This window comes from Hetaerina americana, unplaced genomic scaffold (genome assembly GCF_022747635.1).
Source record: "Hetaerina americana unplaced genomic scaffold, ioHetAmer1.1.p SCAF_5, whole genome shotgun sequence".
NCBI lineage: Eukaryota > Metazoa > Arthropoda > Insecta > Odonata > Calopterygidae > Hetaerina > Hetaerina americana.
This window is the reverse complement of record NW_027287095.1, coordinates 7,725,490-7,869,668: the sequence shown is the minus strand read 5'-3', so window position 1 is coordinate 7,869,668 and position 144,179 is coordinate 7,725,490. Positions and strand designations below refer to the sequence as shown.

Sequence of the window (144,179 nt, the reverse complement as noted above, 5' to 3'; positions counted from 1 at the left end):
AAGCCAGACGCACGTCCGAAAGGTCGGCGAAATAAACGGCTGTGAGAGGCGTTGGACGCGCGTCGACTTGTTACTGACGCCGCTGAGGAAGTCGGGGAGGTCTCAAACGCCCACGGCAATACGACGTTTCTCCTTTGTCCGCCAACCCCTAACGTCCACCATTAAAGTCTTAAAAGAGTTTCCACCACGCACACCATAGAAGACGTGATCGCCAAGAATTCTCCGATTCGACCTATGTTTACGTTTCACAAAGGAGAAGGGGCAGTATTCCGCGATCGAAATGTAGATTGATGGCCAAGGAATTTCTCATCTTCCTCTGTTAACGTATTATCGACCCATCGTCGTCTCTAACTCGAAAGTTGTGTGAGGGAATAGCCCAACTCGTACCAGGCTCTCTGGCCTGTGACACCATTCAAGGGTTATTGATATTTTGCGTTCACATTCCTTCATCCTCTTGCAAAGTATAAGAGGATGAAGGAATACTCATACTGCTTCGATAATAATTTTGATTTCACACTTTCTCCATATTAGTCCGACAACCCATGTAAGAATCTCATTTTCTTGAATAATTTATTGGTTACAGCTATGTGGTTTGATCGAGTTATCATGAGAACCCATAAGATCCAAAACTTAAAATGGAAAGTATGGAAGATTGCGGGAAGCACTCGTATAGAAAATTACATGCAAAAAGAGAAACTCATTATTTTCTCCTTGGTGGTGATTTCAAAGTTACGATGTTATAAGTTTATCGTATTTACCAAATGAATAAGGACGATCACAGATTTTCAATTTTCTGGCCGATTCCAGGCTATTTATTGTTACTGTTAATTTAAATACCAAGTCCTTCCCTTTAACGAGTCAAAATAACGCCATGGGTAAAAAACAATGAAGGCCACCAATCCATGCGCCCTTTCAGCGTATTTTTATAGATGTTGGTGAAAACCGTTTGAACTGCGTAGTTCTCATGCTACAACCTGTACCAGCAATAAGTCACCGAGTCGTTCCCGGGAGGATAATCTTTAATAATCTGAAACTTAACTTCCAAAAGGTTGTGACTATGGCTTCTAAAATAATACCATCTGTCGTGTAGATCCCAAAACCTAATTTAGCCATCAGATATTCAATGTCCTTACAATCCGAGAGCATTCACTTGGTGGTCGTATCGCGGTCACATCGAGCCAACACCACCTTCCGGGTAATTCTAACAAACCCAATTCATTATCGTTCCAGATCGCTTAGAATTGGGTTCGAACTCTGAGAAAATTGGAGTGTCACGTCCAGTAGTTAATTGATGGCAAAAACACTTATAAAAATCAGGAGACCACGATTGTTGTGACCATGACTGAGCATTCAAATCTGTTTGCGAGTATTTCTTTTAGGACTCAAGAAAGTTAGCACGCTTCCGATACGAGTTACACTGGGTCCACCAGCTTCTTCGTATTGACAGCGTGATTCCAGTGTCAAAGATCTCTAGGGTAAAACATTTCCAAAGTTCATCCTGACGTATGTGTATGCACTGTTTTGCTAGACGATCGATGGAGACATTACGAAACAATTAGAAATAGATTCGGGTCTCTCTTCCCTTACGTATTACGGTATGGAACTTTCCGTGGGCGTCCTCTTTTTTTCAGCAGACGCGCAGAATTCCGGTAAACAACAAATGGGACCGGCCGCGGCGATAAGGATCGAGGGGAAGATGGTCACCGTCGCTAATAACAGTCGCCGCGTTGATGGCAAGGAGGGCTAGTAACGGGAATAATCTGCCTCACACACTCTCATCAGATCTCTTTTTCTCGGTCATTGCCGAATCCCAGTGCAATCAGAAAATTTGTAGCGGCGTGAAATGACTCACGCGTGAGAGAAACCGGTTCCATTTATTTTCCGCACGATAAGTCTTTTTTAAAAAGATTTTACGCTGCCCTCATAAGCAAGCAACGAAATGGGAGTGTCGTTCTCGGCAGAGCCTCCATTAAGTGGGCATCCGATCCCGAAAGGCAAGATCATTAAATTCAGTAGCGATACAACCGTACATGAGAATCGGGAGTCTCGGAGAGCGATTTCCGCATACATTCAATTTTCCAACTGGAGTTCGCGTCTTCATGGACCAGTTCAAGGTACGCCGCAATAGTATTGCTTTTTTTACTTAAAATGCAGTATCTGTTTATATGTCTGCCTCTAATTGAATGTGCGAAATGTATACAGTATGTGTTCCACTTCAACTAGACGATGCCTGCTTTGGATTGTGTACACCATCTAATGACAAATTAAAACTAAAATTGTTATTATTATGTAGGAATTCTCAAATTAAGACGATTGCGATTGTCTTGCCTTTTTCTCGTGGGATTCCTCGCGGGGTATTTTCTCAGTTCAAGGGTGTAATTAATGGGTGTCATGTGCAATATTGCCTACCAATAATAACTGAATGTGAGGGCGCAATTTCCCCTTTAATAAACCTGCCCTCTTGGGTAAAGGAGAATCGAAACTAAATGAGTCCCACCATCGCAGAGTGGAATAATTGTGGGATGATTTGCGCACACTTTTCTTAATTTCTCGTTTCAACTGGGTGTAAAATGGTGCCAGCCAATAATGGGTGTAATGAGCCTTCGATGAATAAAGACTTCCTGTCTACACCGTAGTGTCTTCACTTGAGAATGAAACGTTTTGACCCTGAGATATCTTTGTGACCGATACCTCGTAGACAAAATGACCTCGAAGACATCCGTCACTAAGGAGCCGCGTTATGCAAATTGAATGACGAATAAGCGTGTCTCCGCATCGGCATCGTGAAAAGCGAATTCGCGTTTCATACGGTGCATCGCATTTGAGCGTCATTCACGCTGCGACTAAGCGATATCGCGACTTATAAAAAGAAGAAATATACCCCACCCCCGCTTTTTATGGACGACATCATGATAAAGATAGAAACATGCCTGCACACATTCAATCAATCCGTCCCTTTCACGTACACATTTTCGGTGTCGAGGATTACGAGTAAAAGTCAATAAGCAGTGACCATTAGCGTTCAACCTGCAACTCCACGTCAGTTTCTCTTCATAATGAGAATTTTCCTGCTTGAGAATCAGTAGTTACCGATACGCTAATTTTGGCTCGAGAGTGATGGGGTTTTCGCTGCGGAGAGAGGAACAAAAAGGCCCACGGTTTTCGAAGTTGTTCGCGTTAGGGTGAGAAGCCGAAATTTCACGTTTGTTCAAGCATAGAAATAAAACAATTGTAGTCCTGGTGTATGCTAAACTGTTGCTGAGTCACGTAGAGCTTTCGATAAAATTTGCTTCGAGGGTCGAAATTCCGCCGTAGTGTCATAATTACTTACCAAGTACGGGTCAGCAGCAGCGGTGGTTTGCACTCGGCCTTGGAGCCGAAAAAAAAGTGCTTACGGCTTGCTCCGCTACCACCATGCGAGCATTTTCAAATTTCATTAGCAGAGGCCGCGAGAGTGTTTACCAATTTACGAAAATGTCTAACTCCCCCATTGAAGCTAACTGGTTCAACGACTCGGCGGTGAAGAATGTAAATCATATGGGGAATCAGATTTTTTAGTGTTTTCTCCCGTGATTCACTAATGTAGATTTGTGAGTGACGCCAAACTGTCCCCACCTGTATTTTGTCCTCTCATTCTCTCTATATCGTTACTATCACGGTTGATAATGGCTTTAGCTCCTCGCAGCTATTTATCCTTCTTCTCTGCCCCACAACTTTATATCTCAATGATTTCTTATATTAGCAGCTCCAAGCTTTTGGGAAACCATCCCGTGCCCTACCAATTCGCTTCGTCCCATCATTACGATATTGCTCCTGTCGTTACTGCATCCGGTGATTCTTTTTCCCTTCGAATGTGACCTTCGAGTTGTTTAATTCTTCTAATGGTGACACTCGATGCGGACCTTGAACTGTCGCTTTCATGTCTCTCTACACCGTTACCGCAATTACGAATGTTGGTACCTTCGACGCTTCATGACGCTGATCATTCGGGAATATGAATTTGGGATTGTGGGAACAGCTCCTTCAGGAAAATTCGGAATCCCACGGGAATCGAACTGAAACATCAGATCTGCAACTCCTTTTGGATGATTGATCTTTTGCCGAAAAAACCCTTCGACGCTTTCAAATATACTTGTATTCACAAAAAGGTGTTTTGGAGAATTGATATTGCAGCGAGCGATTCATAAAGTCATTTGTCGAATATATTGCAATTATATAACAGCGATATCGATTCCACTTGTTCTCAGCTGTGGCGCAACCCGGAATGATAAATATCGATATTTGCTGAATGGATTAGTGTTATTTCGGATTAATTTAGTGCTGCGTTAAATGTCCGTCGGGGAGTATATGTAGATGTTGTCGACTATGGTTAAGCGGTCGAAAAAAATCTTCTAGTCGTCAGGAAGAGATGCACGACAGTTCTTATGTAGAAAATATTCAGAGAAGTTTTAGCTGTGCGAATAGTCGTTAAATTTTCGTCCCCCGCGGTCAGTGTGGTGCAGAGTTACGCTCGCGGGCCTCATGAACTTCCTGTGAATAACACTGACGCGAACAATGACGTGAGGTTCATCAACCGCAATGACAACGCGATTGAGTTCCCTCCCCCCCCTTCTCCCCCAATAGCCCTTCTGATTAAAGTCCGGTCATACTTCCCTTCGCAGGAACCGGAACTGATGTGGAGGAAGGAAACTGGCCTCCCCGCGAGGAGAACTGAAAGTGCATTTCCATGATATTTGGATGTTTGTTTGCTAATTGATAAATCGGCTTTCGTTGTGGTTATGCTGGGGAAGAAAAAAATTAGACGGGCCGGCATGTGGTTGGAAAAATGTATCAATTTTAAATGTTAACATCCCGTTTGGTGACACCTGTGGCGATAAAAGTGTTTATGCAATTGGCAAGATTGGAGAAATGCCCAGGCGGCATCAATTTATGCGAGAAATTTATTTCGATAAGGAAAGGGTGGCAAAATTAGGTACGCGGAATCTCCGTCGATTGGTCAATTGCAGATCCACCATATCGCATCACCAAACACATTCCTATTAATTCTTCTTCCTCTCATGCCGTTTAGCCGCCAAACCGACCAGTGACCAGTTGGGGACATAATAGCTTGAAAAACAGTGATACATAATCATGCTTAAGTATAAATATGGCTTTAGCATAAGTTTTGAAATCATGTTGCTCTATTTATAATTTTCTATTCATGTTTTAAAACCTTGCCTAACCTTCTAGTCGCCTACTGAACCACGAAACACCACCTCACGTGTAACCAAACTGATAGTACGCGTACCACCGTTTGGAAAATACTTCCACGAAGTAGTCATGTCTCAGGGACGAACGTTCTGTCCTCCTGAAAACAGGAAGACCTTGCCACACACGAAAGTGCTTGACTGGTGTAAGCGAAATCTCGACTTTGTTATAAAAAACAGGGCGTATTTCTTTCTCTCCGCGAGAACGGATTCCGCCCTTGTGTTTCACCTCCCGGCCACCTGGCCTCGCCCTCCCCCGCTGGGGGAGGGGGCGAACACCCCACGTATGCCCGAGGTGTGCACCACCTCCCTGAGGTTGGGTGGTGTTCAGTCGCCGATCGCGAGGTTCTTTCGACGCGGCCCGGCGAGGAATTCGCGGCAGTGGCAAGTGGCACTTGGCGGAATGCGCCCACCTCCCTCCCTTTCCCCCTTGCTCTCTCTCTCTCCCCCCCCCCCCCCGATGTGATTGTCGTGCGCCCGGCGTGCCGCTCACGAAAATGCGACCCACGGCGGTGTCTTCCTAATGCCATGCCGGAATCTATCAGGTGGCGCGAGTCAAAAATAGGTGTGACTCGGAATGGGGGGCGGTGATAGGCTTCTCTCTTTCCTTGGATTGGGACAGTCATTTTTCGTGGCGCGAAAAGTTTTGTGAGAGCAAGAGTTCGCATGTCAATCCGCTGTCGTTTACAGAATCCCTTTCAATGGACAGCGTGTGAATAAATTGCGTCTTAATTGCCATATGCATGGTAGTTGGGAACAGGTCTCTTAACGAAAATAATATCCACTGTGTACTTTCGGAAAGAGTCACAGCTAATGTATCCAAGGTGCCTTTAGGTTTACAAAAATGTTATCACCTCCATATATGTACCGCTTTATTTACTTTGCCTCTGGAAACTGAAACTTATTGAAGCTGAAACTCTTAATATAATATTAATTCAAATGCCTAGTATTTTGCCGATGATGAATTGATATTAATTTTCAGTCTTCTAAGCTATTGACCTAATTCATCTCTTATGTCTGAAGGCAAATGACAATCGCCATTGTGTTTTTTTTTGCGTGAGGTTATGCTTCTTTATAGGTTCATATTGTTGAAAGTGAATGTCATGGCTTGCCAAGACAGCACATAATCTGCACATGCAATATACAATTCCAATTTTGAAGATCAGCATCACTACATCTAACTGTGTAGAGGAATGTGTAAGATTTAAGCCCAAAACTATTTAAATTTCTTCATCTCAATTCGTGAATAGTCCTTCAAAAAAATCATTGGTAAAGATAAAGTAACATTACTTTAGTTTTTAATTCCACCATTACGCACCCCTTCTGAGATAATAACTCTGATTTGGTGTTAAATCAATGGCATATAGATAAATCATAAATGGAATTATCAAATTCCAGTTAAATCATCAAAGAAATGCTGCTCATGCATTATTTCCACCTAATTGTTGTAAATTCAAATGATTATTCAGGTTTGAGAAATGTACTAAGGTATCGGACAATATGAGGCAGCGTGTATAAATTGGGGTTGGTTTAATGGCTTGATGTAGGTGATAAATATACTCTCTCCTACCAAAATCTCTATCTATTTGGGGTATTTCCCATTTTCTTTAGTTACCCATGGAATGGGCACGTAATTTAATACAATTGATTTTTGTCCTCTGCAGGCAATGAAGCTTGAGTTGGAGCTGAAGGAGGAGAAGCTGACTGCCCTCACGCGTGAGCTGGATGAGTTGACTTTCGGTGGGAAGACAGAGGAGGAAGTGGCAAACCTCAAAAAGGCTAAACATGAGCTGGAATTGAAAGTGAAAGATCAGGTGAGTGGTCAGTCTAATGGCATTGCATGATTTTTCCAATGATTTAAAATCGAATTAGTTTTGCCATTATAAATTACGTAAAAAAACAAATCAATTATCACAATTTGTTTAAACCAGTCAATGTTCTCATAATCAAGGTGAAGGTTTCACTTTGATCAGTTCAAATGAAATTAATTCTTGAAATCAAACTGTTCTTAATATTTTACGATAACGGTAATCAAACTTTTCCGCAAAGTGGGAGACTTACCCCAACTCTGTCATTCTCTTAGCATTGATTGTAATCCATTACAAAATGAGTGGATGAATTGCCATTTTGTTATGTATAAGTAAAGCAGATGTATAAATCAAGTCTCTCTGTGGGATTTTTTTTCTTGGTTCAAAGCTTCATGTACTTACTGTTTGCAAAATTTCTTCAATATTATTGTGCGTTGGGAAATAGGATTTTTTGTATGGACTGTGCTCATTCTTGCCAATAAGGAGGAGGAGTTAGATGACTTAGCTGGACAAGTTCAGCTTCTGGAGCAGGCGAAGCTACGCCTGGAGATGTCTCTGGAGCAGCAGCGCAAAGAAGCAAGAAGGGAAGCTGCCCAGAGAGATGAAGAGTTGGAGGAAGCAAGGTGCAATGCCCACAAGAAAGTCAAGGGTGAGTGATGACTATTTGCTGCTTAATGTTGACCAAAATTTATATTGATTACTCGAGGATGAACTTTGGCCTACCATTTTTTTATATTTTCAAATCTTATTTCAGAATAGTTAAGTCTTTGCCTTGCTTTATAGTAATCTTCATCTGTTTTCTCAACTTACCTACGAATACTATCTAACTTAATGTTGAATGTCATATTTTTCATACTTATTCAATCATCTCATCTCACTATATAAATGATTAGCAATGGAAAAACAGGGTAAAGTGACATGGGCAAAGTGCATATCTTTGATATTCGTGAAATGCACACACACTAAAATCAATTATAGAAAGCTGTGAAAAATGGTGTATAAATTTTAGGTTTCATACCAATTTTTGGAATGATTCAATTAATACCTAATAATATTTATGTAGGCATTATGCTATGAATAATATTTGAGGAGTTTCCTAACTGTTGTTAATTTTTATTGTCATATTTATATGGTATTATTTCTGGATATTTACCATGCAAATGAGTGTTATGACTATTTCCAATCCCATATGGCTCACATAATTGTGGTTGCTAATAAAAGTCTACTTTTCAAAAAGTCATGAGTACACTTTGGAAAATTTCCTAATTGAGAACCTCCTGCCAATCTTGTGGGTAACTTTGAAAGCACAGAAGTACACATGCCTTCTTTAGGGTAGTTCATGCTACTTAGACCATATTTTATTCAAAGCCTTGTGTGGAATTATATGAATTCTCTTATGTTTCCTAGATGGAGCGTTGATTATCCAAAATAAAAGCCTGTTTATTGTGTGTGTATGTTCAGTGATTTACCAGGCTTGTTAGTGCCTTTATTGACTCTGTGGCCTTTCTGTTTCCTGCAGCCCTTGAAGCACAGCTGGAAGCAGAGCATGAGGAGAGGACAAGACTGTTGCGTGAGCGCCATGAGCTGGAACGGCGCCTGGTAGAAGAGGGGAGGGGGGCCAATGGTGATGGAAGACGGGGAGGTGGTGCGGATGCAGAGGAGACAATACAGAGATTGCGAAGGGATTTGCGCCGCACCAAGGCCCTCCTACGCGATGCGCACACACTTCTGGAACGTTCCAAGGGTGAGCCCACTGCTGGGAAGGCCCTGTTACGCTCCCTCCGCAACCAGGTATGACTTGTTGTTGTTCAAATAATCATTAGCTGGCTTGTGATTTAATAACTAAGGCATTGCTTATATTGTTTGGATACAAATGAATTTAAAGTTGAATGGTTAATTTTGGCCACTTTCATATGTTAGAAGAACCAGTAGATGTGTGGTGTTTAATGTTGTTTATGATAAAGAATTGCTGTAGAAAGTTATGTTCATGAGTTTTGTTTTATAATTACATTTATCTTTGGACACTAATTTCAAATGTGAAAGTTCCTCATCAGTTGTACGTTTGTGATATATAGCAAAATTAAGCTGTCTTTGGCAGTTATGCCATTTCCATTTTGTAATATTCATGAGTCTACAGAGAATGTCTCCATGCATTGATATGCTGTGCAATGATGTTGCTCAGATTAGATTGAATTTTTCTATGAATTAAATTTTTATTTCTTTGAATTTGTGAAATCTATTTTATTTCCATAGAATTTCATTTGGTTATTATTCAGTGAATAAAATTATATGTATTTTTTCTAAATTGTTTTTTAAACGATGAATACATGATGTGAGATATTATATTCCTGAGTGCCATTGTGCCCATATTTTTTGTATCAAGCTGGAGGATGCAGAAGCTGCGAGGCAGATAGCTCAGAAGGCTCGCCAGTCAGCTGAGGAGGAGGCGAGGGAGGCGGCCACAGCACTGGAGGAGGCTCTGAGGCAGCGCTCGGAGGCTGAGGAGAAGGCTGCAGCCCTGGGTCGCGAGAGGGCAGACCTCAGGGCGCAGCTGGAGGAGAATGAAGAGGAAATGGCTGAGGTGAGTGCAGTTGCAATGTGTGCCTTAATAATTTGCATATGCTACTCCAAATCATTAGGTATTCACTTCGATCTGAATCCATATATTCTCATGTGATTAAAAAACTCTGGGATAAACATTTTGGCACCAAAGTGTCTCCGCTGCTGATGTGAGTGAAAATTAATCTATTTCTCGAAGCCAAAATCTATTTACAATCTGAATAAATTCTTGAATATAATCTAAACATTCAAATTCGCATGATGAATGAAGTAGGCAAGTGCTTGCACCCTTTAATCACCAGAATTTTATCAGTGTATACAATTAACTTAGACTTGTGAATAGACTTGTAACTTTGAGAAATGGGCCCCCTGTCAAGGCATACCAACAAATACTATTGCTATATCAAGGCATTATTCAACGACTGTGTGTTGAATTTTCCTTTAATGTAATATAGCAATGTGATTATAGTTGTATAGTATAGTAATATAAAAGGAATAAACAAAGCCTCTGGATAGTTCTAATGAATTTCTGAATAAAAACCTCTTTCCTAGAGAAACTATTTCTTGATGAGTGTATATTAACAGGACTTCAAACCCTACATTAAATAAGTCATTCCTAAAATCCAAAAACTTTCTTTCCATTTAGCATGTAAGGTTCGCTTAGAAAGTGTGTATAATATTTCTCTTCTTGTATTTCCAATCTAATTGGCGTTTTGCCAATTTTGGACTAAACAAGTAATTGATGTCACTAGATTTCCTGTACTCCAAAATCCTAGTAAGCAACATAGGAACATTAAATACGATCTTCTTCAACTTTCCTAATGCTATATATATTTTTTTAAAGTAGAAAGCAGCATAATTTCAACAAAAATAAATCATTTGTAGTCCTCTTTGTGCATATGTGCATAATTAACCCTAGAAGTGTAATCCTATTTTTTCACCCTATTCTGGTAACGTGGGGTGACAATTTTCAAAAATTCGTTCTCACAACCGTTATGGCTATGAGAGTCCTATGGGGGCTAATTTTGTTCGTTTTTTAATGTAGAATCACGTGACTCATTGATTGACGTGAATTAAGGGTAAGGGTCCCTAGTCGCAAATGTAAGCCGTTTTCGTTTGGCGCGAGATTTCAACCCGCTCTGGGTTGTTTTTCAGCCCTGTTACCGTTCTATGGTTAATAGGTGGAAAAAGCAGAGTGGATGTAATGTTTTGGGATTTTACAAATGCTTTTGATAAAGTTAAAATTGTATTGTATCAGAAGACTATCATTGGATTCCATTAATGTAAATATAAAGAGTACATCTCCAGCAATTGGACCATCACACCAAGCTGCTAGATGTCTGATAAGAAACATAAAGACACCACTTGCAATGTTTATTGCTGAATATTTGGGGAGTGGTCGTGAAGTAATATCAAAACTGGCTTTGAATGAGAAGAGCACTCACCATGCAACTGTTAGCAGAAAATGTGACTGACCAATCCGCAGTAGTGGATATGGAGATGTAGCATTGAAGCGTAATATATATGTATGGATGTATTTATTGAAATAAAATGAAGTAAAAGGATGGCATAAAAGAATGGCATTCATTATTGCACTTATGCAAGGGAATGATAAACATGATTCTGATGATGTTGCTGAATTAAAGTCAAGAATGCAGTGGGAAACCAAAGATAATCTGCTAATATGCCTTGGAAATGACCCCTTTTGCTTTTGAATTGCTTCTGGGAAATTTTCTCTCTCCATAGAAGTGGTCGCAGAGAGTGGTTGAAGTATTGTTGTGCACTGAAGACCATCGTGCTGTTGTTGAAAATGAATTAGCAGATATTATTCTTAGAGACAAAGAGGTTTAGAGGACTAAATCAGGCTCTGAATAGCTAAATCCATGTTAACAAAACCATACTAATGTGCTCATAATTACCACCATATTTTGCTACCATTGTAACAATGCTACTCATGATATATTTGTGTTACCATTGTAACAGTGTTATGCATAGTATATTTTAGATTACCTGTAAATGCCTGGAATATTCAATCACAAAATCTTTAAAAATTACTTCTTTCCAAAATATGTTTGATGATTTTTGGTGGGTTGGCTTAAATCCAGGGGTGGCTTCTATTCAGGCAAATACAGTAACACCAATGACTGTAGAATATATTTTATAAATTCAATTGTCTAACATTAATAAAAATAGGCAGTTATCTATTGCACTTACTCTGGTGAACTCACATGACTTCTGCTGACCCCCTGAGGTGTACTATGGTAACAGCAAGGGCTATTCAGTTTCATTCCCATTTAGATTGGTTTTCTTCCAATGACCAGAGCTTGGGCATTTGTGATTATTTGTTGGTAATAACGAGGTAATAGGTCAAAACTTGGCTTTTTGGAGGAAATTGTTAAAATAATAAATACAATCAATTAATTCCAGCGGAGTGACTGGTTCTGGGATGAGGCATGTGTTTAGTCTTAAGCTCCATTTGTGATAGATTGAAAACTAGTTGTATGGTGGCATGCCCATATTCTGACTTCAGATGCTGAAGAAATACAAAGGAGCAGTTCAGCAAGTGTCCGAGGAGCAGGCTGCGATGGCTGAGCAGGCTGGGCAGCTGTCCACCCTGGAGGCCGAAAGGGCAACGTTGCGAGAGCAGGTGGCTGAGCTGTGGGCACGGCTGGAGGCTGCCATGGAAGGCGGTGGGCGGACAGACCCTGGAGCCTCCCTCGCCCAGCGACGCCTTGCTCTCAAGGCTCGCGATCTGGAGTCGAGGCTGGAGCTGGAGCAGACCACCCGCTCGCGCATGGAGGTGAGTCAACATCCTTGTTTGGTACCGAGTATGTGTTACTTTAAATGTGACAAGCAGTTTTAAATATGACAGCTATCCTTTTTTAACCTTCCACATTTTGTAAATAATTTTAACTTTAAAGAGATTGGGAAATGTTGTAGAGTGGTTATGGACATTTTTTCTATCGTGATGTGGAGATATCTTATAGAATGTAATATTTGCATTATTCTGCCTATATATAAATATATATATATATATATATATATATATATATATATATACATATATATATATGTGTGTGTGTGTGTATATATATGTGTGTGTGTGTGTCAAAATGTATGTATTATATATATATATATATATATATATATATATATATATATATATATATATATATAATATATATATTTTATATATATATATGTATATATATATGTATATATATGCAGTTGAATTTGTAGAGTCTATTTATCTCTGAGAGGAAGGTAATTTTCAGTCCTGACATTATATATTTGCCATTTGCCCTCATTTTATTCCAAGAGCCAATAAGCCGTAATGGGAGACCAAATACTCCAACTGGGCTATGTCTGTATAGCCAAGTGACTTTGGAAAATAGTTCTTCACTGGCCTCATCCCTTGTCCGTTGCCTTCTGATCAGTCTTTTCCCTGATGATAGTCACCTTCATGATGTAAATATCATCTTTGGAGTGTATTGTTTTGCATTTTACTTCATTGGCTCTGGGAATACGGCTTGCACCATTTGGCACTTGACAAACACAATTTTAAATATTTTATCTTTGAAACAAATGCTATCACCCTTTACAATAGGTACAAATAACACGGCTGAAGGAAGGGGCGGAGAAAGCAACAATTGAGGCAAATGCAGCAAGGGCTCGTGAGCTAGCGGCACAAGAAGCCCTTCGCCGTGCGCAGTGGGCGGCAAGGGAAGCACGCGAGGAGGCAGCAACGGCAGCAGCCCGTGAGTCTGAGGCTGCAGCAAAGAAGCGGGAGGCTGAGCAGAGAGCAACGGTGGCCGAGGCGGAGTCTGCTACGACACGGGCAGACCTGAGGTTGGCCCTGGCGAGGCTAGGGGACCTGCAGGCGGCCATGAGAGGGGAGATGGGCAGTGGGAGCAGCGGCGGAGAGGATGACGAGACAGAGAGGTGAGGCTGGGACTAAATTACCTGTGTCTCTGAGGGAACATATTGGGACCCACCTCTCAGTACTATAGACTGCTCGTCTACTGCTACTAGACTGCTAGTCAATGCTATAAATCCTCATAATTTGTACAGTTTCACAGTTTGCAAATTTGAAACATTATTACTGGACTTAATATTGTATTCAGAATGGCTCGTACATGACTTTTATTCCCTGAAATGGGTCCTCGATATAGTACCACGTATTCCTGGTTGAACAAGGGAACCAGGTTGATGGGGTATACCAGCTTTGGATGCCAAGGGCATAAGTTTGAATACTGGTGGTGGCAAAATTTTTCATGTTTTATTCCTCCTTGGGTGCCTTTGGGGCAGGACCATATCCATTGGAGTACACTATCAGTCTGATGGGTCAAATGCGGACCCTTTGGTGTCTTTGTTAAGAGTAGACTAATGATGCGTCACCAAGTTTCACCCTTATTTTCCCATTACCTTAACCAACGTACTTCTTACAAATTACTCGCCTGTCCCAAATGGCGCCAATGGCCTCAGAGCTGTTAGTCACCTCCCTTAATGAAATCGTCCTAACTGATTGCAGGCACACCATCCCACTCTCTCTTCCCCCCCCCCCTCTGTCTCTCACCCTTGTACCCCCTCAGTCTCTGTGTACAATATGTAATAAGTTGGAGATTGTCTCTTATGTCACTGTTTAATTTGAGGAATTCAGTCATTTTCAGATTAGGTGGAAGAAGGGACTATAAAGTCTAAATCTCACTCCAAAAGAAAAGCTGTTAATAAATGAATACATATCCAATGCAAGGTCAAAAAGTGACCATGCCCAATATACAAGTGTTATGAAATTCTTGAGTGACGCATTGTTTCCCTTGCTCTTATGGCTGAAATATCTTGAGTTTTAATTGGTGACATCCAAAAATGGAAATCATTTTATATTTGTCGATGCACATCCACACAAATCATGCCACGTGTTTATCTCTCAAAGGCTGTCTCCTTATTGTTTCTTTAGTGATAGTGACACATCAGAGGACATGGTGGATGCACTACTTTCCAATCACCGGAGGAGCAGCAATATGGGAGTGAAATCCAAAGGAACTCCCTCTCATGTCTCTCTCGAGTCAGATTATGGCAGTTACGGGTAAGATACCACTGGAATTTATAATTCTTCTTTACCCCACACTAGAACGCCACCCCCAGCATTTAATTATACTGTTGGGTTTTGAAATGATTACCTATGTAGGGATTGATGTTGGTTGAATTCAAGGGAGTAAAATTTATTTTGAACTACCTCATTTACTACTGTCAACTATCAGGAGGTTTTCTTTGGAATGTATTCAATGATTACCCTTCACCCTTACCATGGCAGAAACATGTTTCTGGTTCTTTTATTTAATCTTGGAAATATTTAAGTCTTCATAAACAAAATTTGTCTCGTAAGGGTGATGGGTGAGGACTATTTTATTGTCCAATGCTGGAAATGCACAAGACTGATTGATATAAGATCAGATGAAATCAGAATGGCACAGTTAGCAGCAATTTGCATGCAACCCTATGGCAGGTGGGTTAAGTCAATCAGCCCTTCTTTGTTTCCTTCTTGCCTTCCCATATCCACTGCAAGATGTCAGTTTCAACAGAAACCTTGGGTTGAAAATCCACTGATGAGTGGATGATTATTGTAGGTTTCAGCTCATATTCTTTAGGAATTTTAGCCTATCTATGTTAATGAAGTATTTCATTCCTTGATCTTGTTATTCATAAGGTGAAAATTAGGTTTTGTAATCTAAATTAAATTTGTAAATGAGGAAATTTGAATAATTTACTAATTGAATGATTCCAGAAATATATCCAATCACTTACATAGGCTTTTAGTCTTGAACAGGAAACTAATGGTTTTGTAATAGGGGTTGTAGGAGAATATTAAGTTTGCGTTTTGTCACTGGGCAGCAAGAAGGTCATAGTATGTTGCTGAACTAATGTCTAAGGGAAATGAACCCTAGCCTTGCAGGTGAAACTTGTCAGTGCTTGTTAAAATCATGGAGATTTTTTTACTATTATCACATAGTGATGGTCATTTTCAACAAAATTTTGGCTGTGCACCGTGATACATGAGTTAAGAATTTCAAGAGGGAATAATTTACAACTTCCAAATTAAAATATCTTTACATGGGGGTTTGCAAATCCATCCATCCTACTTGCATGGTAATGCAATGGTAACTTAACATGCAAGCAAAATTTGTCCTTGTCCACGGTTGATATCTTGAAAAGTTTGTATCTCAAAACCTAATTTTCCATTTAATCTTATGGAAAATCAGTCAGTTCATACATTTAGAAATTTTGAAAAAATGGCATATTTACAATTTTTAAATATTTTTATTTGTGAAATATTTTGTTTCAAATGCTATCCATTTGATTTTTTATTATGTATGGAGAGTTTATTTAATGTTTTAAAATTTCTTTTTCACTTTCAGTGTAGCTGATGGTTCATTGGGGTCAACAAGGTCACCAGCAGAGGGTGCCCCAAGTAAGGAATCAAGTGCATGAAGGAAAGTGCATTTTATGTTACATTCACTGCCCTGAGCTTAATCAACATAGTCAAGAAGGTTAGCTTAAAGCTGTGGGTGAAGTTGTAAGACTACTCCTTAAGGAAGTGCCTGAACTATAAAAAATATTTAAGTAATTAGGGCTTCCTAATGCATGTGTGTACATAAGCATGTGTATACCTAGGTATACATGTGAACTTATGTATAACTTGCATTCACTGACATGTATTACATGAGCTGAAAGAGGTTTATGTGATAACGATTGTGAATAAGTTTAATTCAAAACTGTTATATGTTAATCTACTCCATTTTCGATGCCAAGTTTTTCTTCCTGTGTATGTGTTGTAAGGGGAGAGGAGTTAGTGCAGAATACTTCTCTCTAAATGGTTGTGCCCAAGTGGATGCACTCGTTTTGCGAAAAATTCAGACATGACGAGCGCCTGGCATAATATTGTTGAAAATTGAACAGTTGGATGTGTATTTGCAATGAGGATTGAAGTAGTGATTGTTGGCTGCATTCTGGAGTTCGAATGGTTACAAATGTTCCTGGTTATGATAGACCTGATGAGTGTTTTCTGTCACCGTCACTGGCATTGGGTGAAATCACAAAGCAAATCACTGAGCTGTTGTTTAAATTAGCTTGAAATATGTTACCTCAAGTTACCTTCCACGTATTGCTTTAATGCAATTTTGTTGGATTTCTTAAGTGACATTAAGAGTGCTAAGAGCTTACTAACACTCTGCTGGAGGTCACTTGTTCTTGTAGCATTTGAAAGGGTATGGTGTACTCTTCATGTATGATACAAATTCTCCAAGACTCTGTAATAATAATTTGTAAATGTTTTTTTTTTTGCTATAAGTTATGTTCATAGTTAGCTGTACTATTTTTGGTTGAATTATATTTGAGTCATTATAAATATTATTTTCTCTATCATTTTATAATGAATTTACCTCTCAAATACAGTGGGACATCACATAAGGAGCACCTCACATGACATGTTCTTTGCATAATGAGCAAAAGTATTTTGGACAAAAATGGCTTGCTTAACAAGCTACTATTTGCATAGGGAGTGGAATTCCCAGAATGATTGCAATTCTGCTACTTTTTGTTTAGCCCTCGTTCCGCTAAAATGTTAGTGTCGCTAGTGATCACACATTTTTCCAAACTTGTGTTCAGATGCATTATTTACCATTTAAAGTTTGAAAATATTTTGTGCATAGTTTTAAAAATGTCACCAAAGAAAAAGCTGCTAGAAGGCCGCCATAAGAGAATAAAAATAACCATAGAAATGAAAAGTAAAATCACTGGAAACAAGAACAAGGTGTGAGTGTGGCTTATCCAGCATGCACATACAACATGTCTAATTTAGCGATTTACACTATGCTCAAGTACAAGGACAAGATTAAGGGGATTGGTGCTTCAATGGGAGTGAAAAGAATATCTGTGCAACTGATGTGCATTCTCAATGATGTTGAAGAGTTGCTTCTCATACGGATAAATGAAAAGCAATGGAAATGCTACACTATCAAGGAGAATTCATTCTTGAGAAGGGGGAAGTGATTTTCATTGTCCTGTTTAAGAATATGCTAGGATCGCCTTAGGCTGAAGGGAAGCTGTATATGTTTTGAGAAGTTAAAGAGGAGAACCAAGATTTACGTTCACCAACATTGTAAGGTATGGTGAAGCAACAGCACATAGACAGCGGAGAACTTCATTGGTGACTCCAAGAACATGGGAGATTCCGAGGGTTACCTGTCATAACAGGTTTTTAATTCTTATTTTAGTTCTTCTGGAAGAAGATGCTGAAGTGAACCTAGATACACGAAATAGCAGAGGAGAATGCTTGGCCTGACCAGAAACCAATAAAAGGCCATCTGACGCTCTTATTTTGTGCCAATGCAAGTGGCGATTTGAAAATGAAACCCCTTCTGGTTTACCCTTCAGAAATGCTGTTAGCCTTCTAGAAACGTGGAGGCTAGAAGATTTGACTTGGATGTCATGTACCAACTATGTGTATGAAGCATCTCCTTAATATGTGCACTAGAAATTTATTTAATGATGATGCTGAATCAGATTTTCACAAAATTTTGAAACGTCAGCAAAAACAAATGTTTCCAGACACCCTTCTAGTAAAAAAGAATTAGGAATTTATCAAAACATTGGACTAATTTATTCGATTCTCTTTTGTTTTACAAATAGGATTTGCATTCCAAATTGATACATTCTGCAATAGAAGATGATTTACAATTCTAAACAATGTGTTAATAATTTTTGCTGAATAAACCTTGTACAATATTTTTTTTAGCCATAGAATGCATTATTGTATTTTACATAAATATATATGGGAAAAATTGTTTTGCTTTATGAAAAAGATTCCAAAACGAATTATGTTTATTGTGCAACAATTCCCTGTAAAGTAAGAGATCATACTTCTACCACCATCACCATGCATTCCCATTGTGGTGGATGTCTGAAGGCACTTCCAGAGAAGATCCATATGGCCACGGTAAGCTCCAATGAGGCAGTTACGCACAAGGAAAATTAATCAATTCATTATTTATGTATTATTAATCTTAATACCTATTAATTCCATGTATCCTGCTGAATCTGTGTCATCCGTCCCATTTTTACTATTTCCATTCCTACCATTTATTTATTTATATTTGGAAATAGAACCACATACAGCAGTAACTTGCCAAATCAAATTGGTACATATAACAACATACAAATAAGGATGCATACGTACAAAAACAGCAAAAACTAACAACTAACAAAATAACAAAGGTAACATTCAAATCAAGTACAAATGATGGGAAAGAGCCAAATTTTAATTATCAAAGTCTCAAGGCTGGGCAGACGCTGGTTTTAATCAAATTGGACTTAAGGGTATTTTAAGGCAATTTTTGGCCCAGAAATGCATGAATATTGACAAAAATCAGCAATTTTTCAATAAATATAATGAAATTTTGTGTGTTTGCTATTTCTTTCCATTGTTGAGATATTTTAAAGTATAAATACATTAAGTGCTCAAGTAATTCTCACTGTGGTGGAGTCAAAAAATGCATGTCCCAATGCAAAGGCACTTTATCAGCGTGGGCCGCATGCATTACATTAAACAGTTGATTGCTTAAAGCATGGTTCTATGAAGTTCAATTTGGTGAGGTGACCATATCACATCAGTTGAGCGGAGTCACAAGGAGGGCTGATTGAATGCACTCATGTAAATAAAAAAGATTTCATTGCACTAAATCAACTATCATTAAAAAATCCATAATATTGTGGAGATGTTGTCCCTGGCAATAGCTATTAATTTTATATTGTCAAATCCCCAAAATATTAATATTCCTCACTGGGTTGAACAATGCCATACAGCATGTGATTGACCGAAGTATTTGGCTCAAGTCCAATTCCCTTACAAGGCTTTTGAAATGTCTAGATATGAGCCTGCAACATGGAATCATGGAATTATTATTTTTCCTGAAAATCTTTACTAAAAAGAGGTAAATTCCGAAAGCCTGTTCTTGAATTCTATTACAATCACAACTGTTTTAGATGCCACTCACAATAAGCATCTTTTATCAAGAAAAGGAATTCGTTAGTGCTTCATTTTATGAGATTTAGAAAATCTAAAACATGATGTGAATAATTGCAAAGTTTTAATCCTACTGTTTTATGAAACAATCTTTGTTTCCTTGGCATAAACTGACTGAGCGTTTGGTAGTTAATATAGTTGAATTCTGAAATGAATTATCAAACCAGATATCAATGGATAGAAATGCACTCATATCTGGCACCAACAGCCTTCACATTCAACATTTAGTGATCTCAGAAGAGGAGAAGAGACACAAATGCATACTTAAAGTCTAAATAAATTAATTCAATATCTGGTCGAAGACTTTTATCAATGCCTGCCCAAGAAGGCATGAATATTTAATGCACTTTTACCAGAATTTGGAGATACATTAAATTTCATTATTTTGAGCAACCTTAGAGCAAAACCTTGAACGTGTTATCGAAAAAAGATCTTAAGTAAAGAGAAGGTTTAAAGACTCTTTCAATTCTTTTTTATTCTCTCGGTGACATCACATCACAAAAATATTGAATTTCAAATGTCAAAACATCAATTTCAACAGTCATGATTGTAGTTGAATGGCCTTAATTTTTGGTGACACAATATATACTGAAGAGGTAACTAATTAATAAAATACACAAAACTATAAAAATATGAAAGCATGGAACCAATGCAAGAAGGGCTTATGCTGAACAAAGTGTTTACCCTGTTAAACATGCATTCAACTACTGTCGTGACCGACCTTCAAGTAACTTAAACTCAGCTGTTTTCCTACAGTACTCAAATATGTCTAGTTACCACATTAGATCAGATCTCGGTAACACGTTTTTAAACTAATATTTTGGTATTCTCGCAAAATTTTCACATGCATATTATTCAGCACACATACTATCAAGCATTGCAGTTTATAGCGTACAATATATTGTAGAATTCACAATTGCGTCTCTTAATCAGTTTCATCACACATAAGAATCATATTTTTCAGGTTTAGTATTATAGCTCAGATTTTTCAATTCTAGCAAAACCTTTCTCATTCTGTATCATTTTGGGCATTTACAGCAAAGCGTTCGAGTTTATAGGGTTACACTATGGTGTGTGATGCGCAATTGTGTATATCAAACGGTTGGGTCACAACGCACAACCAAAATAAAAATTTTATACTAATAATATTATATTCACCCTAGAACAGAAACGCTATTTTTTCACCCTTTTCTGGTTACGCAGGGTGAAAAAAACCCCAATTTTCAAAAATTCGAATCTCACACCATTATCATTATGAGAGACCTTTAGGGGCTAATTTTTTTTCGATTTTTAATGTAGAATCACGTGACACAAATATTTTTGTGTCAAAGTTTATCGGTTGAGAGAAAAATGAGTAAGGAGGGTAATAAGCGTGTAAAATCAGCAAAATTACTTTTTTCGTAAATTAACGATATCTTACTCAATTTTCAACCGAATTGAGGGAATCCAACGGGTTTATAAAGGGGAGATAATATGCTTTAAGACTATATCAGTTGTTTTTCCAGTTCTGAAAAAAGGTATTTATTTTAAGAATTAAAAGTGCGCAAATGGTAAGAAATCGATTTCTACCGCGGAAATGGGTATTATTATTAAGAATTTCGTTCAAATTGGAAAAAAACCGGCTTTATTAAAAATCAAAGAGCACATACACCATCATTGTACAAAAAAATACATACGTATATCATCATTGCGAAAAGTACATACATAGAGATTTCTTATTCATGCTGAGTGCACGTTAGACAGAGAACACCCCTGTGCTCTGGACAAACGTATGCCATACAGAGAGAGCATTTTACTCCAAATTTCCGGTCAATGGTTCTACTGCAATGAATACATCTTCCCTGACTCGTTGCTCCCGTTGTTGGTCGTCGGATTGGTCCTTAATCCAATATTTCTTGAATATAAAATGAAGTTTTAGCCAATTTGCTCCGATCCTGTGTCATCCTCCTCTTCTGTAAAATTCTCTTCATCACTTGATGCTGTACAGCAAAGTTAAATCATTATCGGGAAGTAAGAAAGGGATATCAACAATAGCAGTTAGAGATAAGGCGGGTAAGGTAATAGTTGACGCGGGAAAGATCCAAGAGAGATGGAAGGAATATATAGAAAAACTGTATAGTAAAGAACTCAGACCAACAAAGTTAGACATAGAAAAGGAACATGACGTACAGGAAGATAGCTTAGGTCCAGGCATACTAGACAATGAGATAGAAAGGGCATTAAGGGAGATGAAACTAAATAAGGCCGTGGGGGTGGATAATATTCCCGCGGAACTTTTAAAATGCTTAGGAAAATGTGGGAGGAAGAGGCTATATGGGCTGATCCGTAGTATTTATGAGGAAGGAATCTGGCCGGAAGACTTTGTGAGATCAGTTTTAGTTCCTATTCCGAAAAAGGTAAAGGCTACATCATGTGAGGACTACAGGACGATAAGTTTGATATCCCACGCAGCTAAAGTTGTTCTCAGGATCATAAACAAAAGGATAGAGAGTAGGGAAAATGATTACTTGGGTGATGATCAGTTTGGGTTTAGGAAGGGGAGAGGTACGCGTGATGCCATTGCAGTAATGAGATTATTAATCGAGAGGAATATAGAACAAAACCAGGAGGTATTTGCGTGTTTCGTAGAATTCGAAAAAGCTTTTGATAAAGTGAACTGGGAAAAACTAATGAGGATATTGCAGAAAATAGGAATAGATTGGAGGGAAAGGAGGCTAATCCGCAACCTGTATATGTCCCAGACTGCTCAGGTGCGGGGGGGAAACGGGGAGTCCGGATGGGCAGTGTTTGGAAGAGGTGTAAGGCAGGGTTGCCCGTTATCACCGTTGCTGTTCAACCTGTATGCAGAGGAAATAATTAAAGAGGCATGGGAAGAACTGGAGGTTGGAATGAAAGTGGGCGGGGAATTCGTAAAATCAGTTAGGTTTGCTGATGACCAAGCTTTGGTTTGTCACTCAGCCAAGGGGTTGCAAGCATTGCTGAGTGAATTGGAAATTCAGTGCGACAGGTATGGGATGAAAATCAATATTAATAAAACAAAGGTTATGCGATTTTCTAGAAAGAAAAAGGCTAAGCTTAACATTAAAATAGGAGGGTAAAAACTAGAGCAGGTAGAACAGTTTACGTATCTCGGTAGTGTTTGGACCAACACGGTCAAAGTAGTAGGGACGTAAAGAGAAGAATTGCGCTAGGCAAAAGGCTTTCACAAGGAGGAGGGAGTTGATGACAGGGACGTTGAGTAAGGATATTAAGAAAAGACTCGTAAAAACTTTGATATGGAGTGTAGCTATGTACGGTGCGGAAACGTGGTCATTGAAGCAGGAGGATAGACGTAGACTGGAGGCTTTTGAAATGTGGGTGTGGAGAAGAATGGAGAAGGTGAAATGGACTGAGAAGAAAACAAATGAGGAAGTACTTGGTATGGTGGGCGAAGAGAGGGGTTTGTTGGGAGAAATCCTATGGAGGCAGGAAAAGTGGATGAAGGGGGTGTTGACCGGTAGCGGGATGTTGAAGACTGTAATTGAGGGGAGAATGTTAGGCAAACGAGGAAAGGGAAGGAACAGGATAGGGATGTTGGACGGGATGAAGGGAGGAAGAAAGCACTCAGAGATGAAGAGGGACCTGAACGCTTGGCGGTAAAAGCGATACCGCACGAGAAAATTTTGCGAGATGTAACAACATCTGAGCTAACACACGAAAACTGAAAAAATAAAAAGCTTACGTGTGACCAAACCAATAAGGAGACGCGTTGTGAATTATTCAACATATTGTTGTTGGATGTGCCCCAAATTAGGTTTTGGTTGGATCATCATGAGGGGGTGCAAACCCCGGTAATTTTAGCCGGTTCCCGACGAGATAGACAGTGTTTTTTCGATTATATGACCATTAAAAGTTTGATTTAGGGTTTTTTCGATGAAATCGCTTATTTTCTCTCAAATTTTTTCTTTTAATTATATCAAATTAGTTTTTTAACCATTCTTCCTTTTGAATTCGCAAAATTTGATGTCGTAATTTTTGAACTATTATATTTTCTGGAATATTTACAAAAAACAGCTGGCTTTTATCAATGTTAAGTGTTTTTGATGAAATCATGTACTTTCTCTCAATTTTTTAATTTTAAGTACTTCGAACTATTTTTTTCACTCTTCGTTGATTTTTCCACAGCAATATATGGTGTTATAAATTTAAAACGCGTATTTAGTGGTATGTAAACAAGAAACTGCTGTTTTTTTTAAATTTTCGTGTTTTCGATGAAGTCGTTTATATTGTTTCAATGTTTCTTCTTAAATATTTCGAACGCCTTTTTTTAGATTCGGTGATTTATGCATCGAATAATATAGTGTTTAAATTATAAAACGTATGTTTTTTGTAGTGTGTCCACAAAAAACTGCCGTTTTAATTCATTTTGTTGTTTAAGATGAAATCGCGTATTGTTTCTGAACTTTTCCCCTTAAGGCTCCTTTTCAAACATTCCGTGATATTTCCATCGCAAAATATTGTGTTTTGATTCTACAACGGGAATTTTTTCTTATGTCCACAGAATACTTCCCGTTCCTTTACATTTTACGTGTTTTTTATGAAATCGCGTATTTTCTCTCAATTTTTTTCTTTTAAGTATTTCAGACTCCTTTTTTTAGCCATTCTGTGATTTTTCTATCGCAAAATATGGTATTATAATTCCAGCAAGGGTATGTTTTGTCGTTCTTCCACAGAAAACTTCTCGTTGCTATTCAATGTTGCGTGTTCTCTATAATATCACGTATTTTCTCCAAATTTTTTTCTTTTAAGTATATCAAACTACTTTTTTTACCATTAATTGGTATTTAAATCGCAAGACATAATGCCGTTATTTTAAAACGATGAAAATTTGTGGAATTAAAAAAAAACCAACCTTTTATTAAGGTTGCGCGTTGTAAATGAAATCGTGTATATTCTCTCAATTTATTACTTTTAATCATTTCAAACTATGTTTCTCACAATTCGTTGATTTTTCCATTGCAATATATGCTGGAGTAAATTTAAAACGCGTATTTTGTTGAAGTCGTTGCGTTTTATTGAAGTCGTTTATTTTATTTTAATTTTTCCTATTAAATATTTCAACTCCTTTTTTCAAGATTCCTTGATTTAACCATTGCCATTTATGGTTTAGTAAATTTAAAACACGTATTTATTAGTATGCCAGCAATAAACTGCTCGTGTTGTTCAAATTTTCGTGTTTTCGATGATGTCTCATTTTTTAAATTTTTTCCTTTTAAATATTTCAAACTCCTTTTTTCAAAATTCGTGCATTTTGCATCGAAAAATATGGTGTTGAAATCATAAAACGGGTGTGTTTTGTGGTGTGTCCTCTAATATCTGCTGCTTTATTATTTTTATTTTGTAAATTGAAATCGCGTATTGTCGCAATTTTTTCCGTTTAGGTATTTCAGACTCCTTTTTTAAATATTCAGTGATTTCTTCATCGCAAAATATGGTGTTAGAATTCTAACACCATATGTTTCTCAATTATTTCTGTGTAGGTATTTCAGCCTCCTTTTTTAACCATTCTGTTATTTTTCCATCGCAAAATATGATGTTATAATTCTATCACGGGTATGTTTTGTCGAATGTCCACAGAAAACTTCTCGTTCCTATTCATTTTACGTGTTTTCGATGAAATCGCTTATTTTCTCTAAATTTTTTTCTTTTAAGTATTTCAAACTCCATTTTTAACCATTCTTTGGTTTTTAATTCGCATAATATGATATTTGAAATTAAAAACCATTATAATTTGTGGAATGTTTACAAAAAACAGCTACCTTTAATAATATTACGCGTTTCCGAGAAAATCGTGTATTTTCTCTTAATTTTTTGCCTTTAAGAATTTTAAACTATTGTTTTCACAAATCGTTTAATTTTGCATTAAAATATATGGTTTTGTAATTTTAAGGCGCGTATTTTGTGGTATGCCAGCAGGAAACTGCTCGTTTTTTTTAAATGTTCGTGTTTTGATGAAGTCGTTTATTTTATTTCAATTTTTTCATTTGAAATATTTCGAACCCCTTTTTTCAAGATTCGTTGATTTTTCGATCGAAAAATATGGTGTTGAAATTATAAAATCGATTTTTTAGATTCCATTCGAAGTTTTTTTGGTGTTTCCACAAAAAAATGCTGTTTTATTTATTTTTCGTTTTTAAAATGAAATCGCGTATTATTTCTCAATTTTTTAAGGCATTTCAGACTCCATTTTGACCATCCTGTGATTTTTCCATAACAAAACATGGAATTATAATTCTAAAACGGGTATGACGTATCGTATGTCCACAGTTCTAAGTTTTTCAAACTCTTTTTTTCGCAATACGCTGATTTTTCCATCGCAAATTTTGGCGATATAATTTTTAAACGGGTATTTTTATGGCAGGTCTTCATTGAATAAAAACTGCTCGTTTTTATTCAATTTTCGTGTTTCCGATGAAATCGCTTATTCTCACTCATTCTTTTCCTTTAAAGTATTTGAAACACCTTTTTTAACCATTGTTTGATTTTTGCATCACAAAAGATGGTGTTATAAGTTAAAACGGGTTTCTTTTGTTATATGTCCACCGAAATCTGCTCGTTTTTTCGATGAATTTGCGTATTTTCTTTCAATTTTTCCCTTTTATGTATTTCAAACTTTTTATTAACCATTATTTGATTTTTCCATCGTAAAAAAAGGTTTGATATTTTTTAAATGGAAATCTTTCGTACCACATCCACAGAAAACCGCTCTTTTTTATTCATTTTACTTTTTTTCGGTAAAAAGGCGTATTTTCGCACAATTTATTTTTCTAATGCATTTCAAACTCCTTTTTTACCCATTATTTAATTTCGCAATCGCAAAATATGGTGTTTTAATTTTAAAACGCGTATTTTTGGTGGTATGCCCTCAGAAAACTGCTCGTTTTTATTCATTTTTCGTGGTTTCGAAGAAATCTTGTATTTTCTCACAATCTTTTCCCCTTAAGTATTTAAAACTCCTTTTTTAACCATTCTTTGATTTTTCTATCGCAAAATATGATGTTATAATTTTAAAACCGGTATGCTTTGCGGTATGTCTACAAAATTTGCTCGTGTTTATTCATTTTCGTATTTCCGGTGAAATCAGTTATATTCTCTAAATATTTTCCTTTTGAGTATTTCAAACTCCTCTTTTAACCATTCTTCGATTTTTCCATCGCAAAATATGATATAATAATTTTAAAACAGGTATGTTTTGTGGTATGTCCTCAGGAAATTGCTCATTTTTTTATTTTACGTGTTTTTGATGAATTTGCGCATTTTCTCTCAATTTTTATCCTTTTAAGTATTTCAAACTCCTTTTTTAATCATTCTTTAGTTTTTTAATCGTAAAATAAGTTATTATAATTTTTAAACGGGTATGTTTTGTCGTATGTTCACATAAAATTGTTCGTTTGTATTCATTTTTTGTGTAATTGGTGAAATCACTTTTTTTCTCTCAATATATTGCTTTTAAGTATTTTCAACTCCTTTTTTTAACCATTCTTTGATTTTTCCATCGCAGAGTATGGTGTAGTAATTTAAAAGCAGATATCTTTTGTTGTATGTCAACAGAAAACTGCTCGTTTTTATTCATTTTACGTGCTTTCGATGAAATGGCGTATTTTCTCTCAATGTTTTCCTTTTAGGGATTTCAAACTCCTTTTTTAACCATTCTTCAATTTTTCCATCACAAAATATCGCGTTATAATTTTAAAACGAGTATTTTCTGTGGTAAATCCACAGAAAACTGCTCTTTTTCATAAATTTTACGTGTTTTTGATGAAATCATGTATTTTCTCGCAATCTTTTCCTTTTTAAGTATTTCAAAATCCTTTATAAACTCTTATTTGATTTTTCCATCGCAAAAAGGTGTGATAATTTTTAAATGGAAATGTTTTGTTCTTTATCCACAGAAAACTGGTCGTTTTTATTCATTTTATTTGTTTAGGGTAAAATCACGTATTTTCTCACAAATATTTCCTTTTCTGTATTTTAAACTCCTTTTTTACAATTCATTGATTTTTCCACTGAAAAAGATGGCATTATAATTTTAAAACGGGTATTTTAGTGGTATGTCCACAGAATACTGCTCGTTTTTTTAAATTAGTAATGCTTTCAATGAAGTTGTTTATTTTCTGTCAATTTTTTCCTTTTAAGTATTTCAAACTCCTTTTTACATCATTCGCTCTATGTCCCATCGCAAAATATGGTGTTTTAATTTTTTAACGGCAATATTTTGTGGTATGTCCAGAGAAACTTTTCGTGTTTATTAATTTTCCTGGTTTTCACAGAAATCGCTTAATTTTTCTGTTTATTCCTTTTATGAATCTCAAACTCTTTTTTAAACCATTCTTAGATTTTTGTTTCACAATAATTGGTGTTATATTTTTTAAACGGGTATCTTTAGTGGTATGTTCTAAGAAAACTGCTTTTTTTATTCTTTCTAAGTTTTTCGATTAAATCACGTATTTTCCCAGTTTTTATTCCTTTTAAGTTTTTCAAACTTTTTTTTAACCATTCTTAGATTTTTCAATCACAAAATATGGTGTTATAATTAAAAAACGGGGGTCTCTTGTTGTATGCCTACAGAAAACTTCTCGTTTTTATACTTTTTAGGTTTTTTTGATGAAATCGCGTATTTTCGCGCATATTATTCCTTATAAGTATTTCAAAGTCTTTTTTCCGCTAGTCGTCGATTTTTGCATCGCAAAATATGTGGTTAAATTTTTAAAAAGGGCATGTTTTGTTGTATGTCAACAGAAAACTGCTTGTTTTTATGCTTTTTACGTTTTTTCGGTGAATTTGCGTATTTTCTCTCAATTCTTTCCTTTTAAGTATTTCAAACTCCATTTTTAACTATTCTTTTACATTTTCATTGTTTCATTGTTTCACAAAAAAGGTGTGATAATTTTTAAACGGGTATGTTTTTTGTTTCTCCACAGAAAACGGCTCGTTTTTATTCATTTTTCATTTTTTCCGTGAAATCACTTATTTTGTCTCAATTTTTTACTTTTATGTATTTCAAACTATTTTTTTTACCATTCTTTCATTTTTCCATCGCAAAATATGGTGTTTTATTTTTAAAACGGGTATCTTTTGTGGCATGTACGCAAAAAACTGCTCGTTTTTATTAATTTAATTACTTGTTTTCGATGAAATCGCGAAATATCTCTCAATTATTTACTTTGAAGTATTGAAACTCCTTTTTTCTAATTCGTTGATTTTTCCATCGCAAATTATGGTGTTATAATTTTTAAACTTATATTTTTTGTGGTGTGTCCACGGAAAAATACTCGTTTTCATTAATTTTCGTGTTTTGGTTGAAGTCGTTTATTTTCTCTAAATTTTTTCCTTTTAAGTATTTCAAACACCTTTTTTCACAGTTATTTATTTTTTATACCAAATTATGGTCTTATAATTATAAAACGGGTATGTTTTGTGGCATGTCCACAGAAAACTGCTCGTTTTAATTAATTTTTAGTGTTTCCAATGAAATAGCGTATTTTCTTTCAATTTTACACTTTAAGTATTTCAAATTCCTGTTTTACCCATTCTTTAATTTTGCCATCGCAAAATATGGTGTTTTGATTTTAAAACGCGTATTTTTGGTGGTATGTCCTCAGAAAACTGCTCGTTTTTATTTATATTTCGTGTTTTCGATGAAATCGCTTATTTTTGTCTCAATATTTTCCTTTTTAGTGTTACAAACTTCTCTCGTAAACATTCTTTGATTTTTCCATAGCAAAATATGGTCTTATAAATTTTAAACGTGTATCGTTTGTGGTATGTCCACGGAAAACTGCTTGTTTTTATTCATTTTTCGTGTTTCCGATGAAATCGCTTATTTTCTCTCAATATTTTTCCTCACAAGTATTTTATTTGAAACTAATTTTTTAACCATTCTTAGATTAATGCATCACAAATTATGGTGTCATAATTTAAAACTGGGTATCTTTTGTTGTTTATCCACAGAAAACTGCTCGTTTTTATTGATTTTACGTGTTTTTGATGAGTTTGCCCATTTTCTCTCAATTTTTTCATTTTAAGTATTTCAAACTCCTTTTTTAATCATTCTTTAATTTTTCAATCGCAAAATAAGTTGTTATAATTTTTAAACGGGTATGTTTTGTCGTATGTCCACATAAAATTGTTCGTTTGTATTCATTTTTGATGTTTTCGGTGAAATCACTTTTTTCTCTCAATATATTGCAGTATTTTCAACTCCTTTTTTCACAATTCGTTGATTTTTCCATCGCAAGATAAGATGTTATAATTTTTAAACGGCTATTTTTGTGTAATGTCCACACAAAACTGCTCATTTTTAATCATTTTTCGTGTTTTAGATGAAGTCGTTTATTTTCTCTAAGTTTTTCCATTTTTTAGTATTTCAAACTCCTTTTTTCACAATTCGTTTATTTTTCCATCGCAAAATATGTTGTTATCATTTTAAAACGGGTATTTTTGGGGTATGTCCACAGAAAACTCTTCGTGTTTATTCATTTTAAATGTTTTCGATGAATTCGCGTATTTTCGGGGATGCCTTATCCCTAATTTTTTACTATAAGGCTATCCAGGTTTATTATTGTGTATAATTCACAACTTTATCTTTGAAACGGTCTGGTCTCAATGTAGCATAATAATTTTTTCATTTCGTGTTTTAGCTGAAATGCTTTTTATTCTCGCAGAAACGCCTTCATGCCTTATCCATATTTTTGTATCATAAGTCTATCCAGGTTAAATTTTGTGTATAATTCACTATTTTATTTTTAAAACGGTTTGGTCTCAATGTATCATAATAAATTTTCAATTTCGTGTTTTAGCTGTAATTTTGTCTATTCTCGCATAAATACTTGTTACAATTTTCATGTGTTACCCCTATTTTTTTATTATAAGGCTATCCAGGTTAAATATTGTGTATAATTCACAATTTCATCTTTGAAACGGTTTGGTGTCAATGTAGCATAATAATTTTTCAATTTCGTGTTTAAGCTTAAATTTAGTTTATTCTCGCAGAAATACTTTCATGTCTCATCCATAATTTTTTATTTTAAGGCTATCAAGTTTCAATATTGTGTATAATTCACAATTGAATCTTTGAAACGGTTTCGTCTCAATGTAACATTATAATTTTTCCATTTCGTGTTTTAGCTGAAATTCTGTATATTCTCGCAGAAATGCTCTAATGCCTTATTCATATTTTTTTATTAAAAGGCCAGGTTAAATTTAGTGTATAATTCACAATTTTATCTTTGAAACGGTTTGGTCTCAATGTAGCATAATAATTTATCGATTTCGTGTTTTAGCTTAAATGCTTTCATGCGTTATCCCTAATTTTTTATTATGAGGTTGTCCATGTTAAATATGTTGTATAATTCATGGCATTTACTGTCAGGCGCATAAACTGCCAACGTTGCAGTTTATAGCGTACAATATGGTGTATAAATTACAATAGGTTTTATAGCACGGTTTGGTTTATGCACGTATGCATCCTAAATTTTAAATTTTCGTGTGTTAGCTTAGATTTTGGTAATTCTCGCATAATATTTCCGATCGGTATCTTTTCGCCCCGTTTCTTCGAAGCGTTTCAGTTGATAGCGCACATTATGGTGTATAATTCACAATTTTGTATTTAACACTGTTGAGAACACTTTGATAGAGGGGATAACGTCACGCTGGTTAGAAACGGATAAAATTGGGATAGGCATATCGAACAGATAAATGGGGTAGAATGTTTTGATACTGAACCAAATTTTAATGTAGAGTGAGATGTCAGTTTTTTCTTTCTTAAGTGAACCTATAAGAATGCAGTGATTTAAAGTCAATGCCCATCAATATCTAAACTACAATGTTTCTTATCAAAATTAACATCGAATGAAGCCAATGAATAAACTAAAGATGAATAAAAGACGTTATTATATTCTTCTAGCAAATACTCCTACAGATGCTGCAATGATTCCTGCTTGATGTGCAATATTTCAGCTGCTTAGAACCAGTTCAGGCAACATGCTTCTTATTTACCTTCACCATGTTGATTATGTCAGCCGTTGTTGTATTTAGTGAAACAAGAGTATTGAACACATTTGCATCAGCCTGAAACCTGATCCTCAAATCAGACTGCAAGTTGGCAATCACAGTGAAATTCATGTGGGACAGGACTACCAAGAATTCATTATTCTTATCCATTCTGAGAATATTCTCCTAATGTTACACTGTGTGTCCTGATTATGCTTTGTGAATGCTTGTTGGGGAGGATCTTCACAGAATTGTTTCATTTGCAAATATTTAGTAAATATTCTGACATCCATGCAGTATTGCATGCTTACTGGGTTATCATCTTAAATTCTGCCAAGGTCTAGGGTGACTGGGGGGACAATACCTCCTGCATCACCATGGGTTCTCCAACAAATATCCTGGAAAAATAAATACTCAAGAGTATTTTTCAAAACTGATTCATTTATTTTAAAATTAAAGGTTGTAGGTCACACATTTCCAAAGACACAATACTGAAAATACAAAGGTAGCCACAGAATGACAATACAAATCTCATTAATAAATATGCCAGAAGAAGAACAAAAAAAAGGAAACCTCACAAACCATTACTAGCATAACATGTTTCTTTCTACACACACGCACACACACACACACACATTCCAGAGAGCATGTCATATTAGCTATTACATTGCTTGACTTTGTGAATTAAATTGGACAAATTAATTCATTTAATTAAAAAAATTATACATACAGCAATGTGCCCATGTTTCTATAATACGAACATGCTGTCTTTGGAAACATGTTTCTTTTGGAGTGGGGTACCTGATACTTTTTTTTATTTTCTCATTACCTCAGTGAGTAAAATCTTACACAAAAGTTCATATTTTGAAATGGCACTAGAAAATCTGCAAATCTTAAAAAGTAGGTATATCAAAAGTAAATGACAATGCACACATCATACAAATATATAAGTACGCAATGCAATTACTTTTATCCACATTTGTGTGTGCACTAACATGTAAGAAGTAGATGAGAGGCAAGTTGTCATTGAGATTCACAAACGGGAGATGTGGAACGAACGAGTTTACAAACTTTTGGACTATCTCCATCAAGAGGCACAGAATGCACCACCAATGCAGACTCTCTTTCTTCTGCATGCATTCCATGAGTGCAGTGACCACCACACTGGAGCCTATTAACCTCAAATGGTGCCACTAAGAGACGCATGCAATATGGTACACTGGGATCGGAAGAATACTGGATTTTGTCAGAATGCTGACAGCAAACGGTAGTTGCACAGGCATGCCAAACAGTGATCACTAGAAGGAGGAGTAAGTTTGTCACCCAGGTCCTGCTGGGGCTGCTAATTCATACTTAATTAATGCATAATAGTGTTTTCAATACACATTTGGATAAGTAATCTCTGAGTGACATGAATTCAACTTGAAAAATTCATATGTGATAATTTTCCCAAAAATTAAATAAAAAATAAACTTTCAGCAGATTAAATTTTTTTTAAATCATTTTTTGATAAATTTACACACTTATGTTCTTAATCATAGAATTAATTAATATAACAAAATCTCAAATTTTTGATAAAAATAATGGAAATTCAAAGTCAGATGAAAAATGATTATGTTTCTCATAATATCACTGACCTCACAAACTCGATTAGAAATGTTTTAAAGGCAAAAATGTAAATATTAATGGCATTAAAGAGGTAGGTGTGTAGGTATTGGTCCTTCAACATTCAGCAAACAAAAATATCCTGCGATAAAATATCTCCAAAGTCACAAACAGTAATTAATTTGCTCAGAACTCCTCAACTTGAATCCACTGTGACCTCTTGCATGCTATGCACTTATTCCCTGGAAAGTTGTTTTCAAACAGTAACAATAAAAATGTGCATAAAAATCCACAAGCCATAGAAAAATCAAAACCCATGGACATTTGGGATAAACTTCAAACATTTCAACCTAGCTATAAATCACCCTCAGCACCAAGTGAGGGCAGCAGCATAAAATTGCTTGCAGTTAGTAAGGTTGGGTTTTTCACCTTAAACCTAGTCAGGACTCGGAGACAAGTGGCATGGCCAAATTATCACAATTACAGGCACTATGTTAAAACATAAGATGGAGTACACAACCGAAGAGAGACTACCAAATAGAGACAACCATGAGAGTAATACACCTCATTATTGAACTGGATAACCTAAGTAAATAAGTAATTTGATGGGTTCAGGCGCTACTTTGCGAAAATTCATGATTACTGAATATATAAGTTTGGTATTTTTTCACACAAAAAACTTCATAAAAACCACTAGTTTCGATGCATAGGCGACCATAGGTTCATCAGGTATGATCTTATTTGATTACATCACCTATCCATTGAAACTGGTAATATTATATAGTTTTTGTATGAAAAAATACCAAGTTTATTTATTCAGCGAACCTAAGTACATATTCATATGAATGCCATTCTCCTCTAAAGTGATTAATTAAAAAATCCAGTCATTCACACAGAAGACATTATGAAAGGAGGGACAAAAACATTGCAGCTTTCCAATTGTTTATAAACAAGATTATAATTGAGTATTAGCTCCTAATATAAAAAAGTCAGCACTTTGGGAGAAATTTTCCTAAATAGTGATCAGCATGATGAAGTGTAGAAGAAGTCACTCTTTACAATGGTTAAAAACTTTTACCCCAATTCTGGGGAAGAGAAAATTCCCATTCCACATGATGGGATAACACCTCAAGGCACACTCATAGAGTGTGAGGTAGAAGAGAATTTATTGCGCTGCAGTGAATACTTGAATAGATATCTGTGATTAATCATTCCTAGTGGAATAGTACTAAAATACTAGCTCCAATATTTACCTATGGAAATGGAAGACAATTTATTATTGGAGTGGTTTGGTTGGTACACAGGATTTAGGAAGGGAAAGAGAAGTCAACTTGCAGAATGTGCACAGATAAAATGAGCACGAAGAAGTTTCATGATCCGGAATACAACCACAGTATCTTCCTTGTAAATCGAAAGCAGAATGAAATCATGTTATGATTTTGTGTCATGGAGGATACTAAACTATTTCCTTGGACGGCCTGAAGCAATAACAGCAAGCACATATAAGAGATAAACCATTAACTCTCTGCAAAATGGAATAGAATTCAACCTCACACTCCACCAGTTGAACAAAATAGGCTAAACAATAAAACCCAATTTGTCTCATGTTCCCAAGCATCACAAATACCTGTTTTAACAGATTATCAGTTTTACACTAAGCACTAAGTAAAAATGCTGACTGCTCTGCTAAATCTAATGCTTCTTAAGGCATATTTCAGGAAATTTCCACATGGAGCCTAATAGATACAATACTACTATTTCCAAAGGGGGATCGTTGTTCATATTGAGCATGTTCTTCACATTAATATTAAAAATGTTCTTCAGTGTCATTAATGCCCTAGTGCTTCATTTATAATTTCCTTTCCACTCAAGTTCAAAAATGTTCAGATACTAAAGAATCCTTGGTCAGATTAAAGTTTTGAGTCTAACTCTTACGATACATTCAGTTATGTTACGGACAGTAGAATATAAACTATGGAACATTTATTGCAAATTTAGTGCAATGACACTTTCAAGTAGCCAGATCATGACTTTTCCTGGGCCTTATTGAATACTGTTTTCATTCCCTGAAGCACTGAGCACTGAAAAGGATAAAAATAATGACTAAAAATTTTGGATTGCTTTTTTTTTACGTGAAATTAGGGAAAATATAACAGAAAGTATGTAACATATTTTCACAAACTAAGATTTTCAAACTTTGGAATATTTGAATCACCCCAATAAGCAGCCATCAAAACAGGAGCTGTAAATTCCTATCGAGTTGCCTGTATGCAGAGTTACAAGGATGACACAGAGCAAAGCAGACAAGCATTGTACCTTTACCACAACAGTACCCTCATAATGAATGCTTTCAGTAATAATGAATGGAAATGCAGTAAGTTAATGTTGATTGAATCCTCTGAAAATACCATATGGTTTGCAAATTTTTGCCAGGTAACTTCTGATTTGTGGTTAACATTTTGTCTACTTTTGTTTGGAAAAATTAAATAACCAAATTGAACTCTGGATACGATGCCTTTTGTGAGAATTGTTGACTTATTGCAGTCATGGTGCAGAATTTCATCTTGTCCGCCACATCAAAGCGCAATGCTACCATTTCTCAGAATTCCTGGGAAACATCAGCAACAGACTCCTTGACCCACTATGACAATATGACAAGAATGATATAAGCACACACAGAAAGCCAAAATTCACACTTTTCCTCATCATGTCACAATTCCCCAACCCCCTCCCAAACCTTACCAGCTACAACATGACTTAATGACTTCATTTCCAGCAACCACCCCTTGAGAAAATTGTTGCAGATGATTACTTTATTAGAAATGATAACCCACGATGTTCACAGGAAAAAATATGTATGTTCAAGGTGCAGAATCTGGTGCAATGAAGGTGCCAATGGACTTTGGGCTACCATCACTGCGAAGCTTTGGTGGGGATGTTACCTCTTTTTATGCATTACCTACAACTCGAGAGTTTTTACCACACTCAAAATTGGAATATTACTTGAAGCTTAAAATATTGTTCAATATCGTTTTAATAGAGTTCAAGAGGAAAACACCTGCCTTAGGACAGCTACTTAAAATTTGTACTAATTCTACTTCAAGTGTGCTGACCTACCTAATGCTTACTGGGCAATGATAAATCCAGATGCATAGAGCTTTCATTGATTTAGAAATAGTTTCCTTCCAAACTGAGTAATAGAAATCCTTGTTAGGAATTGCCCTTGATCTTACTCTACCCTTAACAAAAGGAGGATAATGCCATGACCTTTCCACCTTCAAACACTTTATCTTTTTCATTCTTTTATGGGAAGAATCTGAATTAATTTGAAAATCAGCGATATGGAACTTCATGCTTCCTTTTAATCTCTTAGCAAACCGAAATATTCATCTGTAAGCATTATGCGGTACAACTGAGTAGATTCGAGAGCCTCATTCTTCACAATGGAGCTCACAAAGCACTCCGAAGGTGGAAAGATGGTTTCAATCATCTTTGGACGGATTAATGGCTACAGAGTTACTACTTCCAAATTTATCTTATGAATAAAGTTTGACCAAGGTTTTTTGTAAAATGTCACAAGGAAAATTTTTGCTACTTTGAACAATTCTATACATCTATACATTCCACTTCTCTTGCATCCCATCATATGGAACAACTCACACCACCAAATATTATGCAGAATATGAGCATTGAACATTATGATTCTGGATCCAGAGAAGTAAATGCCATCCTTTCAATAGTATGAGGGAAAGAAAGATGAAGACAAACAGTCCAATGGCAGCCAGGTGCAGTTGGTGCACACAAAATAAATAATGTCGATTGTGAAATAAGAGAGATGGAAGGAAGAAAAGTTGGGCAAAACTGTGAAGTGAGGACAAAATGGAGAGATATAAATCTTTCACAATGATGATGACAATGATCAGTTTAGGGGGTTGGATTGTATTTCAACAAAAAATAGATTAATTTGTTTCATCTAGATTTGCATCCTAATTTCACAAGGGCATACAGTGTTCATTAACTTACACCATGACTGAGTGATTAATAAGCACATAAAGCATTTTGTAATGCATTAGTAAACTCAGAAAATATTTACCTGATTGTTGAGCTTGAATATTGAATTTAAACCAATAAGTCACACATTTATCAGATGTATAAAAGATGTGAAAAGGATTCTAGACATTAGCCACCATACAATTATGATGGTGATTGCATACAGAGATTTAGAACTGAATATAATTTTAAAAGAACCAATTAGAACTCCTGCCATTTGGGAGAGGATTTCAGTTGCTATTAGGTTTTAAAAAAGGTTTGGGGAAAGCATATTGGGAGTGTGAAAACGATTTTTTGCGAGGCTTATATATTAACTTCACCCATTTTGCATGCATCATAATTTTGAGAACAATTGATGATGCCAGTCTGTTATAGCTAGCCATACATGAATGTATTTCCCATTGGATTTGGAATGACAAAGCTCTAATGCTCTAACATCAGCCAAAGCCCACATCTGTACCCAGAATGAAGGGCGAGATATTTTATTAACTAAATATGCCAAAATATTTGAACCAACAGATCAGTCCTACATGAGGAGAAACCGATTGCCAGTGGTCTAAATCTTCAAGATGTGATTTGCCTTATTACAAGTTTGATCAATCAGAAATAACTGTAGATATTTCATGAGTAGTGGGACGCCATGTTTCTGAGCTCAGAATTTTCTTTCAAGGAAGAAAAACTAGGCATTGTGTCATTAGAGGTAGTTTTTGTATTTTAATGAATAAAAAACAAAAATAAAAATTACAAAAAAATGTGTGGTAATGGTATGGCTCTACAAATTCTCCTAGAACATTACTTTGTCACTCCATGGCTCCCTGTCGTTCCTTTATTTTTAGGTTACAACTAGTATCATATGCCACAGCAAACCTAAGAACACCATTAATAGGGCTTAAATGAGTGCCCTAACACAACACAAACATTTAATTTACTTGTGTAATGCATACTTGCTCTAACTTAGGTTTCAACAGATAACTGTGCAGCTTAGTGGTCAAGTGATGAATTTGAGACATGATGAGATTCCAGAGCACATGGACCATAAATATTTGGACTGACAGATGGAACCCATCAGATAAGGTCCCCATCCAATCCATTCCACTGGTATCCTCCATTAAATGAGAAGTATTGAATTGATAGATTTGATTTCATTAGATGAAATCTGTCGAGAAACCCTTTCATTTATGGCTAACTATTGCAGTTATTGCAATTATTTATTTTGGTTGTCAATGAAACTGCTAATTTGGAGTCTTATGAATGCCTTTGCAGTTTACCCTAGTGAAAGCTTAGCTATTAGGGGAAGCGACAGACAGCTAAGGTCATTTGTGCCAGAGTGGAAGCATAAAGAAGAAATTCTGAAGACATAATACAAGCACTATTTTTTACAGGGATATTAACATGCTAAACTTGTAACATAAAGTTGAAATGCTTGTTTAATTCAAAGAAAACCTACTTTATAGAATGTCAGTGAATACCTAGATAATGAATTCGATACATTTACCTCAATGGTAAGTGAAAACTGTAAGAAAATGAATTTTTGAAATTTTGGATGGATACTTTTTCATTGATAAGTGCTGAACATAAATCAAACAATGCCTGAAGAGATATTTTTCAACAAATAAGAATTTTTAAAAAATTTAATGAATTTAAAATTCCTACACATTTATGAATATGCAGTCGTAATGGTCCAGCAAATTGATTGGTGTCTTCAAAAATGATTTCATTTCTTGCATTCTCAAGAATAATACATCAAATATAAAGTCATAGTAATTTAATCTGAGTGCATTATTTTAATAAGTGGGCTGAAATCCATTATTTCTTTCCTACATACTTGAGAAATCATCCATAAAAACCTTTAATTAGTTGACTACTATTAGTTGACAACTAATGACATACTATATGTCATTAATTACAATATGTAGTTCAAAAAATGCTATTTAAAATGTATGAAAAAAATTACTAATGCATTCAAATATTGTCAGTATTTTCAGCAATCCTAGACATGAATGTATAATTATTACAGAGTTCTTATTTATTTGTGCACAATATTTGTTTACCGTCAGTGATATGACACTAGTTGAGCATTTTTCTCTTAATCCCACATCAGGGATCAATGGATATTGGTTTGCAACCAAAATGCTGCTAAAGCAACTAAATATATATTCACTGATGATTACTACAGAGGAATGGACGAAATAATGGCAAATGTGATTCATAATACTTATTTGTGGATTTGTACTCTAAGATTCTACATCGGCATGCATATTTTACATTAGTAGTAAGACAGTAAAGTAAATATCAGGATGTCAATGAAAATAAAGGTTGGTACTTGACCCCCCCTGTTAGGTACAAATATGCCTCCTTTTATCCTAATTCTGGATTTTTAAATCATCATTTATTTGATTGACAACATTGCACAAGAACATAATCATATCACAATGACAACATGCCTTGGAAGGCACAGCATCACTCAGGGACCTTTGGATTTTTTTCACATCAGTCTCCAGCTTGACTTAAAAATGTATCATGATTTTAACATTAATAGAACATGTTATTCTAAAGTAGATGTGAATTTTAAAGCACATCAACGAATTTTGAATTTGCAGTGCTAGATACTTTACAAGATAGGATTATTATCATATCAAATTAAAATCACGAAGGAAATGCTCATTATAAAGATGTAGCAAAGTATAAAATGTTTAGTTATTTCATCTATGACACTCCATCACATTTTGAAAAGTTCTATTTCTAGCTCAATGCAAATGAGTGCTTTAAATCACTCAAACAGAAGCAATTTAAATGTAAAATAAATTTTAATAAAAGTATAAAACATCACTTTATTGCATTTAGTATTGCATTGCATGGGATCAAATTTGCATTTTGTTACCTATATAAAAATGTTTGATATGAAGAGTATCTCACTCTAATCAGTATGCAATATACTTTCCTACATTATTTTTTTATAAATATAATTTAAGAAATGAGATTAGTAAGGTATGCATTCCATTTTACCCTAAACTTAACTGCCCATTACACATATGAATTGGCAGGTTTACTATTTCCTTCAATGCTGTTTTGCAGCAGAAGTTGGAAGAGAGGAGCATTTTATATGTAAGCAGGAAGGTCAATGAACATTTATAAAGAGGAACACAGAGGAGCTAAACAAACTAATTTGGAGATTAGTCAGGCTGTCGTATGGACTGCACTTAAAACTGGTTGAAGACTCAAGACTAAAGTAAAGAACAATAGGGGAAAACTAAATTATAGAAAGACATATGTTACAAAGCACAGGGCAGCAAATGGCAAGATAGAATTACTAGCCTACAAGTAATATCTATTAAATTATGTATGTTCATGCATTTACCTGCACACTCAGAAAACTCAACCTAACAAACAATGCAAAAAACGAAAACTCTTCAACTTATTCAGAGTTTATGTCCTTTCAGTTGCAGGAAATCAATGATGGGAAAGTATATAATGGAGACATTTTCACAAAGAATACTTTCCAACAAATTTTCCTCCCTCAAAAATAATAGAAATTTTTGTTTATTTTGGTAACCAATGCTGACAAACTTTGGCTATTTTCTAAGTGACATCCCTTTGCCACATTTCATCATCTGTCCATATTGCCCTCAGTGCCATTTCATCACAAAACGTGATGTTCAGATACCATTATTAAAAATTCAAAGTACAGTTAAAAAATCTGCATTTTACTAATGAATATTGAAACCTTTTTTTATGACAAAAACTTAACACTCTTCTAGTAGCACAAATATGTGTCTGCACAACCTAGCAGTCTCCCCATGCACAAAAATCCACCATAATTAAGCACTCAATACAATTGAACTCCCCCAACCACCATAACCCCACTCTGATTACCAACAATGGACAAGGCAACCCAATTGGTTTAAATCTCCTACATGGCATTTTCCCATTTTCTAAAAATGTATATTAAATGTCACTTAGGGTTAACTGTAAAAAGTGGATTGTCAGCACCTATGCATAGAATAAAAGTAAGGATCTCCTCCATTACCTGCAAGAGCCCTCCATTCCTAAGTTCCAAAGAGGATTTCCAATGCCACCAAATGAAAGGAGAAGCATGCCTTCTTCCAAAGAGCATACCCACCACACCACCTCCTCACCCAGAAGGGGTCACATGAAGGGAAAATGCCCACACCCACAAACATACACACAAACACACACTGATCACTTGAGAAGTCCCACCTTCCCTTGAAGAGCCAAGCAGAGGAGGGACAACACCTCAAAATGCCGCTCCCATTTGGCATTGTCATCATTAAAGGCGCAACACTGCCCTGATTAAACATGAAAAGGCTAACTTTGCCACCAATTTCCATTGGGAATGGAGGGTGTATGAAACCTTAAACAACCGCAAGGATGAAGAGATGTGACCCATCAGCATGAGGCGACGCAGCATTCAAGAGGACTGCCCTCCTTAGAGTGAGGCACATACATATGGCTCTTTGGAGCCAATCTGTGATTTCCCACGCAGTAGTGTGTGCAACAGGAGATCCGAAACGCATTTGGACTCCCCATTGCAAAAGAATCAAAACAACTCAAGTGAGAGAGAGAGAGAGATGGAATCTCTTGGCTCAGGTTCCATCTCAAGTACCATGGTTGGTATGTCAGGAGGGTCACCATGTTACCACTGGAAGTAGGCCTTGGCACATGGTTTGGCACTTCCACACCACTTAGTTTCAAGGAGTGGGGGGCAGATGCTGCCACCCCTTCGGGCATGCCGCACCACCTGTCGCCTTCTCTGCATCTCCCCAATGCCACAAGACTTGCTGCAGGCACCCCACTCACTCCAATCGGTAACATGGCAGTCTCGAGGAGGCCCTGTGAGCAGAGAGAAACAATTCCAATAACCCAATGAGTGCGGGAGTTTCATTCATAACTATGTTAGTGATGGATATCCAATGGAGTAAAATGGGAGATAAAATTCCACAGATTATGTCTATTAAATGACTATTGTTGTCTCCTCACTCAGAAACAAATCCAGTACTAGCCCAGATGAAATTTTTGGTAAAGTTGTTCATCATTGTTTTGAAGCCATAAAAGCACCCCTTTTATTTTTAATTAATGAATCTTTGATACAAGGGATTTTCCCATCCCAATTAAAATAATCAAAAGTAGTGCCCATTTATAAAAAACATGGCTGTATTAATGATTTGAACAACTACAGACCAATAGCCGTCCAATATACATTTGCTAAAATATTCGAAAAAGCCATGTATATGCAAATATCATCTTATCTCAAAAAAAACTTCTTACTTTCAAATTCTCAGCATTGATTTAGATCTGAAAGGTCTACCACAACTGCCATATGTCAGGCAATCGACAGCATACTTAATTCATTAGATGCTAAGCACAAAACTCTTGGAATGTTTTTTGACATGTCAAAGGCTTTTGATAATGTAAACCACAATAGACTACTAATTAAACTCAATAGAATAGGATTTAGAGGAATTCCTCTAAACTGGATGAAGTCCTATATTCATAATCGCACTCAGAAGGTAGTGTTATCAGTTGATGGGTCAAAATATTCATCTTAAGCATACCAAGTTAACAAAGGTGTTCCACAAGGCTCAACCCTTGGGCCACTCCTCTGTCTGATATACATCAATGACCTACCTAACTGCTTACCAAATAATGATGGAATGATACCAGTGTTGTATGCTGACGACACTAATGTAATAATATCAACACAAACATATCCCAGCCTTGTGGAAAAATCTAAGTCTGTCACACTTGCAATAAAAATGTGGTGTGCAGACAACCTTCTAGACTTAAATGTAAATAAAAGTAAAATGTTATACTTTACACGCAATAAGAATGTGTCAGATGATCTGCTGGTAAAAATCTATGACCAATCAATTGAGCATGTGACAGAATGCAAATTTCTATGAGCTAATATTTCTTGGGATACTCATGTAAAAGCCCTTAAACACAAGCTCAGTTCAACTTGCTACTTATTAAGACACCTGTATGAAATTACAAGTAAAACTGGTAGTTTCAATTTATACTATGGGGAAATTTATTCAAATATTACCTACAGTATAATATTATGGGGATCAGCTGCTATTTCTCAAACCATCTATAAAATGCAAAAGAAAGCTATTAGAATCATCACCAGGTAAATCATCACCCCACAATGCTCCATCATGGCCTATTTTCCATGAATTAAATTTGCTACCACTCCTGTGCATCTACATTATGTTTTTAATTCTACATATAAAAACATAGGCAACTATTCTCTTAACTCTGCCTATATATATAACATTGGCAACTATTCTCTTAACTCTGCCTATCATCATTATTATACCAGAGGAAGGAATGACATCCATTATGGGAATATAAGAACTAAAGCATTGAAATTAGGACCCAATGAAATGGGCATCGGATTATATAACAAACTACCCAAAAGTATCAAGGAAACAAAGGGAACTCCTGCATTCAGGCATAAATTAAAAAGATATCTACAGCGCAATATGTTCTACTCGGTTGACGAATATCTCAACAATATTCCCAACCAGAAAGTTCATACTTTTATATGGGATCGTAGATTTTCGCGGCGTTCAGATGAAAGACTCCATTCTCGGGATGGCACTGCATAGGTTGCATGAACGTAACTCATTTCATAGAAATATATTTATTTCATCACTCAAGTTTTGGGTTCATTCAGTACTCCAATTGTTGCTTCTCTCTTTCCCTCTCTCTGAGTGCAGCGCACCATGGTGCTAGCATTACAGGAACCCAAGGAAATACCCCAAACCTTGATTTTTCAAAATTCCACCCCTACTGCATTCGCAGTGCCCTGAGAGGAGCAAGTACTCACGATTTCTCCTGAATTTCTTCCTCATCTTCTGGCCACGAGGTGCCATTCCTTTGTGCACGTCCAACACCATAACATGTGACCCATTTCTCTGCTGTGGCGCCAGAGGGAGCCGCCCCCACTTGGCACCCCTACTACCACCTGGCTGATGGTACTTCTCAACAATGCTGTTCACTATCGCATTCTTGTCACCTTTTGGAACAAGGGTCATATCACCACCAGCAGGAACTGCAGTGGCACTCAGCACTGCTGTGGACCTTGTCCGATTCTCCTTCCCTTCTAATGTATTATTTGTTGTCGGCAGCAATGAGAAGGGATTCCTTGGGAGAGATTTGATAGCAGATATTGATTGCATGGCAGATATCTTATATATAAAAATAGCAATATTGGTAAAAGAGGCAAATTATGGTTTAGGCACTTTCTATAAAGAGAGAAGGACTCTACAAAATAATATTCACAAAGGAAATGTAATTCCTTCATAAATGCTTAGGAATGTTTGCATCTGGGTATCTAGGAGCAGAGAGAGTTTCATTGCTCACCATATGATTATTTCCCAAGTTTAGTATTGCCTGAGTTTGACACCGGATAATGATACTCCGGTCCCATCTGGATATGACTACTTTCACCCAAGCTATGTGATATTTTACCATGCATTAGGAGCTCCAGGGGACCATAAGCCACAAGGAAAAGAACTGCTCCCCTCTATTGCCCTAATATTTTAATATCACACCACAGGGTTTAGAATTTGGTTAGATTAATGTATTTACTTCCACTTTTAATTGATTTATTCACGACCAGTGAACCAACTGTACTGGACTATTTATCAAGACATTGATGCCTCTGGCTGGGCTGATGAATTTGAATATTTATAAGAGAATGAGCCTTTTAGTTAGGACAGGTAGAAAATACCCTATTAAAATCTATGTTCATCCCTTATCACATTCCTTTGGGAAATACCATACAATAAATGTAAAAGAAATACCACCTCGTATGTTACATATGGCTGTATTCCTCTAGGTTACAGTGTGATTTCCCAAAAAGTAATTGACCAGAATCCTGGATTAACGGAAGTCTGACGAAGGCATTTCACAGGGTGACAATCCAGCAATAATGTAAAATTTCTTACCAAGTGCTTTTTGCTTGTGAATTCATAATGAGTAACAATTTACTTTCATTAATTACAATTTATTTGTCATTCCATTGGAATTCTTTATCTGGATGGTAAAAGGATTGAACACTGTGGTACAAATAGTATTCAAACATAAATTGTTGTTTGAGATGTGAAATAAATAGTTATGTTATCTTTTACTAAAACTTCATCCCAAACATTACATATGTAACTCCTTTCATCCACAAAACATTTTGTGAAAAAAAGTGTACTCAGTTGACATTAATTATAAAATAATTAATCATGGTAAACAAAATTCCTGATTGTCCACTGATTCCTTCCAAAGACCCTGAGTTGGGCAGCAACGGTCATGTAACCATGACCATGTTCAGGTAATGGGTCAAAGGTCAAGACCTCCACCCCTGGCATCACCACATACCTCTCTTGCTCATCTTCCTCCCTGCCGCCACTACCCGGCATGCGCTTCTGCAGAGGGGGTCGTTCCTCCTCCTCCACAGGGTGGAACTCCTCGCCCAGGTCGTACTCCCGCACCTGTGGAAGACAAAATTCTCTTGGAGGTGGCAGAGTGGATAGGACCTGCTTCATCCCTCATGTTCACAGAGTATTCAAGGCTCCAGAAGGGTTGACCTTGGATAACCCTTAACAGCTCTTGGGCCTCTTCATCGAATTTCTTTGAGGTGGAGATGATGGGGTTCAGGATAAATCTCGAATTAAGTTTATTTATGTATCATATAAATAATTTTTTTATGAAGAAGGATTTTAAATTACCCTTGATCACAAAGGAAAACATTGCACAAATATTCATTCATTATGGTGTTACTTCAGAATAATTTAAACATTAATCAATCCGCTAAAAATTTCCATTCTTTTATGCATAAGTATTCCGTCATTACAAAAAAAATTTGGGGTGGTCTCCGTTGTACCCAACATTAAAATCATAAAAACTGTTATCTTCCAAGTTTGTGTACTTTTCAATACTAGTAAACAAGGCATCTAATCAGTAATTGTAGGGAAAAACACTTTTGACAAATCTATATTTGCTTTTTTTCTTTTGAGAAAGGTGCCTATTTGTTATAACAAGCTGTGGTTTGATATTCATAATAATAGTATGCATAATTATTAAGGGGATAGGTCTTAATGATCTCTTACTTATTTGATTTAGTCCACTGTGACTTTTCCTTATTTCGAAACTAGAAAAAATGGCTTGGCAGAAAACGATTCATGTCAAACAAGGAAGCCATCACCAACACTGATACCTATTGTGAGGACTTTCTAAAATCCTACTTTTTGGATGGCCTGAAAAACTTGGCAAAATACTTGGAAAAGTATAGCGAGTTAGCAGGAGAGTGTGTTGAATAATTTAAAAAAAAACTAACCAAAATAATTCCTTTTCATATTTTTTCCTAAGGACTTATTGAATTACCCACGCATTAAAGTCACCAGTCACTACAAATATAATGTTGCTCTTCTGGGTGAAGGATCATGATATTTGCTATTGAGTTTTGAGAGATCACATAAGTATGTTGGTGCAAGGTGGTCTATAGGATGAACTTATTAATAAGTTCCTGTGTTTACACTAATGTAACAAACATTACAAACCGTTTCTTAGATTATTGTCTCAGTCATAATGGTAACTGCTAATTTTCCATGAGCCAACTTTTAGTGCACATGATGACATGTGCTGGTGTACTGCCATAGATGTGTTCTTTATTCAGTCTTCTTTTTTATGCTTTGGTAACATCATGTGATAGTATTCATTCTGTCTACCAATTATATTCATTGGCAAAAGGAATGAAATTGCATATATAATGGATGTTATAATTATTTTCTTTTCAAAAGTTGTAAGTCCTTAATCTGACTAGTTTTAAAAAAATTAACCAAATAGTTAATACCCCAGAAGAAGACCTTTGCTCTGAAATAACAACTATTCTAAACTCTAATTGTGTGTTTGAGTATCCTCTGTGCTTTGCTTCAATAATGAACTACCGACCGATTGAGAGGCTCCCAATACAATGGAAGGAAAGGCCTCAAATTAATAAAATCTAATCCAACATCCATATTAAAATTTCCCAATCTATGATTTAAACCTTCTATACTAATCCAAATCATGCTACCATAATACCTGTAGTATGATATTAAAAGTGTCCAAATTTACTGGGATGTTTTAATTCAGGTCAACCCATTTCACTTCTGAATTCAGGTTCTCAAAAGAATGCATTATTTCTGTTTCCCCGTGGTGCCTGGTATTGTTAGTCCTTGCATGAGCTAGAATTCATCACTCGCAACAACTCACGCTCTGTGCAGTCACCTTCACCACCTGCATCACCTGGGAACCACACCCTCTGGTATACATCTCAAGGACCATGATCCTGCATGTATCTCCTATCAGACCCTACATCATTAAGGAGACACTATATGACGCACATTTGAGCAAATAACAAACTATGATTGCCTCTCGACCATATCCTGATGGCTTCTCTTAGGTGATGGCCTCAGAGTAGGGGTAGGGGATGCAGATACAATGGTGTTCTTATCCAACAGAACCAGGTAACTGCTGGAGACAGAGATGGGATCTCCCTCCACAGATTCCAATTCCCACCACAGCGTCACAACCCCCTTTTACTCCAAGAAACAAACATCCAGTTATCCGATCTACAAAGAGGCAAAACTCCTTCATTGGAGCATGGGTCTCCAGGTAGGTCGCCTATCACCCTGCAGCTGCTTGCATTCAAACAAACCAATGAAACCCTACTTGTAAGGGGCACTTTCAAATTCCCACCCCCAGTCCCATTCCCCTTGTGAGAAGGCAACCTGCCGAGGCTCCTGCACCATCCCCTCCTCCACTAACACAGTGGCACAGACCCCAAGAGTCACGCATTCGCCAGCATTTTCAAGCACAGTCACAGGAAACCAAACACAAATCCATCCTATCATAATTTATTTACCCAAAAAAATACAAGCTAACCTAGCAATCTAAAAATTACAGAAATAAAGAACTTGTCATCAGCTACTTTCCAACTAATTCAAATGTATCGATATATCATAGAGTAAGAGATTCTAACAGTAAGAGATTACATAGAGTAAGAGATTCTAGAAGTAACAGATTCTTTTCTAACTTATGTAACGTCACCGAAGTAGTAAAGAAAACAATATTTTGCGGGTCATTTTTTTGTTTTGTTCTCTTTACCATGCCCATAACTATTCACTATCAATAATTAATCAAATTTCCCCAGGGAGAACCAGAGGTCACTCGTGCATTATCACTAACACCATCAAAGAAAACCCTCGGGTCCCATTCTGACAGAGTCTTTATCCCAATTTATTGCAGTCTCATTTAAGCTAGTAAGCTTTAATTTACAAATTAGTTTACAATATATGCATTGGAAGATAGAAGTAAAAGGTTTACACCAAATAATCCAGGGTATTTTTGCGGCAACTTGCACCTAGTACAGCTGAGTAGGCAAGAGCACTACTCCGGAAAGTGAGAGAACCAGGGTTAGATCCGTGATGTATCATATTTTTTCAATGAAATTTGTTTTTCCATAATTCTCCTAACCTATTTTTACTTTACCCCATATACAATTTGTGCATAAATATGAGTGTGTGTTTGTATATGTAGAGAGTGCATGCAAAAAGAGAGGTACAGGGCTGGAAACATCAAAGGGTAGGCGGAGTGGAAAATCCCTGTGGAGGATGGATGACTGAAGATGACCCCCTCACCTTGATGAACTGGAAGGTAGCGATGGGTGGGAGGCGCTTGAGGTTCGGGTAGAAGAAGGAGCCAGCGGGATGCGAGGGATAAGCACTCGTCAGCCGGTAGATGACACCCTGGGGGCTCGTGGCCCAATTGGGTGCAGTGAAGGTGAAGCCATTGTCAGTGCCAGCATCCAATGGGTCACCCTGAAAATACACGAGACTCACTCACTCCATTGCCAATCAAAAGAGTGAGACTACTTACACAGGACTGACATTCCCTCCTGTCAGTCTCACATTAACTTTCATTTCAAAATCACACCAACCAACCACAGTAATCAACAACTAATTTTGGCTTGATAGGCGAGGGTAAAGCTCATCTTGTGGCTCCCTATACAGTGAGCGAATTTAGCACATTTACTTAATAATAGGAGCTAGCTCCTTTTCCTGGACTACGTGAGGTTTCCCAGGAAGACATGGAAATCAAAAAATCATTTGAATTTGGTGAATCTTTGGGTGCCAAGGGGCAAAACCCAGAAATTATTATTATTATTAAAAATACACATGTGCTGATAGACAGTGTCAGGTGGCACACCAGTCCCAAATAATCGCAAAAGATAATAGTTAAAATCAGACTTCAAAACACAAATCTCTTTAACAAAACAAGCGAATCCCCATCCCATTTACAACCATTAATCAGCAAGAAAAAAAAGATAAATAAAAAAAAATTAAGCTATTACATATAATACAATACACCACACATCAATCAAATTATTACATATATACCTTACATCTGTAGGTCGCGGTAGTCCAGTGGGTAGAGTGTTGGACTGTGGACCAGAGGGTCCCGGGTTTGATTCCAGGGCAAGGCACTTTGGGCACCTGCAGCAATACCCAAGCTAAAGTGATTTTTTGGGTACCAGGTCTTCCTGGGAAACCATAACCGGCACAGGGAAAGGAACTGGCCCCCCTACCCTGATGTGTGAATTTTCACACGCCGTATAGGGCTTAGTACTGGGTGATCTCTGCCATCACCTACTAAACCAACCTTCGGGTTGATTACTGTGTTTATGTTTACCTTAAATCTATTCTAAAAATTATACACTCTGTTAGGAAAGGGCTCGAATATTTTTGCAGGTAAGGTGTTCCAATCAACAATTGTTCTATTTAGAAAAGAAAATTTTTTTTTTATCTGTTCTCTGTGCCCGGCATTTTACCTTAAATTTGTGATCATTTCTGCCTATAAAATTTGGGTTCCCCGCCTCTTTCCTAAGATCTGCCCAAGCTTTCTCCCCCTTCAGAATGCGGAACATTCCACAAAGTCTGCTTACTTTCCTTCTAGTTTCTAGAGGTTCCCAGCCCAGCATTTCTAGCATATCAGACACACTCTCCATCCTCCTATGCTTCCCCAGTATATATCGAGCAGCCTTTCTTTGCACCTTTTCCAGTTTTTTAATATGACCTTCTTCATGAGGGTCCCATACAAGAGAAGCGAACTCTAAAATTGGTCTTACTAGGGTCTGATAAGCCTTCTCCTTGGTTGCTCTAACGCTGTTTGCAAGTATGACTTCTAGGAATGACATTTTCTGAGAATTTATATTCCCTATTGTTTCCATTTACCTTGTTGCTAAAAGTGATGGATTTGCATTTGCTAACATTAATATCCATCCCATTTTTTGTCACCTGATCTGCCATTTTACTTATGTCCCTTTGAAGTTTGTCACGGTCTCTGTCATTTGCGACTTTAAATGAACCAGGGCCCTCAAATTCATTGACTATTCAATTGTTCCTGGCTCAACTTTGTGGAAGTTCATGTTAATTAAATGAAGAATACAATGTATCTTTCCACTGTCCATTTATTCGCGTACAACTAGTTTCAACACTCAAGCCTCATCATCAGGTACCTGATGATGATGCTTGAGCATTGAAACTAGTCGTACATGAATAAAAGGACAGTGGAAAGATACATTGTATTCTTCATTTAATTCATAGACTATCACAATAGCCACCAGACTACAATGTCTCAAAAATCATGCCACTGATGCTGAAGAATACCATTCATGTATCATAATGCAAGTCACATCTAAAGCATATTAATTAAGTAAATTATAATTACAAATATATCTCACACCCTGGACAACATCTTGAGGGCATGCCGGGCTTCTAAAAATGGTTCAAAGCTTCCTGTGCCATTTTACTGTATAGAAATTCCCACTGTGGCACATTGTGTTTTGGATCTGTTGTATCAAATTGGCCGGAGGGGAGAAAGAATTTTTACAAGTGGGTCTGTTTGGCATTAAATACCTCTTTTCCCCTTGAATTTACTTTGTCATCTTCCCTACTGATGTAATGTGATGCTGAAGTTATTCTCATGCTGGGTCACCTTAAACACAAATGATTTATTCTTCTCCAAAAATTTAAGCCATGCCTCTTTTCTCCCTGCGTAATTGTGTAATGAATAGGAGTTAGAATGAAAAATAAAAATATCTGTATTCAAATTTTGGAATAAAAGGAAAGAGGAGCAAGAGTTAAACTATAAAGCAGATGGAATTGAATTAAGCAACTCAGAACATGGTTAAATATTTACCTGGGAGAAATAATTTAAGTATTAACTTACATCAAACCCAACGTGGGGTGAACACATTTGAAAAATATTTTTTGCATTGGCCTTAAAAATATCAGAGTCCAATAGATGGGCTAGTAGAAAAGTAATAAAAAGATAAGAGAAAGGTTACTCCACTTCAATCTCCTTTACTTGGACAAGTATTTGAGATCACTGGGAGAAACTTTTATTGAGAGAATTGGAAGTTTTTCTTAATTCACCACATTTTTTAAAAACTGTTACAAGAGAAGAGTAAGTGTGAAGTGTAATTTGATGCTGGAACTTGCATCTACTTAGCTGTTTCTTCACTTGGGCCCAACTCATAGGTCCGCTAGAGGAATTAGGTTGGAAGTACATTGAGTCACGAAGAGAGTAGAGAGTTCAAATTTTAGAAAGGGAGAGGAAACCTGAGCTTTCTAATACCACTGAGGGAGTGAAAATTGCTGCAAATAATAAAGTAGATCAAATACCCTATCCCTAACACTTTGACCATTTTGATCCAAAACATTTCCAAGATGGGTAAACTGTTCCATCTGCTCTAGATGATGAACTCATATTTTTATATTTAGCTTAGCATTCTTCTTTCTCGAAAACTGCTTAACCTTTGCTCTGTTCACATTTATTCTCATGCCATATTAATTGCACTGACTTTCCAATGCACTCAGCAGTGCTTGCAACCCACTAATGGTAAATAAAAGCTTGATCATCCACAAACCTAACTGATTTTATAAATTACCCTCCGACTTTCATTTATATCTCTAGTCTTTCCTATGCATATTTACACATTCCTACACATATACCCTGAAAAGCAAAGGTAATAATGGACACCCATGTCTCACTCCTCTTCCTAATATTGCCCATTCAACTCTGCATCTACCACTCACACCTAATGTGGCGGAGACGTACTGGTTGAGGATGTCTCCTATTCCTCCTATTTTCTGCCCGATCAACTTTGTACAAAGCCTTATTTAGAACTATGAAACACAAAAATTAACCCTGATTTTACTCCATGTTCCTCCAATGACCTCATTACTGCTGTGACATCTCTGCCCTTCCTAAACCCAAAATGATCATCCTCTTGGTACCTCATTTTCCCTGCTTTCCATCCTCCTACTGATGATCCTGAGAACATCTTTAGCTGTGTTCAAAATCAAATTTACTTTTCAGTTGTCCTCATATATAGCTGCCTTTCCTTTTTTTCGAATTGAAATTAATACTGATCAGGCAAAATCTTCTGGCCAATTTCCTCCCTCATTAATGCTGCGAATAACTGCATAAAAACTCTTCCTCTCACATTTTCCTAAACCTTCAAGTAATTCTGTGGGAGCATGATCTAACCACACAGCTTTTTTTTTTCTTTCAATTCTGTTTGAATTTCATCATTGAATAAGCCTGGACCTAAGCCATCCTCATCTACACCATATCCTCTTTTAATGGCTAAGTTTTCTGGCATTATATCTTTACCACACAGTTTCTCTAAATATTCCTTCCATCTATTTGGATCTTTTCCGGTTCCACTAATATTTTTTCTATCTAATCTCTGATTTTTTTGTACAGATTTTCCCTTCTTACTCCTTGAAAGTTCTTTCACCCTCTTGTATAGCACACCAATTCCACCTGCCCATGGTAAACTTTCCATGCCCTCACAATGTATCTCACCTCCCAAAGACTTAAAATATCTACATATTTCAACTCTCCTTCTCCAGCTTTAGATTTTTTAATCTTCCAGCCCTCAACACTGTCCTTACATTCCAAGTCCCCATTCTAACTAATTTGGTTCACTTCTGAGCTTCTGCTGTTGTTTTTGCTTCACAAGGATTTTGTGAGATGATAACTGTGGAAGGCTTGCCTCTGCCACTGCCGGTCACAACACATGGCCTAATCAGCCAAGTGACATGGTTGCTAGCTCTCATTTACTCTTTCGTACCCATCATTCAATTCTAAATATAATATGTGAGGTGGTTTCTTGTTGCCTTCCTTAATATTGCTTTTAATTAGATACTGTTACTCAAATAGCCACCCCACACAGGTCAGATGGCTTTTTTCTTCTTCAGAGGGGTTCTGCCTCACTGAGGAACAGATGCAATGTGGACTACCTTTTGCCTGGCTCTTACCCTTCCACCTCTCTGGCATGGGTGACCCTAATAACAGCAATTATCAAGGTGTCTGCCAGTACATCTCTAGGGGTCATCAGAACCCACAAGCCCTTCCACCATGTGAAGATTGTGTCTAGCCTATGGCTGGAGATGTAAGGGGTGTAACACAGAAAAAATGCACATCTGGGTTAAGATGCAGTTCAGACTCTCATGCACTCTAGCACAAGGAATGAGGACTGCCCAGAAAGCAACTTAAGTTTCAGTGTAACTAAGGCTAAAGCCACCAGCTAGGTGTCTAAATGTCCCAAAACTCAGTACCCATCCTGCTGTGGTAGTATAAAGAGTGTGGTTCTTCTACTTTGCTCACAGCAAACTGTCAAAATGTACGCTGCAATAGAAAATCCTGCAAGTTGTGGAGTGCAATCTGTGATTAGGTTTTTACTGGCAAAAAACCACAAGCCAATTGAGATTCATGGGCAACTTTGTAAAATCTATGGAGACGGAATGATGAGTGGAGGCGGAGTGAGGCAGCGGTGCATTCAGTTTAAAAATGGCCACAGCAATGTTCACGATGAGGACTGCAGTGGTTGGCCTAGCCTTGTGACAGATGAACTGACAGTGAAAATTAATGAAAAAAATCGTGAAAATTACATCTTTCAGAAATGAAGACTTGGCTTGCAACACAGTGCTTTGGCAGTGACGCAGAATTGCATGCTCGTGTAAACAAGTGGTTAAAATTGAAGGCAGCAAATTTCTTCAGAGATGGAATTTAAAAGCTTGTGTATAGTTATGAAAAATGCCTCAGTTTGAATGGCAACTATGCAGAAAATAGTTTGAGAATGTGCCTTTTAAGTGGACAAAATAAAACTTTGCCTTCATTAATAGGTTAATATTTTATTTCAAAACATAAGTTACTTTCTGTATAGAGCCCTCGTATTTCACCATGCTGGTTTAAAGTCCTTGATTCTTTCTGCTTCCCTTCCCTCACAATGCCTCTCCTGTGAATGTCTTAGGGTTACATATGGGAAAACAATCTATCAATAACATGGGCAATGCTGGATGTACATACTCCAAAGATTTACACAGAAATGGGACACACACATAAACTCTTGAGCCCTCTTCCAAACAGTATTATGGTCACGAGTTCAGACCCAAGTGCTCCCACATGTCGCTAAATCACCAACTGCATCTGTTAATGATTTCATCTAATCCATGCTCACATACATCAGAATTTTGGATAATTCAGAATGGCTGGGGGTATGACTGTTTCAGATTAAAAATTTTTATCTTTTCAGTCATCTGCTAAATTTCATGCATGATATCCTTCAACAGGAAATATAAACATATTGATTGGAACAGTTTACAAACACATTAAAAATTGTTGATCCGAACAGTTTACCTGCAAAACTATTCGAGCCCTTTCCTAACAGGGTAAATACTTTTAAGAAAAGATGTAAGCAATTTATATAATAGGTTGATTGATGTGTTGTGTTAAATTGTATGTAACAGCTTAGAGTTGATTTCTTTTCTTGTTTATTGGGAAACTGATGTTAGTGAGATAGGGATTTCCTTTTGTCAAGAGATTGGTGTTTGGAAGTTTCTTTTTTTCTGACTGATTTTATTTATTATCTTTTGTGATATTGAATGGATTTCAGATGTCATGTTATTTCTCCAAGGCAAGTTTGATTGTAATACTTGGGACTTGCGGCCACCTGACATTATCTTACAGCACATGTGAGTTTAAATAATAATAAAACTGCATTTCCACCAATAAATGAAGCACACACTCACATCAATCGTAACAGTGTCAATCCAATTTCCGTTGGCACACAGGTCAAAGCTGTCGATACCGATGAACCAATCTGGGGATGGAATGATTCGCGCCATCATGGACACCTATGGGCATAGAGAGGCACAAATTACAGTCAAGACACCTCTCCTCACTCTTCGGCCATCTAAAAGCACTTCAAGGACTCTATGCATATTTATAACATGGACACACTTTAATTTCAAACATAATAACAGAAAATATTGGTAAGATCTAGGTTTTGAAGCTATGCAACATCATATATATCACATATGTTGGTGTTGGTTCATATAATCCTTTGTTGGTGGGGATGGCAAGAGAGTGGGAAATGAGTGGTCACTGGATGGACTTCGTAAGAGGGTTTATTGGGAGCTCATTTGCTGCTGCTTCAACTTAGCTGTTTTAATTTTTTACAAGGAAATTGCAACTGATGGTGCCAGAGTATGTGCCACAATCACATGATTGGAAGACTTGACAACTCATTCTCATCCATTATTAGGCAACTTGATGACTTAGATTTTAATGATGGTCATGGGTAAACTCCATATTTAGTTAGGTTCTAGACGCAATGGCAATGGCTCCATACCTATGATTGTGCTCAATTTGGTATTAAGATGCTTTCCTCATACTCACTGCCAACCAAGGTTGAAGATCCAATGAAGGAATGCCATTAATTGATGAGAAAAGTGCCTCACGGCTCCCATGACAGGCAGGGAGGGGGTTGGAGGGTGGGCAGGAGGGGACTGGTTACCCTCAACTTACCCGGCTATGGTTCCCGTCAACGAAGAAGGTGGCCTCAGCATGACCGGCACCACTGCGGATGGCTGGGGCACTGAAGGCATCGAGCACGGTGCCACCCTGGCCCTGCTCATCAAGGGCATCAGTGAGACCCGCCTCAGCCAATGCCTGCACACCAGGAGATGCCGTCGCACCCAGCCGGAAGAGCACGAAGGAGGCACCATGGGAGCGACCTGTAGGGGGAAGGGAGGTGGGGTGAGCCGATGGATTGCTGACAGGTGAGCAATTCACAAGTGGTCAGAAAAAGATCAGTCTCTCTAAAGAATTGAGCAATGACATAAATGGAATGGACATTCCCAGATGAGGTATTTGCATGCTAAAGGACTAAGTGACTGTCATATTAACTTCCGATTATAAAAACAAATATAACTTTTATTGAGTTAAAGAAGGCCTAAAATTTATAACGCTGTGTTATACAACTCTGAATAATGAACACATCAGTTATTATGTTATCTCAAGATGGTTATGTGAAAAAGGATAACACAGTTATATAAGGTTTCTTTCTCTTCAGATCTCCAGAAGGCATCATTTTAACCTAGTTGCACTTCATTTTTGGCATCAGAAATGCATTGCACGTAGGCAGCTTTTAATCATACTTTCACATCCAAATCTTATTTACTTATCAATGCAACAATTTCAGAGTGTAAAAATATCATTCGCCTTAACTGGGATACGAACCTGGATCCCTCAATTTCTGGTCAAGTGCCTTAGCCAGTTAAGCTATTGAGGCATCCTCTTAAACTCTGAAATTTTGAGGGTTTTAAAGGAACAAGATGTTGTGACGAAATACCGTGCATGCAATGTTACAGGCATTCGTAGTGCAATGCGTCCCAGTCCACGAGGTTAAAGCCAACTATAAACTCTTAGGCTGCTTATACCTTAAACAAATTTCAAAGAAACTGTGGGAGATGCCGCAACAGTTACTTTTAACAGAATCATCCGCTAATATGCATTTCAATGCAATAATTTCAGGGCGTAAAGGCAAATGATTTTTACACAGAAATTATTGCATTGAAATGCATATTAGTGGATCACTCCGTTAAAAGCTACTGTTGTGGCATCTCCCACAGTTTCTTTGGAATTTACTTATTTATATTTAAATCAATGAAAAAGTAACTCATTTTTATATTAATTCTTGTGCCTATGCTTTCTCTTCATAAGTTTTATAGTATCTATGGGAAATCATACTGACTTACATTTTGGTTTTTTAAAAGACATGGCTTCGAAAAATATTTTAGGCAAAGTATCAACTGCACTATCTATATCAGAAATAGAATATATCTGATGCCTTATTTACTAGCTCAATGTATAGCATGATATAAATGTATCTAAACATTGTATAAGGTGGGCAATGCATCATAATTCATTTTAGTAGATTCCAACATGAGAACAACTTCAGTAGCATCATTAAATGTCTTTAGGTATATATCATAGTGAACAACTGCTTAATGTTGCTTTTTCTACATTTGCAAATACTACATTAAATATATTAATTTTTAAATTCTTAATATTATTCATTTGCCTTTAACTGAGGCATTGGCAAATCACTTCATATCGGAGGAATTTAAGTCAATGAAATTAGGGACTTTGAAGCCACCAATGATAATGTACGATAAGTATGATGTTGCTGGAGAATAAGGAAGAGTAAAGAAAAACAACCAAAATCTGCAAGACTAGAAGGATAGATATAGACTGATTTTATCATTTGCATATTCATAAGAACATAAATGTGAATTTAAATGCGAGTTATCCAGCTTTTTCCTACTCCACATATACATTGATCTTGTGAGGTAAGATTGTATTTTGCCAACTTCATAACAGGTCATTGAAAATACTTGAAAATACACTTAAAAATCATTATTTGGCATGCTATCAGTTGATACATTTCTAAAATGACCTTTTACATAAAAAATACACCATTCCAATTGATGGGCATACTAGGAGGAAAAAATGAAGTGTTCATTGATATAAATATTAGGCTCTGGACTTCATAGCCTAATTTTTTATGCTGTCAAAACATTATTATTTCTCAGGAATTTTAAATTGTGAATGGCCTTGTATTTATCACTTTCCTACCCAAATGTAACTGGATAAATATTAATTACAGGTGGATCACATTTTTCATTGGTTGAACTAAGTTCATAAGAATACTTAATCAAAACTGACACTTAGCAATTCAAAACCTGCATTACATTTTTTAATACTTTCTCAGTTCCTTCAGTAACAATTTAGGGTATACCTTTGGTGTCAATTGTTCTTTTTCTTCACCAGCCAGCCAAAGGGTTTTAATCATTGCTGAGCACAATATAAAATCGGTGTGACAGATATGAGATCAATTAATCAGTGTAAACAAAACTAAGGTTATAAGGTTTTAGAGAATATAGAAGAAGAATAAATTAAATGTGAAAACAAGAAGTAAAGCAAGTGAAGAAATGTACCTAACTGGGAATAGTTTTGGATAATACCAGCACAGGGTGAAATTTGTGGTAATAGGGATGGAATAAAAATGAAAAAAAAATTAATTCAATTTTAAAGGTAGAATGAACATGAAGTGTATATTGATAAGTAATATATAAAGTTTTATTTGATAACTTGCAAAGAAAAGGACTTGTTTGCAAACACTTCATTACCATCAAACATTTCTCGCCTTTATGAAGTATCAAGATTTGCTGCATTTCTCTTATCTGCATGCAAATTAATGACAGCCTTCCCATGACCTACAACCATGGCATGGTGAAGGGGCTCTTGTATGTTGATGACCGCCACTTGAGCTCAGCTAGCAAATGAATAGTAGTTGCTCCTAAGGTTACTCATGCCAAATAGGTTGAAGGGCATGAGTCAGATGAAGGGTAGTCTGCATGGCATCTGTACCTCATTGAGGTGACCACAAAGGTATCTGACCACAGTGGGTTGGCCGTTTGAGCGATGAAGTCACTATCTATTGAGGGAGGCAATGGGAAACCACCTGAATCATTTATCCAAAGAAAATGTGATCACACCGTTATAAGAATGAACAACTATAAGACTCAGTCCAATGGGCCATGTGTTGCATACAGGATAGAAAGGTTTCTCTGGACCCCTCATCAAGCAAAATACTTGCAAAACAGAATTGAAAGCAGCAGCAGAAAGTCCACAGAAGAGCATGAAACTAGGTCCACATAGGGCTGAGTGTCATGCCCAGCAACAGAAAAGGAGATAAGCCTCCTTAGGATTCATCAAATGAATCTTTTCATACTTGATTGAATGGCAGTAGAAAAGAAGAGATGGATGGGTAATACCACTGAGTGTGAGACAGACCTGGGATGTCATGGATAGGAAAGTGGGAAAACATCAAGCGAGAGATGGTGAGAGAAAACAAAGGGACGTTATGCATATGCAAGGTGAGTTGGAAAATAGTGAAGATCATCAAAGCAAGAGTTCCAGAGAATGCTCCATAGCATCATTGCAACTATAGAGAATCCATAGCAGAGGGATGGAGAGTCAACATGGAAATAGCCATAGCAATGAATAGGAAACTGGGGAGAAGGGTTGATAATGTGAAATAGTTTAATGACAGGATATCATTTGTAGAAATAACAGCAGCCCTGATCAATTCAATTGTAATCCAGGGGCACATGATTACAAGCAGCCATAGTGGGGAAGAAATAGTGCAAATCACCATGAATAGTGTGATCTGCTCAGATTCAGGTCTGTCCCAAAAATAAGTAGAACGATTTTTTGTCATCAATGCAGATAGCTGGAGTGGGGTGATTTGTGTTGGAAAGGATAATGGAAAATCTTGGGAAAGCAATGCATTGCAACATCAGTTAACCATGGGCATTTATAGTGTGTGGATTGCTGCTAGACTGTACACCTGTGTGACCGTCATGTCATGAATTCATGATGCCACTTTCCATGGAGCAATAATATGCAGTAAAGTTGAGCATTAAGCTTGGAAAACTGTGTTCGGAGACCATGATCATGGTTAAGGATGCTTATGAAGATGAAGAAATGTCCCAAGTGATGGTTTTCTGCTTGCACAGGATGTTCTGGGAGAGTAACGAGGTGGTTGACCATGAGGAATGCCCTGGACATCCATCAACAACACAGAGTGATGAAAATGTGCAAAAAGACACATGTGCTCAATTCTGATTAACCCCCAAGTGTCAGGATGTTAGCAGAAGAGTGAAATATTCAGAATACCACAGTGCATTACATTCTTACAAAAGATTTAGCCACGAGATAGGTGTGCCAAGATGGTCCCCAAGGTGCTGTCAGAAGACTGCTTGTGCGGTACGATCTTGCCTAGGACCTCGGTGAAAGTGACCCGAATTTTTTAGAATAGGCGGTTTCTGGTGATGAGACATGGGTCTTTGAGTATGACCCAAGTATAACCGTTTGAGCACCATTTTGGACCACTGAATGACGTCAAAGAGGTCATGATGAGGGACCTGAATGAGGGTCCTGTTGATGCCTTACAAGAAGCATGAGCACAACTAGCGAAGGCACTGGTATTGGTGTGGCGATACATACGGATGCTCTTATAAAGAACTTTAGCAATTTGTACTTTGATCTGCAATAAATTTATTCTGCTAAGTTTTGGGGCAGACCTAGTTGTAGTTCCAAAGAGCAGATGTTGATTCATATCACAGATTAGTGCTCATTAAGTGTACTTTAAAATATAAGAGGATGAGGAAGGGAACTAGTGTATGAAAATGGAATGTAGAAGAAAGGAGGTAATGGCAAAATTCTGAGCGGGGATAATGGAATGGGCAGGTTAGAAAAAAGATGGGAATACATGTATCTCAAACAAGAAACCAGTGAACGGCAAAATAAAAACGGTAAACGGAAGCCATGGATTAAGAAGATATGGACACAGAGGAACACTTCGATTGAATATTTCAATCAAATGAACTACAAGCCAATGAATTATTCAGTAAAATGTAGTTATCCCACCACTCCTGTGTAGCGTAGTGACTGATACATGAAGACTTGACCTTTGCAGGCCTTGCGATCACAACAATGCGAAATATAACATTCGCCAAACACGATTTCCTGGAAAACAATTCGGCATTAGTGATATGTAGTGTAGTCAACCTAACCAACCAAATGGTTTGTGTCCTAAAACTTCCTTCCGCGATATGTAGTGGTGGTTAGCAGAGGATGAAGCGTGGACGCCGAAGAGTACCGGGAACGCACACGCCTTCTACAACACTACCCGCACCTGTAGTCCAGTGCCCTTCTCTCCAGAGGGCAGCAGTCGCCGCCCATTAAGAAATCATGTTGCTCCTAGAGCAGAGAGGGTCCTCGGACCTGTTGTGTGACGGGGTCGACCCCGAAGAGGTTCGACCCTTTGTGCCTGTCTGAATCTTACAGACAGGCACAAAGGGGCGCGGGTGAGAACCCGCCTTCAATCGATGTGGAGCGGCGCATGTGGCACGCCCCTCATCAACACTCGAGCCCCCTCCTGCCGGAGACAGCGACCACCCCCGCCCCCCCCCCTCGATCGCCCCCCGACCCGAGAGAGGAGTTCTGGACGACGGACGCCGGATGCGGTCGTTTTCACCATTCCGCGCCAAACATCCCAGTCGCCATCTGGATCCATTAAATAAATTTATTGCTATTCAGAGAAACGCGGGAAATAGCGCAAGAGTAAACTTAAGGGAGTCACCCGCTGGTGTGGGTGGGCGCTCCCAGTCTGGGCAAATATTTGAACTTCTCCTACAGTATTAAAATGAGTGTATTCGAAATACGTCAGAGAAATTATTAAATAAAATTAAATAGTTATGTTTCCAGGCCTAAATAACTTTTTCTAGGACAGTATTACGACATGTTTTCAATAACGGTATTCCAAACCGATTCAAAAAATTCAGTCGGGCAGGCTGCATCCGCCTATTATTTAATGCTAAGCGTTTTGAAAAGAGAATCTTTCCAGAACCTCTCGTGAGTAGATAGATACGTGGAACGTTCAATAAGTCATTAGGGAAAAATATAAAGAGAAATTACTTTTGATATATTTTTCAGCATAATCTACTTTAGCTCGAGCTATTTTTTCTAGTTTGGATATAAGGAAAAGTCACTGGAGACCTAATCTGGTGAATACGGTTGATGTTGCAATGATACAAACTTTAATTCCATTATTTTCGCTATCGAATTCGCGCAGGGGTCTTAATGGAAGAGAATTTCTTACTTTGCCAAACGATGACGTTCTTTCTTGATTTCTTCGCTCAATCGGTACAATAATGACGCATAATACTCTCCATTTTTATCGTTTGACCTTTTGTAAATAGTAAATTTAAATGATTCCGCGTGCCTCCAAAAAATCGTGGTCATCACTTTGTTGGTTTCCTACGTCTCTGGAGTGTAGTAGTGTATCCATGTTTCGTTCACAGTTATGCACTGACGAAGAAACTTGTCAGGATTGCGACGGAAAATCGCAAAACCAGTCTATCAATCGACCACACGATTACGTTCATTCTCCACTGAGAACATACATCCATCAATCCGAGATTTTTTCACACGCAATTTTTCGTGCAAAAAATATCGTGGATTTTGTCAAACAATTTCGGAGGAAGTCTCTGGACTGTCTGAACGATGTTCATCATTTGTGGACGTATGGGCACGTTTAAACTCATTTACCCAATTGTAAACAGTCGCAAACTCAGGAGCAGATGTGCCATGAACTTCGTCCAACTCAGCTTTGATCTCTTTTGAGAGTTTGTTGCTTCAATCGACTATGAAAATTAAACCACGGGATGTCTTTACATGTAAATGAAACTTTAACAGAAGTCTATGGAGAGATGGGGCTTACAAATAACAAACCTTTTCCGATACTAAGAGCACCATCACTTGGATTTTCTATGGAGCTAAGAACGACTCATGTATATGAAGCTCCAGTAAATCGATTGTGCCTGAAGTGTACGCTTTCACCTAGTTTATGCGTACCCTCCCCTTCTCCTTACTACTCACCATTTGCCTTCCCACCCTCTATTCGTCTCAGCATGCACTCATCTAATCAGTTCGTTGGATATTCAGCATTTAGATGAATGCCCGCAGTTTCATTGGTAAATAGCCAAAGTTTCGTTTCAATTGGTTTTTCTCTATCAGAAACTATGCGACAGTTTCCGATAGAGAAAATGGCACTGTAAGGGGCGTAAAATCATATACTCATATGTTTTTACTGGGGTGGGATTTTACGGGAGTCGGGACTGTTGGGAAGACTGGGCTTTTGTTTCAGGGTCATAGCCCCTGAGACCCTTCACTCATCTCCAGTTGGGACATTTTTTAAGAAAACCTGGGTCATCGTTTGCGGATTGGAGAAAGTCTCCTGCAACTACAGCAGGAAATTCTTGACGTCGATGAGATAAAAGAGAATGCGACGAGGAAGCTGACAACCGTCCCGAAAAAGGACTTTGCCGATTGTTTTGAAAAGTGGAAGAGGCGCTGGGATAAGCGTGTGAGGTCCCAACGCGAGTACTTCGAGGGGCACTTATCATTGTTCTAGGTCGGCTATTGTCTTCAAAATGTTGCATTATATGGATGGATTGTCGGCGGACATACTCGCATGTTAACATAGATTCCTCCTACCTCCACCAACACAAACATTTACTTATCTGCAGATGACACCACTACCTCAACTTCATATCTTTGCCTCCGAGTGGCACACCGACGCGTCAAAGACCACCCTTCCTCAAAATTGCAGTTTGGAAATTTTTAGTAAACCAGGCCAAAAATTGGAAGTGATCCCCTCCTTCAAGAAAATTAAAGGAAAAACACGTAGACAAACTGGCCCTCCCCCTCAATTGAACGAAACCCCCAGTCCCACCAAAGAATACACTAAATTTTTGGGCGTTACCCTGGATTAATGAAATACGTGTAATATTGATATTAATGCAGCTGTCAGTAAGCATTAAAGGTTGAAGGAAATTGAATTACATTAAGTAGCGCCACTTAAGTTGCAGAGAAACACTTTTGAGAATAAAAATTTCACTCAACGTAGTTCTTCAGTGTTTTAGAAATATCGCGATGCGTATAATTTTCCGAGACTACGGCTCAATAGATGATTGATTTGACAAAATATCCCAACAGATTTCATAACATTTAGAAAATTAAAAATCTGCGTCCTTTTTGAGACTCAAGTGTACCAGTGGCTCGAATTACGTACGGCAAGGCAAAGAGGCAATGAATATCAGTCCAAGGGAGTATTAAACAGCGCTTAAGGAAACCATATGAATGGATGCTTTATCCACCGCGGAGCCTTTCATGTCAGAACGGCTGGCGGAGGACACTCTTTGATGAGACTTAAGTTACGGCACCAACTGGCTACATTTGCATATATTTTTTTCGTTTTTTAAGCCAATCGATTTACAAGTTTTTTTTTCCTTTTCGTCCATTTCACATTTTTCATCCAACTCCAATTCCACATCTCAAAAACCTCCAAATCTAAGTCTATCATCTTGATTAAATTAAGAACACAATGCATTTTTCCACTGTTCTTTATTTTCGTGCTACTACTAGTTTCAACGCTTAGGAGTCATCAGGTACAAATTAGTCAATTTGCGGTCCATTTACGTATATACCATTCGTGTGGGGGAAGGGGTATATTAATGGACCGCAACTTGACTGATTTGTCCCTGATGATGACGCCTAAGCGTAACAGTGGATATATGCTTTGTGTTCTTCATTTAATGAACATGAACTTCCACAAAGTTGAGCCAGAAACCATCGAATACATCTATCATCTTGCTTCATTGACCATGTTTCCGCGCCATGAAAAACCACGCTCAATATTAATATTTCGACGAGACTTTTCTCAACATCCTTACTCAACGTCCCTGTCATTGATTCCCTCCTCCTTGTGAAATCTTCTTTGCCTAACACACGTATCCTTATGCACCGAATAGTTTTATCATTTTGGTCCAGAGCACTTACAAGATAAGTAAACCGAACCGCCTGCTCCAATTTTTACTTAGTTTCGAAAATATCATAACTTATACCGACGATGATTCTCAGCCTGTCCCTATCATACTGATTTTCTATTTTTCTCAGCAGTGCTTACAGGGCAATTCGAACCCTTGGCTGACTGGCTTGCTTAAGCTTGGTCATCTGCAAGCCTGATTTTATGAATTACCCACCGACTTTCATTATCTATTTGACTATCTCCAGTTATTTCGATCCCTCTTTAACCATTTCTTCCACATATACGTTGAACAACGTAGGTGATAATGGACACCCCTGTCTTACTCCTCTTCGTAACGCTGCCCATCCCCGACTCTCCGTCTGCCAAATTTGAGCAATCTGAGACAATTACAGGCTACAAGATCTAAATAATGAGAAGGAAATTATTTGTTGTGCAGGCACAATACGTAGCAGTATTACTTCATACTTTTTTATAGTTTTTGATAAAGCGTTTCTCTTTGTTACAGAACAATTATATCGAATATTTCAGGATTTTCATTAATTTTTCCATCTATAAGATGCTCTACCTTTCGTAAAAATGGTCGTTAAAAATTGTTGAGTACATCCAGCGAGAATGTGAGCGTTTTATCCAATGTTTAAAAAAATTAGCCGCACTATAAGTTAAAATACCATAGAGGCGAATCATAGATTGTAGTAAATGATGATTTTTTAGGATAAGATAAAGTTCTAAAATTAAAATAAAATTATTCCCTAGTAACCACGCTATCCTTTTCTTTTTCGATTTCTCAACGTTAAGTGATAAGAATTTCTTGACACATTTTGACAACCCGTACGAATAATGTAATGGCACATTCACGCAATATTTACGAATTAAGAAGTGAGAGTACTTGGGGATGAACGTGGATAGCTGCGAAAGGAAACAATTTAATGTCAAATGTACACATTTATTGCGCGGCGTTGAATGTTCTGGCGATGTTAAACCACGACGTTACGCTAAGCCGTGCCATGCAATTGATCTGTGCATGTGAAATTACACCGTGTTTCCTTCCACGAAGGCAGAAGCAAATCCCAACAAATTAACCCTAGAAGGGTAACGGGGGTAAAAAACACTCCAAAGCGGGTTGAAATCTCGCGCCAAACGAAAACGGCTTACGCTTGCGACTCGGGACCTTTACCATAATTCACGTCAGTCAATGTGTCATGTGATTCTACATTAAAAAACAAACAAAATAAGCCCCCATAGTACTCTCATAGTCATAATTGGTGCGAGAGACGAATTTTTGAAAATTGTCACCCCACGTTACTAGAATAGGGTGAAAAAAATAGCGTTGCCGTTCTAGGGTTAAGCCCTAAGCCGTTTTCTTCAAAATAGGGCAGAGCCATGAAATATGACCTGGCGCTACTTTGTCGTGGTCTGTTTCTCTAATCACTCCTATTGAACCAAGGAGGTGCCGCCGAGTTCGATCGTAAATGAGCTCTCCTCTTTAAGTTCCAACCTTGGTGGGGATACACGAGCGAGCCACACACAACTGCGTCAGGCGTATCTCTGGGCTTCGGCATTCATCCACGTTCGCCCGAACTCGCTCTTAAGACTCATTCGATTCGATCTCTTTCTGATCAAGATTCAATTTGCGAGATGATGATTCTCGGGACTGAATGAAAGACTTGGTGAGGTCACTTACATCCGAATATTCATCGTTGTTGGATTATTTTCAGAGTCCACGGAAGAATGTGTCATGAGATGAATGCGCATTGCCGAACACCTGCACACCCCCACACGCTCCCACCCATCCCTCTGCGCATCGAGTGTGTGCGCGCGTGATCTCACGCCTGTTATTTAAGAAAAATATTTTTCATGTGTTTTTTCTAAACGTACAACGCTTGCTAACCAAGTCGCATTTTTCTTTGTTGCATTAAGAACATCCACATTGGTGTAGCTGCTTTTTGTATGTTCGTGTACATGGTATGATATATGGTTTAGGAAATGAAATAATAGTATCTTTGTGATTCCACTGAAAATTTATTACGATACGACCCCGGTTTGGACGTTCAACGTCATCTTCAGGTGACAACTCTTACAGACATCTGTCTACGAGCATTTATACGAGGGTGGTCTGAAAAGTTTCCGACCTAACAAAGATACAAGACATTTTTCCTCAGAAAAGACCTCAGAAAATCCTATGATACAAGACATTTTTTCTGAAATTTTCTGAGGAAAAATGACTTGTATCTTTGTTATGTCGGAAATTTTTCGGACCACCTTCGTCTTACATTCAGGTAGGGGCGGGGAGGTGAGAAGGTCGGAGGGTGCCCGTACCTGAGTGTACTATACATAGATGATGTCTGTAAGAGTTGTTACATGAAGATGGCGTTGAACGTCGAAACCTGGGTCGTATCGTAATAAATTTTTAGTGGAATCACAAAGTTACCATTTTTTCATTTCCAATATGAATTGATTCCATAAAGTTACGCCGGAAACCATAAATTATATATGATTTAATTCTTACTGCTTTTATTTAGTGAATGAAAATCTTTCTGGTAATGCCTGCTGCATACATGATGACAGATAGACGTGATTTTCATTCCAGAGTTCTTTAACCTCAGTGACCAGGGGCGGCGTGCATTTTGACATTTTTTTCTCCTTTCTAAGTCAGTATCCCAGTTATTTGGAATTAATACATCTCCACGCACGCGCTCACACGCACTCGCAAAACACTCCGAACATCTTTCCCACTCATCCATTTCCACTAATTACTGAATAACTAAATTATTATCATTATCATACATACTAGTCTCTGATTCTTCATTTCAATGGCGTAATTTTTAACCAAACATTAAACAGTTTATCCACATAATTTTGGTGTTCGCTATAAGTATTTGAATCAGTAATTACGAGTATTAGTAAACAAATAAGCGAAACTCATTAGTATTTTAGACTAGCTAAACGCTACGGATAAGTTTTCATTCCATTGAGCCAATCCTATCGGAAATATTCATGGGCCAATTTGTCCACAAAGGAGGACTATAGCGTTAAGTTTTACAGACCCATTGGTTGAATAGGAGGTATTTATTTATCAAGAGTGCTTGTGAGATTTGAGTGCCTAGTGCAATTATTTCACGCACCTCGTGTTTATTTGAAGAAATCTAGCTACATGGAAGGCAGCAAAAATACATTTTTCTTTTGGCACAGCGCTTAACCAAAGGGTTCATGGCAGCGGCACGACGACGACCGGCCGATTGGTGCGGGGAAGGGGGGGGAGAGCGGGTGTCTGGGGGAGCGAGAATCAGTCAGTGCGGCGTTAATTAAGTTAAGGTACCGTGCGGTAGTGCTCCGAATTGGGAGGGAGTACTGACTTCTCGGTTGGTGACTGTCGATCGCTGATTTCAAAAGCTTCAGGCTGATTAGAACAGGAAGAAATGGAATACTTTGAGAAACAATTGGAGCAATGAGGGATTTATAAACTTGCGAAAATTAATTAGCTGGCCTGGTGGAAGGGAATGTGGAATATAATCAGGATGCGTAGAATTGGAGAAGGCATTCGATGGTGTGGGGTGGACGAGGGTGATGACAGTGTTGCTAAATGAGGTTTGAGGGAGGTGTCGACTCCCCCACGGTCAAGTTCTGCGACGTGTTTCCACGATTAAATTGAACTGGTCGGTTTATCGATGCAGGGATGCCGAGATCGGGAGGGCTGGACGACTATTCAGGGTCGGTCTCATGAATTGGGAAGCAAAATGGCCAACTGCAGACCTGGTTGCCACAATGCAGAGTCAGATGCAGGAGGCATTAATTACAATTGAGGGATGAAAGTTAAAATTCAAAACCGGTCTTTATGGTTTATTTATTTATCTAAGAATTTATATCGTTGCAATCAGGCAATTGTTCTGGTGGTAACGGTCAATTCTGGTCAACGATCACTCTTACAATGCACATACATAAAAAAAGAACAGATATGAGACAAAATGCTCTTATATACAATGAAACTTGAAGATTAGCAACCGCACCTTTACTATCACACATGAGCTAGGTTCACACCATACCTACAACGATCCGTCCATCGCCGCACTCCGTCCATAATGACGCACTCATAATTGAGGACTACAGAATAAAAGTCGTCATCATTCACTACCGGATGCCAATAATAGGAGGTACTTAGGCATAGATCGAGAACCAGTTGTCAAAACAGGGCCGATTGTCATAATTCAGGTACACAATACAAAGCTCTGAATTTACATCATAATGTCACAATTATGAACGCTTCGAATCGTATATTCCAACAATAAGAAATTGTTTTTAGGCGGGCCGTATTGTATAATGGCAATCGGCCACCACTCTTGAAGGACGAATGCCAACAAAAAGGCTTTCATTCGTCATCGAGATTACATAAAAATGTGAGAACTTTCGATCCTGGAGGCGATATATCTTCTCAAGTCATAATATTGACAATTATCAGAAACAACTCTCTCCTTTCCTTAGATCCAATAAATTCTTTATTCTAACGTAAATGAACGGGAAGCCCTTAATAACACCGCTGTGTACCGTGTGGTAGGGGGATGAGTCCCCACCAGGAAATGCACGGAAATTCGCAAGAAGAATCCTGCGACGCACAAATAAAATAGCAAAAATCATTAAACATCCCGATGAACATAGCCCCCACCCTTTCAATCGAGCGCTTCGCCCGTAAAGGAGCACTTCTCGGAACCTCTGAACTCCTTCGTTTGTGTGCGCGTCATTTATATCTGCGGTATAAATCACCGTACACTTCCTTCGAGCCACCATGATGGTGTCAGGGTCTCGGCGAATCATTAACGGCCACCAAAGTCAACGAACAACAAGTGCACTCGGATGTTTCTTTATTCACATATCGCCTGCATAGCTGAAATAACATAGCCCACTTAAAAATACGGATATGACGAGTGGTTGTCTCATTTAAAATTAATATTAGGTGGATATCAAAATGAGAAATCGAAGCCGGGACGTGATTATGCCTTCCGAAGGCGGTCGGATGGTGGAATTGCGTACCCTCTCCAACGACGGAAGACGTCCCCTCATTCCTCTTCCACGAGAACCACGAAAGAGCCTCACATGCGCCCACGAAACGGGGATATCGCAGCATGCGGGCCTATTGCAGAGATTACTCGCCCACCACGGCCTCTCCCCTCAACCCTTTCTTTCGATCTCCACATCGAAACCCCATCTCTATCCCCTTTATCGATCCCCCCAGTCGATCCTAACGACCAGAACCCTCTCTATCGCCCACTAAAACGGCCACTCGATCCCCTCTCGGCCCCCTTCCTGATCCCCATTTTCGATCCTCCTCCTCGATCCTCCCTTTCCATCTCGTTCCGGATCCGCATCTCTTAACAGTTTATTCGATCCCTCTCTCAATCCTTCTTCTCGCTCTGTTCTACCGAACCGCCTTTGGAAGCCCTTTCTCCCTCAATCTATCAATCTTTCTTTTCAATCACCCTATCGATCCCTTTTCCCGATTTACCCCCTCGATCCCTCTCCCCATCCTCCTAGTAGTAGTATTTAGGGGAGGCGGCTGACAGCTGAGGTCATTTGCGCCATTAGGGATGGACCTAGGGCCTTAGAAAAGGATGAAGGGTGGAGAGAAACCCGGCTCTTTACGAAAGGCGCCAAGGGGTCCGCAGCTTAACGTCCCATCCGACGGACGGCGTACTTACTCCAAGTGCCCTCCACAAATCACCTCAAGTAGGGATCGAGATACCTCTGAAAAATATTATATATCAACATCGCCGGGATTTGAACCCGGGCCCTAATGATGGGGAGCCATTACGATAGCCACCGCACCATCTCGATCCTCCTTATCGTTATCTCACCTCAATCCGTCTTTCGAAGCCTCTCCTTGAATAGTCTCTAGATCGACGCCCCCATAGGTGCTCCATGGTCGGACGAATTGAGCCTCTTTACACCAAAATTGCCCCTTGCCATTCCACCGCCATTCGATGTCCATTGCCTAAGCCATGCCCTCTCGGAGGAAGGACGATGGCCTTCTAGAGGACGGCGGTATCGCAGCACGGCCGACGGCGCATTCGCTTGCCGCCTCCAATGCCCTCTCTTCGCACGAGATCGTCTGCGATTTCTCGCGATGCACTTGATGCACAAAGGGGGTGAAAAATTAGTGAATGTATTGAACAGAATAATATATTACAGACGATGATGAAAGAGCCACATTTCTCTTTGTCCAAAAATTTACAAAATTGTTGTCAATTATTCATAATCATAGGCGATAAATCCGAAATCAATAAACGTATGCACGTAGAGATAATAGATCTGAGTTAATCGTAAACGAAAAGATCCCTAATTGCTGAAATTGATGTAAGTACTATTTTTAGACGTTGCGTAGTGTGCGTACGAGGCGTACATGATCGATGGATGTGTGCGGATATGCCCCCTGGTGTCCGCGCGCGCGTGCACGTGGGGGCACCGTCCCACTCTAGCAAGCATCTCCAGTAGTAGTGAGGATGGATGATGTCCTTCCCGCGCAGTTAGCCAAGTGGCCTCCTGGGGGCGCCCTCCCGCGCGGCATTCATTAATACGCCCGTGTCCGAGCGCAGGCCTCGCCGCCGCTAACAGGGGGCAATGGGACATGTTCGGGGCAGGGTCCCGTGGGGGGGAGGGTCCGGGTGGGCCGGAGAAACACGGTCCTGTCGGTGTGAATTTCCATCCCGTGTGCCGCACAGCGGTTGGTGAGCAAGGGCCGCTCTTCTTGGTGACTTCAAAGAGGCACCACGGCAAGCTAATTCACCAACCCACGCACATACCAATCACACTATCCGTAGAGTACATCCTTTGAAACGGGTTTACATGGATAAAGAAATTGCCTTACAGGCTGGCTAATTATGTATGCCTATCTTGCACGAATGTATACCATGTTTCGTTTGTGGACTGCATAAATTTGTGGCTTTTGCATACGGTTTTTTTCTTTCTTAACTACGGGTGGTGTCCTAACACTCCCCGCCACACACCTAAGAGGCGGCTTACGGGGTATTAAGTAGATGTAGATTATGGCATTGATATAATAATAAAATATTACCCACCTAGTTTTATATGATAATCGTCACGGAAACAATTGATTTCACTTTGAAAATATTTAGATAATAATATTTCCAAGACCAAGTTAAAAATTTAGCTTTTTAAAAACGTATACGTAGTGATGAAACTCTTAAAACAAGATACACTCATGATAGCACCAACTAACAATTCTATAAAGATGTAAGCATGTTATTTAACATTATTTAACATTAAAGATGCTGCATAATATGATAAATCTACTTCTCTAGCTAATATGGAAGCAAATTGCTGCCCTGTTTCCTTCGAGTAAAGTCCCACTGTAAATTAAAAAATATCTTTCCATGCAGAGATAAAAATACTGCCGTAGATGAGGATACCTCGGATGGAGACTTGCTAGATGGAAAGGGCATTGAAGGAATTCGAATAAAAAAAGGCCGCGGGGGTAGACAACACTATCGCGGAATTACTCAAAGGTTTATGAAAATGCTGGGGCAGCTTTTATGGCCTAATTCGTGGTATAAATGAGGGGGGAATTTGGTTGGAAGATTTCTTCAGGTTCGTGTAACTTCCCACCCCAATAAAGGTGAAGATACCAACTTAAGAATTTTAGTTTGATTTCGCACGCAGCTAATTTCTCAGGATCACAAATAAGTGAATGGAGAGCAGGGCAAATGATTATTTAGGGGACGATTAATTCTGGTTCAGGAATGTGAGAGGCATGTTTAATGCCATTGCAGTAATGAGGTCACTAACAGATATAAATGTAGAATACAATCAAAATGCATTTGTCTCTTTCGTAGAATTTATGAATGTATTGCAGAAAATAGGAGTAGGTCGGAGGGAAAGGAGACTAATCTGCAACCTGTCTGGGCTAAGACTGCTCAGGTGCGAGTGGCGGATGGAGAGTCCGGATGGGCAGTGTAAGACAGGGCTGTCCACAGTCACGTGTGCTGTTTAACGTATGTGTGGATGAAATGGTTAAAGATAAATGGGAATAACTGGAGATGGAAATGATATTCGGCGGGAAATTCATAAAATCAGTCAGGTGCGTTGATGGTCAAGCTATAGTTTGTCAGTCATCCAAGGGGTTGTAAGCATTGCTGAGTGCGTTGAAATAGGTATGGAATGAGAATTAATGCAACAAAAGGTTATGGGGATTTCTAGGAAGGGAAAAGCTTCGCTTAATGTTAAAATAGGATAGCAAAAACTAAAACGGATGGAACAGTTTACCTATCTCGGAAGTGTTCTGGACCAAAATGGTAAAGGTACGAGTAGCAGGAGCATACTGGAACATACCTGTAAGACGAAGTACTGAGTTAGGCAAAGAAGCGCTCCCAATGAGGAGGGAATTAGTGGCAGTGGTGGTTTTGGTTTTGTACGGCGCGGAAACAAGATCATTGAAGCAGGATGTCAGGAGTAAATCGGAGGCTATTGAAAGGTTGGTGGGGAGAGGATGGTAAATGTGAAATGGAGTGAGAGGAAAACAAGCGGGAAAGTGGTGGTAGGCATGGTGGGGGAGGATAGAGAATTGTATGAAGAAATACAAAGGAGGTAGGAAAGAGTATTCTTACTGTCGATGGGGTTTTGGATATTTAATAGAGGGGAGGACATCAGGCAATCGAGGAAGGGGCAGTAATAGGATAGGGATGTTGGACGGAATGAAGGGAAGAAGAAAGTATGCGGAATTGAAGAGGGAATTAATGTAGTGTTGAATGCTGGGTTGTGTTTCGTTAGGAGAGGGAAGGGAGTTGTCATTGTACTATTTAGTAGGCTGTGTCCATCCAAAACATAACTTAACTGGTTATATACCGATAATAATACGGAGAAACCTAGTTCCGGTCAGATGGTATTGAAATATTTCAGTAATGGTGCATTAGAGATTTTCGATAAAGTTTCGGCTTCCTGGCGAAGGCAACGAAGGGCTAAATGCCCTCAGTGGCCACCGCGTGAGACTGACCCCAACAATTCTTGGATGCCACAAGACACGCCTGGGGTCGTTCGGCCCGACCACCCGCGGCACCAAGCGACATCTGATTACACTTCCAAATAAGGATTCATTGAGGAGTAGAGGAAAAAATATTCTGGAATCGAGATATTTTCGGTTTAGATGTTTCAGCAATTATTTTTTGTGTTGATCTCCTTCATTTAGTAAATTCATTTCGCTGTGCATCTAAAAAATTCATATTATTGAAGCCGAAATATTGAAGAATACGTTTTGTGTTGCGTGTTAAATTGATTCAATCCACATAATTTCTTAATAAATTGGTTAAAATTAAATTTCAGATGTCAGTTGATGTATTAGGTCGTTAGGCTTTATATTTTAATTTGTAAAATAATTTTTATTAAAGAGAAAAAATACTTATACACATAAATTATTTTAACAAGAAATTTGAAATACATGTAGTACCTTCTACTGCATTACAGATGGTTTTCAGAGGTATTCATAATCCTGAAGATAAAACATCTTCAGCAAATGACCTGAATGGCTATTATACGCTGGTGCGATACATGGCATTTAGAATTAAACTTAAAAAAGTGGATAGTGATTAACTTTTGGAAAAGAGCAATTCATTCCCGAACGCCAACTGCATTGGGAACACCAAAATGGAATGTGCAGACTCGATTAAATACCTAGGCATGGGAATATGTGGACAACCTAACAAAAAATAGGATTTATTAGAAGAGTACTAGGGGTAAATGTGATAAAAAAGTCTTAGAGAAATGTTATTTGTAGTTGGTTAGGGCTCCTCATGAAGTTGGACTAGTTGCCGAACTGCGTCGCGTGCAGCTTAGAAGAGCTAGATTTGTAAAACGTTGTCATGATAAACTTAGTAGCGTATCCAAAATATTAAAGGAACTAGGTTGTGAATCACTCGCGGAGCGAGGTTAAATTAGAGATTAAATCTCTTGCATAAATTGGAAGAACGTCTCTGTAGCACTGAGGCTGAACATGTATTATTACTCCCATCGTACTACGGTAGGAGAGATCATGCCAGTAAAATTAGAGAGATAGTGTAGAACAGATAGATTTAAGATTTAGTTTTTTCCACGAACGATAAGGGATCAGAATAACATTGTCCGACCGCGCTAAGGGGAAAAATATTTGGGTCAAAATGAGTCTGGTGTGTATTCACCCCCGGCCATACCTGTACACCCTAGCAGTGGCTTGGAGGGCAAAAAACAAAACTGGAGCTAACACCATGCATGACTGCCCTTTGTACCAGACGATTCAAAAGGGTCATCAATCCATTAGAGTATATTTTTATATATGGTATAGACTTTCAGTTTTGTGAGTAGTATACTGTTAGGTACTTTTTCGCAAGCTTTATTTATATAACATAGAGAAACCGTGTCTACTGAAACATTTCTCTCTCCCGCAATAAGAATATTATTAACAAAAAGCGCAAGTTGTGTTTCGCAGGATTTACGCTTTCGGAAACCTTGCTGGTTTTTCATCAATAACTCTTGAATATCACATGTCTCACTATCGAACTAGCAATTGTATGTTCCATGACCTTGTATGATATGGATGTGAGGGAAATAGGTCTGTAGTGGCTTGGTTCCTACTTGTCTCCGTTTTCAAATATCGGTGTTGGCTATTAGCCATTTTCGAATCACTGGGACCCTAGTGATCTAATAGCGATTTCTAAGATATCATTTCCAGGTATGGTGAAATTCAGACACAAAGTTCTAGAATAGACGAGCTGGTATTTCATCGGACCCGGATAATTTATTAAGCTTCATACTTTTCAGCAAACGTTCTCTTCCACCATATAAGATTTATATTTTGGGCATCAGTTGGCGGGAACGAATTGGTAAGCTATCCGAGACATTCGGTGAGACATTGGTGAAGACGCTTTGGAAGAAGGAATAAAATAAGTTGGCTTCTTCCGAACTGCTGCTTTATCGTTTTTTACTGAATTAACTATAGCCTTATTTATCTCAATCTCTCTGGCATAGGGACGAAATGCTGTTGGGTTCTCTTTTAAATTTTCAGCTAATCTTTTCCGTTTAATTCGTTTAACGCTTTCCGAAATACCCTCTTCGCAACACCCCAAATATCTTTAAATTAATCATAAGTGATGTCATTCCATACTGAGCACTCCTAAACAGAGATGTAGTTTGAAGGTATGCACTTGTTTCAATTTAATTTCCAAATAGAGACAATCCCAGAAGTTCCTTCCGACGCGTGTCAGATGCTGGATATCGCAACGCACTTGGAAAGACCAAACCAATTGTGGAAAGTATTGGAAATCGGGAAAGAACTTCAGACAGCGTCACTCAGACAATTCATCTCATGGCAATGGTGTGGGGGGGGGTGCCCCTTGAGGGTTTGAACGGGGAAATAAAGAGCATTTATTTGAAATTAATGATTTGGCCTTCGATCGGTTTCGGCATTGCTTTTAACATCTAACCAAGACCCTTACTCCGAATGTTTCTTTTAAGATTTTAATTTCATATTATCTCTAATGTGACTTACTTTCTTACATTATTAAACAAACGCACACTATAATCCATGTGTGCCATGTGTTAAGCAACACATAAATAATACTTAACACAAGTATTCTACCTTCACGTACTATATTCCCCGTACAGCTAAATAAATCCTATTTTTCTCGCACTTGTCCGCCTATTCCTCGTATACGTTTCTCCAAATTACGAAGTCTTGAACAAGGGTATTGACGACATATTTCTCATTCGCATACTTTGTTAGACTCGACTTTCGCGGTAGAAATACTCTCATTCCAAAAACTCACCAATAAAATTTTTTCCAGTTCATTTTCAAATTACAAGTACAGCCGCATTCATTCAACCACATGCCATTCAGGTTATCCACATACTCTATCCTCGGGAATACGACCATCTCTGCCTAAGATTGCGAATTCAGCACGTAAGTTTGCATTGATGGTGCTAGTGTCGTAAGACCCACCCGGATCAGGGTCTCATAGTGCTATAATGAGCGCGAACGGCGCGATGCCCCACCCCATGGGTTCATGACCCTAGCCCCTCCCCTCTCCAACTGGGAGAGGGTTGGTTGTCGATGCGACCGCAGGCTGCAACAGTGCCCTTTCCCTTCGTGGCGTTTCAGCTAATGAAACTGGCATGTTCAGGTCGCCCGTGAAACTGTTGACAAGACGGATTGAGAGCCATAGATTGGGAATATTTCCTTCAACGTATATTACATTTCATTTTAAAGATGCGAATTATACTGCTGAACAGTGAAGTGGGGTTTGTCTGTTTTGAGCATTTTATTCTTGAAACGTCAAAACTTAATATCGTAGATTGATTTAAAAACTTATTGAATGTGCTGTTAGGATGAATTTAAAAATATTAGATGTGAGCTTTCATTGAAATTTCTTGCATTGAAATTTGAAAGGTCATCACATTTTTCTCGATTGTGTTTGTGTTGTGAGAAGGGGAGGTTTCTTAGCAACTACAGGTATATATTACCCCAGAGTTGAAATGTTGAGTTGGTGTTTTGGAGCGAGTTTTGGTTCTGGTTAGGTTTGGCCGCAAAGCGAAGGAAGACTCGGACTAAGAATGAACGCAAATTCCAAATGATAATCGGTTTCATTTCATTCAAAACCTTCCTCATCTGACCCTTGACAGCACAAATGTACAAGACTGAAAAAGGTATTCCGAATGTCCACTGGAAGCGAACAAATGTTTGGAACCTTGTAAACAGGGGAGGGCGCATTCGATAGTCAAATGAGAGGCCGTGGGAATGTCCCCGCGACACATCGACCGCAACATACTCACTCCCAAGAGGCCACTCGCCCCTCGAGTGACTCGCGTCGCTGATGAATGCTTGAGGGCGTGTGTCCCCTCGCCGCCGCGCCCCCCCCTGCCCCCCCTGGGACCAGGCAAGCAAACACGCGGGCGCGACGCACACGAGAGCAACGGCGACGCAGATTCCCTCTTTGACGGAGGAACGACGGGCGGCCGATCGATAACTTCGGACCCCGTCCGCCATCAACCGCGTTCGCCCCGGCGTCTGCCCGCGGAGGCGGCCGCGGATGCCCGCGCGGCGGCAACCTCCTCGGCCGCCGGTGCCGGCCGCTGTATCTCGGAGGCGGTTTCGAGACATTTCGGGGTCCAGATCCCATTGGGGGAGGAATTTCGACGGAACGCGGTCAGGGGTGAAGCCGCGCACTGCCTCGGAAAGCACGCTTGCAGCTTCCTCACTTCCGCCGACAAACTTGGCTATCATCCTGATGTGGAGGAGGCTTAAACACCACCACCCACTACTCTCGCCCACAGCGCTCTTCCCCGCTTGGCCACCCGTTGCACGTGCCCCCTCCGCCTCACAGACTCAGTTTTTCACGCAGCAATCCTCTCCAAGTCACTAGCGCCTCCAAAAACGTGTTTAACCAATCGACATACAACCTCTCTCCCTACTTCTATGTCGGCGAATTCACTCCATCCCTCTGCGTGCGAATGACAACAACCGTCACTCCATCGAATCCACCGCTTTCATCGACTAACTTTACACAAAACGCACAAAAACTAACAATCAATTTTGCGACTGTTGCTTTCACATGAAAATACTAGAAATCCTCCCGGAATCAGCAAGCAACATCCAGTTGATAATTCACGAAATGGTTCAAGAAATCTCTCGTCACGCCAGGTATTGATGCGGTCTATCAGTACTCCATCCCCAACATCCAGAGCTCCCAATCGCACTCCTTCCCCTAACCTATCACTCGCAACCCCCATCCACCCTCGGGCCTCCTTACTTACCTCCCTCTCCCCATCCCCCGCTCATCATCCCGTCGCCCCACTCTCGCGTGGACACATTTGCATAAGCATGCCGTTTCTACACGCAGAGCGTCATAAGGCAGGCAAGGTGGGTGACTAATAAAACAAAAGAAGCATGGTGGAAGATGCAGTGTGAGGATATGGAAAGTTTGCAGAGGAAGGGCGAAATTGTTGCGCTGTACAGCAAAGTTAAATCTTTATCGGGAAGTAAGAAAGGGAGATCTATGCTAACAGTTAGAGATAAGGCGGGTAAGATAATAGTTGACAGAGGAAAGATCCAAGAGAGATGGAAGGAGTATATAGAAGAACTGTATAGTAAAGAACTTAGACCAACAAAGTTAGACATTGAATAAGAATATGACGTAGAGGAAGATAGCTTAGGTCCAGGCATACTAGACAACGAGTTAGAAAGGGCATTAAGGGAGATGAAACTAAATAAGGCCGTGGGGGTGGATAACATTCCCGCGGAACTTCTAAAATGCTTAGGAAAATGTGGGAGGAAGAGGCTATATGGGCTGATCCGTAGTATTTATGAGGAAGGAATCTGGCCGAAAGACTTTGTGAGATCAGTTTTAGTTCCTATTCCGAAAAAGGTAAAGGCTACATCATGTGAGGACTACAGGACGATAAGTTTGATATCCCATGCAGCTAAAGTTGTTCTCAGGATCATAAACAAAAGGATAGAGAGTAGAGCAAATGATTACTCAGGGGATGATCAGTTTGGGTTTAGGAAGGGGAGAGGTACGCGTGATGCCATTGCAGTAATGAGATTATTAATCGAGAGGAATATAGAACACAACCATGAGGTATTTGCCAGTTTCGTAGATTTCGAAAAAGCGTTTAATAGAGTGAATTGGGAAAAACTAATGAGTATATTGCAGAAAATAGGAATAGATTGGAGGGAAAGGAGGCTAATCCGCAACCTGTACATGTCTCAGACTGCTCAGGTGCGCGTGGGAAACGGGGAGTCCGGATGGGCAGTGTTAGGAAGAGGTGTAAGACAGGGTTGCCCATTATCATCGTTGCTGTTCAACCTGTATGCAGAGGATATGTTTAAGGAGACATGGGAAGATCTCGAGGTAGGAATGAAATTGGGCGGGAATTCGTAAAATCAGTTTGGTTTGCTGATGACCAAGCTTTGGTTTGTCACTCAGCCAAGGGGTTGCAAGCATTGCTGAGTGAATTGGAAATTCAGTGCGAAGGTATGGGATGAGAATCAATATTAATAAAACAAAGGTTATGCGATTTTCTAGAAAGAAAAAGGCTAACCTAACATTAGAATAGGAGGGCAAAAACTAGAGCAGGTAGAGCAGTTTACGTATCTCGGTAGTGTTTTGGACCAACACGGTCAAAGTTGTATGGACGTAAGGAGAAGAATTGCGCTAGGCAAAGAGGCTTTCACAAGGAGGAGGGAGTTGATGACAGGGACGGTGAGTAAGAATATAAAGAAAAGACTCGTAAAACTTTGATATGGAGCGTAGCTATGTACGGCGCGGAAACGTGGCCATTGAAGCAGGAGGATAGACGTAGACTGGATGCTTTTGAAATGTGGGTGTGGAGAAGAATGGAGAAGGTGAAATGGACGGAGAAGAAAACAAACGAGGAAGTACTTGGTATGGTGGGCGAAGAGAGGGGTTTGTTGAGAGAAATCCTATGGAGGCAGGAAAAGTGGATGAAGGGGGTATTGACCGGCAGTGGGATGTTGAAGACGGTAATTGAGGGGAGAATGCTGGGCAAACGAGGATAGGGAAGGAACAGGATAGGGATGTTGGACGGAATGAAGGGAGGAAGAAAGTACTCAGAGATGAAGAGGGACCTGATGTAGAGTGGGATGTTGTGTTTTGCTGGGAGTCACAAATTGTTGAATTAGTAATTTTGTCCATCCAAAAACCTACCTTAACCGGTAGATTACCACAAAAAATATATACAGGGTCGCACCCAAAAGTGGTAGGACTGATTTACTCTGGCGCGAGCGGAGCGGTGAAGGGGGGTCTGCCTGGCAGGGTAAGGTGGAGGGGGCTCTTAGCAACAGACCGACACCAACCTCAGTCGCCTGCGGGGTGTCGTTGAGTGAGGGCACCGTTTTTAGTGAAGCAAGTTTTTCGTCCGCGTCGAAAAACAAAATGAATCTGAATTTAGAGCAACGTTATTCCGTAAAGTTTTGTGCGAAACTCGGGAAGGCGGCAACTGAGACCCTTGACATGATCAAGCAGGCTTATGGGGACACTGCCTTAAGCCGTTCCACAGTATTTGAGTGGCACAAGTTGTTTCAAGAGGGTAGGGAGCTCGTTGAAGACGACCATCGCTCCGGACGGCCGTCAACGGCAAGAACTGACACGAATGTGGACAGAGTGAGGACGCTGCTGAACACAGACCGATGATTAACCAGTGAAGAAATTTCAGGCCAGTTGGGTCTGTCTGCATCCAACGTCCAACGCATTATTTCACCAGGATTTGGCCATGCGCAAGGTGTGCGCCAAGATGGTGCCGAAAATTCTGATTGTCGACCAACAGGCAACGCGTGTGCGCATTTCCGAAGAAGTGTTAGCCAATTTGCACCGAGATGAAAATTGTTTGGACAATGTGATAACTGATGATGAAACGGGTTTTTCAATATGACCCCGAAACGAAAAGACTATCCGCGGAATGGCACACTTCCGCGTCCCCACGTCCAAAAAAGGCTCGTATGAGCAAATCAAAAATCAAAACGATGTTGATTGTGTTTTTCGACCGTCATGGAGTGGTTCACAAGGAGTTTTTCCCACCAGGGGAGACTGTGAATGCGAAATTTTACGTGCAGGTGCTCACCCGCCTCCGAGAACGCGTGAAAAGAGTCCGACCGGCCATCGCAAACTGCTGGGTGCTTCATCATGACAACGCGCCGTGCCATGGCGCGCTCGACGTCAGACAGCTCCTGGCCAACTACGGCGTTGCCGCACCCGCCCTATTCTCCCGATCTGGCACCACCGGACTTCTTCTTCCCCCTGATGAAAAGACAGCTCAAGGGACGACGTTTTGACTCGATAAAGACCGTTCAAGAGGCTTCGACGAGGATCATCAACGGCATCCCCAAAGAAAATTTCCAGCGGGCGTACGGGGAATGGGAGCAACGTTATACTAAGTGTGTAGCAGCTCAAGGAGCATACTTTGAAGATTATTAAGTCGATGTAAGTATATCGTCAATAAACGTTTTGTAAAAAAATCAGTCCTACCACTTTTGGGTGCGACCCTGTATATATACATGTATGTGTGTGGGTCGCGGTCGTCCAGGGGGTAGAGCGTTGGACTACTGACCGAAGGGTCCCGGGTTCGTTTCCAGGCAAGTCTCCGGGGACCTGCAGCTCCACCTAAGCTATGTGATTTTCCGGGTACCGGATCTTCCTGGGAAACCATAAACGGCACAGGGAAAGGAACAGGCCCCCCTACCCTGATGTGTGAATTTCACACGAAGTCGGGCTTAGTACTGGGTGAACTCTACCATCACCTACTAAACCGACCTTCGGGTTGATTTCTGTGTTTATTTATATATTGAAGCATAAACACAGTTGTGTGGAGTCCTGCGAACTTCCTTAAATCAATCGTGCATTTTTAAAGAATGCGTGGTAAATTACAAAAAGCTACATAGCGTGTGGCTGCGTAGATTTTCGCGGCGGTGGCTTGAAGAATTCTGCATGTCCGGGTTTTCACCGCGTTGTTGTTTGAAGCCGACAACAGTGGCCATCCGGCGTCTTCAGGTCGAAGATTCGACCTGAAGACGCCGGATGAAACTTCGGCGAAACTGTTGTCGGCTTCAAACAACAACGCGGTGAAAACCCGGACATGCAGAATTCTTCAAGCTACATAGCGTGTTCCGAAGAATTTCTCCGTTCTTCTAAGAAACTGAATTTGGAGGTCAGTCGGCTTTTATGCATGCATTTGACACTTTCGGGCGCAGTGTAAAGTTCCTCTAAAGTTAAGAATGTTTTGGTCGATTTGACCGTGGCGGCATGATTTGGAGCCGAAAAGAAGTTGAAAATATTAAAATGGGTAATTTTTCTCCGGATTTCGGAGTGGACTTTAGTCATCCATCTACATCTACATGATAAGACACAAGCCGGCGCAAGGGCGTGTGGCGGGGGTGTGAAGTAACAAGCAATGCACAATCACATTCATTGCAGACACGTGTCGACAACTGTTCACATTATTTTACTGATCACTAGATATGGTGTTCTCACTCTCCCCTAAGAATCATCTTCCCCAGGTTGACCTTCCGTGGAACCATTGTGAAGAGGTTGACCAAATCGAGAGACACCACGATGCATGTAGGGGGTTGCACTTGGCTGGAGCGTTTTCTCGCGATTCGGCGAGAATTTTTCATGTCATACTTTGGGGGGGGGGATGAGAAATCAAAGCAATGCCTGAAGGGTATCTAGGTTTTGTGCGGGTACGTTTGGGTATCTCCCTGGGACATTGTATTACTTCGCGCAAAGATAAAGACTTATTCGCTTCCATTGGTGATCCCGAATCACACACAGAGCGAAGGCTAAATTGCAGATCATACTTAAATTCGGATCTTTCGTTATTCTTGAGAAAGACTTCGCACTTCTTGATTTAGGTTTCTCTCACTAAAATTCACTTGCACATTTACCCCTTTATCTACTTTTGAAATGAGATTTTTTGGGCGATGGGCATTTATAGAGATGAGACGACTTTAAGGACAACTCGCGAGTCAATGGTGTCATGTGTACTTAGGTTATTACTGAATTTAAGAATTTTCCTAGAAATCATCTCTTTCCTCCGGAGCTGTACTTACGGAGGGCCAATTCACAATCGACTGCGAGATTTTTTTAAAATCATCCATGGTCATCGGTGAGTCAGGGGAGTGTTTGAGGCCTTAATGAAGCAGAGTATGAAGTTGAAGTAGGTTTGGAATACGTGTGACCCCCTCGGCGAACGAGGACGTCAGCCGTGTTTTTCCCCATCCGTCTTTTGGTTCTGGTTGGAGTGCCCGTAGATATTTACACATGGTGAAGTTTTTACATAAACATGATTTGACTTGTCGTTTGGCGTACACAATCGTCCAAATCTTTCCATTCCACCCAATGCGGGGAACTTGTCAAGACCATGATTGGCAAAGGCATTGGCAGTGGGTTGTTGAGTCTCTTTTCACAAATACGACTTGGGTCGCTCTCCCTTGATCCGTATCCGTTTGGCGGCTTTGTTGGCCAACTTTTCTGTCGACGACTCGGAATGGTAGATGATTTTGATGCAAAAAATTACAAATTGAAATAAACATTCCATTTATGTACTTTGAAATTGTTGCATTTTAATGCATATTAGCGCATGACTCCGCTAAAGTTATTTTCACGGTAGCTCCCACATTTTCTTGGATATTGAAGCGCTTTGGAATGATACCCCGGAAGATGCATTGGCTGCTGAGATAGTACCATCGTACTACGGTAGGAGAGATCATGCCCATACATTAGAGAGATTGAGCGTAGAATAGATAGATTTAAGATGTTATTTTTTCCACGAACGATAAGTGGTCAGAACAACATTAGGCCTACCGTGGTAATTTCCTATTCGGGTCAAAATTAGTCTGGTGTGTATTCACCCCCTGCCACACACCCTAGCGGTGGCTTGCAGGTTACTAAAATATCAAAATATCAAATGCCCTTCGAGCCACCGCTAGAGTGTGTGGCAGGGGGCGATTACACACCAGACTACCCTTGACCCAAAACACCTTTCCCTCTTAGCGTGGTCGGACAAACGGTATTTTATCCTGATCGCTTATCGATCGTGGAAAAAATTACTTCTTAAACCTATCTGTTCTGCACTTAATCTCTCTAATTTCATCGACATGATCTCCTACCGTAGTATATTGGGGCTAATAATATATTTTCAACATCATCACTAAAGAGGCATCCTTCCAATTTATGCAAAAGCTTCAATCTGTAATTTGGCTTTCGCTCCGTGAGTGAATCCCAACCTAGATCCTCTAATAATTTTGATACGCTGCTCAGTTTGTCATACTATAGTATATCGTTTCAGGTAGATTTTTAACGTAGCTCTGCGGTGCTTGATGAGTAACTTCCGGTGGATACTGGATATTCCCTCACATGTTTAACCATTTCCTCCACGCATTCGCTGAAAAGCATGACAGTGGACTTCCCTGTTGCATTTCTCTTCCAAACAATTGCCATTCCCACATTACGCTCAACATTCCTGAGCAAAGTGAGACATCCTGCCCCTCCGATATTCTATAGTACATCATTAAATTTACCCAATTTACTCTTTCAAACGTCTCAAAATTCACGACAAAGCCAACTTTCATTCTTAACTCCTGTTTTCTCCTAGCATATTCAATCAATTTCAATTTATTTTAATGTTGAACAGCATCGGCGGTAATGGACACCTCTATCTTACTCTTCCTCCTAACACTGCATATTCCGACTCTCCGTTCACCACTCGCATCTGAGCAGTCTGAGACAAGTATAGGTAAAAGATAAGTCTCCTAATCCTCCGATCTACTCCTATTTTCTGCGATACATATTCATTATTTCTACCCAATTCATTCTATCAAACGCTTTCTCCAAATCTATGTAACAGACAAACGCATCCTCATTGTATTCTATGTTACTATACATTAATGACCATATACGGCATCACGCGTGCCTCTCCCCTATTTGATTCCAAGCTGACTATACCCCAAATGAAGTAGGGTCAATGCTAGAGATGCATACAATAGTTCACTTAATACGAATCAGGTAGTGCAGGACAGAAAATTTCACACAGGTTCCGACAATAATAAGAAAACGATCACCGTAAAAAATTAAAGTAACCGTGATTTCAAAGAAACATCCTCAGTTTTAGTAGTTAATTTCCGAAGTTTAACAAATGAAGTCGCTGAATATCATCACCTTATTCAAAGCACAGGCGCAGATATTATCATAAAAACTGGAATCGGGGGCAGTGTCCTCATTGCAGTAAAACTTCTTGGGCCAGCAAGACTGAGGTAATCACAGGTAAAGGTTTGGAAAGCCTTTGGTGTTCAATTTAAAGTCCTGAATCCAAAAGAATGCGCGTTTTATAGGCCGCCGAAAGACATGTAATTCTGTATAAGAACTAGACCAGAGAATTAAATGTTTCTGATCGCCAAACAACGATTAAGACATTATAATAGGTGGAGATTTCAATGTCCCATTTAATTTAAATTTTAATTTAAACGCCCACCGAATTAGGAATACCGAAATAGAAAGTGTAGATTCGATTAAATACTTAAGCGTTGCCATCACTGGACCCGACCTCTCCTGGATGAAACATGTACGGGGAATATGTGGAGAAGCTAATAAAAAATTAGGATTTATTAGAAGAGTAATGGGTAAATGTGATGAAAAGGTCACAGATAAATATTATCTTTCGATAGTCAGGCCTCATTTAGAATATGCTGTAAGGAAATGGGATCCTTATGAAGATGGATTATATGCTGAATTGGATCGCGTACAGCGAAGAGGAGCTAGATTTATAAAAGGTTGTTATGATTAACTTAGTAGTGTATCCATAATACGTAAGAAGAGGAGTTAGGCTGGGTTACTCAGCGAAGGTTAAATTACGAATTAAATCTCTTTCATTAATTGGAAATGATTATCTCCTTAGCAGTGATGTTGAAAATGTATTATTACCCCCATCGTAATAGGGTAGGAGAAATCATGTAAATAAAATTAGAGAGATTAAGTGTAGAACAGATAAAATTTTACCCACGAACGGTAAGGTATCAGAATAATGTTGCCCGACCGCACTAGGATGAAAAAGTATTTTATTTTAAAAGTAGTCTGGTGTCTGGTAATCATTCCCTTCCACACACACACACACTCGCGGTGGCTTGCAGGGTCCAATGTATGAACGAATGATGTAATCATTTGCCCTCCTCTTACTGATGATCTGGAGAACCACTTTAGCTGCGAGCGAAATCAAACTTATTTTAGCGTTGTCCTCACATGCGGTTGCCTTTTTATTTTTTTAGATGGGACCAACAGATGACGGGATCTTCCGAACCTCAGCCATAAATTAATTAACCCATAAAGACTAAGCTACCACGTTTTTTTTATGCCCTCGGCTAGTTCTGCGGGGATGCTACCTATCCCCTTGACTCTCTTTGATTTCCATTCCCTAAATACCGCTTCTAATTCGCAATCAAGTATACCTGATCCAAAGCTATCCTCCTCTATGCCATGCCCTCTCTCAATATCTAATTCGCTGGCGTGATATTGTACAATAAGTATCATCTAAGTGTATTTTTCCATCCCTCGGGATTTCTTCCCGACTAAATTTATTATTTTCTTGGTTTATCTTCCATAGTGTGCACAGGCTTTTCCTTCTTAACTCCCACTAAATCCTCCTCCTTTCTCTACAGTGCACCCGTTTTAACTGCCCACTGCATACTCCACATCCCCGCACTGCGTCTTCCATCACGCCTCCTTCGCCCTATCAATATTTCCTCCTCGGTTCAATTTTTAATTCTTTGTACTTACGTCTTCCTTATTTTCTCTTCGCATTCTTTCGTTTCCTTCTAACTTTCCTTTTCTTTATACTTCTGTCTTCAATCCATGGTTTTTTGTCCTTTTCCTATGAACTGCTTCTGTTTACTTATCTTGATTAGTTCAAATTAAACAGGTAGGTAATGAGTTGTATTTCGTTTTAAAATTATATGGTTGTTTCTAATTTATTTTATAATTTTAATTATTTTTATACGCTCTTCGTGGTGCTTATTTCATTTCTTTTTGTCTCCTTCCCAGCCTTTTATGTATTGCTCAACCGGTATACGCCTGCATCTACGTAATATGTACTCAATTGACGATCGTATTATCTTACGCTTTGATAAGCCTGAACTGCTGATCTCATGTCTGGTCAGCTGGACCGCATGTGCTTTTACAAGTTGCGTTCAGAAAATAGCGGGAATTTTTAAATTTCGCGGGTTTGGAGAGTCCGAGTGTCAATTTTTTTTATTATGTGGGTATACATGCCCATAAAGTATGATACAATTTTCAGCTGTATTCGTTGTTTACTTTGTCTGTTGCTGCCACCTCTAAGGTTAAGCGTGTTTTTATGAGCTCGGCGATTTTCGTTCGTTAAAAAAAATGGATCAGAGAATTTTTTATAAAATTTTGCGTAAAAAATAAAATAAAGAGTAAAAAAGTAAGTGAAATGTTAACAAAGGCCTATGGTGAGTGTCCTATGAGTAAAAAATGAGTTTACGATGGGTATAAGGGTTTCCAAGATGGCCGTGAAGACGTTGAAGACGACGAACCCCGCTAATACCCCGTGCGTCCCAGCACATCAACAACCGATGACAACGTTGGAAAAAGTGAAAGAAATAGTTATGAATGATCGCCGAATAACAATAATCAGAGAAGTCGCTGATGATGTTGGCATGTCGTTGGCTCATGCCATGAAATATTTCCAAATGTTTTGGGTATGAAACGCGTGAGAGCAAAATTTGTTCCAAAATTGTTAAATTTTGAACAACAAAAACAGCGGCGAATGGAAGTTGCTCAGGAGTCGCTGAATGAAGTCAACGACGATGCAGAATAACTCAAACGTGTTTTGACAGGGGAAGAAACATGGGTTTACGGACATGAAGTCGAAAATAAGGCTTGATACAAATTCTTTTATCCATTTCTTTTTAACAAACGAAAATCAACGAGCTCGTAAAAACACGTGTAACCTTAGAGCGGCAGCAACAGACAAATTATAGACAATGAATACAGCTGAAAATGCTAACATAATTTAGGGGCATGAATACCAACATAATAAAATATTTTTGACAATCGGACTCTCCAAACCCACGAAACTTAAAAATTCCCGTTATTTTCTGAACACACCTCGTATTTACACAAGTAACGCTCAAAAAGACTAAACCAGAGCGATAAACTCTTCTTTATTTCTCTTTATTTCATTTGCTGTTTTCGATACCCGTTTTTAACCCGCCTTCTTTCTTCCAATACACCCGTCTCCGCAGTCTTCGCTCATGAATTTTGCTTTGCCTCCAGGTAGCTTTCTTGCCGCATCGATTAATGCTTCTACATTCCATTTCCGCCTCCAACTTGCCGTCTTTATCCTCTTGAACCTGACGCCACACTTCTTCAGTACTAAATTATTATCTAAATCCGCTCCCGGGAAACTGTGCGAATTCTCACGCTCCTAAATCTGTGCCTAGGCATAATATGATGGCTGATAGCTTTCTGATAGCTTTTCCCCGGGCATTTTCCGAGAATACCTACACCTGTTTGTGGTGTTTATACCACGTGTTTTTGATGATTAAACCCACATCTTCCGAAGGACTCCATCGCACTTTACCCTCGGTCATTCCTTATTCCTGAGTTGTAATCTTCTAACTCACTCCAATCTCTCCCTTCTCCCATCACTACCTTCCGATCCCCCGTGACAAACAAATTTTACTGCCTCGGGGAACTTGCAACTGTTTACTCTTATTCATCGTATACCTTGTCAATTTTTTCCTCCCTATGGTTATATGCTGGCATGTAGACAAGTATATATTGACCAAGTTCTTTGGTACAGCTTTCATTTCTACTAATAATCCTTTCTCTCCGCTACTGCTATATTTTTACTGCGCTTCTAGCTGGAGTTTTGTTCAATTCTATAGCCACTCCTCGCTACCTCTTTTCGTCTCCACATTATGAGGCTATAATTATCGCTCCGAAATTTCCGCTATCCTTCCATTTTACCTGGCTATATCCCTTATCTATACTTCCTCTCTTTGACCCCGAATTTAGGTTTACCAATTTCCCTATCCTGACATTCCAAGTCCATATTCTAACTGGTTTGACCCTCTTCTGCGTATCCTCTGCTGCTGTCGCATCTTTCGCTTTGCACGGTTTTCGTGTAATGACGACCGCGGAAGTCTTCTATTTCCCGCTCCCGTTCACGGCACACGACCCAGTTTACCGCGTCCCGAGGTTGCCAGGAATCCTTCTCATAATTTTCCAATTGTATATATTGGGATAAATAATTAAGATAGTTTCCCATTTCCTTCCTGAACAGTGTTTTTAGTTTGACACCATCACCCAAACGGCAACCCCACTTGGGTCAGAAACCTTTGCGTCCGCCTCACTGAGGAACAGACGCTGCGCGGACTACCTTTCGCCTGGGTCCTACCCTTCAACCTGTCTGACATAAGTGACCTTACCGGGAGTATTTATCACTTCTCCCACCGGCAGAGCTCTGGGGATTATGCAAGGGGATTCCCTAGGGGCTATATGGGAACTAACAAGGGGTTTACGATATGCAAATTTAAAATGTACTTGTTTTTGGCCTTCGCGGAGCACAAGTATACATCACTCGTATACAATTTGTCGTGATGATGAACTTCACCACCTTCAACTAGAGAGACTTTTTAGTCCCTTGGAGATTACCCTAGACTTAAGCATTCAATTTTCATGAAGAAGTTTGGCAAGAATATATGTCAATCCACTTAATTCCATCTCGGTTGGAACAAATATGTCATAAACAAAGACATAAATATATAATTGACAATATTCCGTATTGGCAATCGAACTCTTAGGTCGGGGACCTCAATAAATAAGTGAATTAACGCTCAGCGAAGTCGGCATTTCCACCTCCCTTCTTCAAAATCATAATGGCAATTTTCAGAATAAAATTTATAGAAATAGAACTTACTTTGTAGCATTGTAGTTTTATGATAGCAGATTTAGTTCTAGCCTTAGTTTTATTTAGTACCCTACGAGCCGCCGCTAGGGTGTGTGCGCCCAGACACCCTCGCGGTGGTTCCTTTACGGCTTATCAGACCCAAACCACCTTTCCCTCCTAGCGCGGTTGGACAAACAATATATTATTCTGATCCCTTATCGTTCACGGGAAAAATTAAATCTTAAATATATCTGTTCCGCACTTAATCCCGCGATTTCTATTGACATAATCTCTCCTAATGAAATACGATGGGGCCACCATGTTCGCATCATCGCTGAAGAGACTCCCTTCTAATTAATGCAAGAGCTTCAATCTGTAATTTAGCCTTCGCTCCGTGACTGATTCTCAACCTAGATCCTCTAATAACTTTGATACTTTACTCAGTTTGTCATAACACCTTTTCATAATTATAGCTCCTTTACGCTTTACGCGATCCAATTCGGCAATCAATCCGACCTCATGAAGAGATGCCAAATTTGATGAAAATCTTTAAAGTCGTTTTCCAGAAAATTTTGACCAAGGAAAATAGAGAAAAAGCCATCGAGAAAGGGATCGAAATAAGGAGATTTCATTCAATAAGTCATATGATTCTTATTTTCTTGTAATCAATTCTGAGATAAATGCACAGAAATGTACGGCTATAACTGGCTAACCACAGATAAGAATAGCCGCTTTATCCAGCTCACAAAATATAAGCTATACTTTTTTACCACGCACGATACAATGAGCACGTAGAAAAAGCTGTTTCTGAACTACGCTACCCTACGTAATGCTCTACCCAGTGGAGGTATCATTTTAAAGTAATTTTCATTAAGAAATAAATGATATTTCAGGATGAAATTCATTTAGCAGATTAATCTATCCTTATGTACAAAATGTTGTAAATTACAGCTATTCATATTCATTTTTTTGTTTCAGGAAGCCGTAAACTGGAGTAGCTCAGAGTATAGAGAAGATAGAAGTTCCCAGTGCTATTACGCAGTACCAAATGTTTGGGCTTCCACATCAATTTTCAAATCTCTTGGGATGAACACATAAGTACTTTAACCAATAAGTTTAGCTCGGCCTGCTATTTAATAAGGTCCATTAGATCTACAGTTCAAGCAGCTGTTCTCTGTGCACTATACTATGGTGAATTTTATTCTCACATCACCTAGAGTATCCTTTACTGGGGTTCATCATCTAAGACCTTGGCCATTTTCAGGGTCCAAAAAAGAGCCATTCGGCTAATGAGTTTTGCAAAACACAATGCCCCTTGCCGTCCCCTGTTTAAAAAATTGAATGGATTGTCAGGGCCATGCATTTATATTTTTCATGTAGTAGCACATGCAAAAAGAAATCTGAGTATGTGAAAAATTGTGATACCCACAAATATTCTACAAGGCAGAATGAGCAGCTGCACGTTTTACATGTACGTACAAAAAATGCAGGTGCTGGCCCAAATTTTATGGGCTTTCAACTTTATAATAAACTCCCAGCTGAGATTAAGGCCCAAAAAAGAGTGACTGCAATTAAAGTCAATCTACTTCGGTTCTTCAAATTAAAAATGTTTTATTCGATTGCTGAATTTACTAATAATGCCTGATATGTGTCTTCAATCAATTGTATGTATTTTGTTACTTTGCCCTGACGTGTCTTATATCAAGTGTAACAGTTGTAACAATTTGATCGCTGGACATATTAAATGTATTATTATTATTAAGTTCCTTAATTTGAAAGGTTAGTGTGCCCCGCAAATCCACGATGAAATGATGGCTGTATAGAAATGACAGCCCGTCATATGACACTGTCGTTCGGTGAAAAAGGAATTTTCTAAATGGTCTAATGTCCCTCCCAGACGATTCAAGAAGTGGAAGACCATTACTCACGGACGAGCTGTCACAGGGAAGAAAATGGAGGACTTAATCCTATTAGAGCGAAGAGCAGTGATCAAAATGATCATAAATGAAATTGATCTTAGTTACGGCAGTGTGTGGAATTTTATTCACGAAGAACTGCATGTGTCAAAGGTGTCAGCACGCTGGGTTCCACGACTACTGACTCCTTTTCAGAAGCAAACATGTCGCGCGACCTGTCAAGGGAGATGCTGAATCTTTCGGACCAGGAAGAAGTAGAATTTTTCGGTCACCTGGTAATACTGGATCTCATGGGTCTATCAAAGTGATCCAGTGACCTAAGAGATCAGCTAGGAGTGGAAACACAGCGACTCACTCCCCTTTAAGAAGGCTAAGGTGGAGAAGACCGCAGGGAAGGTCATGCCGTCTGTTATTTGGGACTTTCGTGAAGTCATCTTAACAGAATACCTGGAGAAGGGTCAGGACATCACTGGTGCCTTTCTGCACGCTGCTGAACTACTTGCGTGATGATGTGAAAAACAAACGGCGCGGTATTATAAGAGAAGGCATCCGTATCCTTACCGACAATGCACCTGCTCACTTATCTAGAGGTGCGGTTAAGGAATTAAAGCAATGCGGCTTTTAAATTTTGCCACATCCGCTCCATTCTCCAGGTCTCGCCCCAAGCGACTTTTCTTTATCCAACAGCTGAAAAAACCATTGCGGGGTTAGAGATTTGACATACATATGACGTCATTCAAAAGATTGAACAATGGTTTTCGACGCAATCTGCTGAGTCCTAGAGTGACGCTTTTATCGTTAGAGAATTTAGTTTATTTCTAATGTTTGACGTGAGTGATACAAATCGTGCGGTCATAAAATCATTGAGCTTTTCATAGTTTTTAATATAACAAACATCAGGAATCATCTTCATGTTCAGTAGAAAATGTATAGAGACATGAATAAATTGCCTGCTGTCAACGGCGGGCTGAGTTACCACATTGTTGAAAAGATAACGTCTACGGAGAAAGAAGTTCCATACATTTTGAAGTTCGATCATGAATATCCGCCTTATATTCTCGATTAAATTCGTTGAAACAATATATCGTGTTCTAAAATGCCTCTTAAATACGGTGTTAAATTTCGATATGGCCGTGACTGGTTACATTATCATATGAATATGTTAAATGTGACGATGCCATTATTTTGCCCTAACGGTAATGCTAATCAATACTAATAAAAAGAAAAATTAACAACATATCAAAAATCGGGGTAACATGCCTAAGGTATTTGCAATAGAGGTTCTACTTTAAGAGAATACTAAATGTTGGTCAGTGCTGAGGAGAGCTGAGTGAACAAGGAGTATGAAGTTTTGATTCAAAGTAGGTGACCCCTTGCAATAATGCTGCCACGCTTTATTTATTGGTGTACCCTGCAAACCACCCCTAGGGTCTGTGGCAGGGGATGAACACACACCAGACTAATTTTTACCCGAACATGACACTACCGCGGTCGGACAATGTTATTATGATCCCCTATCGTTCGTGGAATAAATGACATCTTAAATCTATCTGTTCTACACTTAATCTCTCTAATTTTATTAGCATGATCTCTTCTACCGTAGTACGAAGGGGGTAATAATACATTGTCAACATCACTGCTAAAGAGGCCTCCTTCCAAATTATGCATGAGCTTCAATCTGTAATTTAACCTTCGCTCCGTGAGTGATTCCCAACCTAGCTGCTCTAATATTTTGGATACGCTAATAAGTTTATTATAACAACGTTTTACAAATCTAGCTCTCCTACGCTGCACGCGTCGCAGTTCGGCAATCAATCCAACTTCGTGAGGGTCCCATATACTTGAAGCATATTGTAAACGAGGCCTAACATGCGAAAGATAACATTTCTCTTTGACCATTTCATCGCATTTAACTCTTCTAATTAATCCCAAATTTTGTTAGCTTGTCCACATATGTGTTTCACCCAGAGGTGATCGTGGGTGAGGGTAACGCATAGACATTTAATTGAGTCTACACATTCCATTTCGGTGTTCCCAATGCAGTAGGTGTTCGGGAGGGAATTGCTCTTTTTCCAAAAACTTATCACTATGCATTTTTTTAAGTTTAATTCTAATTACCAAGTGTCACACCAGCGTTGACGATGCTCGTCATTCAAAGACTTTTCGTAAAAAAAGGGCTTTAAGAGGGACTTTCCTAAAAGAGGATTCAGGACCCTAATTAGGGACCAAATGGCATCCCTGGTAGACGCATGCAAATACAACGAACTAATATGTCCCCAAGCCTTCTCATTACCCTAAGCCCAAATGACCCTAAAAACACAAGTCCACACCCTGCAACCGTAACCTTCCTCCCCCCTCGTCATCCACCCCCAGAGCCGCTGCCAACGAGCCCCTCCCCCACTCACCGCTGCCCCCCCTCCCACCGTGTTACATTGTCTCACACCTCCTACGCAGAACCACCCACCCACCCGCCCGTTTGCCACAGTGACGCCAATACGACTATTTCCGTTTCAAATCAATCCTGCTACCCAACCCTGGCATTGTACATATAAATAGGGGCCCCAACCGACAAATTCGTTGTACCTAGGGATACTGAATCGCGGCTGTCCCAAACAATAAAATTTTATGAAATTTACTCGTCCCTTCCAATTTCATGGACATGTACAACCTCCAAGAAGTGACACCTGAAACTCTATCATGAGTTTCAAACGATTACTCAACACGTCTTGAAAGCTATAAATGACACTTTTGGCAAGCGATTTCGGGCAAATGGAGACAAATGAAGAAGAGAGGACTTACCAATGTCGTTTTAGGTAAATTTGAATGAAAATAAAACGAAAATAACTGTCGACAAATCTCTTTGAGAAATGAAATGAAGAGGAGAAGGACGACTGACGAAGGAGGGAGAAGGTCCTGGCCCTCGCGAATCCCTCCAGTCTCCCCCACAGGGGGGGGGGGGTGAGGGACTGAGGAGAGGGGAGGGAGGATGCAGACGTGCGTTCCCCGGCGGAGGGAACGGCCTCCCTCCCGCTGCTGCGAGACGAGCCGTCGGCCCCAGCGCGTGCGCCACCACGCACCACAGCAGCGCCTCCCACGCAGCGACGATCGCGCCACGGTGGTGTGGGCGCGAACCGTGTCATTTCCAACCTGACACGCGGGGAGGCACTCCCGTCGGGGCCCCATTCATCGCCCCTCCTGCGCCGCAACCGACCCCCCCCCCTGCGGTCAGCGAACACGCGCGCCACCCACCCAAGGGGATCACCACCATGTGACACCACCCCCTCGCCCACTATTCGGCGCGCCCCCCCGTTATTTCCGGCGGTGGCCACTTTATTGATTCGCGCCAGAGATTGGCGCGCGCGCGTCGGAGGGTAGGGGTATGGCAAGGGGGAGATGGGGGGAGTGCCTTCATACGCAGGGAGCGTGGGAGGGAAGGGAGGGGGGCGTGGGTGGGGGGAGGAGTGCGTGGCTTGACTGGGTGCCACCGGCGCCATCCACATATCACCCTAGCTACGAGCCGCCGGGAGGGAGTGTGGCAGGCGGTGTTTAGCCATTACTGTAATTAGTTTTCATTTACAATTTGTAAAATTTTTATCTTATGGAAATTTGATTTCCACGAGTACAGTGAGAACACAGCGATTCTTAATCAATGCGTCGCTCTGATTGGATGTCACTTTCATCTTACACCCTGTCGTGATTTTGCAACAAGCTTGATCATCATTACAATGACTCACAAACGAATCCCAGAATCAGTGCAGGGTTCCAAACCATTGTCCTGGTCCAATCTACGAATCTCTTTGATCCGTTAGTGGATTCTTGCGTCGACATTTTCCATTAGCTGCTTCTCTTCGTCCAGACTTGGGTTTACTCTCCGAAATTCCTCCCATTTCTACTGAACCATCAATTATTACCTTGAGTAAGCCTTCGTGCCTCAGAATGCGTCCAACGTTTCCCTCACGTGTGTCTAGGCTCCTCTATTCACCAATTCTATGAAGTACTGCACCATTTATTACTCTGCCTATCAAACCAACCTCATTTTTCTTCGGAAGAATCACATTTCCCGTTGCCTCCAATTTTTTTCCTGCCTCTTCTTTAGTCCTAACCTAACGTCCGTCGTAAGGTGGGCTCCATTTCCAAGCATAAAAGATTCGCTATTTTAAGTTTGTGCAATTTCTATCTGCCATCTGTGGTTTTCTTCCGATTGCATTCCGCTAGCGCCATTCCTTTTTTACACACTATGTATACATGTATGTGTGTGTATATTATATATATATAATATATATAATATATATTATATATATATAGTTTATATATATATAGTTTATATATATATATAGTGTGTATATATTATATATATATATATATTTTTTTTTAAGGTAATCTATCGGTTAAAGTAGGTTTTTGGATGGACACAACTACCAAACAAACATTTTCTTACTCCTAACAAAACACAAAATCCACCATCCTACTCTATATCAGGTCCCTCTTCATCTCTGAGTACTTTCTTCCTCCCTTCATCCCGTCCAACATCCCTATCCTGTTCCTTCCCTTTCCTCTTTTGCCCAACATTCTCCCCTCTACCACAGTCTTCAACATCCCACTATATCAAATAGTTCGATAGTAGGATATCAAACTTATTGTCCTCTAGTCCTCACATGATGTAGCCTGTCAACACCCCCTTCATCCACTTTTCCTGCCTCCATAGGATTTCTCCCAACAAACCCCTCCCTTCGCCCACCATACCAAGTACTTCCTCATTTGTTTTCTTCTCAGTCCATTTCACCTTCTCCATTCTTCTCCACACCCACATTTCAAAAGCCTCCAGTCTACGCCTATCCTCCTGCTTCAATGACCATGTTTCCGCGCCGCACATGGCTACGCTCCATATCAAAGTTTTTACGAGTCTTTTCTTAACATCCTCATTCAACGTCCCTGTCATCAACTCCCTCCTCCTTGTGAAAGCCTCTTTGCCTAGCGCAATTCTTTTTCTTACGTCCCTACTACTTTGACCGTGTTGGTCCAAAACACTACCGAGATATGTAAACTGTTCTACCTACTCTAGTTTTGCCCTCCTATTTTAATGTTAATCTTAGCCTTTTTCTTTCTAGAAAATCGCATAACCTTTGTTTTATTAATATTGATTCTCATTCCATACCTGTCGCAATGAATTTACAATTCACTCAGCAATGCTTGCAATCCCTTGGCTGACTGACAAACTAAAGCTTGGTCATCAGCGAACCAAACTGATTTTACCAATTCCCCGCCCACTTTCATTCCCGCCTCCAGTTCTTCCCATGCCTCTTTAATCATTTCATCTGCATACAGGTTGAACAGCAACGGTGATAATGGGCAACCCATCCTTACACCTCTTCCTAACGCTGCCCATCCGGACTCCCCGTTCCCCACTCGCACCTGAGCAGTCTGAGACATGTAAGATTGCGGATTAGCCTCCTATTCCTCCAATCTACTCCTATTTTCTGCAATATACTCATTAGTTTTTCCCAATTCACTCTATCAAACGCTTTTTCGAAATCTACGAAACAGACAAATACCTCCTGGTTTTGTTCTATATTCCTCTCGGTTAATAATCTCATTACTGCCATGGCATCACGCGTACCTCTCCCCTTCCTAAACCCAAACTGATCATCCCCTAAGTAATCATTTGCCCTACTCTCAATCCTTTTGTTTATGACCCTGAGAACAGCTTTAGCTGCGTGGGATATCAAACTTATCGTCCTGTAGTCCTCACATGATGTAGCCTTTACCTTTTTTCGGAATAGGAACTAAAACTGATCTCACAAAGTCTTTCGGCCAGATTCCTTCCTCATGAATACTACGAATCAGCCCATATAGCCTCTTCCTCCTTTATTTGTTGCCCGCCTCAATTTATTGTTCAATTCTTTGTACTTTATTTTGCCGAATTCTGTATTTACATTCTTCTATTCTCGCCGCTCATCCATCTTTCTAATCATCTCATCCGTGATCCATGGTTTCCACATATATATATATATATTATATATATACATACATATATATATACATATAATATATACATATATATACATATACACATACATATAATATATACATATATATATATATTATATATACATACATATATATACATATAATATATACATATATATATACATATACACATACATATAATATATACGTATACATATATATATATATATATATATATATATATATAATATATATATATATATGTGTGTGTATATATATTCATTCTTAAGGAAATAATATAAAGAAAAGGGATAGGAACACAAAGACAGGACGAACACAGGAGAGGTGGGGAAGACAGAATCAGACACATCACAAGCGCCAAAATATTCCCTTATATATAAATATAGGGTATATTTTAGATGAAATCTCTTGCATGAATTGGATGTCTCTACCTCTATCACACTGTACTACGGTAGGAGAGATCACGTCAATGAAATTAGAGAGATTAAGCGCAGAAGAGATAGATTTAAGATGCAGCTTTTTCTACGAACGATAAGGGATAAGAATGACATTTTCCGACCGCAGTAGGGTCATATTCGGGTCAAAATTAGTCCGGTGTATATTCACCCCCTGCCACACACCCTATAGGTGGCTTGCAGGGTACTGAAAGGGATAAATTAAAAATAATATATATAGATATTTATTTATTCATCTCTCCAGGGAAAACTCTATCACTTGTTCAAGCTTATCTTAGTTAAGAGAAGCTTGTCTTACGTAAGATTATCTTCTCCACATCAAATGCAGTCCATCGCCTATAATGAAATGCAGCTCTATATGCACTTCCACTCTGTTTCACCGTTAATCTCAAATCAATAGTGTTTTTCCAATGGTTTTAGTCGTGTATTCAACCAACGAGCTTCGAGTGGCTCCCAACCAAGGCACTCCGTCAATAATTGGCACTCCGTCAAATATGCCCATTTCAAGATCCACCTCAAAATGGCTAGCCTCCCCATCTACGTCCTGAAATTATGCCCTTATACACGGCGCCAAAAACACCCTACCAGTATTTCCATCTCTCCATCGACGTAGTACCCGCAAGACACCGCCAAGGCGTGTGGCAGGGAATGCCTAACAAACCAGCGGGAAACAACAAATTGGCTTGTTCTTAATTTTTAGTAATAATACATTTTTATTATAATCGGTACTCTTACAGTTAAGGTAGGTTTTTGATAGAACAAAGCTACAGCGATAACTTTATTTATTTAAAAAATGTATTTAGTACCCTGCGAGCCACCACTAGGGAGTATTGCAGGGGGTGACTCCTCACCAGGCTCCCCTTGACCCAAAACACCTTTCCCTCCTAGCGTGGTCGGACAAACGTTATTCTATTCAGATCAATGACATCTCAAATATACCTGTTCTACACTTAATCTGCGGAATCCCTTGCATCTCTTAACCGAACACAACCTGACATCCAACGTTAAAACAAGCCCCTCTCCAATTCCACATACACGTACTTCCTTCCTTCATTCATTCCAGGATCCCTATCCTATCCCTTCCTTGATTTCCTGACGTCCTCCCCTCTTTAAGTATTCAAAATCCCATTGGCAGTGAGAACGCTCTTCCCTGCCTCCTTTGGATTTCTTCCAACAATCCTCTATCCTTCCCCACCAAGCCTACCACTTTCTCTTTGTTTTCCTTTCTGTCCAATTCACCTCCTCCATTCCTCTCCACAACCACATTTCAAAAGCCTCAAATCTACGACTAACATTCGGCTTCAATGATCATGTTTCCACGCCACACAAAACCACGCTCCATATACAAAGTTCTAACGGGTCTTAACATCCTTATCAACGTCCCTGTCATCAATTCTCATCTCCTTGTGGAAGCTTCTTTGCCTGGCTCAACTCTCCGTCTTATTTCCCTACTGCTTTGACCATTTTGGTCCAGAACACTTCCGATATTGGGAAATGGTTCCACTTGCATTAGTGTATTAACTCATAATTAAATATCCACCTTAGCCATTTCCTCTCTGGAAAACCGCACAACCTACGTTTTGTTAACATTTATTCTGACCCCACAACTAACGTGCCGACTTTCCAATGCAGTTGGCAATGTTAGCAACCACTTGGCCGAATGAAAAATTAAATCTTGATCATCCGAAAGCCTGATTTTATGCATTCCCCGCCGACTTTCATTCCAATCTCCAGTTCTCCCCAGGCCTCTTCAACCATTCCTCCACTTGCGTATGTGTGGAATAGAAGAGGTGATAATGGAGACCCCTGTCTTACCCCTCTCCCAAATATTCCCCATCCAAACCCCCATTCATCCAGTCGTCGTACCTGACCTGTTTGAGACATAAATAGGTTGAGGATAGGTCTTCTATTCCTCCATTCCACTCCTGCTTTCTTTAATTTCATTCATCAATTCTACCAATCTCTAAATCTACGAAAAAGATAAATACGTCCTCATTGTATTTATTCTATGATCATCTCTATTCGTATTCTATGATCATCTCTACTCCCATTACTGCAATGGCATCACGCGCCCCTCTCCTCTTCCTGAACTCAAACTGACCATTCCCTGAGTATTCATTTGCCCTGTTCTCCATCATCTTATAGATGATTCTGAGAACCACTTTAGGCGCGTGGAAAATAAAACTTATTGTCCTAAAAGCCTTACATTTCCATGGCTTTCCCTTTTTTGGAACAGGAACTAACACTGATCTGACGAAGTCTTCCGGCCGAATACCTCCCTCATAAATAGTTCTAATTAGACCATAGAAACTCTTCCTCTTACCTTATCCTAGCTTTAAGTGGTTCCGCGGTAATTATGCCCAACCCCAGGACCTTATTAAATTTCAATTCTCTTAATGGCCTTTCTATCTCGCCACCGAGTAAGCCTGGATATAAGCTATCCTCATCTACGTCATGTTCTCTATCTTTAATCTTCCTGTCCTGATGACTTTATCGGAAAGTTCCTCTATATATTAATCCCAACTCTCTTGGAACTTCCCTCGCTCAACTAATATTTTTTCCTGAATTCTCTTTGATTTTTTGCAGATATTTTCCTTTCCTACTCCCCGACAGTATTCTAACCTTCCTGAATAGTGCACCATTTCACCCTTTCCCGGCAAACTTCCCATATCCTTGCATTGTCTTCCACGCTTCTTTTGCTCTATTGGTTATCCTCCTCAATTTATTATTTTAATATTTACACTGCTTTTTATTTAAATTTGTATTGGCATTCTTCCATTTCCTTTTCTCTTCTATCATTGTAATCATTTTGTTTGTAATCTATGGGTTCCTTGTCCTCTTCCTATTTACTGTACCTATACTCGTAGTTTTGGGGTTTCCAATATCCCTTTTTATGCAAAATAATTCAAATAATGTAGATCATAACAACAACAGGTACACGCGCTAAATTATCTAGGTAATATGCGTTTCTCTACGCATAGGAGAGTTGTTATTAACAAAAATGATAACAAATAAGGCTGTATGAGACAATACTGGGTTACTTAGAAAGAAAAAGGAAAAACATTTTCCCCCTAGCTTGCCTGGATACCGCATTTCCCATCTTAAATGCCTCTGTTTTATGTACACTTACTCTCTCTCATTTTATTTGATTAATCTCTCCCACCGTAGTGCGATATGGCTTATGCACCTGATACATTTTCAGCATCACCGCTGAAGAGACCCACTTCCAATTTTAGCTCGAGATTTAATCAGTCGTTTTAAACTTCGCTCCGTGAGATATTCCCAACCTAGCTACCCTAATAACCTTACCTGATCAGTTTATCATAAAGTTTCACAAATATAGCTTCTAGCTCTACGCTGCACGCGATCTAATTCGTCAATCGATACAACTTCATGAGGATCTCATATAATATCCACATTTTCTAAAAGAGGCCAAACTAGCGAAAGAAAGAATTGCTCTTTAATCGTCTCGGCACGATTTTCCTAATAATGTTCCTTATAATAAATCCTAATTTTTTGGCATGCACACATATTCCCCGTATGTGTTTGACCCAGGAGAGGTCGCGAGTGAGGGTAACACTCAGGTATTTAATCGAGTCTACACATTCCATTTCAGTATTCCCGATGCAATAGGCGTGCCGGAGGGAATTGCTCTTTTCCCAAATATTCATCACTACGCACCTCTTTAGGTTTAAATCTAATTTCCAAGAGACCCACCAAAGTTTTATGCAATATGCTAAGGCTAATATAAGGCTGGGACTAAGGATACCTCATTAAATATACATTTTCAATATCATTTCTAAAAAGACCTCCTTTCAACGTATGAAAGAGATTTAATCTGTAATTTAACCATCACTCCGTGAGTGATTCCAAGTCTAATGCATTCAAGGTGTGGCCACCATCTCTCTGAGGCTGCCACCCGCACCCGGAGGGGCACAATGGGCGCGGCAGATTGGCTGTCGACGGGGCACGACTGTTCCCCCAAAAGCGTCCCACATGCCCAACGGAAATGGCAGAGCGGAAATAACTGTATCCATGGCGTTTTGCGGACCAGCAGAGTGGGGGTGGGGGGCGAAGCCAACCCTTCCCTCCCTCCGCGTCTCCCAAGAGATACGCAACCCCAAGGGTGGACCCACGGGGAAGTGGTGCTAGTTGGGCGATCTTCGGCATGGATCCTCCAGAGGAACGCCCAATATAAAAAAAATCAATTTCACGTCATGCGTACACGACTCATTTTAGATTTAAAAATTCAGCAAAGGTTAACACTTGATTAAAATGGGCAGCGTATTGTGTATATGTACACATTAATTGACAAGGAATCCATAGGAAGTACCCATGTGTCTTAAATATGTTATCAAGCTAAGGACAGCTGAGGACGCTCAGTGATATCAGTCGATACACGTCACATTGATAACTATTATTTTAAATGATTTTTTAGATATTTTAGCACTCTGCAAGCCACCGCTAGGGGGAATGGCAGGGGGCGTATACACATCGGACTAATTTTTACCCGAATATGACCTTGAAGTGGTTGGACAATGCTATTCTGATCCCTTATCGTTCGTGGAAAAAATGACATCTAAAATATATCTGTTAAACACTTAATCTCTCTAATTTTACTAGCATGATCTCTCCTACTGTAGTACGATGGGGGTAATAATACATTTTCAACATAACTGCCACCACTAAAGAGACGCAATTCCAATCTATGCAAGAGTTTCAATTTGTAATTTAACCTTCGCGTCGTGAGTGATTCCCAGATTAGCTGCTCTAATATTTTGGATACGCTACTAAGTTTATCATAACGACGTTTTATAAATCTAGCTCCTCTGCGCTGCACGCGATTCAATTCGGCAATTAATCCAACTTCGTGAGGATCCCATATACTTGCAGCATATTCTAAATGAGGCCTAACCAGCGAAAGATAACATTTATTTTTGAATTTTTCATCACATTTACACAGTACTCGTCGGATAAACCCTAATTTTTTGCTAGCTCGTCCACATATTGCCTATATGTGTTTCACCCAGGGGAGGTCGTGAGTGAGGGTAACGCCTAAGTATTTAATCAAGTCTACACATTCCAACAATGTACTTTCTTGCGCAATGAAATTCTCATCATTGTCCAGCTGCAGTGGATTTGCCTGCTTCCCGTTCGGTAAATCATTCTTACTATTGATAACCTCAAACCAAACACAAGATTGCAATGAACACTGGCAATCGGTGTATCACATCGCGGAATATTCCGCGCAAGTGTGAAGAGGCGTCACCCCGCCGATCTCCATCCATCCCCAAGCACCAAAACACCCCCTCGGAGACGTCCACTGTCGATCCACGCTCCCCTCCCTCTGCCAAATCACCCTTTCCACAATCCCCAGCACTCACACCCATCCCGCAAGCACATCCGCACCATCCCGAAAGCATCCTTCCAGCCCACACTCCACATCCTATTACCTCAACGAGCGACCAAAACGCGCTTATCAGCTTCGTATCTTACATACACCCTTCACATTCATTCTGCTATCTGCTCAGCAACTGTTGCAGCCCGTTGGCCAACTTGAGCTTGAACGTCTTCAAATCCATGCAGACTAAACTGCCACCCACAATACTTACATTTTACTTCTGCATTGAAATTACATTCGCAGCATATCCCTATTACATTGTGTCGCATTCCCTGCCTTCCACAGTCTCCTCGGGGGGGGGGGGGGAGAGCGTTTTCTGTTGCATGTTCAAGTGGTGGTGGAGTTTCGCATTCTTGCTTGTTGTGTCCTGGCTTGCGTGTGGTTGGATGGCTTTCGTGCCGCATCCTGGGGTGCAGTTTTTTGTTGGTGTATGGTATATGTGTTTGCATGACTGTTGAATGAAGGGATTTTTGCATGAGTGTTTGCACTGCTGCGGGTGTAATTTTTCATGTTGTTGTTTTTGCATGTGGCATTGTTATCTTTTACGGGTGGTGACCAAACACCCTCGCTACACGCCCTTGCGGCGGCTTGCGGGATATTATGTAGATGTAGATTAACAGCTCGTCAATTATTTTACTCATATGAAACACTAAATATTTCGCGTCCACCCCGTAGCACAGACTCATGTTCTTAACAGTCCAATCACATCTTTTTCTCATCAGAGATTCTGAATATTCATCATCAGTTTCAATTTCTACATTTATACTAACATTAACACGATAACATTATATATCAATACATTAATGGAGTAATATCGCAGGTAGCCAGTTGGCGTGAGACACCCTACCGCTGTGCAGGGTTACGTATTGTAGAGTGCCTGCCCGTCCCCTCACCGCCATCCTCCCTCACTTCCCTCCCGACTGACGCTGACTGGGATTCCCCCATGCGCGCCTCTCCCAAAACCCCCTACCACCCTCACCTTCCCCCTACCTCCCTCCTTCCCCCTTGACCTCATCTACCTCTTGGGGGGCACGTCTGAAGAGCGTGGGAAGGTGCAAAAGACCGAATGCGACAGTTGGGACGTGACCTCCTCCCATGGTACGAGCCGGTACGGCGTTGGTGGCGATTGCTTTGGGTGGTGCGACGATAAATGGATTTGTAAAAGTGATTCCCGCTACCATTCTCCGGGCGTTCTCACAGCGATTCTCCGTCGGGACTATCAAGCGGCCTACCAACTGCCGTCGGAAGTGGAATGCGTCCGATAGATTCGGTACAAGAGAACGTTTAATCGGGAAAGGAAGGGACCACGGTCCGGCACGTCGGCAAGTGCCAGCGTACGTGGGCACGAAGTGGAACTCCAGTGGGAGATGGGCCGATTCGGGGAGGAAATGCTGGTAAAGAGAGAGGGGAATTGGGGGTCAGCACAACTAACGCCGCGATCGAGGAAGGATTGCCGCATTCTCTTGAGGGAAACTGATGCGTTTTCTGGAAGCCTAGCGTAAAACGTTCTTTGAAAGAGTAGAATTAGAGACCGATTGGGGTGAATGAAGGAGATGTAGGCGATAAGGTAAAGGTCGCCAGGGTTTTTGGTTCGAGGCCGAAGTGGCGGACTTACCGGCTTCACAGAGGAATGCCGGACACGACTGCGGATTATCAGTTTCTCGAAGAAACTCTCGTCGGGCGATGCCGTACGAAAAAAACGTTTCGCTACTTCCGCGAGCTGATGTGGAACATAAACATGTGGCCGCAGGAGGATTTACAGTCTTTCGCGGAACAGGAAGACCTATGATGTCATAAGCCCCTTGGAATTGACCGAAATTTTGAGGCGTACACCAGAGAGGGTTTTGGATGTCTTCTTCATTGGCCTTACCGTGGAAAGGGGGGAAGCGGAGTGCCCTCACGCGACACTGCGGGCGGCGTACGAACCCCCGCGAACCAGGGGCCGGCCGATGCACGTTGCCGGTATCGAGGGGTGTGTGCAGAATTGCATTCCCGAGACGGGCAATCATTGCGGGGAAGCGGGGAGCTTCGGCGGTGAAAGGCACTCGTCACTTAGCACGGAGTGTACCAAATGAGCGGAAGGGACACTCGTAGGCCTAAGGGCAGCATTATCCGGGGTGCTGGTGAACTTTCGGCAAACGTCGAGCGACTTGAGCAATCAGAGGAAGCGGAGATTGCGGTACTGTTGCTAATTTTGCGGATACTACCTTGATCAAAAAGTTCCCGGAATAACCACCGTGTGGCGCTTCCATCGTTCCGATTTGAGTTCTGTTTTTTTTGTTAAATTGGTACATCTGTTGTTGATATTCCCTTTAAATCTTAGTGTCATAACTTGATATTTGCAAAAGTTACGTAGCCAAGAGTACATCTATCTCTGTGTGTGTTGGCGATTTTTTACAATTACCAGTGGCACGAGCGGTTCAGAAGTGGTCGTGAGTCAATCGAAGATGATGAACGCAGTGGCAGACCATCGACATCGAAAGTCGGTGAAAAAATTGATAAAGTAAAAGAAATGTTGGTCAATAACCGCAAATTAACCATCAGAGAAATAGCGGAGGACTTGAACATTGCCTATGGATCCGCCCAAGACATTGTGGTTAATGATTTGGGTTTCCGTCGTGTAGCAGCAAAGTTGGTGCCAAAAGACCTCAATTTCATGCAAAAAAGAGACCGTGTTGACGTCGCAAAAGACATGATTTGCGAGGCTGAATCCGATCCCACATTCATCAAAAGGATCATTACTGGAGACGAGACGTGGGTTTATGAGTACGACACGCAATCCAGACATCAGGCAAGTGAATGGCGTTCACCAAATGAGCCGAGACCAAAAAAACCACGTCGTTTTCAGTCAAAAAAGAAGGCAATGCTGACGGTTTTCATGGATTACAACGGTGTAGTGCATCATGAATTTTTGCCAGAAGGCCAGAACGTAAACAAAGAGTATTATTTGGGCGTTATGAGACGTTTGCGTGAAGCAATTCGCCGAAAGAGACCAGAAATGTGGGCAGAAAACTCGTGGATTTTGCACCATGATAACGCACCGTCGCACAGTGCTATCATTATTCGTAATTTTTTGACGAAAAATGCAACAAATACCATCCAACAGCCACCGAATTCACCTGATTTGGCTCCCTGTGACTTCTTTCTGTTCAATCGAGTTAAAAAACCATTACGGGGAACGCGTTTTAGCAGCCGAGAGGAAGTAATGGAAAAATCGCAGGAAGCACTGATGGACATACCGAAAACCGAATATAAAAAATGTTTCGAGGATTGGATCAAGCGCTGGCATAAGTGTGTTGCAGTCGATGGGGATTACTTTGAAGGGGACAATATAGATTTAGATGAATAAACTTGTATTTTTAATTTTCTGAATAAATTCCGGGAAATTTTTGATCAAGGTAGTATAAGAGGATTTGCTCGTGGAAATGGCGGAGAGTATTACGTTCCACTGGATTTTGGTCAAACATCAACATGCCTCGTTACCAAAAGAGGCTGATAGAAGACCTTGAGGAAGAGCAGCTGAAGACCGGCGCTATAGTCTCAACCAGAAAACCCTTGGGCTTACCGGTAGTGATCGTGCCCAAAAGATCGATTCTCTGTAGATTTCCGCGCTTTGAACCCAATCGCAGTACCGGATGTATACCCTCTACCGAATGTTAACGAAACGCAACATTAATTTGGAGGGCGTTGCTATTTTCCAACTAAAGACATAATGAGCGGCTATAACAAAATACCAATGCACCCTGATTCGCAGGAGGAAACAGATTTCAACGTGGAATAAAGACATCAAGAATATAATCGCATGCATTTCGGCCTGCGAAATGCGCCAGCGTCCTGTTAGCACATGATGGACGGGGCCTTTGTTTGTTTTGTTTTTTATTTTTTTATATATACCCTGAAAGCCATCGCCAGGGTGTGAGGCAGGGAACGAATACACACCAGACTAATGTTTACCCGAACATGACACTGCCGCGGTCGGACAATGTTATTATGATCCCCTATCGTTCGTGGAAAAAAATGACATCTTAAATCTATCTATTCCACACCTAATCTCTCTAATTTTATGAGCATGATCTCTTCTACCGTAGTACGAAGGGGGTAATAATACATTGTCAACATCACTGCTAAAGAAGCCTCCTTCCAAATTATGCAAGAGCTTCAATCTGTAATTTAACCTTCGCCCCGTGAGTGATTCCCAACCTAGCTGCTCTAATATTTTGGATGCCCAACTACGTTTATCATAACAATGTTTTACAAACGATCAAACAACGTTTTAGTACACTGTAAGCCACCGCGAGGGTGTGTGGCGGGGATGATTACACAATAGGCTACTTTTGACCCAAAAACCTTTCCCCTCTTGCGAGGTCGGAGAAAGTTAATCCCTTCTCGTTCGTAGGAAAATTGAAATCTTAACCTCTCTAATTTTATTAACTAGAGCTCTCCTACCATAATACGATGCGGCTAATAATACATTTTCAACATCTTTGCTAAAGAGACCTTCCAATTAATGCAAGAGATTTCATTTGTAATTTAATCTTCGCTCCGTGAGTGATTCAAAACCTAGATCCTTTAATATTTTGGGTACGGTACTACGTTTATCATTAGAACGTTTTCAGAGTCAAGGCACACCGCAGTCGATGTGGAAATCGTCTCTCCCTCCTTGACTCCTCGATTTCAGCAGGGGAAAGCATGCGTGGGAGAGCGAGGAGGGATGTTACTAGCAGGGGACGGAGAGGGGTCGAGTGGCTTTGTCAGCGCTGCTGCACGCCGTTTGCCCGCGGGTCTTTGCGGGAGCACGGATGAATCTATCCTCTTGCGATCGCTCTCATTGAAAGAATCACTCGAACCGGACCTGCCCCATCCAAGGAAGACGGGATACCTTGCACCGTTCAAGGCACGCCTCCCTCCCCGTTCACATTCATCCCCCGCCGCCTTTCCCGCCCTCCTCTCCCAAGGAGGGGAGAGCGCGCCCCGGCACACGGCGGTGCCCGAGTCCGCGCCATCCCCACCGTATAGCGCGTTTCCCTTCCACTGTCACGCGAGCCACCCTCTTACCAACCTCAAGTCTCGAAGTAATCATTGAGAGCGACTAGAAAGTGTAAAATTTTCGCTGAGGATTTTGTCAATTACTTAATGGGTCATAGTGTTTTTACGCATATGAAGTAGTAGTTTTTAGGGGAGGCAACCGACAACTGAGGTCATTTGCGCTTGTATTTGGGAAGCGGAGTGATATTTGAAAGAAACAAGCAAGGTATAGCAAAAATATTGGAACCCAACTGGTGCTGCATTTTCTCTTAATTTGGTTGAATTATGAGAGAAAATAAAATGTTAGCTTATACAGGATGTTCGGAAATTTCATTTATTGGATTGAGAAGGTGGCCTCGGATGGGCCAACTAAAGGTTATATGCTTGCTATGCGGAAGATAGTCGTAGAATACACAAGTGTTAGGGTGGAACTAGTGACTTTAGGAGACTTGTTAGAAAAAAAGGAGAGCCTATAGGACCCGTATTAATGCAACAATTTCAGAGTGTGAAAATCGTTCACCTTGACCGGGATTCGAACACGGATCCTTCGATATCCGGCTTAAGTGCTTTAGCCAGTTAAGCTATCGAGGCGTCCTCTTAAACTCTGGGATCCGGGATCGCATCCCGGTCAAAGCGAATGATTTTTTACACTCTGAAATTGTTGCATTGAAATGCATATTAGCGGATGATTCCGTTAAAAGTTACCGTTGCGGCATCTCCCGCAGTTTCTTGGAACCTGAATTAATGCTGGGGGGAGGGTACATCTTGAAAAGAGCGATTGAAATGTAGATGATTTGGACCCTATTAATTAGAGGATCTTGAATGTCGAGAGAACGAGTTGCAATATTGAATCGTAAAGTCAGTGATGAATGGCAGAAAACCTGGTGACGCATGATAAGAATTCCTAACGGTGACTTTCCGGGTACTACGTAAAGAAAGGGGATAAATAGACAAATTTCGGCAAATAAGGCATATTGTCGAGAGATGTCTCAAATCTCATTCAGTGTAAGTTTCAAGTGTATTATTTCTATCGGTAATGTATCGGTCCATTTCATGCAAGCGATTTAATCTGTAATTTAACCTTCGCTCTGTAAGTGATTCCCAGCCTTACTGCTCTAATATTTTGGATACGCTACTCATTTTATCATAATAACGTTTTACAAATCTAGCTCCTCCACGCTGCACGTGAACCGATTCGGCAATCAATGCAACATCATTAGGATCCCATATACTTGCAGTATATTCTAAATTAGGCCTAACCAGCGAAAGATAACATTTCTCTTTGACTTTTGCATCACATTTACCCAGTACTCTTCTAATAAATCCTAATTTCTTTGCTAACTTGCCCATATATGTATATTTCATTATATATAAATACGAGGTCTTCAAAAAGTATCACGAATTTTGAATTCTCGCGGGTTACGTATATTTGATTTTCGATTTTTTTGTGGCGTTATGTTGGTACTAATGTCACGTACTTATGCCAAAGTTCGGACATTTTGAATGTTCAGTTAATTGTTGACAGCTGTCTTGTTTTGGCTTGTCTTCGATTTTTGCCTGTTCCAAAACATGGATCATAGAATCCATATCGAATTTTGTGTTAAAAACGAAAGTAAGCGTGGAAGCATTCCGAATGTTGACTGTAGCATTTGGAGAAACTGCCTTGGATCTAAGCAAAGTTTGTCGGTGGTACAAAATGTTCTCAGAGGGCTGAGAAGATGTGAACGACGAAGAGTGTGCCGGACGCCCGAGCACGTCAACAACAGATGAAAAAAATTATGAAGTGAAGCAAATAGTAATGGCCAATCGTCGAATCACCGTTGGAGACTTTGCTGAGGACCTGAACATGTCGATTGGCTCGAGCCATTCGATTTTTACCAATGATTTGGGCATGACACGGGTCGCAGCGAAATCGTACCAAAATTGCTCAATTTCGACAAAAAACAGCAACGCATTAAAATTGCTAATGAAGTGTCGGACTCTGTCCGATACGACTCAAATTTGCTCCAGAGGGTCATAACTGGTGACGAATCATGGGTTTATGGTTTTGACGTGGAAACTAAAGCTTAATCATCCCAATTCAAGCTGCAGCACGAGCCAAGACCGAGAAAAGCGCGCCGCGTTCGGTCGAATGTGAAAGTTTTGCTTTTGAAAGTGTCTCTTCGATAGCAGGGGCGTGGTGCATGAGTTCTTGCCACAGGGTAAAACGGTAAATAAGGAATATTACACCTGCAAGTTATGCGCAATTTGCGCGAAGCAATCCGCCACAAACGCCCGGATTTTTGGAAGAATAAAAATTGGCTTTTGCACCATGACAACAACGCCCTTGCTCACACATCGTTACTTGTGCGCGAAGTTTTGGCCAAAAACAACACACAAATGATGCCGCAGCCACCGTATTCACCAGACCTGGCCCCCAGTGACTTTTCATTGTTCCCGAAACTGAAGAGGCCCATGAAAGGCATATAAATCTTCTCCTTATGCCTCTATTACTTCGATCATTTCGGTCCAAAACACTTCCGTGACAGTTAAGCTGTCCCACCTGCAATAGTTTTGTTCTCCTATTTAACGTTTAACTTAGCCTTTTCGTGTCTCGAAAACATGATTGATTATTTAGACGATTGGATTTTTGCCCTTCATGCATCGTAATTGCATATATTTAGTAATATTCTTGATTTAATGCTTTGTATTAAATATTAATTTCAAGAAAGTGGTCTCGTTCCTAAGAAACAAATTAAAAATTAGGAGTTATTATCAATATAGCAGAAATGACATTGAAATTAACGCCGAACTCACTTCTATTCATTCATTACATCATTACGGTCACCAAGACAATACTGCAAAGTGACATTATCAAGGCGGTGAGGTTCCTCTCGTGGTCCATTTACATTCTTCCCTAAATCATCGTCGAGGATCTCTGGCAATGAGGCCAACGATGAGGGCAAGCGTGCTCCAGGATGAACGGATTTGACAGCCAATCACGTACTCTCTTTCTATCTAAGTCCATCGTATCTGCAACAACCCTGATTCCATGAATTAATTCCTATCAAAACTCCATTCTTCTCTCATCCGACGGGGCTATGAAGTTATCAAAAAAATTCTTAACATATACACTCCTAAATTATCCCATAAGAAGAAATTTGACACTGTGCTTTTCAAAACTTACTTCTCTGGCGTGCAGTCCCTAAAAAATTTTCTTAGAGATCTTTTTCCAATCCTCTCCGACAACAAAACCACCGTCAACCTACTCTTCAAATGCTCAACTGTAACATTTAAACGTCCAGCAAATCTCTCAAATATTCTTAAATCCATCAAGCCTCTTTCTAAATCGACTCCGATCTCCAAAACACCTCCGACTCCAAGCGTTCGAGCTAGATTCAAAACCTGTTCCATACCTGTCACAAATTCCCTTCCGCAACAACACCTGCTCAAATATACGTATCTCGTCCATCCCGACTTCTTCCTGCATTTCTAAAAATATCATATGCCTCCAACAATGCACACTCTGCCCAGCTTTTCATATTAGCCAAAGCACAACGCCCCTCAATATTACAATCAACAACCGCATAGCATCGTGAAACAAAAAATCCCAGACACAGGGAAAATTCCGAAATTCGCTACAATATATCCATTATTTCTTCCCTACCGCCAAAGGCCACACCAATCCTACTAAGGACTCTAGAATTATATTTATATTCTATTATCTTTATATATCCTGTCGGATCCCCTCCCCCCGGATTAAATTGTTCCTATTAGCTATGATATTAGTACCTTCCTCCCACAACCAATCACCGATCACATATGCCCCTATGTTTAACCCCCTCCCAAGTATCCCCTCGTCTCTTTATCTTCCCATCAGTTACTTCTTTTACCCTGATTAAGGTGGCTGGGTCCAACGAAATATTGAAGTGAGTTGCTTTCGGTTTAGCTAATACTTTAGTTTTTCTATTGATTATACATAAATGCGTGTGCAGCAGGTGTGTGTCTGTATAGCATATATATCATCATCAGTATTTGAATCCTAGGATTGGTTAACTGCACCTACCGCAGTCTACTCTATTTGGATGCAAGGTTGTGTTTTCTAGGGAGAATAATGTGGCGGTTTCCCGTTGCCTTCCACATTGCAGTACTATGAACGACAGATACCGTGAACTTCACTCTTGCCCGCAGCTCTGGCGTGTTAGCTAGTCGGTCATACAAGGGTTATAACCATTACTCAACAGTTCACGGAAGCATTTCCTCCAATCAATCTTACCTACTCAAATTTTATACGCGTCCCAAATATGGGCGAACGCCCCAAAATATGCTGTCAGCAAAATTCAGGCATGGCTAAACAAGCTGACCCGACGCATCGCAGGAGCCCCATGGTTTATTCCAAACGCGAATATTCAAAAAGAACTCACTATTCATTCAGTAAATTACCTCACTATGGCTAATATAGTTACAGAAAATCACTCCCTCATTCCAAAAATCCCCTTATTTCCTCCCTATGGTCCTCCTCCCTTCCAATGGAGAAAACCAAAAATCCCCAACAACTCCTAAAATCAGCTACTTTAATACCTTCCAAACAAAAAGCTCCTAAATTTCCTCAATCTACCACCACCCTAAACTTCACCCTAAACTAAATAAACCAAATATGCCCTTCCCACAAAAATTAAAGCACAATATAAACAAAACCTCTACGAAAAAGAAGCAACCTGGTCCAGGCTCACCTGAACTCCCTCACTATATACCACCCAACCCTACCTGGTCTACTGACCCTAATAACCTCATCTCAAACACACCCACCGTCCGTCAACCACCCTCCTAACTATCCCAACTTGATTATTTTAAAAAATCCGTTAAATAAACAATATTTTATTAACAACAGCAAAAAAATGAATGATAACAAATAATAAAATAATAGTTTGAATAAAAATTAATAATATTGATAACATTTAAAAAATTATAATACATATAAAATATTTTTTAAACCACTCCATTTCAAACAAATTCCTTTTAACCAAGACCACCGAAGTCATCTTTTAGCACATCGAAATGCACTCCATGCCTCCAGGGGAACCTGGTTCCGAGGTAGTGGTCAAAGGAACACTAACTTCGCTTTGGCTTGGCTTCGGTTGTAATAACTATGGAATGAGAATTAATCGTAGAAAACGAAGGCAATGAGGTTGTAAAGAAATGGTAAGGCGAAGATAAACAGTAAAATTCGGGAACATACTGGAAGCCTGTCGCTAGCTGTAGCTAGAACAGGTAGAACAACAGTTCACCTATCCGGGAAGCACTCTGGATCACGGCGGACGGAGCGATGGGAACACGAATAGAAGCGTTTACAGAGAGACGGGAGTTGATGGCAGGCACTTCGAGAAATTATTCAGAGCACTCCTAATAATAAGAATAATATTGACTAATCGAAGTTCAAGAATCAAACAGGGCGGTCGATTTAACAAGAAACGATGCCAAATGAGAAACTACATTATAAAGTGCCATCGCAACGGAAATACCATTTTCAACTTCTTTCATAAATTAAAGAGTAGCCAGCCTTAACTTCGCAACAGCATTTCTCTACGTCATACGTATCCATTAAATGCACTACTTGTATCCCCTCGCTACCTGTTGAAATTTCCTCCTCGGAAGGGAGGAAATTCTTCCGAAAAAGCGGAAGGAAAAGGCTGGGAAGAAGGGTGGCTATGGCTTTGTCGGGAACCAGGCCAGCCATCCACAGCGCGTACCGTTGTGTTCATCTGTTTATCCAGAGGGAGGACACCCGGCAATCCCCAAATATTGACCATGTGTACGTTAACTACCTGTATTTCCCTCTACCATTTGTATCAAATTATTGATATTTGGTATTTAATAAAATTGATCAAATGTTCAAATGCGTAGCTTCTGCCGCACCTTGATACCTTTCCTGTAGGGATTGCATAATTTTAACTTTTTGAATAATTATTGAAATGATAAAAATAGTACATATTTAGTTATATATATATATATATATATATATATATATATATATATATATATATATATATATATATATATATGTAAACAAAGTGAAAGTTGCACAAATACATTTAATATTTTCATTCGTTAAAATGAAAATAATAAACTTTTTGCCAAACAATATTCTGAATCATATAACGACTACACTAATAATCAATTGGAGAGAAATGATATTTAACCCTTGTGATTTCCGCTACACTATTTTCATCCACACAACCCGGGTTTTGACACTTTGTGTCTTCTTCGGGTGAAAATTACATACTCATTGGCAAATATATGCCCTTGCGGTTGAGAGGAAGCAGGGAGTGTTTTAGAGGGTTTTGGTGGGCGGGAGGTGGAGACTGATTGGTTGGGTGAAGGGGCCAAAGAGGTGGTGCACGGGGGAGGGCGAGGGAAGGACTCTTTTCAGCACTCCTACTCCCTTCTGTCTTCTTTGCCCCCAGCGGGTGGTTGCTCTCTGTGCCTCCGAGGGCTGCGGTCGGTGCGGAAAAGAGGGGCCCTTGGATTATTCTGTCATCTACACGGGAATCGGAAGCTGGCAAGCCGTTATGTGCCCTCGTGAGTCGCTTAAGGGGGATGGAAAATAACGAGGAGTGGGAGGGTTATACTCGTTCATTCACCAGAGTGGCGCTGTGCCTTGCATTGAGCACTATTTCTAAAGCTTCTAAAGCGTCTACGTGGCCGCCTTCATTCTGCTTCCATGTGGAGGAGAGTGGGAGAGAAGTCGCTTTTGTGGTTACTCTTCAAGAAATGTTTCGCAAACATTGTTCCCTCCCCTCCTTTTTCTAATTTCCATTTATCGTTTGTTTGCTGGCTTGGGTAAAGGGTAGTCTGGTGCGTGCGGCCCTAGCGGTGGCTCGGAGGGTGCTAAATATGCAAGGTTAGGCTGAAAACTAATGCACACATGTTTGTAGACCACAAAAAAAATGACCTACCGAAGCACTTTCGGTGGCATGTGGAAGTAACATTCCACCTCAACACGCATGCCCAGGTTTGAGAAGCGGAAGTATAGAGACGTGTTCTAGTGTCATGTCAACATGAGCTAAACAGTATGACTTAAAAAGTGACTCCTACTGAGATCCATCGTCGTTTAAACGCTGTTAATGGTAACGATGCTGTTGATAGGTCTACTATTAATCGATGGGTAGTAAAATTTCGTGGTTTCGTGGCCTGGAAAAGCCATAATTGTTGATGCTGACCCAGCGGACGTCCAATTCTGCCACAGACGATAAACTTCGCAAACTCGTCGAAGATTTGATCCAAAATGACCGGCGAATCACTCAAAAGCGTATCGCAAACCATATTGGAATATCCGAAGAACGTGTTGGCTTCATTATTGAACAATAATATTGGCCTGGCGCCAATTAACTTGCAACATGACAAGCACACACCTCGCGCGCAACTGTAGAGGCTCTACGAAACCAGAAATTTGAAGCGATTCCACACCCTCCTTATTCCCCCGATCTGGTACCTTGCGATTTTTATTTTTTTTCCTCAACTCAAGAGACACCTCAAGGGTAATCATTACACCTCGGACGATGAGGTGAAGGCAGCTGTCAAGTCCTGGATTCGAGAAAAGTTTTCACTGACAGAATGAAAAAACTTGTTACACGTTGGGAGAAATGTGTTAACCTTTCAATGGTGACTATGTTGAAAAATAAATAAATGATTTTAAACTTATGAATTTGACTTCAATGTGCTTTTTGCCCAATCTTGCTAGTTGTTTTTGTTCGCGTTCTACAAGCATATGTGCATTACTTTTCAGCCTACCCTGGTATATAGGTTATCTACCGATTAAGGTAGGTTTGTTTTCCTTCCTGCCCACTTCACCTTCTCCATCCTTCTCCACACCCAAATCTCAAAATCTTTTAATCTACGCCTATCATCCTGCTTCAATGGCCATGTTTCCGCACAATACAAAACTACACTCCATATTAAAGTATTGATGAGCTTTTTCTTAACACCCTTACTGCATCCCTGTAATAAATTCCCTCCTTAGGGATAGCTTCTTGTGCTAACCCAATTCTTCTCCCTATGTACGTACTTTGAAGCATTTTGGTCCAAAAGACTTCTAAGATACAGGGTACTAAATAAATGAAAATTGTTCTTGCATGAATGCATACCATGTTTTGTTTGTGGATAGTATAAATTTGCGGCTTTTGCATGAGGTTTTTTTTTCTTCTTTCTTAATTACGGGTGGTGCCCTAAAGCCCCCGGCCACACACCCTTGCGGCGGCTTGCGGGGTAGATGTAGATTTAAAAAAAAAAATCTTGGCCTCGAGACTTCATCCAATCTTGCCTACATACGATACAATGCTGGGCAGTCATCGCATTTGAGTAAATAAACTCCACTTTTTCGATATTCCGCAATTTTTTCGTTGGTATTTGTGATGCATTTCCCGAGGGGGGTTTGTGCGTATAACGCAATTCTATATTTTTCTTCGGCGATTTTCTCGGCGTTTTTGTCCATCATGAACGGAATTCTTCACCATTTCCTTCGGTTTTCTTCTACCTGTAGGGACGAGATTGCCGATAACGCTCGTTTACGGAGGGCTCAGCGTAAAATATTGTCTATGAGCTGTGGTTTGTAGCTTTTCCTTGTAGGTATGTGCTTAATCCCTTGCAGTTCTTTTTCGTTGCTTTTTTTCTGCAGGGGGATTTTTATTACCCCATTGATCGCTGAATAAAAGGCGGACGCTTTCGGTGAGAAGGGGTGGCAAGAGTCGGCTGAGATCACTTTGCCTGTGCACGTGGGCTTCCGAATCATAAAGAAACTTCGTGCTTCCGCTGGAACAAGTGGAACACAGTGCTTCTCTTTCCTTCACCCTCCCCCACTCGCCCCAATGCGTATCACCTCTTCGACTATTTCACCTAACCAATCAGTCTCTACATCCCCCCCACCCAAACCCCCTAACCTCCCTCTCACCAACGAGCGTGTATATATATATATATATATATATATATATATAACGATTGTACGGAAAAACTCACACGAGCGGCACAATAATGGGCTCTCATTATATATATATATATATATATATATATATATATATATATATATATATATATATTTATTTATTTATTTATTTATTTATTTATATATATATATATAACTGCCAACATTCATACAATAAAACAGCAGCCAATTGAATGGAGCAATAGCATAACACACTTAGGAGCGGTCACAGACGTTTAACTAAATTGTAAAAAACATAAAACAGGTCCGAGATAAGGCGGCCACATTAAGATCACAATTGGCACCAATCCTCAGGAAAAACACCACCCCTCAAGAAATAGAAGTATTGATATATAGAACAGTTATAAGACCAGTATTAATATACGCAGCACCTGCGTGAATGGGGCTAGTAAATAGATCCCTGATGGAAACACTTAATGGTACCGAAAGGAAGACACTAAGACTGGCTTTTGGACTTCCCCCATGGGAAAAGAACGAAGAAATATATCAAAAAATAAATATAGAAAAACTGTTTACCTTTTTACTGAGGGAGAGTAAAATTTACTTTGAAAATTTAACGGATAACAACAATAGCGCTAAGACACACAAAAATTATAAAAATCGGTCCATATGACAAATATTAAAGGCCAAATAACGTATTAAACTGCTAAACCGTGAGAAAAAAAGGCAAATATAACGATGCTGGACTGGTCTTCCAGAAAGTAAAAGGGAATAATATATATGACACAGAGCATAAGTCCAAAAAGGCGACTTCTGATAAAAAAAAGCCGCCTCTAAAGCGGCAAGGCATATTGTGGTATTTTCACCTGAAGATGACACGAAGTGTCGAAACCCGGGTCGAGTGAAAAAAAATATTCTAGTGCAAATCACAAGAGTTAAATACCATTTCTCTCCAACGAGGTAAGTTTCCACAAAGTTAAGCCTGAAATTGTACGGTCAATTAATAATTTAATCAACATTTCCCTCTTCATTTTTCAGAGTTAATCTATTTCGGTTATTCCTTTGGTGTATCAATCTCGCATTTCAAACCCTGTATAAGAATATTTCATGTCTTTCTACGACACATTCTGTTGGGACACGCTGATACATTGCATTAACTCTTAGTAAATTTTATATCGGGAGAAAAAATGATTTTGCGACAAAATATTGCCAACGTCTTCCTTTACTGAACGCACTCATCATTTAATTTTCTGCTTTATTTCTCTAATCTCATTGACTGACATACTGTGACAGTACAACAACACTGTAGAGACCTCGATTCGATACCTATTTTCAACCGAGGGAGGCCTCGTTCTTACAAATCCCACGACCGAAAACGCACCTTTCTTATTTCAGCCTAATGTCTTGCCCTAAGGAAAGTGCCGACCCGGGAATTGGTTCGCCGCCCCCGGAGCTCTGCACCAAATGATGGAGCACTGATCCATGGCCTCCTGGCGGTGGACTCACCTTGCCGCTCCCCCACCGACAGCAGTAGGGCCCCCCGCACCACTCTTACCCTGGCGGTGGCGCTCGGAACGAAAAGGAGTTCCCGCTACTAAATCGGGATTTTTAAATGCTCGTGTGCACCCTTCCAAAGCTATTCGGTGCATTAGGTACGGTGGAGGGTAATAGGTTGGGGGTTGGTGCGGAGAGGTGTGGGGTCGATTAAGAGGGTCGAGGGGACACGAGTGGGTGCCCGTGCTCCCTCGACACGAATCGAACAGGGGCGGCGCACGTCACGCGGCCAGGGCCGCTCGCTCACCCCGCCGACTCGAGGAGCGCCTTCGACAGACACCGAGAAGGGGGACGGGCGGCGCCGAATCGATCTTCCCCCCGCCCCGCCCCCGCAACCCTCATCTTTCGCTGGAGCACTCGCTCGAGTGTGCACGTGTTGCCGAGCAGCGGGATGAGGAGTTGCCGCCGTCGGCCGACAGAGGACAATGTGTGACAATGCGCACTCAGCTCCTCACACACTAAAGGCATTCTTCGCCGGAGTGGAGTGGATTGGGGGGGAGGGCTCTTTAAAATTACATGTGAAGCCATTTTCGGCTTTAATTATCCCTCTCCCACGCCAAGGATTCGTAACATGTTAACTCCGTCTTTGACGTCATTATCGGGGTCAGCATTAAAAAAACGAGAACTTTTTCCGGTAAAAAGAAACGGATTTAGCGCATCTAGACCTGATGAATGCATTTTACACGGCAATTTTCGTCATTTCAAATAGGTTTTTGTACTGAAAAAGTGTACTATCCTGTGAGACCACGTTGTGATTTTATTTTCGTGATATCCATACTTTTAGTGATATTTGCACTTTTAGTTATATTGAAGCTTTTAGTGTTATCCTTGCGCTTTTTGTTCAAGATCTTCTTAGCTCGGGGGAGAGTATTGTTCCAGTTGCAGCAAGTTTTTTTTATTTCAAAAATGCTTTCAACCTCGTACCTAATAGTTGACTACTCAAAAAGCTAGAACCTTACGGCATAGATTATACTATCCTGGGCTGGATTAAACACTTTGTGAATGGTCGCGTGCAAAGGTAGGTCATAGATAGCGTCAGCTCAAATACAGTGGAAGTCACTTTAGCTAACCTCCCCAGAGAAATGTTTTTGGGTCTCATTTATTCATTCTCTACGCTAATGACATTAACGTGGCTTGAAGGGTATTGCGTAAATAAATGAAATTAATAACCGTGTATGTGCTGAATGCTAAAAAACGCTGTAGCGACGCTTGGCAAGAAAAATTAAACTTAAAAAAGCTGCGTAGTGATGAATTTTTGGAAAAAGCGCATATCCTTTCCAAACGACTACTCCATCGGGAACACAGAAATGGAATGTGTAGACTCGATTAAATACATAGGCGTTACCCTCATTCACGACCTCTCCTCGGTCAAACACTTGCGGGGAATAAGTGGACAAGTTGATTTTATTTTATTTATTTATTTTAGTACCATGCAAGCCACCGCTAGGGTATGTGGCAGGGGGTGAATTCACGCCGGAATAATTTTTACCCGAATATGATCCTTCTGCGGTAGGACAATGCACGCACTTCGGATTTATTAGAAGAGTACTTGGTAAATGGGATGAAAAGGTCAAAGAGAAATGTTATATTTTGCTAGTAAGGCCTCATTTAGAAATTTCCTGCCAGTACATGGAATCCTTATGAAGTTGGATTGATTGCCGTTTTGGATTGCATGCAGCGCACAGAAGCTAGATTCGTAAAACGTTGTTGAGATAAACTTAGTAGTGTATCCAAAATATTAGAGCAGCTAGGCTGGGAATCACTCTCGGGGCGAAGATTAAATCTCTTGCATATATTGGAACGACGTCTCTTCAGCAATGGTGCTGAAAATGTATTATTACACCCATCGTATTAGGGTATGAGAGATCATTTCAATAAAGGTAGAGAGATTAAATATAGGGCACATAGATTGAAGATGTCATTTTTTCACGAACAATACGGGATTGTAATAACATTTATTGACCGCGGTATGGTAATATTCGGGTCAAAATTAGTCTGGTGTGTATTTATCCCCTGCCACACACTCTACTGGTGGCTTGCAGGGTACTAAAATATCCAAAATATCTTTGTGAGTCCTGAACTGTCCGCTCCCCGGACGAAAACGTTATCTAATGGCACACACACCCTATTCCTCCAAAAGACCCGCGCCATTGAAGGCCAGTACTTGGTGTATCATCAAAGGACCCACACGACACACGGAGAACCCTTCCCATGCAGGCACCGCCAAAGAAGAGCCCAACATCACGTCATGAAAGGAAAATTACGCCCTTTGAAACCGATTCCTTCCTGTTCTCGCACATTCCTCCGCCGTTTCACACATTGAATTCATTTCACGAGACACCTAATACACAACTCAAAGCAAAAATACGACTCTGGGAATCATCTACAGACCAGTGCCCGGTGGTATTTGGCGAGTCGGTTCTTAAGAGGGCTATATTATTTAAATTTACAGGTATCTCGATTCCAAAAACATGTGTTCACTAAGAAACAACTTCAATCTAAGCATTTAATTTGAGTATTCCCAGTTCGTCGGTGATTTTCTAGTTTGTACGAGGGATGGAATACTTATGCATGCGAGTATAATAGCAGATGCGGTTCCGGAGTGAGATTTGTCGTTGACTTGAACGATGCGGAAAGAATCAACTTAGCTATCATCAGGAGGGCAACAAGGTGCTACCTAATCCGCCAATCACATCAGTCACTCCGAACACTCGAGTCTTCAGAAAGAGCGGCGGTCAAAGGACAGCGCCGGTCGAAGCACCATTCAAACACCGTTCCCTCCATTCAAGCGCCTCCCATCGATCCGCGCCCCCCTCACCCCACCCGCTGCACCACAAACACTTCCCGACGCAGACTACTTGCAGCGGCGTGAGTGCGGAGGCAAAGCAAAGCAAAGCCCACCCACAACCCCGTCACCCCCACCCCAGCCGGCGGGGCGCCTCTCTCCACAGCGGCGACTGTTGAGGACACTGGAACGAGTGAGGTGTGGTGGCCCTACACTCTGCTGAAGCTCCGGCCGACCACCGTCTTCGCTTCATCGGCCTTTTCTTTTGAAATTTGTTCTACGCGAGATACAGGATCATTTGAGTATTGAATTCTAAAGAGGATGATGGTCTTGCACACGTCTATACTCTGATAATATCGTCCCCGAACACGACAAGGCCCTCAACGTCAAATATTTTCCCAGATCTCTTAGTGCTACTCATGGAAATATGAACTCCCCCGCATTCGGTATCCAAGTTCTCCCCAAATGCCGAAAGTCGCACACGACCGAGAAGACCGACAGACCCACCGCCGCTTTCAAAATTAACGACCACCGGAAGGAGTTATCGGAGGGGAGAGCTCGGTCTGACCCAATTCGTTGCACCTCGTCTATTTATAACGAGGGGGTGTCGGGAAGACGCCCGCGCGAGGCGAGGAATGATGGTGGACCGGAGTAGGCGTTTTCGGCACGACAGGCGGAAACCCGGTGCTTGAAGGAGGAACGGAGTGATGCTCGTTCAGGTCCGGGGGAGGGCGTGTGGAAGACGGGACGAACAAGTGAAAGCATCGAGGGTCGCTGCAGCACTGCCGCAATTGCAAACATTAAAGAAATTCTACAGGAAGAATAATATTAGAACATCTCCAATTAGAAAAATAGCCCTAATAAGAAAGAAATTTCTAATAAGAAAAATGTCTAATGAGAAAAATATGTCTGATAAGATAAATATCCCTAATAAGAATAATTATTAATAAATATTGCGGTCCAAATTAGTCTGGTGTGTGTTCACCCACTGCCACATACCCCAGCGGTGGCTTGCAGGGTACTAAAAATTACTAAAGAAGAATGTGGTTTAATTAAAGAAATGTCATATTTCTAAAAAAGATGAGAGGGTTTTATTAGCAAATGGAATTATACTAAACAAAAATGGATGAGATGTGGTAAAAATTATAACGAACAAATCACTCTCGGTCATGATAGGTTTTTGACTAACCCACGGAGGGACTAACAACCTTAAGTTTCAACCGTCCATATAGGTTAAAACAGTTAACGCGACAATACAAGCTAGTACACCCTAAACTACAATGAACCAATGTTAAACTCCACCATATTCCTGTCATCCTTCATTCCAACCAGCATGCACATTAACTTTCTCCCTCCACTTCAGATACCTAACATTAACTCCTTTATTTTCAGTTTTGACACTCCATTTTCTCTCTCAATATGCTCTCAATCCACCCTTCACTGCTCTCTCCGAAATTATCACAAAAACCCTCTCCCTTCCTCCCACACATAGATTTAAGCTAGCTCTACAGATAGATTTAAAATTTCATTTTTTCCACAAACGATTAGGGATCAGAATAACATTGTCCGACCATGGTAGGGTCATATTCGGATCAAAATTTGTCTGGTGTGTGTTCACCCCCTGCCACACACCCTAGCGGTGGCTTTCGGGGTGCTATAATAACTAAAATGACACACAGCTTTTCATTTAAGTTTCTTTCCGTCCATTTATTTCCATTTTTCTCCACATCCACATCTCGAAAGTCTTCCATTCCGAACCAATCCTCCTTCATCGATGATTACACGTCCGAATCTTACAGACAGAAAATACACTTTCAATTTTCCGTTGGGTTTCTTTACGTCAACAACCTATGTCAAAAGTCCTGTCATAAGCTCCTTTTCCCACCGCAATTCGTCTTATGTTCCAACCCGCACTTCGGCAATCCTTTGACACTTCCTTACATTGGTTAACTACTCCACCGGATTATGACCTCCAATGCTAAAGTTTAACCAACATTTCTCATTTTTGAGAATTTCAACGCCTTCGCTTACTTTCCATTGATTCTCATCCACAACATATCTGAGCGATTCTTCACCGTCCTCAGCGCAGACAGCAATACCGTCAGTTGAATGGCTAGTCTCCCGTCATCATAATGACATTACACATTTGAAAAAAAAACAATTCATATAAAATTAATCTTCATAGCTCAATGTCTACTTTAACTTCGACCCAGTTTTGGCGATTAAAACCCGTATTGTTCACACATGCTTGCTCGACCTCGCAAATGCCCTCGACATCACGTCCTGCCGACCGGCCGGCCCAACTCGACCTACGGCGAACGACCCCGATGGTCGCAGGAGGGAGGCACAGGGGAGGTGGTGGAATACGATTCGCGGCGACTTTCAATCCCTATATACCACGTGGTCGTCGATATTTTCATCCAAGGGAAGAAGGCGCTCGGAGGGACGGAGCAGCGAGTTAGCCTAGCGCCCTGGCGGTCAACCCAAGGGTGGGGGGGGGCACAGCGGGGCATCGGGGCGATCACTCACCTATCAGCCGGGACCACTGCGCCGACGGCCTCCAATCGGGATAGTGCTTTGGGAAAAGGTCCCGCGTCCAGAAGGTCCTCAGCAGCACTCGGTAGGCGGCCAGCTTTTGCGGGGGGCAGGGCGGAGAGGAGGGAGGCGTGGTGGCCGAGGAGTGGGGCAGGGTGGCAACGAGGAGGAGGAGGGCGATGGAGAAGGGGGCGGTTGCCATGACGATCCGTGGGGACAGTCGGCGTCTCGTCCGGCAGATTCACACACACACGCAAACACACGAACGCACGCACGGATGGAAACGAATGGCTGAAGCCGGGACGCCGCCCGTAGGGTCTGCGTCGAGGTGGGAGGTTTAGGGTGTGGGCGGCGCCTGCCTCCTCTCCTTCCGAACACTCGATGACTCTCCTCCGGCGCCCGAGTGCGCAAGGGTCGAGGTAATGCCGTCTTCGCCGAGGCCGGCTCGCTCTTTCACCTTGCACCCGGACGGCTGGCGTCCGCGTCGTTCACTACCCTGGCGGCTGGCGGCGGCGCGGGGGCGCCCGAGGAGGCGGAGGGGAGGGGGGACCGGCGCCTGCGCACTACTCACCTCGTTGGGGGGCGGTGCAGTGCTGCCACTCGTCGTAAAGCGGTGCTTTCGACCTGGGTCGGCATCTTTGCCAATAATATTAAGTACGGGTATCCCGGTAGCAGTATTTAAGACCGGAATATTAAGCTCCGGTGCATTGGTGCTCGTCCAAATCCTAATTAATAGTACGTGTACGTAGGGTAAGAATCCTATGCACTTCACCGCAGTAGTAGGTAATCCTAGTACCCCCATCGGACTACGGTAGGAGAGCTTACGTAAATGAAATTAGAGAGATCAAGGCTAAAATAGATAGATTTAAGATGTCATTTTGCCACGAATGATTAGAGGTAAGAATAGTATTGTCCGACCGCGGTAGGGTCATATTCGGGTCAAAATAAGTCTGATGTGTATTCACCCCTGCCACATACCCTAGCGGTGGTTTGAAGAGCACTTGTGTATTTATGTATATACCCTGCCAGCTACCGCTAGAGTGTGTGGCAGGGGGTGAATACACAACAATAATTTTACCATTACCCTTTACCCAACCGCGGTCGAGCAATGTTATTATGATCCCCTATCGTTCGTGGAAATAATGGCATCTTAAAACTATCTGTTCCACACGAAGTTTATCCAATCTTACTAACATGGCATCTCCTACTGAAATTCAATGGGACTAATAACACATTTTCAAAATCGCTGCTGAAAAGACATTCTTCCTTTTAATGCAAGAGATTTAATCTTTGATTTAATATTCGCTCCGTGAGTCAGACCCAGCCTATCTGCTCCAATATCTTTGATACGCTACTAAGTGTATCAAAACAGCGTTTTACAATTCTAGTTCTTCGACGCTTCATGCGATCAAATTCGGCAATTAATCCAACTTCGTGAGGATCCCATATGCTTGCAGCTATTCTAAATGAAGCCTTACTAACGACATATAGCATTTCTCTTTGACCTTTTCATCACATGTACCAAGTGCACTTCTAATAAATCCTAATTTTTTTTTATCTTGGCCACATATTCCCCGTATGTGTTTCACCCAGGAGAGATCGTGAGTGAGGGTAACGTCTAGGTATTTAATTGAGACAGCACATTCCATTTTGTTGTTACAAATGCAGTTGGTGTTCGGTAGGGAATTTCTCTTTTTCCAAAAATGTACGACAACGCCCTTTTTTAAGTTTAATTCTAGTTGCCAAGTGTCGCACCAGCGTTGTATAGCATTAAGCTCATCTGATAAAGCTACTGTGTCCTCAGCATCACGGATGTCACGGTAAACTACTACAACGTCGGCAAATTAACTTATCTTACTGGTGCATACAGAGTCGATGTCGTTAACTTAAAGAAGGGAAAAAAGAGGTATGATAACACTACACTGGGGAACTCCTGAAGTAACTTCTATTGCATTTGAGCTAACTCCACCCATCGCTACTCTTGGTACCCGACCATTCCAAAAGTCTTTAATCCAACCCCGGATCTTTCTATCTCTGCCATATACTTCCAACTTTGCGAGTAGTTTACTGTGAGGTGCTAAGTCGAACGCTTTATTAATATCTAGAAAAATCGCGTCCAATGGAACACTGCTCTTTCGAAACCGTGTTGATTTTTCATTAATTACTCCTGACTATCGAGATGTCTCACGATCGAACTAGTAAATATATGTTCCATAACCTTGCACAAAATGGATGTTAGGAAAACAGGTCTGCAACTGCTCGGTTCGTCCTTGTCTTCGTTTTTAAATATTGGTGTTACGTTAGCCGTTTCCATTTCCAACACTTGATCTCTCTAATTTTATTGACATGACCTTTCCTACCGTAGTACGATGGGAGTAATAATACATTTTCAACATTACTGCCAAAGAGACGCTCTTACAATTGCAAGAGGTTCAATCTGTAATTTAACCTTAACTTTTCCGATATTACGAGCGCCATCTCCTGGATTTTCTATTGAGTTATTAATCGACACTCGTATGTCGACTTGTAAATTCACCTGTGGCGTTAAGAAACGAGCCCTGGCTGTTTAAATACCGATGTGATAATGAATCATGAAAATGTTGAACTGCGTAGATCAGTCGTAAGTAGTTATCGGTGAACATTTGTGTGCGCGTTTTCATGGCCGCGGAAAAATTTCATCGGACGAGCGAAATATCGCAGTGTATTAATCGACGCACAATGGGGAATTTTCCCAAAAACCTGACCAAAAGTGGAAGACGAATTTGGAATAATTCAATTTTCCACAATTTATAGTGTGAAATAATGCATCACAAGATTAAATGCACAAGGTGATTATGATGGGGGCCAGAGGTGACACTTCAGGTCGAAGTTGGCCGTGGTTCGGACTACATTCATTTTCATGCGGAAGGGTAAATTCAGTCGAAATTCTAAGGAGCCCGATTTTTGTGATACGGAAAAATAAAGCGTAGTGGGAAAAGGTAAGGAAATTCAAATGCTACAAAAAAGTAGCCATGAATTGGTCGCAAGAAGAAATCTACTTGACAGCATGGGCATTTGCAAAAAAACTTTGAATAATGAAACGAATTCGCTGTTGCATCGCAAAAGAAATGCATTTCGAAGGGTACGAATGAGGACCTAAGACATTTCAAAGGAAGTGATGTCGAGTGCATAAGGTATTTCCAACACTATTGTGTTATATCTTCGAAAAGGTAAAAAAAAAAATTAATTGGATTTTTGGCTTTGTAATACTTTTTAGGTGAAGTTACGACGTCATTACGTTTAAGAGGAAGAGATTAAGGCAAAGTGGAATTCCCTGAGAACCCAGTTCTCATACTAAATCTTCAAGATAATGGAGAACGCTAGAATGGTTAGCCAACGGGTCAGGGACAAACGAGGTACTTCGGAAAGCTCTTTTTTCTAAAGGCCAACCGTCGTCAAGGAGGAGCTCTAGAACCCTGCAGGAAGATGGATTGCTCCCCCTAGGAAATGTATGCGAGGAGTGGGATTAGCAATGAAACGCTGAAGAATGGGGAATGTTATGCATGCAAGGTAGTGGAATAAAAAGAATAGGTATCTTGAACGAAATGAATAGAGGTGGAATGAATGATATGAGGAATTGAACAAGTGTATTGTAGTGTGGAGTGTAAGATTGTCTTATTAGATGAAGCCATATAATATAGCGATGCTCAGTCCGCGTCCTTTCAAAACCTACGTCCTGCGGTAGACTGCCATAGTAAATTTTTGTACGCAATATGGCTCCAAAAATACGTCGAAACAACTGAGGGTTTGATTAAATTGAAATCTCCCAAAAATTTATGACATCACTAAAATATGTTTTTCGTACAAAAAGTAGTAAACAAGCTGTTCTTGCGTTTTACGACGGACAGTCATTTTTTTCAGTTTTATTTAGTACCCTGCGAACCACCGCTAGGGCGTGTGGCAGGGGGTAATCACCCACCCGATTACACTTGACCCAAAATACGAGGGTAATTAGAAAAGTTCTCGGAAAGGAATAGAAATTAACGGCTTACTTCAGTGAAACTTTTATTTTTCAATATAGTGCTCCAGTCCACTAATGTACTTGGTCCAGCGATGCTTCAGAATAAAATTGTCCGACCGCGGTAGGGTCATATTCGGGTCAAAATTGTCTGGTGTGCACTAACCCATTACCACATACCCTAGCGGTGGACTGCAGGGCACTGGAATAAAAATGTCTTCATCCTATCTCGAAATTTAGATTCCGTAAGGCCTGAAAAATACCCGTCTACTTCGGCTGTTAGTTCTTTGCTTGAAAGGAATATCCGCCCACCTAGGAAAATTTTGAGCTTGGGGAAGAGATAGAAATCTGTTGGAGTCAAACCAGGCGAATTAGGCGATGTGGCAACAATTCGTACAGAGTGAATTCCAAAAGTAATGCTTCTATTTTGAAAAAGTAATTATTGAGCATACAGGGTCGCACCCAAAAGTGGTAGGACTGATTTTTTTACAAGAATTTTATTGACGATATACTTACATCGACTTAATAATCTTCAAAGTATGCTCCTTGAGCTGCTACACACTTAGTATAACGTTGCTCCCATTCCCCGTACGCACGCTGGATATTTTCTTCGGGGATGCCGTTGATGACCCTCGTCGAAGCCTCTTGAACGGCCTTTATCGAGTCAAAAGGTCGTCCCTTGAGCTGTCTTTTCATCAGGGGGAAGAAGAAGAAGAAGTCCGGTGGTACCAGATCGGGAGAATAGGGCGGGCGCGGCAACGTGGCAACGCCGTATTTGGCCAGGAGCTGTCTGACGACAAGCGAATTTTCGGCACCATCTTGGCGCACACCTTGCGCATGGCCAAATCCTGTGAAATAATGCGTTGGACGTTGGATGCAGACAGACCCAACTGGTCTGCAATTTCTTCACTGGTTAAGCATCGGTCTGTGTTCAGCAGTGTCCTCACTCTGTCCACATTCGTGTCGGTTCTTGCCGTCGACAGTCGTCCGGAGCGATGGTCGTCTTCAACGAGCTCCCTACCCTCTTTAAACAACTTGTGCCACTCAAATACTGTGGAACGGCTTAAGGCAGTGTCCCTATAAGCCTGCTTGATCATATCGAGGGTCTCAGTTGCCGTCTTCCCGAGTTTCGCACAAAACTTCACGGAATAACGTTGTTCTAAATTCAGATTCATTTTGTTTCTCGACGCGGACAAAAAACGTGCTTCACTAAAAACGGTGTCCTCACTCAACGACAGCCCGCAGGCGACTGAGGTTGGTGTCGGTCTGTTGCTAAGAGCCCCCTCCACCTTACCCTGCCAGGCAGACCCCCCTCCACCGCTCCGTTCGCGCCAGAGAAAATCAGTCCTACCACTTTTGGGTGCAACCCTGTATTTGCACAAACACTTAAAATTCTTCAAAGTACTCTCCTTGGGCCTCTGCACATTTTTCCAGCGACTCTGCAATGACCGGGGCGCGCCCTGGAAGGCGCCTTCGGGGACCTCTCGCAGTCTTCGTCACGGCTGATTAAATCTCTTCTACGGACGGAAAACGGGTTCCTTTCAGGGCTGCCTTAATCCGAGGGAACAAAAAGAAGTCTGCAGGGGCGACGTCTGGACTATAGGGACAGTGTTGGCACCCGGTGTTTGACCAGGAACTCGCGAACTCTTAGCGCGTTGTCGTGATGGAGTTGTCAGGTAGCGGAGAATTCTTTTCTCGTCCTGATGACCCTTTTTCGGAGTCTTCCAGCACATCCACGTAGTAGGCAGCGTTAGCTGTCTGTTCTTGGGGAAAAACTCCTTATGGACCACTCCTTTATTGTCGTAATAGACAATGAGCATTGTTTTCACTTTTGATTTTCCCCTTCTTGCCTTTTAGGGCTTCGGGGACTTGTCGGTGTGCCGCTCAGAGCTTTGGCGTAATGTTTCTGGGTCGTATTAAAAACCCAGGTTACATCACTAGTGATGACGTTGCCCAAATAGGTTCATTTTCTATGCGTTGCAAAAGTTCACTTGAAATTTCCGCTCGTTTGGTCTTTCGTGACTCGGTCGGCGCGCAGAGGTTTGCCATAACTGACGTCTTGCCGCTTCCACAGCTTGGAGAGCACTGAGACCGGTTTCGTGGCAAAACGTAGCGCCCCCCCCCCTTCCACTACTCCTAATGCTTTGATCTCGCTCCGATTAATAGGTGCGGCGCGAAAAATTTAATTGCATTACTTTTGGAACGCACCCTGTATCTTAGTTCACGTATTTCGCTAAGGCAAAGACACTTGCATGTGGGCGTGAATTGTCGTGATGAAAGATGAACTTCTTCCTTGCTAAACTTGGCCTTTTTTCGCGTAAATTTTGCTTCAGTTTGTCTAGGTGGTTAGCGTAGTATTGTCCAGTAATTTTTGAACAGTGGGAAGATGATCTATCGGCATAATTCCTTTCGCATCCCAGAAAACTGAAGCCATCATCTTTCCGGCAGACTGTATTACCTTTGCTTTCTTTGGTGGTGGTAAATCAACATGGCTCCACTGCTTTCATGGCTGCTTTGTCTCTAGGGTATAGTAATGGACCCAAGTTTCATCTGTGGCTACAAACCGGCGCATAATATCTTGGTGGTTGCTCTTAAAACGGTCCAACCATTGTTAAGAAATTTCGATTCTGATGTCTTTGTAATCCTGCGTCAAGACTCGCGGTAGCAGATAATTTTATCATATCAAATTACACTGAAAATGTGATATGTCCGCTCAGATGACATCCCTACACCATCAGTGATTTCTCGCACTTTCACTCGGCGATCTTCCATCACCATTTTATGCACTTTTGCAAATATAACTGGGGTAAGGACACATTTTGGCCGACCACAACGCTGATCATCATCTAAGCTGCGCCGACCAAACTTAAACTCGGTTGTTCACTTGGCAACAGTTGAATATAAAGGAGCAGAGTCACCCAGAGAATTGTGTCCTTTGCTTTCAAACCTTTCTCAACGAAGTATTTAACGATTGTTCGAATCTCAGTTTTTCCATCTTCAAAAATCAGTGCACGGGAATAAAACCAGAGCGACCACTGCAACACAGATCTCTGCCCGGAGCACTGAGGCGTAACATGTTTACCCATACAGATTTATTACTAGGCGGGAAACTCGTTGAGCTAGCGCTGACATCTGGTGGTGATTCGAGAACCTTTCAAACTATCCTCGCACCTTTCACTCCTAGCGCGGTCGGACAAAGATTATTTTATTCTGATCCCTTATCGTTCGCGAGAAAAATAACATTTAAAATGCATCTGTTCTGCATTTAAACTCTGCATTTTATTGAAATGATCTCTCTTACCGTAGTACGATGGGGGTAATAATACATTTTAAACATCACTGCTAAAGAGACATCCTTCCAATTTATGCAAGAGATTTAATCTTCGCTCCGAGAGTAATTCCCAGCCTAGCTGCTCTAACATTTTGGATACGCTTCTAAGTTTATCATATCAACGTTTTACGAATCTAGCTCCTCTAAGCTGCACCCCATTCAATTCAGTAATTAATCCAACTTCAAGAGGATCCCATATACTAGCACCATATCTAATAGAGGCCTAACCAGCGAAAGATAACATTTCTCTTTGATTTTTTTCTCACATTTACCCAGTACTCTTCTAATAAATCCACATTTTTTTTAGCTCATCCACATTTCCTCCGGATATGTTTTACCCGGGAGAGGTCGTGATTGAGTGTAAGGTCGATTTAGAATGTGGAAGTAGTGCTTCATTTTTGAGATACGTCGACAGCCACGGTCATTTTACACCATTTTTAGTTGGTTTAAAGCCTCAAAATCCTATTGATAAATACATAATTAAAGGAATAAATAGGTATATAAATATTTAAAACCAAAAGTATAAAAAAGGATATCAAAACTATAGTTTTCCTAGTAGGCCAGTTTCCTTTAAAAGTTCAAAACTCTCTTTAATGAATTAGGGTCATCCACTGAAATATTACCAAATTAAACCCTTATTTTAAAGGTATCTCGTACCCTCCGGCATTTGCCATCCTGGGTCAAGATATGTTTCACCACTAAGGGGAAGGTCACACTCTTCGCAGAGAGGCTATTGTTTTTCCTCCGTGAAGAGCTACGACTTTGTCAGGGCATAATACCCTATCCTCGGGCGTGCGACCGCCACCTCTACCCTCTGGCTCTACCTGACGGATGAGGGTCACTCCGATACCATGGACTTAATCCCTCGAAGCTTATTATTCTTGATATTCAGACACGCATTCCGCCCCTACGGTAGAAGAGATCGTGTCAGTAAAATTAGAGAGATTTAGTGTAGAAGAGATAGATTTAAGCCGTCATTCTGTCCACGAACGATAAGGGATCAGAATAACAGTGTCCGACCGCAGTAGGGTCATATTCGGGTCAACAATATTCTGGTGTGTATTCACCCCCTGCCACACACCCTAGTGGTTGCATGCAGGGTACTAAAAATAAAAAAAATCGCATTCGGACCGAGTTGCGTAGTACCGCCTTGAGATCGTCCACTGGTATCAATATAGAATCAGTCTCGTTCATGTTTAGGGCTCCTTTCGCCGCTGCGTCGGCTTTTTCATTTCCAGCAACTCCCACGTGTCCAGGGATCCATAGAAAGCATACTTTGTTAGCTCTCCTGAAGATGAAGGGATACGAGCCTCACGTGTATCACTTGGACTATGGGGTGGGTAGGGAGAAGCCCGAAATGGATTTTAGTGCGCTCGAAGAGTCGGAGCAGATTAAGAAGGAGCGGTCACTGCCTTTTATTTTTCGCAGGGCTATATTGATGGCAAAGAGTTCCGCTGTGTAAACACATCACAGGCTATTTATCTTTGCCTTCTGGACTCCGTGGTGGGGAGAGGAAACTGCGCAACCACACGCTGATTCTGCCTTCGATCCATTCGTAAACACAGGGATGAAGGTAGTGTGGGATCCGAAGAGCATAATATAGAACTATAATCCAATTTGGAGCGCACCAAAGCTCGGTATGGTGTCAAAACACGTACCATGTTTTGAAACTCTACCATATATATATATATATATATATATAGTACATTACACAGTAACAAACAATATAGAAACACAAAAAGAAAGATCACTCACACGTTATTTCTTGATAATTTCGACTCGAGAATTCTACTCCGTCTTCATCGGAAGATAGAGAACTTCTCTATCTTCCGATGAAGACAGTAGAATTCCGTCGAAATCATCAAGAAATAACGTGTGAGTGATCTTTCTTTTTGTGTTTCTATATTGTTTGTTACCGGGTAATGTATTATTCGGCACTTCGTGTTACGTCGACGAAATCATCTATATATATATATATATATATATATATATATATATATATATATATATATATATATATATATATATTTATATATACATATTTTTTTAAGGTAATCTACTGGTTAAGGTAGGTTTTTGGATGGACACAACTACCAAACAAACATTTTATTATTCCTAACAAAACAAAAAAAATCCATCATCCTACTCTATATCAGGTCCCTCTTCATCTCTGAGTACTTTCTTCCTCCCTTCATCCCGTCCAACATCCCTATCCTGTTCCTTCCCTTTCCTCTTTTGCCCAACATTCTCCCCTATATCACAGTCTTCAACATCCCACTGCCTGTCAACACCCCCTTCATCCACTTTTCCTGCCTCCATAGGATTTCTCCCAGCAACCCCCTCTCTTCCCCCACCATACCAAGTACTTCCTCATTTGTTTTCTTCTCTGTCCATTTCACCTTCTCCATTCTTCTCCACACCCACATTTCAAAAGCCTCCAATCTACGTCTATCCTCCTGCTTCAATGACCACGTTTCCGCGCCGTATATAGCTACGCTCCATATCAAAGTTTTTACGAGTCTTTTCTTAACATCCTTACTCAACGTCCCTGTCATCAACTCCCTCCTCCTTGTGAAAGCCTCTTTGCCTAGCGCAATTCTTCGCCTTACGTCCCTACTACTTTGTCCGTGTTGGTCCAAAACACTACCGAGATACGTAAACTGTTCTACCTGCTCTAGTTTTTGCCCTCCTACTTTAATGTTAAGCTTAGCCTTTTTCTTTCTAGAAAATCGCATAACCTTTGTTTTATTAATATTGATTCTCATCCCATACCTGTCGCCCTGAATTTCCAATTCACTCAGCAATGCCTGCAACCCCTTCGCTGACTGACAAACTAAAGCTTGGTCATCAGCAAACCTAACTGATTTTACGAATTCCCCGCCCACCTTCATTCCTACCTCCAGTTCTTCCCATGCCTCTTTAATCATTTTCTCTGCATACAGGTTGAACAGAAACGGTGGTAATGGGCAACCCTGCCTTGCACCTCTTCCTAACGCAGCCCATCCGGACTCCCCGTTCCCCACTCGCACCTGAGCAGTCTGAGACATGTACAGGTTGCGGATTAGCCTCATTTCCCTCCAATCTATTCCTATTTTCTGCAATATACTCATTAGTTTTTCCCAATTCACTCTATCAAACGCTTTTTCGAAATCTACGAAACAGGCAAATACCTCCTGGTTGTGTTCTATATTCCTCTCGATTAATAATCTCATTACTGCAATGGCATCACGCGTACCTCTCCCCTTCCTAAACCCAAACTGATCATCCCCAAAGTAATCATTTGCCCTACTCTCCATCCTTATGATCCTAAGAACAACTTTAGTTGCGTGAGATATCAAACTTATTGACCTATAGTCCTCACATGACGTGGCCTTTACCTTTTTCGGAATAGGAACTAAAACTGATCTCACAAAGTCTTCCGGCCAGATTCCCTCCTCATAAATGCTACGGATCAGCCCATATAGTATAGCCTCTTCCTCCCACACTTTCCTAAGCATTTTAAATGTTCCACGGGAATGTTATATATGTATATATATATATATATATATATATATATATATATATATATATATATATATATATATATATATATATACATATATATATATACATACATACATATATATATACACACACACACACACACACACACATATATATATATATATATATATATATGTATATACATATAGTGTAAAAACATGTACCATCTTTTTACATGATACCATACCTACTCGTAGATAGACCTTCTCCCCACGCATTGTGGCTTAAAAACCATGAAATATTTTGTGTTCATGGGCACTTCTACCTTAGTTCCGGATATACTCCCTCCAATTTAGTCTGCAGTCCAGGACCATTCCTAAGAAACAGATGAACTCAACAAACGAGACATTTCTACCACCTATACGTAGTGTCGTTAAAGCATAAAGGTAGTGTCCGCGAAGTCGATGGAAGTGAACACATTTTGTTTTCTCAGAATAAGCGGAACCCATTACTACGTGGCCAGTCTCCCAATTTGTTCAGGGTCACCTGGACATGCCTGGAGGCATTAGCAAGTCTGGAAGACCTAGAGAATATAGCGAGATCGTCGACGAAGAGCGACTCCATCACTGTCCATCACGTCGTCATTGCAATGGCAAATAGGGTCACACTCAGTACGGAGCCCTGGGGTACCCCATTATCTAGGACATACTATATGATCAGGATATGTTTCCCTATTCTGACCTTGAAAACGTGATTCTTTAGAAAATGTTGGGTAAAAAAGGCCACAATGCCCCTAAAATACCACTTGTATAGGGTATTCAATATTTTGTGCCTCCGCACACTATCGTAAGCTTTTTCCAGGTCGGAGAAAACGTGAACGACATGCTGGCGTATTAGAAAAGCTTCCTGGATAAAATTATCCGTAAGCACATAACGATGAGTCGTGGATCTGCCGCGTCGACAACCACACTGAAGGCCGAAAGAATGTGTCGCCTCCCCAAGCAAATCGCCGCCGTTCTGATGCTCCACGTTGCGTGTTTGTGGAGATGCTTGAGTGAAAAAGGAAGCTTCCAGACTATGCTATATTTAATGAGGAAGAAATAATTATTTTTTTAAACTATGTTACTAAGGATGAGTTTTGACGCTTACTTACTATTTACAGTGGTGGATATACAGTTATAATAATTGAAAAGTACAGAACATTCGGATGATTACATACTGAGGAAGTGGAAAAAGATGTATGTAAAAATTATTAATTTGTGAAGTATTTTTTTTTATTTTAGTCATTATTTTTTTATTGAGGGTCTTTTGTTTTTTTCTTCCTTATGCCCCTTATTATTTTTTCTCCATTTTTAATTTTTCTTTATTTATTTTTTTTCAATTTACTTTTCATATAAATAAAGGATTAAATTGGAAGGTGCTTAATACCAGAAAAGATGATAGGATAGACGAGTGGTTTGCCAAGACTAGGTCTAAATGTGGTGTTTCGTAGCATGGCATAGTCCCAGATGTGTGTTAGCGGGGTTTCATTTTGTGTGGGTGGCGTCTGCTGAAATCGGGGATAGTCCTTAAGAGGAATGGGTGGAGGAAGGTGTGAAGCCTGTGGGCCGAGCGCACGTGCTGCTTATTTGTTAATTTTGATATTCTTAGCAGGAGGCGGATGGTTATATTTTGGAAGTTTTCCGACGTCTTCTTAATTGTTTTCGTTTTTGCGAATATTTCGCCCCCGTAAAGTAATTATGGTTGGATTATTGCCTTATAAAGTCGGATTCTGGCGGAATTAGAAATTGGCGAACTTTCGGAAAAGAGGCTTATAATTTTCATTTTTGCGATTTGAGCAGCTAGGATCCGGTCTTTTAAGTGCTACTGATAGCTGAGCGTGCGTTCTAATATAACGCCCTGTATTCATCCCAAGGTAATGAGGAAGAAAAATTTCGCCGGTATAAACTTCCATTTGACGGACACATCTCCGAAAAAATAGCCAATCTATTCCCGAAAGACAAATTTAGGTTTGCAAACAGTAATAGAAGTAACCTACGAACGTTTTTGAAATGGACAGAGTGGAATACATGGAAAAAAGTAGCATTTGCAAATTTAAATGTAAAGATTGCAGCGCAGTCTGCAGGTATATAGCTCAAACAGGTAGATCATTCAAGCTACGCGCAGGGGAACACAAGCGAAATCTCCGGAATGGGAATATCACCCAATTCCATTTCGCCAAGCGCCTATGTGAGATGGACCGTCGCAGTGACTTTGTTCCGGACATATAGTACTTTACCTCGAGGAAAAGGGCCAAAACATGGACACACCGGAACAGTTACAAATAAAAAGAGAGTGTATTACCGGACATTTGGTAAACGAAAACATCTTTGTAAGATACTAACCTCTTTTGGAGGTTTCATTGTCCATCAACAAAGAGCATTCTTTAATAAATTCACGTCTATGTCCTCCCCCCCGTTCATAATCCTTTCCTTCTTAGACATGGAATTTCTCCCTCCCCCACCTCATCATACCAACCCAGGCCGTTCCTCCACGCGGTCGCCTCCTGGCCGATACCCTTGAATACCCTGGAATTCCCTACTATTGCCCTCCTCACCCCTAGTAAGAGTATATATTAAAATTAGTTGTTTGTGGATGAACAGGCTTTATTTATCCAGTCAGCTGAGGGGCTACAAACATTGGTAGGTGCATTAAAAAATTCACTCTGATAGATATGAGATGAGAATCAATGTAAACAAATCAAATATTATCAGGATTTAGAGAGAGTCAAATATTAAAATTCAAAGACAAAATTTTGGGCATATTTATGAATCTTGTAAGTATTTTGGACTATGATGGCCAAAGTAATATGGGCATATGAAGGAGAATTGCATTAGGCGAAGAAGATTTCCTGAGGAGAAGGGAGTTGATGTCAAGGACATTGAGTACATTAAGAAAACATTCGTTAGAACTCTGGTATGAGTTATGGTTTTTACTGTCTGGAAATGTGATCATAGAAACAATATTATGTGTAGATAGGAGGCTTCTGAGATATGGGTATGGAGAAGGATGGAACTGGTGAAATGGACAGAAAAGAAAATAAACAAAGAAGTAATCAGGATATCTTGTTGTCCAAGATGAGGCATGTGAGTGCATTTGTTTCTGAATGTGACTGTCCTCTTGGGTATATGAGTATGCATGGATGCCATCAGTTGTGTGGAGTATATTGTTGTCTGCGCAGGGACCTATCAATCAAAATGAAGCGTGCATTCCTTATGGCAATGTCGTATATCTCTTAAGTCTTCCTTTTACCATTCCATGGAATACCAACCCCTACCAATTTACCCACCCATCTCTGTGTAAATAGAATAATTCCACTAATACTATTAATTTGTTAACAACTGTCAAAGACTAGGAAGTTTGACCTTGAAGGATTTCTATCTGTTCCAAGGCATCGTTCCAATAGAGTGAACAAACATAGAATAGTTAAAGGCATTAAATAGCTCAATTCTTATATTGCAAAGGGAAAAGGCATTTTGGTTAAGGTAGTATGGTAAATGATTGAGGTTTTAGGGGTACGGAGAAGGGATAGAAACACATTAAATAAGGCACTATGCCTACATTCATATGAATGGGTTTTGACCATTTGATGGGTTTTCATATTTAAATATGTATTTGGTCAATATGGCTTATTTCCTTTCTCTGTGTGTTCCATCAAACACATTGTACCTTCTGTTTAAGATCATGCACAATTGTTTTATCTGTTAACCTTTCCTTTTGTGCTTTTTCATTTCTTAGGCAGTGGATGAAATATTTTCCCAGCACCATCTCTTGGCTAAAGAATTAGGATACTTGGTGGCATAAACCTCTCACGTTTCAGTGGTAAGTTTCCTTGCTATCCTAATTGGCTGAATATTAGGCTAATAAGTCCAGTTCCAAGGAACTGTGGGAGATGCTACGGTGGTAACTTTTTGACCAAGTTATCCACTAATATGCATTTCAATACAATAATTTCAGAGTGTTAAAATCATTCACCTTGGCTGGGACTCGAACCTGGATCCCTCGATTTTCGGCCAAGTGCTTTAGCCAGTTAACCTATCAAGGTGCCCTAAAATATTCTGAAATGTAAAAAAAAAATAAATTTCAGAATGTAAGAGGACACCTTGATAGCTTAACTGGCTATAGCACTTGGTCGGACATCGAGGGATCTAGGTTTGAATCCCAGTCAAGGTGAATGATTTTTATGCTCTGAAATCGTTGCATTGTAACAAGCCCAAGGTATGTGGTTCAAGTCACAATCAAGAGTGCTTGTTTTTGTATTTGATTGTTTCTGGCTCAACTTTGCCGGAGTTCATGTTCATTAAATGAAGAACACTATGTATTTTTCCATTGTTCCTTTTTCTAGAACAGTGGAAAATTACATGGTGTTCTTCATTTAATGAAGTTTGTTTTTCTTGGAGTCTGAACCCTCAACCTTCTCCCTCGATTGTCTTCTATGTGTGTTTCAATAAGTTTTCCTTACACTTATAATTGTACAAATATATTTTCATTATTTGGTGGATTTTTTAAATTTGAATTAAAAATACTTATATTTATAAAATATGTACATTTTAAAAATTGAAAACCTACTCGCTATTGAAAAACTACTTTCCATTGGTTAATGCCATTTTTGGACACAGTGTACACGAAAATTTCCATTAGTGTACATAACTTTCAGTGACTGATAAAACTCCAACCCTAAAATGATTACTCCCAACTGATGGTGAAACTCTGACACCATGATTCATAATTGTGGAAGGTCGAGTTTCACTATCTGGTGGTACAGTACTCTTGGTGTATTGACTCCAGCTCCCAGGTCACAATAGCCCCAAGTGTACCAGAATCTGCATTACATGGACATATTTGGAACATACCAATCATTGCTAAAGTAAAATTCTGAGGCACAATTTGCCAACTGTTTTAATGATAGCTTCCAAATTACTACAGTTGAACTCAATGCATCTACAGAAGCATATTAAAAAGACTTTGACAGACACTGAACCATTTCCAAAATTGGCAACCTTCCAATCTTTATGCTCATACAGAATTCAAGAAATATATCTCCTTGTGGCACAAATCAATTTTTATATTGTTCTCAATAATTTAAAAACCATTGAAAAGGATGGGTTATGTTTGATCAATATATGGATTTAAATATGTCTTCATGGTTCAAACTCTGGAAAGGAAGGCCCCTATTACCACTGTGTGTGGAAAATGCTAAGTAACATAAATGTACAATAGATAACATAAAAGATTTATAGTTCAGTTGTATTTCTGTTAACTGCCAGAAAGATCTAACCATGAAATTTCCTAACTTTTGCAAAATATTACTTTAAAGTAGGCACCCCATCTGGTTATCCATCTGTGGTGAACAATGAACTGCTCCAGAAAGCCCAGACAGATGGCCAGTTCTTGGACATCATGGTCATTTGTCCATTCATTCTTAAATGAACAATGCCGCGGAACATGACAGTGTCACTCATCACTTAGTCTGTACGCAGCACAAATTTCCCAACAGATTTTACATTTCATGGGATTTCCAGTTGTATTGTTTATTTTAACTCGTTGCTGTAAATAAGCCCAAAGCCTTCCAAACACTGCAGCTTGACACGTACTGCCCTAGTCTGTATCACTACAGCAAATATATCGCTTCCCCCACCACTTTGCTCGCTACAAATGTAGGTTAATTTATTGACAGCCCTCAAATAACAAGATGGTGAGCAAGCAAAGAATGTACAAAAATACAATAGTTTCAAAGAGATGAATGAGATCAAAAGATATCATTTCTCAAAGACACTTTTTTACCTTTTGCAACATGGTGAGGAGGCAGGCATGCAGTTGGAAACTTTTATTGTCAAGGGGTCAGATTGATAGTAGGTCTTCTCTTCCTTAATGTTAAAGAAAATGGCCATCCCAGGTACATCGATAGACCTACTCTGTGATTTTTCAATGGAAGTCATATGTTCCTTTATTAATGAAACATTCTGGAGGCAAGTTTTCCAATCCCTTCATAATTTGGCACATAATGGAGAAAGAGCACGCACCAAATTTCTCACTCACCAGTTTATGTGGCCTTCCATCCAAAGCGACTGCTAAAAGTGGGTCTGAGAATGCATCCCATATAACTCTCGAAATTTAAGAGGCATACTATCGCTCCTGTTGGCCAACATACCATACCTGAGGAGAGGGTTGATCACACCCACCTAGACCTGGTTGGCCCCCTCCTTGTACCTTTAGGTAAAAAATACTGCCTCACATGCAAAGACCGATTTTCACCGTAACCAGAGGAATTCCCCATTGAAGACATCGAGCAGAAGCAGTGGCTCGCACGCTCCTCTCGGATTGGATAGAACGGTTTGGCACACCGTTCCACATCACAACCGACCAGGGCTAACGGCTCGCTCAAATGACCAGAAGTCAACATCCGTGAACTACAACCTACCACCCATCTACAAACATCTTAGTGAAACAGTTCCACTGGCAATTGAAATCTACCATCATGAACCACCATACGGACAGATGGGTTGAAACTATCGCCATTGTACTCATGAAGCTTCCATTTGCATGGAAGAACATTAAAAACACACCAGATGAACTCTTGTATGGGGTAGCCCCAGGGAATTTGTTGTGTCATCTCTAGATGCCCAGACTAACTCTATCAGTTAGGCCGAGCGACAGAGGAATCATATCTCAAGTTTATGGCCCAAACCTACATCTCAGCATAGGATAGCACCCACATCCATTAATAAGGATTTGACTTCCACAACCCACATTTTCATTTGTTGAGATGGTGTCAATACACAGTTTCAGCCACCATATGAGGAGCCCTTCCAAGTCCTCCAGTGGAATGAGAAGAACATACATTGCTTTTTTACTTCAGTGATAAGGGATTTCAACGAAGTTAAGCCTGAAAACATTGAATATAAGTATTATTAGCCCCATCGCACTAAAGTGGGAGAGACCATGTAAATAAAATTAGAGAGATTAAGTGCATTGCAGATAGATTTAAAAATTCATTTTTCCCACAGATGATAAGGGGATAAGAATAACATCATCTGACCACAAAAGGAGGAAAAGAATTTTGGTTCATAAGTAGTCTGGTGAGAAATCATCGCCTGGCACACACCCTAGCGGTGGCTTGCAGGGTGCTGAGTTAAATAGTTTGTCAGTCATTAAGGGGCTGTGAGCATTGCTGAGGGCATTGGAAAGTCAGTGCAATAGATAATACATGAGGAAATAAAAAAATGAAGGCTACATGGCTTTCCAGAAAGAGAAAAGCTAAGTTAAACGTCAAAATAGGAGGGCAAAAACTAGAGCAGGTGGAACAGTTTATATATCTCGGAAGTGTTCTGGACCAAAATGTTCAAAGTAGTAGGGACATAAAAAACCATAAACACAGTAATCAACCCTAAGGTCGGTTTGGTAGGTGATGATAGAGTTCAACCAGTACTAAACCCAACAGCATATGAAATTCACACATCAGGGCAGGGGGGCTAGTTCCTTGTACCAAGTATGGACATAAAGATGAGAATAGCTTTAGGTAAAGAAGCTTTCACAAGGAGGAGAGAATTGATGACAGGGATGTTGAGTGGGGTGATAAGACTCATCAAAATTTGGGCATGGAGCGTGGTTTTGTGCAGTGCAGAATCATGGTCATTGAAGCAGAATTTAAAGAGGTGAATTGGACAGAAAGAAAATCAAGACAGTCCTAGGCATGGTGGGGAGGATTAATAATTTGAGAGTTCGCACATTTTTCTCTTTGAAGATTTAAGGAAAACTTCAATCGGTGGAGTTTTTCATTTGGTGCAAGACGTCTTCTCTGTGCAGTAAACATCAACCTCCTAGGAAGGGTTGCTTCTTAATCTTTAGAATTACCTCCAAAATTTGGGGCCGGAGAGTATGCTTGTTATGGCTCCCATTGGAATACTTCTAGAATTAACTCTAGTGAATTGTAAGTTATCAAATTGATTCGATGAAGCAGGGGTGGTGCTCCGGATTGGCTGCATTTGGAGCATTGTTGGGCCCAACTTTTCTTCTAACGCTGCAGTGAGCATTTTCTTAAATGACAATTTTGATCCTTA

At 40.1% G+C, this 144,179-nt stretch overlaps 2 protein-coding genes across 5 annotated transcripts in view; one reads left to right on the top strand and one right to left on the bottom strand.

Annotated features, from left to right (window-relative positions):
- The window catches only part of Mhcl (Myosin heavy chain-like), a 740,568-nt gene extending 723,545 nt beyond the window's left edge, over window positions 1-17,023 (top strand). For all 4 annotated transcript variants that reach the window (XM_071592472.1, XM_071592471.1, XM_071592474.1 and 1 more), the window contains 8 exons: window positions 6,911-7,060; window positions 7,538-7,703; window positions 8,574-8,845; window positions 9,438-9,635; window positions 12,144-12,413; window positions 13,221-13,555; window positions 14,571-14,699; window positions 16,030-17,023. In XM_071592472.1, the coding sequence (XP_071448573.1) occupies window positions 6,911-7,060; window positions 7,538-7,703; window positions 8,574-8,845; window positions 9,438-9,635; window positions 12,144-12,413; window positions 13,221-13,555; window positions 14,571-14,699; window positions 16,030-16,102 (1,593 nt within the window). In that variant the 3' untranslated portion in view covers window positions 16,103-17,023. The remainder of the gene's footprint in view (window positions 1-6,910; window positions 7,061-7,537; window positions 7,704-8,573; window positions 8,846-9,437; window positions 9,636-12,143; window positions 12,414-13,220; window positions 13,556-14,570; window positions 14,700-16,029) is intronic.
- A 24,990-nt stretch (window positions 17,024-42,013) lies between these two features.
- mspo (M-spondin) lies at window positions 42,014-125,596 on the bottom strand. The gene is made up of 7 exons (XM_071592484.1): window positions 125,264-125,596; window positions 56,316-56,524; window positions 55,538-55,642; window positions 49,076-49,255; window positions 45,774-45,886; window positions 44,230-44,546; window positions 42,014-42,230 (listed from the first exon to the last, which is right to left on the bottom strand). The coding sequence occupies exons 1-7, from the start codon at window positions 125,469-125,471 to the stop codon at window positions 42,034-42,036; spliced, it is 1,329 nt and encodes a 442-aa protein (XP_071448585.1). The 5' UTR covers window positions 125,472-125,596; the 3' UTR covers window positions 42,014-42,033.
- Between the last annotated feature and the right edge of the window lie 18,583 nt (window positions 125,597-144,179).

Bases quoted from the DNA above. Each gene is read 5' to 3' on its own strand.
- mspo (XM_071592484.1), bottom strand. From the start codon at position 125,471: ATGGCAACCGCCCCCTTCTCCATCGCCCTCCTCCTCCTCGTTGCCACC. The intron at 56,525-125,263 runs GTGAGTGATCGC...TTCCCCCTACAG, and splicing joins GCAGTGGTCCCGGCTGATAG to GTCGCTCCCATGGTGCCTCC. The intron at 42,231-44,229 runs GTGAGTACTTGC...CTCTGCTCACAG, and splicing joins GAAGAAATTCAGGAGAAATC to GGCCTCCTCGAGACTGCCAT.